Raw genomic sequence first — 144,179 nt, 5'->3', positions numbered from 1 at the left:
GCTTCCGGGAGGAAGACTTCAATTAAATCAACAAAATGAAAAAACTAACCTCTATGTATTAAATCCTATATATACTACCTCTAACTACTCTAATCTATCCTACAAGAGCATGATACAGAGGTTTAAACATAATATATATGTTCAACAGGAGTGTGATAAAGAAGGTTAAACATCATGCATAGATTCAAGTCTAAATAAATCAATCCCTGAATCCATAGTTGGACAAGACTGTATTAAAGCTAAATTGCAATCTAATCACTCATATAGGAATCCACATTCTTCTATGGAATTAAAACTACAAATGATGTTTAATTTAGTTTCAAATCAGAGACCATTCACAAGTTAACCATGAAATTGAATCACATTCAATTTAACAAGACTAATAGTGAACTATAAGTCATCAATATGCATAAATATAAATCACATTTACATTCATGCTAGTAACAACACTCTGATCCAAAACAATACAATGAGTCTGAAACTAAAGGCTTCTTCTTCCCTCAAAAATAGTCCTCCTCATTCACAATAAAGTGACACAGTTCTCGAAAATCAAAAGCACTTTTTCCTCTTCAAAGGAAATATTTATGCAAAAGCTCTTGACTCTAGGTCTACCCCACCTCTTCATCTTCCCTATTACTTTCGATATGCAGATCGAGTATACAGAGATAAAACCGTCAGCGTAACTGTTGCCGCATGGGAAGCATATTTGCCAGAGAGATTAATTTCATGAAGAAGTGAACAAATGTGGGAAAAAGGGGTGGCTATGTGTCACTTCCTCATGATGAAAATTGGGCTAGCTTTGCTCTCGGACTGTACAACCAACGCGTGGGGCTCTGACTCGGAACGCTTGAGACTAGACCTTCAAACCCAACGCTTCTGCACATATGGCTCTTCGAATCCACTCTTGCGTCTTTTGCTTCTCACCTGCAGAGATAGCCATCATTAGCTTCATGATTATGAAAAATATAATAGAAATATTCATATAAAGCACAAGTGCTGCCTTCTACACTGAAAACCCAATCCCTTTGTTATTTCAGAAAAATTGGAAAACATAGGAATATAAGGAAAACTTTGCCTTGATCACTCAAACCAGACCTCAAATATTATATATCGGTGCTTATAAATATCACTGGGTCCGACATATCACATATCACAATATGCATGAGCCTGGGGCTCCGCTAATATGTGATATGTGATATGGCCCTGGACCCGAAAACATATATATAGGTTAATACTGCTAGCGGGTCACAATATAGGCTTTCCTTTGAAAACCAAGATTTCAATATTTTTGAGAAACAAAGGAATATATGGGGAAAGCCATGTCCAACCATAACGTCGGACTTGAAATGTTATATGCTCAAGTTCATAGAAATCGGCGGATCCACCACATTGTCGTGCACAAAATGTAAAAGGCCCATGCTCTGCCGATACGCGATATGCGATGCGATCCGGACCTGACAATGTATATAATGTGGTTAATAATGTCGTCAAGTTTGGGGGCCAGTGGCACACCATATATATATGCATAAACCTTGGACTTAGGCCGATTGTAATGTGCTATAGGGCTGCAGACACAAAAATATATATGTTGTATTTGATAGGTTGGCGGGTCTGCTATATCGCTGCGCGTAATATGTGTAAGGCCCGGGGCTCCACCGATATGTGATATGTGATTATGGCCGGACTTGAAAATGTATATAATGTGGTTCATACTGCCGGCAGGTCTGGAGACCATGAGTGCATTGTTTATACACATGGCTTTGGGGCTGGGCCCAGAGTGATTTGCGATGGAGCTTTGGACCCGAAATGCATACATTTGAATTACAAAACCCATCGAGTCCAGAAGCCATGAATGCCTTGTGTTATTATGATAGGCCCCAAAAAGGGTTTATGCATGCTTTGTGAAGGATTTCCGCTATAAGGCATTGTGGTGGGAGGAATAATGCGATGCAAGTTTTGAGGGGTTAAACAAATCCTGATAAACATAGAAATGAAGGGCTTAAGCGAGGGATTTGTTAAATGGATTTACCCATTTGAGAATGGAAGAATGGGCCCTCCATAGAGATAAAATTACTGGGATGAAAGGATCATTCAGAGAGATGATAGATCAGACTTATAGGGGGCCCATTTAAAATTTGCTATCAGAGCATGTTTTAATAGGGTGGTAGTTGTGGCCACAATACCATATAAATTTTCATTCATCAAATTTAATATCACATATTGTACTTCTTATTTGTGCACTTTAACATTAGTGTTATATGGCAAATAAGGTGTGAAAGGACAAGTGTGTTATATGAAAAAACTCTATAGAGATGGTAATTTTTACGAAAATGTGAAAAGCTTGAAATCACACCTAGCATTGAATAATTAATTAATGAAAATGATGGACCTATACAAAATTATTGGTAATGTTTTAGTCATAAATAATGCATATGTTCATATTGGCTTTTGTTGGAAGAGCACTCTATAGAGATGTGGGTTGTGATGAGGCTCATCAATAGGTAAATTATATGGACCTTAATGCCACTCTCCAGTTTATTAAAATCAACTTTTCTCACATTTCTTTACATATTTTATTATAATTTCCTTAGCGAGAACAGTAAATATGAGATGTTATGTCATGTGACCTAATGTGCATTAATTGCAGGATTTGGAGCAATTTTCGCTAATTTAAGTGTAGGAACTTGAAGTAGGCAAGGAAGAGGGATTTTAGGAGATGAGATCTCCCTCCTTAACTCCTCAATCACTCGAAGATTCCTCCACCAGATCTCATCATCTCAGAGTTACAAGTAGCCAAGCCCATCGAGGTCACTGGCAAGCAAGCCAGTGATAGTTGAAGACAAGTTAATCTTGAGTTGGAAGCCAAGCCTCCCTAAATCTAAGGAAACTATTGGTAGCTTCCATTGTATAAATAAGAAGGCCTAGGGCATCATCAGGATTCATTTTTTTGTTGTTGTAGCCAAGAGGCATTTTCGAGCTAAGACATTGTGATTGATAACTCTTATTTATTTTTGACATTTTGATAAAAATGGAAAGCATTCCCTTGATCCAGCACTGAGTTGACTCAGAGGGTTGAAGCTCTTGGGTTAGGGCCCAAGCATAGTAGAAGAAGTTCCACTTTCTATACATGTATTCTCAGATTACATTCATAGTTAGCTGCTGAAGTGATTTTGGGTTTTGTTTAATTTGCAAGTATTTGGATGATTACTTAGTTTTCTTCCATTTGTGGATAGATAGATCAGTGGTACAATAGTGACAATAAACACTTCAAAAAATCTTGTGATAGTGGCCTTTGCCTCATCTCCCTTATGGGATCATGATTTGAGGGTTCCATTCACACAACCCAAAAACATATTTATTGTTTGATCATTGCATAACCTAGGGTTTCTTGTTGAATAGATCATTGTTTCTAAATTTATTAGAAGTACCTATAATTTTCATTTTGATCTCTTGAGTTTGCTATGGTTTAGAAGAACTTCCATTCATAAACTTAGCCATTAGCTATTAATAAATATGTTTTTCCTACATTCAACTCATCTTTTCCATGTATAAATGAAGTTTCGCATAAATGAAGAAAAGAGTGTATATTGTTGTAAGAGCTTCTGATTTGCAGGGAGACCTCACCTCACCAGCCTCATCCAAGTCTTCTCCACCTAAGCTACCAAAGTCCACCAAACCCTAATCTGAATTCGTGTTTTATTTGCAAAGTGAACATTTTCCTTCAGTAAGTCTAACCATCACGAAGCCTTCGACTGAGCTTTGGGTAGTGTACACCTCCTATGTACCTTATTCCCCCCTTAGACACCTTTCCTACACTTCAATCTACCTTTCCTACTTCCCCATAAGCTTTCGGTCAGTTTCTTGTAGTAAAACAGGGCATCTAGTAGTAGAACTAGGACATCCTATAGTACTACATGAAACCCTGTAGCAACTTGTTTTAAGCCTGAATTGAGTATAAATGGCCATATGAGCTTAGGTTAGGACTCCACTTGGTTTCCATACCCTTGACACCATTCTAGACCTATTTTACCATACCTGTCTCCCCTTCCAAAAGAAAAAATTGGTTAAATTAACATTTCCATTCATAAAACTAAAAATCAAAAAGGCTTTTTTTGCAATTTCTAGTTAGCACATGCATGAAACAGTCACAATAGCTTTTCAGATAAATTTCCATGCTCATTTAGCCCAGATAACTAGTTGTTATATGCAAGGCTAAGTTAGGTCTCTTTTGCAAGCAATATGTGTAGATGCTTAACTAGATGATTTCATGTCACTTTATAACACCTCCCAATACAACCATTCCATTTCCTAGAGAAGGCATCATTTGATTTATGCATTTAGATTAATTTTCCCTTTGCTAGTTGGTAGTCAGACTCCTTCTAGTCGATAGAACATTGGTTTGAAAAACCTTAGTGTTCTATTGCCCCAGTTGAAAAATGAAAAGAGTAGGCTGTTGCATCTACTGTGTATACAACACTGTCACCTCCAAGTTTGTACGAACACCTAGTTGATGAAGTAAAGTTGGTAGCCCTAGGAATTGTAACATTATTGCTGTAATAATGGATCTCATTAATTTTTGGTGCCATTGCCAGGGATTTTTCTAAGTAGATGTAATTTATGCTTTCTTTCCAATTATGCAAGTAGTTCCATTCAACAAATAGTTGCAATCTTTGCTTTCTTTCCAATTCTGCAAGTAGTTAAATTCAACAAATAGTGACAATATTTTATTTCTTTCCAATTATGCAATTAGTTCCATTCAGTAAATAGTTGCAATCTTTGTTTTCTTTCCATTCTATAAGTAATTATGAAAAAAACCTAAAAAAACAAATTCCTTTCATGCCTCGTAGGAGTAGAGATAAATTAGGAATTTTTTTTCCAAATACTCCCATCACATCTAACAACCAACCTTCCCTATTCTTCAGTGGCTGTGAGCTAGAGGACCAATTAGGTGAACAACCATAGATCTTTGAGGAGCCTATTGGGGAAGAAGAAGAAGAGACCATTCCACCAACCTACACCATGGCTCAAAATAGAAATAGGCTTGAAAAAAAAGAAGGGGTTGAAATTAGAGCTGAGGGTACTTTTCCCATCAAAGAAACTAATGGAGATGATAGGGTGAAAAAAATAAGCCCCTCTGCCCTTCCTCACTTCTATGGCTTAACATTAGAGGACGCAGATAACATTTTGTTTGAGTTTGCTATCATATGGATAACTTATGATTATACCTCTGATGACTAGAATTTGAAATTATTTCCATCCACCCTCAAAGATGCAGCCTTGCGCTGGTTCATGGGTTTACATGGGGACAACATCACCACCTGGGCTCAAACGAAACAAGCCTTCAACAATAAGTATAGGGATTATTGTAGGTCCAAATATACCAAAGAGGAAATTTTTAGAATGACCTTAGGACATGATGAGTCTTTGGAAGATTATGAGGAAAGGTTCCAACTCAGTTACAAAAGGGCCAGGTGCACCCTCAATCTTGAATCACTTAAGCTAGTCATTCTTAGAGGGATTGGGGAAGAGCTCCTAGAGACCCTAAACATGATTTCAGGAGGGGGCATCTATCACTTACCCTATGATTATATCGAGACAATTTTCAAAAATCATTCTAGGGCAACTAGAAAGAAGGGTAGGGCTAGTCAAGCTTTGGCTAGTTCATCGTCCTCCCACACATCCATAAAAAGTGAAATTGGGAACATGTTGGAAGATTTCAAGAGTGAAATGCTCCATACCCTTGCTCTACAAATGGACACCATGCAAATCAAGAGGAAGCAAGAGGAAGCAGAAATATCGTTAGCTATCTTTTTCCTTAGATGCACTAGAAGGCACCCCGGAAATGAATGTCCATTGAATCTTATAGAGATATGGTAGGTCTCTGAGGAGAACCACTCCATAAAAGAGTGCCCTTCTCTTCCTGGATTGAAAGATGTGTATTAAGGAACTGAAGGGGTGACTGAACAACTCTTCTATATCAACCAAAGGAGGCCTCAAGAACCTCAACCATACCAGCAAGGCATTCAAGGGGATTCATATTCATATTACAACCCTATCCAGAATGCATCCATTCCCCCTTGGTTCCCTCCTACTCATCCTTCATGGTCCACACCTTCTCCCTGATCTTTTATACCTCAATACCATTCCTAACCTGCTAATCAATCATTTCATCCATATACTTCTCCACAACCACAATGGAATGAACCATCCTAGGGGTGGAGGCCCCCATACAACCAATCTCCAACCTTATTGCATCCACCTCCATCTCAACCACAACTCCTTCACCCTGCTCCATCAAAGCAACCTTAGATGCTTGCTCAACCGAAATCGAACCTGAACAACAAACATGCATAACAGGTCTACAGTGGGGAACATCTTACCCTACCTATGCTGTGGAAATTTAAGAAATCAACCTCAGTTCTAGAAGAGTGCTTCCAGATAATCACCCTCCATCTCCACCTGAGGATCTTGAAGTGGAAAACGAGGAGAGTGTTCCTCAAGCAAATCCATCTCCTTTTCCTGAGAGATTAATCCATCCTATGCAGCATACCCCAGAAGAAACTGAACTTTTGGGTGAATTGAAAAACTTGTGTGTTAAAATGCCTCTCCTCCAAGCTATTAAGGATGTACCCATCTACAACAAGTTAATCAAGGAGAGATGCTTCAAACATCCTAGGAGGTGAAAGAAAGACACCCCTACCATTAATGTCATTGGACAACTGTTCGACTTAATGTTGGGGAATGTGATTTTCCTGAAGTATCTAGATCTTTGAAGTCTTGTGGTAGATGTGCACATCAATGGTATCATTGTCCCCCATACCTTGATCGATCTTGGGGCTACCATCAATGTGATGACTAAGGAGACTATGCTTAAACTGACTCTCCAAGGATCATTAATGAAGACCACAACAATCTTGCAACTTATAGACAGGTCTACAATAGATCTTGAGAGAGTTGTTGAGGATGTGATGATCTCCATTAATTCTTGGGAATACCTTGCTGACTTCTTAGTTATCCAACCTAAGACCAATTTCAATGGTTATCCTCTCATCCTTGGAAGGCCATGGTTAGCCACTGCTGATGCTTACATAAGTTGCAAGGCTGGGAATATGACCATTAAAATGGGCATTTTCCAAACAATTGGTCTTGTACCCTCCTGCTCAACCATCTCTACAGCATGACTTACCTTTGTGGTTAGAAGAGGAGGAGGGAGATGAAGTATACTCTTCCCCAATTTGTACCCTAGATACTATTATAGGAGGGGGGCAACCTGATGAAGATGACCTAATTGAGAAAATCCTCCAGAATCAACACCCCAACACCATGCCTCTTGAGGAGTTAGTGAAGAAAGCTGAAGATAAACCTTGGACTGATTTGTACCTAGCTGACTCAAGTCCTATCATGTCAAGATGATAGAATTTGGTCCAGAAAGCACAGTGGAAATCAACCCCTCTCTACACATCAGGAAGAGGAGTTATGTGACATGCTAAGAAAGCATTTGCATGCCTTTGCTTGGAGTTATAAGGAAATAAAGGGAGTGCACTCCAGTGTGTACTCACAACATTTACATCAAGGAAGGTTGCAAGCTAGTGTGCCAACCTCAGAGGAGAATGAACCCAGCCCTTAAGAATATAGTCAAAGAAGAACAACAAAAGCTGTTGGATGCAAGGTTCATTTACCCCATCTTAGATAGTGAGTGGGTGTCTCCTCTAGTTTTGGTTCCAAAGAAAAATGGGAACTAGAGGATCTGTGTGGACTACAGAGAGTTAAACAAAGCCACAAAAAAGGACCATTTCCCTCTACCTTTCATTGAAAAGGTATTAGATGGTATGGAAGGAAATAAGTTCTTCTATTTCCTGGATGGATTCAGTGGTTACAATGAGATCTAGATCAGCCTAGAGGACCAAGATAAAACCTCCTTACCCTGTCTTTGGGGTAAATTTTCTTATAGGGTCCTTCCTTTTGTATTATGCAATTCCCCTGCCACTTTTCAGAGAGTAGTCCTGAGCATCTTTGTAGAGCTAGTCCATGACTCTGGAAATTTATATGGATGATTTCACCCTGTATGGGTGTGATTTACTGGAGGCTCTCTCAAACTTGGGAAAATTATTAACAAAATGCATTGAAATGAGCTTATCCCTTAGTCCTGATAAGTGTGAGTTTTTGATGACTGTTGGGACTATTATACGTCACTCAATATCCCAGGAAGGACTATAAGTGGACCTGAATAAAATTGCTATCATAAAGAGAGTCCCTACACCTTAGAAGCAAAGGGATGTTAGAAATTTCTTGGGTTTAGATGGATACTATAGGAGATTCATAAAAGACTTCAGTAAAGTAGCCTCACCTTTGTTTGGAGTATTGGCCAAGGACTCTGAATTTTTATGGTTGGAAAGTTGCCAAGAGGCCCTAGGAACCCTAAAGGACAAACTGACCACTGCACCTATACTCCGAGGTCCAAATTGGGCTCTTCCTTTACACATCCATGCTAATGCATTTGGAAAATATATAGGAGCATCTCTAGGCCAGATAGATGACAAGTTACCTTACGCCATTTACTTCATAAAAAAAAATCTGTCCAAGACTGAATTGAACTATACTGTGATTGAAAAGAGCTCCTAGCTGTTTTCCATTCCTTGAATAAATTTAGACATTACATCACTGGTCACCAAACCTTTTTACATACTGACCATGCTGCTATTAAATATTTGATGAACAAGCTGGATGTGAATGCCAGAATTATTAGATGGTTTCTTTTGTTACAATAGTTTGATCCAACTATCATTGATAAGCATGGTAGAGAAAATGTAGTTGCATTTTTTTTGTCCCGACTGGATTTGATTACAGGTGAGGAAGGAATGGTTGATGATAAACTACCATATGAGAATTTATTCTCTATTTTAGTTCTCTCTTTGTGCTTTTCTGACATAGAAAAATACTTAGTGGCTACACAGTTCCCTCCAAATCTATCCTCCAAGGAAAAGAGCAGAATTATAAGGAAAAGCACACCATTAAATTGGATTGGGGGAAATATCTTCAAGCTAGGCCCAGATCAGATTCTAAGAAGATGTGTTAGGGAGGAGGAAGTTTTTGACATCCTTTTGGCCTGTCATGATGGGCCTTGTGGAGGTCACTTTGTAGCCAAGACGACAAACTTCAAGGTACTACAAGCTTGCTACTATTGTTACACTCTCCACCAAGATGCAAGAAGATATACCAGCCAGTGTGACTGGTGCCAAAGAATGGGAAAACCTACTCCTAGGGATGAAATGTCTTTGCAACCTCAAATGACTTTTGAGCCATTTGACAATCAGTGCATGGATTTCATTGGGCCCATTGATCCACCATCAGGATAGAAAAAGTACATAATTGTGTGCACCGATTACTTGGAAAACCAAGGCTATCAAGGCAACCACGAAAGAGAAAGTGGCTGAGTTCTTGAGGGAGAATGTGTTTAACAAGTTTGGGTACCCTAGAGAGCTAGTCACTAATTAGGGCACTCAATTCACTTCACATATGATTGAGAATTTTTTGAGCCAGCATAAGATCAAGCACAACAAATCATTTCCTTACCACCCTTAGGCCAATGGACAAGTAGAGGTTACCAACAGAGCATTAGAAAGAATTCTGACAAAGGTGGTGAGATGCAACAGGAAATATTGGGTTGATAGATTAGTGGAGGCCACTTGGGCCTACAATACAAATTGGGAGGCAACTACTAGCTTCACCCCTTATAATTTGGTTTATGGGAAGAAGGCTCTGCTCTCCATTGAGTTTGAATATAACACTTTGAGAATGGTAGCACAATTGGATTTGGATGTTACAAGGGCACAACAAGAGAGGCTGCTCCAGCTCAATGGGTTAGATGAATTCAGGATGTAGGCCCTTCCACACACAAAGGTGACTCAAGTACAAAGAAAGGTTTGGAATGACAAAAATATCAAAGACAAGGCTTTTCAAGAGGGTGATTGGGCTCTGCTATTGAATCAAGGTTCAAGGATTTCAAAGACAAATTGATGACCATATGGATTGGCCCATATGTGATAGAAAAGTTCCATGAAAATGGGGCTGTTTAGATAAGAACCATTGATGAAGAAGGTATCCGCTTTCTTGTCAACGGGTACAACTTGAAAGCCTACAAAAGACCTTTGTCAAAGGAAGAGTTTTCCAGTAGTATCAGTAAGGCAGTGATGGTGATTGGAAGTGTGTCGGCTTCCACCTCACCAAATTCTTAAAGATTATTTTATTTTTGAAAAAGAATTGAAAAAAGAGAAAAACCAATAAGGGACCTAGGTGAAAACCTCCATGAGGCACCTAAGGCCAAATGTTTTGGATTGAAAACCTCCTTGAGGCAGCCCAAGAGTGAAAAAAGGAAAACTAAAAGATCTGTGGGTGGAAACCTACCTTGAGGTGCCTAGGGCAGGAAAAGAGGTTGAAAACCTCCTTTGAGGAGACCTGTGTTTCTTTAAAAAAAGAAGAGAAAAATAAAACACAAAAATGCTATGGCAGGGACCTCAAACCTATCCACTAATAAAATTCTGTGATTTCTTTTTGCAGGTTTTCAAGGAAACAAAGGACACAAAGTTCAAAGGGAAGAAAGCCAAGCAACACTCCATTCCTCGTTCATTCATTTCATACCTTCCATGCCCACCATGTCTCCATCATCCATTCTCATCTATAAGCATCAAAAACCAATTTTCATGCATTTTCTGACTTCTTCAGGATTTCCTGTAGTTACAACAGGAGTTTCCTGTAGTACTACAAGATGTCCTGAAACTCTACAGGAATGGAATCTTAGTTGAGGAATAATGATGCAACCCTATTCTAGGTTGAAAGAGGAGGCCATTGACCTCACCACATCTCACCCACCACCAATTCATGACCATGCCACCGTCTTTGTCCATCAAAGAAACAATACAAAAAAAAGAAAAAAGAAAAAAAGAAAAACAAAGAAAATTCCAAGGGCCATACCATCAATGGCATACCTCACCTACTAATACATCTTCCCCATTCCAACCCCTTCCACTTCTACTTCAACACTTGTTCCTCCTCCAAGAAAAAAAAAAACCAAAAAAAATTCGGTAAGAGGTAGCTATAGGATTTCCTATAGTACTACAGGAAACCCTGTAGCAGCCTGTATTATGTCACAATAGTCTCCATGCTTCTCCTTCAACATCCACGCATAGAAAGAGTGTCAACACCCCTGCAGGCACTATGGCACCTATCCAGAACTCAACAATAGCAGAAGAGGCCATCACCTGCACATCACAACAAAGAAGACAAACATATCAGCCAAGTGAAATCAACAAAACAAGATCAAAAGAGAACAAGAACATGAACAAGAAGAAGCACAACAGAGCCACACCCTAGCATGCATCGACCAAGGAAAGGAAGCCACATGTATGGAACCTCATCCACACTCTTCCCTAAGTATGAATATGATAAAAGTGTAATAATATGAAAAAGTTGGTTTTATAAGCTGAAGGTGGCCAATTAACTTGGCCACCCTCAACCCGAAAACAAAAATTGAAGTTCTAGTCAGCAGGCCATGTGGAAAAGTCACATCAAAGTAAATAAGTTGGAAAGGTGGTTGAGTTAAGTTGTACAGGAGTGGGTGATGGTTACAATTTAGGCCTTCATGATAAATAATGGTGGGTCAATAGTCCAAAAGGAGAAATCACATACCCTGCTAACTAGCACACCACTCCAAGGAATCGACCATAAATAGAAGACATCCCTTAATTTCATGCAAACATCATCCATTTTGAGATTTAGAGAACTGGGACCACCTAGAGGGGCCATCAAAGAAGAAATCTAGTTTGCAAAAACTCTGCAAGAGGGTGCTTAGGGCCAAGATATTCATAAATTCTCCTCAACTAGGGAATTACAGTGAAAGGTAGGTGGCCTATATCCTCTGTGCTTTGACTTGATAGCTAGAAAGGAGAAGAGGAAAATAAATCTTAATTTTTTTCTAGTAATTATAGTGTGCATAGGGATAGACATCATTGTGTGGAGAAGCTATGTGGGGATAAAGGAAAAATTTTATTCATCACCCTCCTAAAATATAAACCCTCAATCACCTTGGAAATCTCTAAATCTAAGCCACCAAACTACCTACAATGAGCTTGATAGGGAGGAGAAAATGGCAGGGGGTTTCAATAGAATGGATAAGAAATTTAACAAACTAAATTAACACACATAAAAAATACTAGAGACATAGAAATCAGACATGGCAGAAAAGGCCTGAGAGACTTTCCCATAGTCTCTCATTCTCATGATTTTTTTTCTTTTAAATAATGTTATGATAAATATAAATACGTGAGCAAGTTGTCTCAAGATAGTGTGTCTATCTTGAACAAACTTGGTTGAGATACATTCTCAACAAAACACTAATCTAAGAGAACTAGTTGGAGAGAATCTCTCATCCTAACTAAACTCCCTAGTTTGAGGAACTAACTCCTAATTCTCAAGATTTGGTTTATTTAATTATAATTTTAGATTTATAATTGTTTTATTATGAGAGTGAGGCTAACATTCCCCCCCTCAATGATAAATCCAAATAAGAACAAGGAACCCTTTTCCAAGTTCTCATGTTGATCCTCAAAAAAACATTTTCCTGAAAAACTGCCAAACTTGGATGCTGAAGAAACTGCAATATGAAGAGGCCATGAGTCAGTTGCATGTCTGATTCATCTCTGAATGTCGCTTGACAACTTCATCACATACCAAGCTGCAAAGGATCCAGCTGTCCTTTGCTTGAAATCAACATCCTATGTCCATTGAAAAAAAATTGATGAATGCCCATAGGTGTATTTGTTTGTCCACTAACAAAAGTTGATGAACGCCCACTAGGGAGTCTGTTGATGATGATCGCCCATTGGCTGATGAAGTTGAAAAACAACTCATTGTTGCTTTTGCTATGTTTTAAAACTACTCACCACTGACTTTGCTGTCAATTTCCCACTGGCGAATTTATTGATGCTCACTTGTTGATGAAAATGCCCACAAGGACATCTAGAATACATCTCCATCCCCCTATGATAGAGATATTTAGAAGGCATCAATGGTTGGTATTTTTCAATCTTCTTAGATGATATGTTTATGATGTAGCCCAAGAATTTTCCATGTCACTCACACCTTAGGCTAGATTTAGTGCCACTTCTATGGTGAGAGAATTTTTTGTAACAATTGCCTCTTAAATCATTAACAAAATCACTACACTTCCCATAGGCTTATAGTGGAGAAAGGAGGATAAAGCAAGAAACACTTATGAAAAGAAGAACTTTTTCTTGAGAGATGAGGAGCCAATAGAGGATAAAAATGGGATTATAAGGGGGAGCCTTCCCTATCCTTGGGATGAAGTAAGCCATCACATTCTCAAGTATATTTCTTGTGAGGGAAGGCTCAGTATAGTCTATGGTTACCAATTTAGACTCCTCCATGAGCTGATATTTGGAGAAGAATTACCCCTTAGAAAAAGACTTAGTATGCCTTACTTCTTGTTGCAATCAATAATAGACATGAGCATAAATGTATAGGAAGGAAAACATCAGCAGCTGGCACATCATGGACTAATCAAAATCATACTAGAAGATGCCTTAAGCCAATTAAGAGTCCCTATTCTATGGTCCACATTTAGGGACATGGACAAGGAGGATGTAATTGAAGTAATTGAGTATGAAAGAGACCCAACCTATAGTGGTGAGGAAGAGAAAGAGGAGGAAGAATCTGAAGAAGAAGAAGAGAAGGAACCCGAGGAAAAAGAGGAAGAACCTGAAGAAGAAGAAGAGGAGGAACCTGAAGAAGAAGAAAAATAACTAGAGGAAGAAGAGGAGGCAGAGACCAATAAAATAGAGGGAGAAGATAACATTGGGGAAGAAGCATAGAAGGAGGAGGCAAGACCTGAAAAAATACCAAGGAAGGGGAAGAATCTCCAAGAGTGTCTCCTAAAACCATAGAGAAAGAGGCAGTTGCTGCCATGACTGCCCTAAGCACAGCCATAAATTCAACAGGAAAAAGGCAAAGGCAGAATCCCTTATATTTCAGAACAATGAGGATCGCTAGGATAAAATAGGGGAGACCACAAACACCTACCAAGACTCCTTTCATCATTGAAGACTCACCAAAAGGACAAGAAAAAATAGTCTCCCCAAAAATGAAAGGTGAAGAGGGCACATCAAAACAAGATTCCCCAAGGTCGCTAATCACCTACATTAGCAAGCCTATCACTAGGTCAACCTTAGCAAATAAAATCAAAGAACGTTTGACCCCATTTCAGAAAGGGAAAATCCTCCTACAGGAAAATATGTTAGCGCTACAGGAAACACAGAAAAAGTAGCAGGAAGGACAAAAGGGACAAAGGAAAGGCAAGGAAGAAGCAACACAAGTACAGGAGGAGTTAGATGCTCCAAAAACATTAAAAGAAGAATTCCAAGAGCTACAGGAACCTAGCCCACAACCCAATCTCAACTCCTATTACAGATTCATTGAGGGAGGTAGAGTAATACCACAAAAAGTTTCCATCCCTCTCTTCTTTGAGCTCGAGAAGGAAAGAGAAAGGACACAACACTGATGAAAATTTCTAAATCAAAGAATGTAGAGGATGTGGGCCTTATGGAAGAGAAGCTAGTAGAGATGGGTAGAGATTTTAGTAGGATAAGAGATAGGGAAAGAGTTATGAAATCTCAATCAGAGGCTGAAAACGCATGGCTAAGGAGGTAGGTACATGAAAAAGAGAGGCAATTGGCCACTATGGCAAGCCTCTCTATGGAGGCACTCCAATGTAGGATGACATCAAATTCATATGCCTTGTACCTAAAATATCAGTGGATACAATTTTAGATAAAGACCCTAGTGCAACAAGGGACTATGCATTTCCAAGACTATAGGAAATTCATTGAGCTCTATGATCAAAGCATCCTAGAGGAGAGGGTCAAGATATTTGCATTCTAGTTACATAACTTGGCCTTAACATACTTGAATGTGTGGGACCCCAATCTAAAGGTGGGGGTCTTACAACTAATGGCCTTGACATCATGGATGAGTCATGAGGGGCCAGGGCTAAGGAAGTAAAGAGGGTTTTGGAAAGAGAAGAAAAAGAACCCCTTTACATTAGATTAGAACAAATCAATTCCATGGATGTCATTAGCACCCAAGACATCATTGCTAATGATCCTGAGCTTGCACCAAGATAATTAGCTACACAAGAGCAAACAGTCACTCATTTTGAGGACATCTTGAGATTTCTAGGGGATGAAAGCCAACAAGCATGCTAAAGGAGATGGGGCACCCTACCATACAACCTAAGGATTAGGGAGTATCATTCCCCTGAAATAATGAGGGATGCACTAGAGAGGACCCCACTGTATAAGAAGGCACTGCAGAGACTCAAAATCAACTGGATTGGCTTGAAACTCAGTCCACCATTTCTCTTGGGTATGTTAGAAGGAAAAAAGGAGGAAGAGGAGAGAAAAGAGGGGGTGGAAATAGAGAAGCGTGCATGATTTTATCCACAAGAGGAGAATACATCAATAGAAGCATGGGATGTTAGATAGGCCACATGAGAAATGAAAGACATGGACATAGATTAAGTTTCTTAGAGGATAGACAACACTTTCAGTAGAGGGGTGATGATGAGGCTCATCAATTGGTAAATTATATGGACCTTAATGTCACTCTCCAACTTATTAAAATCAATTTTTCTCACATTTATTTACATATTTTATTATATTTTTCTTAGTCAGAAGGGTGAAAATGAGATGTTATGTCATGTGGCCTAATGTGCATTAATTGTAGGATTTGGAGCAATTTTGGCTAATTTAAGTGCAAAAACTTGAATTAGACAAGCAAGAGGGATTTTAGGAGATGGGATCTCCCTCCTTAAATCCTCAATCACTCAAAGCTTCCTCCACCAGATCTCATTAGCTCAAAGTTACAAGATCTTTGAGGTCATTAGCAACCAAGCCCACTGAGGCCATTGGCAGCGAAGCCAGTGATAGTTGAAGACAAGTTGATATTGAGTTGGAAGCCAAGCCTCCCTAAATTTAAGAAAGTCGTTGGTAGCTTTAGTTTTATAAATAAAAAGGCCTAGGGTCTCAATAGGATTTAACTTTTTTTGTTGTAGCCAAGAGGCATTTTTGAGCTGAGACATTATGACTGATAACTCTTATGCATTTTTGACATTTTGATAAAAATGGAAAGCATTCCCTTGATCCAGCACTGAGTTGACTTAGAGGGCTAAATATCTTGGGTTAGGGCCCAACCCTAGCAGTAGAAGTTCCTCTTTATGTACATGTATGCTTATATTACACTCATAGTTAGCTGCTGAAGCGATTTTGGGTTTTCTTTAATCTGCAAGTATTTGGATGATTACTTAGCTTGCTTCCATTTGTGGATAGATAAATCAGTGGTACAATAGTGATAGTAAAAACTTCAAAAATCTTGTGATAGTGGCCTTTTCCTCATCTCCATTATGGGATCATGATTTGAGGGTTCCATTCACACAACCCAGAAACAAATTTATTATTTGATCACTGCATACCTAGGATTTCTTGTTGAATAGATCATCGTTTCTAAATTTCTTATAAATACCTGCAATTGTCATTTTGAGCTCTTGAGTTTTCTATGGTTTAGAAGCACTTCCATTCATAAACTTAGCCATTAGCTATTAATAACTCTGTTTTTCCTACATTCAACTCATCTTTTCCATGTATAAATGAATTTGTGCATAAATGAAGAAAATAGTGTATGTTGTTGCAGGAGCATCTGTTCTATAGGGAGACCTCATCTTGCCAGCCTCATCCAATTATTCTCCACCTACACTGCCAAAGTCCAGCAAACCCTAATTTGAATTCCTGTTTTGTAAGCAAAGTGGACATTTTCCTTTAGCAAGTCCAACCATCTTGAAGCCTTGGATTGAGCTTTGGGTAGTGTGCACCTCCTCTATACCTTATTCCCCCCTTAGACACCTTTCCCACACTTCATTCTACCTTTCCTACTTCTCCATAAGCTTTTGGCTTGTTTCTTGTAGTAAAATAGAGCATCCTGTAGTAGAACTAGGACATCGTCTAATACTATAGAAAACCCTGTAGGAGCCTGTTTTAAGCGTGGATTGAGTAGAAATGGCCATCTAAGCTTAAGTTAGGCATCCACTTTGCTTCCATACCCTCGACACCATTCCAGCCCTGTTTCCCCATACCTGTCTCCCTTGCCAAAAGAAAAAATTGGTTAAATTAGCATTTGCATTCATAAAACTGAAAATAAAAAAGGCTTTTTCTGCAATTTCTAGTTAGCACATGCATGCAACAGTCACAATAGATTTTCAAATAAATTTCCATGCTCATTTAGTTTAGATAACTAGATGTTATATGCAAGGTTAAGTTAGGTCTCTTTTACAAGCAATGTGTGTAGATGCTTAACTAGATGATTTCATGTCACTTTATAACACCTCCTAATGCAACACTTTCATTTCCTAGAGTAGGAAACATTTCATTTTTGCATTTAGAGTAATTTTCCCTTTGCTAGTTGGTAGTCAGACTCCTTCTAGTCGATAGAAGATTGGTTTGAAAAATCTTAGCGGTCTATCGCTCTAGTTGAAAAGTGACAAGAGTAGACCATTGCATCTACTGTGTATACATCACTATCACCTCCAAGTTTGTACGAACCCCGGGTTGATGAAGTAAAGCTGGTAACCCTAGGAGTTGCAACATTCTTGCTCCAATACTGGAGCTCATCAGGTTGCTTATCAAACACATATTTTTTTACATATTTAAGAATAATCTTTGTTTATGGCTATCGCTTTGAAATTAGGCACATGTGTAGAAGTGCCGAGAAAGTCCACATTGTCAAATAATTGTTCTTACAATTGGGTTGAAAGTCGGTTCTCTTATTTGGAAATGATAACATACCAATTTTAGATATGTGCAAAGAAATGATGTGTGGAATAGGGAACATAAACCTATGCAATCAAATACTTCTGCAATATGATGTGGCTCAACTGATAAGATATATCTATATTCAGAATCAGCATAAGTTTTTTTGAATATCACCTTATAGCATTTGTATTTAATGATAATTTCTTTTCTCTTCTTAGTATTGTTATACTTGTTGATATTCATTCTCTATCTCCACACAACAATGAATAGAATGAAATTTGAAAGATTTGTTTCATTATACATGCAACAATGTAAATAACCATTCAAATTCGAAGAATTAGTAGTACATACACCATAGTAAAGACGACAAGGGTCCAAGTTACGCTACAAAAATTTCTTCATTATGAACATTTTCTCATATTATATAAAGTATATCGAATCTCTAGAATTTCAAAACATAAACATAAGTACCAATTAGTAATAAATAATGCATATTTTGGTAGTTAATTTGAATAGAGTTGTGAATAGAATTCATCATTAAATAAATTTGATTTTGTTATAAATTTGTTTTAATTTAATTTATATATATGATTTTTAGATTTATAGTTTTTTAAGTAGGGCATTCCTTGTGTAGAGATTTCACTGTGCGGAAAAATCTTGCTTTGTAAAATGAATCTTTTCACTGTAACCTCCAGACAATGATAACTCTATACAAGGAACTAAGCAGTAAAGTCTTTGCTTATCAATTGATTAAAAAGTTTTATATAACAAAATTTAGCAAAAAAAGCTCATTAATTGATTAAAATTTTTAATGGCACATTCAATCTTAACTTAGATGAATTGCAGTTAGTAATTATATTCTTAAGAGATCTATGTCTCAAATGCAAAGCTATTTTCAAATGTTACTTTTAATCGATAATAAAATATCACATATAAAAAAAATCTCAAAGCATGTGTTCAAACACAAATAAAAGATGTTATCATAAAATCGATAGAGTAAAAAAGTTTTAAATGGAAAATAGCTACTATAGCTCAGTTTGTAAATAGAAAATAGTTGAAAGCCTGTTTAGATTCAAGACATAGGCATTAAAAAAAAATGCTCAATAGGATCATAACTAATTTAATTTAACTTATATTTATGTTTTTTAGGTTTATAAATTTTTAAGTTTCCTTGTGTAGAGATTTCACTGTGTGGAAGAAGATTTCTCTACACATTGAAACATTGCATTGTAACCTTTGCACAATGACAACTCTATACAAGGAACTAAAGAGTAAAGTTTTTTCTTACCAATTGATTAAAATATTTAAATAACACATAATTAGCAAATGAATCCAAACATGATTAGAACTATAATATTGCAAGTTATTTTGCTGTATGCAAAAAGGGTGTGTTAGAAACATAATTAATTAATTAATTAATATGCATAGGTACATGAGCTTTGATTGTGCAGAATGCAGTAGTGCGGATCAACTACAATGAAACTCTGGATTTTTGTATTTCACAGAATGAAATCTGTGCAGTTTTGAAGACATTGTGCTAGTATTCTATTATTAAGATATATATGTCTAATACACAAAACTATTGTCAAATGTTCAATCTCATTTAAATCAACAACACAACATTAAATATAATATAAAAGCTAAAAGCACATCTTTAGAAATTTATAGAAAACATTATCATAACATTTATACATAGTCATATTCAATAAGAATTGTATTCAGAATAAAATGTTAATGACCGTAGACATAATTTAGATATGTACGAGATCATATTCAATACATAGTCAGAAATGACAAAGTTACTAAATATGGTTAGAATTGTACATGGGAAACTATAAATTAAATGCATTTGTCTAGCGGAAACTAGGATTGTGCTTAATTGAAAGGCATCTACAACCAAAAACCAACAATTTGTAGATTGTAATTAGAAACGATCAGGATAACATAATCAACAAAACTAAATTCTCTTATATTTGCTCAGAAAAATCGAATGTTGAACAATTTGAAAATACTCACGCTATACAATTTTTTTTTTCCATGACTATGCTTTTGGTAGATGCATTATGAGTCGGTGACTAGTTTAACAAATATGTTCACTGTATTTTTGATGTAATGTTTGTCGGGGGTAACTGTAATTCCCATTTTCACCTTTTTAGTGAAAATATTTTTTTCAATTTTCCTTGCTTCTTTTAGCACCTCGACAATCAGCTTAGAGTTTTGCTTATTGACTTTAGAAAAATTACTTAGCCATGTTTTAATGTGTTCTGCAATGAAATCAATGATGTTAGCAAAATATGTTGTCGTTTTCTATTTTTTTCTGCTCCAATTCAGCTTGTAACATGTCGTTTGAAATTAATTCAGAACATTGCAAGATGTGTGGACTATCTAAGAATTTTATAATATCTATTGCCCTAATGTAGGCATCACCTCTCCTATTGTAATGTAACTATAATCAGAATTGATATCCTCGAGTGTACTGATTCTCTCTGCCCATCCAGCTTCCAATTGCTTCATTCGATCAACATCTAGAAGCTTTTGGTTTTTATTTTCGATATTAGAGAGTAGTTATAGCCTCTCGCTAAAGGTAGATAACTCATTGTTAGCATATTTCCCATCTTTCTCGAGATTATTGTTAACCAAATTCATAAATGTCACCATTTTCTCTTGCAAACACATTAAATCAAAAACTTCTTGACATGCATCATCAATAATTCACAATCTTAGGAATTTATTGCTGAGGATATATGAATTAAGTGCATTAATCAGATTCACAACCTTTTTTGATGTTTACAGTGTTGCAACAACAAAATTTTACAATGAAGGTGACCATATTTCCAGTGAAGTCATTAATAGAGGAACCATTTTCATAATGTATTGTAGTTATTTTTATTTCCTTTTCAGTGTGAGGTTTTCTACAAACACTTTAGTAAAAGACTGAGTAACTACATCATTGGTAGACTGATGTAATTCTATGAGCCCCATTGTGTCAATGCCATATAGATCAGTATTAACTTGTTCTTGACTGATAATATTTTTATTTCATCTTTTACCTTTTCAACCCTTAATGTTTTGTTGGCTTTGTTTTATTTTGCATTTTGCAACGTCATAGGACATTCATGAAAAATAATGTCCTCTTCTACAATTTTCTCCATTATCTTCCGATTCTCTGCTAAACGAGTAGTAGCCCAGTTACGTGGTACATTTCTATCATTTTCCTTGTATATAGCTTGTTGAATGCTATCTCTATTTACAACACATTTGGACTTGGTTGTTTTAACTGTATGCATTTAGTATGGAAAAAATTTGTGAAGATTATCTTGCTCATCTTGACAACCTGTTAGCTCACCAACAACTAGTTTTCCAGAACCAATTTTTTTATCTTTCCTAGAATTGTGGATGAGGTTGTTTTAGTAGCTAGTGTAGAAGTTGAAGATTGTTGTGTAATATTTAGGGATTTTTATTTGTCTTTCTTCCTTGCTAATGTTGGTTTCTCGGGCTACTCTTGTGGCATCCATTATTGACATTTGATTGTCTGCAAATTTTATAAACTATGTGGTGTGTAAACATATTTTAAATTAGACAAAGATTTAGAGACACTATTTTCTTACAAATTATGAGATGCTTAAATTACATTGGTTTTTTGTTCAGAGGTAATATAGGTTATTAGGGAAAATAAAATGTAAATAACAAAGGGAAAAGAGACAATGATAATAAATTGATAAAATGGAATGTGTGTTGCATGTGATAGATTTGATAAGATGTAATGAATATTGCATGTGTTGAAACATTTTCTAGAGTTCCTATGTTCATAAAGTGCAAAAAGAGAAAATACAAATCCCTAAACAATTGTGCAGAAAAAAGAAACACGTTGTAGAAAAAATTGTGAAAGAACCTTAGCAATTGAAAAAATGAGTTGTTAAATAATACTGAATCAGCCCAGTAAAGTATTCGCTACTGTAAATGTCTATGTCTCTCTTCTCTTTCATTGGCATATTCAAATGCCTCCTGGTTGATTGTATAAGTGAAAATAACTTGTTTCGTTTATTTGGTACCTATACTTGCTTCCAATGTCATGTAAATTTGCAATTCGCCACTCCAATCCCAATTACCAATTGTTTCTATTCTTCGTGTGGAAAATACGACATACTATATTATTAATAAATAGAAATTGAATGTTAGGAGAAACACTAGGTGGTGGGGGGGTGCATGAATCAATATTTTAAACTACTTAAAATTTTATTTTCTTATTTAGATTTCTGTATGCGACTGTTATAGGTAAACCTACATATGTACGTGACTTTGGTGAAGACATGTAGCATATTTCATGTTCACTAACTTTTTCAGTTAATTCATCATCTGTTTAACATGAACTAGTATATCGGTACTTCATTAAAAATTAATTAAACAATAACCATGTGCAGTAAGAACATAATAAGCCATCACACACAAGCAACACATGAACAACAAGATTTTTAGGTGGATATATACCACTGTTTCTTTCATCTCTGTCTTCTTTTATTATAAAGATAAATTTCTTATAGACTTGTACTGATATATACTAATACTAGTATGCAGGAACCCACCTGTAGAAGGCTACAACCTTCTCTCATTTTCCAACTTCTACTGGAAGGGAGATACAACCCCCTTATCCTCTGTTCTTTCTGGATCACTTTTCAAAATGTTTCAAACTGGATCCATTCCAAATATCAGACAATATTATTGAAACCAACACTGTACCAAGTCACTTAATCACTAAACCAACTGTGTCATCAAGTCAAACATTGAAATAACTTGTTCAGAAAACCATACCAACTTATATCATTGCATACCTATTCATAAGAAGACTAGAGCACATACTATTCATCATTGAAACCATATTTTTTCACTGCAAACCATGTCTAAACACATGTTAGCATATACACACTATTGTTCTTACTCCTACCTTCATATGTATACATTTCCCCTGAAGCATACTCGTATACAAATCTCAAAATTTTGTTGGCTGAATATACATCACTGTACGACTGAATCAATCACCCAAATAGATAATGAAGCCAACATAAATCACTGAACCAAATATAGATTATCACCTAGTAGAATCATCGCAAGTCAATACTTTACCTCATAATCAATTCTGGGAAAATAATATTGTCAAACACAAATAATTATAAGAGACATCATTGACAGACAACAACAAACATAACATAATATATCAACCATTATCATCAGATCATACTATAAAACCTTAACAAATATACGTGACTCTTATAAATCACTTCTGCGTATGTACGTGCATTTTATACTTGACACTCGCATACATATATGTCTATTCTGTAGAATGTATACATGACTATCCAGAATCAGATTCGCGTATGTACATGATTTTTCTAAAGCATACCTGTGTACTGATATGTAATTACTAAGCCAAACCTTCACTGCACATCAGAACACCTGTCAAACCCAAATCTCGGCACACACCATAACAAATAAACATCATAAAATAATCATCACAGATCTATCAAACCATAAGTAGATTATTCAATATATAGTAATTTTAGATCTAATAGATCTGATCCACAATCATACTCCTTGGTGAACACTTATTTCAGATCAAACCAATGATAAAAAACACAATACATGCACAATTAGCAATTTGATCTCCACCTCGTTATATAGCTAAGGCCTTAGCCAATACCTTAGGAAATTTCGTAGTTATGTCAGTGGTATTCTTTGATGGCATCAAATATCCATTGTCATGCTCATTACTATGGGTGAATACCATGGTAAAGACCCCAGTTTTTTAGAATACCATGGTGCAGAAACTGTACGTGATTTTTCTTCACCATACCCGCATATGTACGTAGCCTTTGTTCATGGGACCCACATATACTTCTTAAAAAATCGTCTTTATCATTCCTCTGTCTCTGAACTGATATTACTTTGTCCAATATTTCTATCACATCTATACGAGACTAAATACTTATCATGTTGTTATCATGTTGACATCTTTATTAAGTAGGTTTCCATCAAGGACAACACATTTTTCATAATGCCAACAATCCCCCCTTTTGGCCTTGATGGAAACCACTTTGGTGTTTGGTCACCACCACCTGTAGATACCTGTAAACACATATGTAAATATACCAATTTTCTTGTAACGCCCCTCCTCCCACATCTACTATTGGCTTGTTGGGCCCTGACCCAGGTTCAACATTAGTTAGCCAAGAAAATCCCTACTGGCCCTTTTGGCATCAGCCCGCAGAGCGTTGACTGATGTCTCACCCGAAGCCGTATGGGGGGATGCAGGAACCACGTTTCCGCACCCTGAGATGGTTTTGATGTCGGTTTTACACTTTAACTCTGCCTTCCCACAGTTCAACAAGAAAGGCTTATCAAAGTACTTCTTTATTAGTCTTTTAGAACCTCTATGAAGGTCTATGATCATCCTTCACGTAACCCTAACAAGTGATTTAGGCACTTACGTGCCTCTGTAACTACTTTTCTATATAGTTTATCGAATTATCTTAAGTGTTCACCAAATCTACCATGCTATTAAGATTATCTTTGCGTAAAGATATATCTCTACTTGCGTTCATATAATATAGGAAAACATATAAATTCACGCATTAAATTAGCAATAAAACATAAATCCAGTGCTTAACATAACATAATCGCATGCAATTGACAAAAGTAAAATACATAGTGATTTTAGAATAATTCTCTTTATTGATGACTCAGATTTCCAGTACAAACTCTAACTACCATGCACACACAGCTGTAGGGGTCAACACACTCAGCTGTAGACTTCTACCCTAGGCCTCTGCGCACTTAGCTATAGAGCCTCTTTCTTACGCTAATATTCTCACATAGTCATCAATTACTCCCACTATCCGCTATGACTGACTACTAAAAACTCTTCTAACACTTCATTTTATACAATCCCATGGTCCGCGGAACAAGGGTGGATCTCATAAAGTTGACACAACCTATCTAAACTAATGGTGGAAACCCTTTTTTACTCTTGATATAATCGCACTTTGCGACCACAAAATGCAGAGACTTTATGTTCCTTTATACAAAATTCAGGCTTTTCTCCCCAAAACTTGGGCTTTTAACCCCAAAATTGACCTTAGGTGACTTGTTCTGCATAGGCCCCCAACACAAACATGGTGACTTGCCCTCGAGTCACTTGGTTGGCATGGATATCTTGTCGCGAGGACCTCCCAACTCCATTTGAACTACGACAACTTCGACGGTGCATTGTATTTATGCCTGCTTCATCTCCTCGATGAGCTGCTCCATCGCTGGCCCTACACTATATGACTATATCTTCTGTTGAGTCACCTGCAGGCTAGCTAACTTGCCGTCAATAGTGGCCATGATCAAATATGCCTTGTCCAGCCAAGGTGTCAAGAGAGACTTCAGCACCGATTCCTTGTGCTGAGCTATGTCCACCTGTTCTTTCAGTGCCTTTGCCTCCTATAGCTTTGCTAACCTTTGTGTGATGGTGATAGTGGGCACCGTCACTTTAACTTCTTCATATCGATGTTGCAGCTCCTGCGCCTCCGTTTCCAGCCTCTGTATATTTCAGTCGTCTTGTAAGCTGGTCACTACTTTGAGCAACTACTCAAAGAGTGAAATGCGATCCTTTACTGTGCTATCCATTGCTCCCATGGCATATTTCACAACTGTATTGCGTTGCTCTCCTACTTCTGGTGGAGTTGATGACTGGGCCTTCAACTGCAGTTCTGCAATCTTGAGGTTTAGGTCAAACTAAATCTTTGCCAACTCTGTTCTTATGTGGTGTACTCTGGTAGCGAGCTTCTGAATCCACACATCTACTGGCTCATCATCGAGTATGTCCAGCTTTGGGATAGACCTGCATGCCTTAGCCACTACCTTGGCCATGCACTCATTTTTGTTTGTGATGGCTTTGACGAGGTCAATAGCAGAATCTCTTTGTACAACCATCTAAGTGTTTTTTACTTTTTTCTCACTGATTACATGTAACGCACATTGTTCACGGGTCCAAATTTCCGTTATCATGCCATCCTGCAAAATGTGAAGTGCCTCACTAGGAAGCGTGGCCAAATTGAGCCCAACTCCTTTGAGAGCGTTGACAATGGGCCTTTCAGATTTGGCCTTTGTGGTTAGTGCTCCCATTGGTAGCACTATTGCCCAGGGATCCAGTGTGTGCACCATCCCTGCTTCTTCCGATGTGCTAGGTGCCAAACTAGTTAACACCATGCTACTTCATCCCATGATGGTTTGTACCTATGATGCTTGGATTTGCAGCTTGCGCAGACCCGTCTGAATGGCACCCAAGGCCTGCTGCTGTTGCAATAGTTCCATGGTGGCATCCCTTACTGTATCACTAATATCATGTTGGAAATAATATTGAGAGGGGGGGTGAATCAGTATTATCAGATCAATAATTTAATTTCCCAAAAAGATTTGTATACGCTACTTCAGCTAAGTGAACTAGCATGTATACGTGATTGTACTTAAAACAACCAGCGTATATGTAGAGAAATTTTGATTTACCTAATTTATCATGCATTGAACTTTAACCAGTATATCAGAGATTTATTAGACAGTGTAGTAAAAGCAGAATAAAGCATCACACATAAGCAACACACATGAACACCAAGATATAAGGTGGAAACCCAATGTGGGTGAAAACCACTTGCTGTTGTCGTCTATGTCTTCTTTTAATAATAAGAAAATATGTTTACAATCTTGTACTGGTGTAGACTTATACAAGTACACAGGCTTCTACCTGCAGAAGGTTACAACCTTCTCTCGTTCTCCAGCTTCTACTGGAAGGGAGCTACAATCCCTAACTCTTTTACTAGCCGATATGTTTACTAGTACATAGGCAGCACCCTATAGAAAGCTACAACCTTATTTCTTCCTCCAAGGACCACATTTCATAAATTTTCAGACTAGATCCATCAACTACATCATAACTACAATTCAATCATCAAATACATCTGCATCAACCAATCACTGAGACTCAATTATCACTTTCTGAGTCAACCAAAACTGCATCAATCAATCACTTTGATAACCCATCGTTAAACCACAATCAATCTAATCATTCAGAATATTGTCACCAAAATACAGTAACCAGAACCCAAACCAGAACCTAGAATTCTGCAACAGCAAATAGAAACAACTAAGACATACTTTATAAGGTATACGCTACTTCCATGTGTCGAACCTATGTGTATACGCGCTTTTCTCAAAGCCAACCAGTGTATACATCTACAAATATTAATTCATAATTCTACGGCTATTCCAGACTTCAATTATACCCAGATCATAAAATGTATAGAATAACACATGCATCAGTATTCAGATCTAGACTATACATGATCAATCCACATAATGATAACTTGTTTCAAGCCTTAAGATCTCGATCCATCATTAGATCTTATCCTTCATCAACTACTAAGGTTCATCCTTGGTGCAGATCAAGCACCACACCATAAGCCAATAACCTGCATACTATATCTCAAACTTCATCAGATATTCGATACTTGCACACCTGGCCTAATAATCTTCTCTTCCTTTTATAGTTTTATGCCTTTCTCAATACCATGGACCAAAACCACTTAGGACCAATACCTTGGACCAAATACCTAGGGTCAATACTTCAGGCCAGATACCTTGGACCAATACCATGGACCAAATACTTCGAACCAAAAACTTAGTTTTCAAAGGTATACGCGCTTTTACTTCTGTGAATGTGCGTGTGTACATATACGCTACTTGTGGTCAGATAGCCTACATGTATATGCAGCTTAGTCAAGGTGAACCTACGTATACCTCTCTTTCTTCATTCTGTGTAGTCTGATCTGTAATTCTTTGTTGTTAACTTGTTGTACTGTGATATTTCATTTGAGTGAGTTGCCATCAAGGACAAAACATGTACCATAATCCCAACAATCTCCCCCTTTGGACTTGATGGCAACAACAACACCAATTCACTCTCGCCCTTTGACATCAAGGGCAAAGGGTCATGCTTCCCCTTTGACATACATTATGCTAGTCATGCTCCCCCTGAGTACATGCTGAATTCTTTGATATGCTGAAATGTACTGATTGAGGTCCCATGATTGAGTCCATGCTCCCCCTGAGCACAAGCAAAGTCTACAAAAATATTTTCTAAAAGAATGACTCTATACATACATCACCAATGACCTTCCTCTCACCAATGACTCATACATACATCCATCTCCCAACCAAGTGGGGATATACCAAATTTGACTCATCCACCCAACTTAGTGGGGATATACCAAATTTGACTCATCCACCCAACCAAGTGGTGATATACTAATTGTTTACACATGACAAAAACAAGAAATATTACATCATCCATCCCATGTAAAGTGGGGATATAAATTACATCATTTTTCCAAGAGGACCCATTCAAATGCATGAGAAGACATATCACACCCCAGAATTTTACATGACTTGAGCAACCAATGGTATAAATATCTAAAGCCATAGTTGGACTCAGCAACCATAATGCCAACAATGTTGAACGTACGTGATGGCTAATGCTCCGCCTGAACTGGTGCTACCTGTCCATTGTTAATAGGTCAAAGATCAAGGCATCTTTGTTAGTCAGATAAAATTAATGAACAGAGAATATCATCAATATTAGTTAGAGCACCTATATCAGAGCTTGCCCCACTGTTTTTCTTGCCTAAAAAACATATACGCTTCTTGACCCACAGAAACCCGTGTGTGTACGCGACTTCACTATAGGAAACATGTGTATAATCACCTTTCTCTGAAAAGTTTTTTTTAATAGCAGGATGATGCAGCAACTACTCCCAACTTTTGTATGAGATATTCAAATGTCCCTCTGGGTAGTTGTTTAGTGAATATATCAGCAACCTATTCTTTGGAGGGAACATATTCCAATTTTACCTTTTGTTCAAGCACTTGTTCACGTAGAAAATGGTATTTGATGGGTATGTGATTTGTCTTGGAGTGCATGACTGGATTCTTTGAAATACTGATGGCACTTGTATTATCACATAGAATGGAGATGGGTGGAGTGCATGTGATCTGAATGTCTTGTAATGTTTGCATCATCCAAAGTAGTTGTGTGTAGCAAGATGCAACAGCCACATATTATGCTTCAACTGTATATAACGCAATTGAAATTTGTTTCTTGCTAAACCAAGACACTAACCTGGAACCCATATAGAATGCACCACCACTAGTGCTTTTTCTATCATCAACACTTCCTACCTAATCTGCATTTATATATGCATGAAGAGTAAGATATGTATCTCTAGGATACCATAAACCAAAGTTCTGTGTTCCTTGAAGATATTTGAAAATCCTTTTGATCGCCTGAAGGTGTGATTCCTTTGGATTTTCTTGGAATCTTCCAACTATTCCTACTGCATGCATGATGTCAGGTCGGGTACCTGTTAGATAAAGTAGACTACCAATCATGGATCTGTAAGTTGGTTGATGTACTACTGCTGATTCATCATTTGAGTTGAGACTACATCCTGTTACCATTGGGGTACATATAGGTTTAGAATCATCAATGCCGTACTTTTTCAAGATCCGTTTGAGATATTTGGTTTGTGAAAGAAAAATACCATCTTTATTTTGTTGAACTTGTAGACCAAGAAAATAGGTAAGTTCACCAAGCAAGGACATTTCAAATTCTTGCTGCATTATTGAAGCAAAATTCTGACTCATGGATTCTTCATTGCTACCAAAAATGATATCATCAACATAAACAACAATCATGGAAAATTTTAGGGGCGAATGTTCACCCTTAGGGGGAATTAAGGGGCTTTAAATTTTTAGTGGGTGAATGTTTTGTATCATAGTACATTTTTACAAATCGCCTCAAATAGCCCACCTTATTTTAAGGGAGAGGGTAAAAAATGTAAATTTAGCACTTGAAATTAGGAGTTACAACCTTCCATTCACCCTAATTTTCAAGAATAGGTTTTATTTAAGTGAATCCTATGGGCCAAATGCCATATTTATAAAAAAGGTATGGTAAATTAATAAAAATATAAATAAATGAGAGGTATGGTAAATAAATAAAACATTTTTTATATTTACTCCATAAGTCACCTTATATACATGCGAGGGTGTAAACAAATAAAAATATAAATAAAGTGGAGGTATGGTAAATAAATAAAACCTCTTTTTATACTTACTCAAAAGGTATGGAAAATAAATAAAAACATAAATAAACTAGATGTATGGTAAATAAATAAAACCTCTTTTTATATTTAGTCCATAACCCTCTTTCTATTTATGAAGGCTCAAAAAAAAGGTTTTATTTAAGTGAATCCTATGGGCCAAATACCATATTTGTAAAAGAGGTATGGTGAATTAATAAAAATATAAATAAATGAGAGGTATGGTAAACAAATAAAACATTTTTTTATATTTACTCCATAAGTCACCTTATATTTATGAACACTCAAAAAATGCGTTATATTTAGGTGAAACTTGTGGGCAAAATACTATGGGTCAAATACCATGGGCTAGATTATTATTAATACCATGCAAAAAAACATTATTAACCCTAATATTGGTATTGATAAAAATAAAATGGCACATGGTATTGACCCATGGTATTCGTGTGGAATGTAGCCTATTTAAATGGGGGAATTAAACCAGCTTAAATCCATCTTTACTCTGGATCTACTAAGCCCCGAGAGGTATCAAATATCGTGATATGAAAACTAGGATAAGAGTGAAAAATATGTGATCCCTCTCAAGGCTTGGTGGATCAAGAGTAAAAATGAATGTTGTAATTTAATGTATGTTAAACATTTTAACTTGGTTAAAATAAAAAATAAAAGAAAAATCAATTATTAATTTTATTAATTTTTATAAATTACTAATAGTAATTTTTAAGCTCTAGGTTTATGATAACCCATGGTATTGACCCATGGTAATACCATGGTATTCATGTGAGCATAGACTATTTAAAGGGGAAATTCTATCATCTTAGATCCATCTTAATTCTGGGTCTACCAAGTGCTCAGAGGGATAAATAGATTTCATCCCCCTAAGAGTAGTACATGTGGAGTTAAGATGGATATAGGTTAGTTTTTATGACAATGACGATATTAAATAGACTTAGGAAATTATATTGTAAAAACATCTTGAGGTGAACGGTTAAAGCTACATTTAGTCACTTCACAAAATTTAGTAAAAAATACCAATATCTCCATTAATATTGGTTTTTAACTTTTTAACAAAAAAAATTCAAAACAATGAAACCTTATCACTCTTTAGCATCACCTTCGTAGAAGATTTCTCACGCTTTTTGAAACATTCTCAATATGATATCTTCATGAAAAAGTTTATGTACTGATGTTGGATTAGTTGTTTGAAAAATAAGTTGGTTTGTACAACAGTTCATATTCTGTGCTATTCTTAGTTTGTCCTAATGGTCTGTAGGGGTTGGAGCCACTGCATCATATTTTCCTAAAAGGTGGAGATTGTTCACCAAAAAGGAAATTAATCTACATGTTACAACACTGTTAAAAAATGCGAGACCTATGAGGGTAGTGAATTATGCTAATAAGTAATTTAGATTGGGAGAGACGTAATTAAATTTTATTATTTAATTGAAGATTTCCAATTAAAATAATAATAAATCTACATTTATATATTCCTATATTGGTTGGAAGGATTCTCACAATGGTCACTTCTTTCAATTAGATCCCCTTCAAGCCTTTGGGATACCTAATACTTTCTTATATAACATAGTTGGGGCTTGCTATTTGTTGCTGTGTTGGGGTAAACGAACTTGATGTGTTTTTTTTTATGTCACAGTTGGAGTCTATGGAATAAGAAAGAAATTTGATAACTTGAAAAAAGTGGTAGCTTGACAAAAGTTGTAGATAAAAGATTAATCTCTGCTACCTTGACAGAACTTGTTGTCAATATCAACACCTACAAGAACTTTGTTGTGGAATATTATTAAAACTAATAGAAGGATATGAAAGAGTCTATTGTAAGAACCTTGACAAACACGGCCACCGAAACTTGGAAAATTGTTTGTAGGAAGAGAAAATTATGTTTCTTTTTCCAAACATGTATGATAGTATATTATAGTTTAGTGAATGTGTTTTCTTATTATCATATATGGTTTCATAATTTAACAAAACATTCACCAGGACTTCACAATGTTTGATTATTCAGTAAAATATTTTCCAAGACCTTAAAATATTTTATAATTCAGTGAAAGATTTTCCATCAAGATAATATAATCTGGTGAGAGATTCACCAAAATATATATATATATATATATATATATATATATATATATATATATATATATATATATATATATATATATATATATATATATATATATATATATATATATATATACATATTATATTATTGATAAAATTGCCTCCCATTTTTCCTATGTATCATGAGGATTAGCCCATTTATTATACATATAAATTTAGGGTGGTTCTTAAAATTTTCCCTGACAACAATTATTAGCAATTTATCAGTGTCAAGCTTTGTATATAGATTGCTATCTGCTGACCCTTTTGAAAAACCCTGTTGGTGTAGATATTTGTCAAGGCAGTAATACCAGGCCCTTGGACCCTGTTTTAGACCATAGAGAGCCTTTCTGAGTCTGCATACAAGTTTTGGATCATTTCCAAGAATGAATCCTTCTAGTTGTTCAATATAGACATCTTCTTCTAAATCCCTATTAAGGAAAGCAAATTTTACATCCATTTGGTATACTTTGAATTTCTGAAAGCTAGAAAGAGCAAGAAAGATCCTTATGGCTTCAAGTCTAGCAACAGGTGCAAAAGTTTCTTCAAAATCTATACCTTCTTGTTGAGCATACCCTTTACAAACAAGTTTGGCCTTGTTTATAATAACTTCTCCATTTTCATTTAGCTTGTTTTTCAATATCCATTTAGTTCCTATGATATTTTTATCATGAGGTCTAGGAACTAATTCCCAGGTATTATTCTTTTCAATTTGCTCAAGTTCTTCATTCATGGCCTTGACCCAACATTCATCTTTGCATGCTTCATTTACATTTTGAGGTTCGGTGGAGGATAGTAATGCCAGATAGCTTGAGGTTTCTGTAATAGTTCTTCTTGTTCGTACACCTGCCTCTTTTTCCCCTAAAATTTGAGTTTCTAGATGATTTTTCTGAACATACCTAGATGGAGTCTTTTCTTCTACCGTTATCTCTTCTTCTGGTGCTTCATTGGTTTCTTCTTCAGAATCATTATGATTTGATGTGGGAAAATAATCCCCATCTTCTTCATTGTCATAATCTTTGGTTTTTATCTGTTTTGGATTTTTTCATGCTTCATCAACTACAACATCAATACTTTCAATAATTTTCCCAAGTCTTTTATTATAACATTTATATCCTTTACTTTAGGAAGAGTAACCAAGAAGAATACCTTCATCTGCTTTGGGCTCAAACTTACCAAGTTTTTCGTCAGTCCTTTTGATATAACATTTGCTTCCAAAAACTTTAAAGTATTTTACAGTAGGAGTCTTACCATACCAAAGTTCATGTGGAGTTTGAGTGTTGTTTACTTAAACATTTTCTTGGTTGAGAATAGTTACGGTGGTGAATGCAGCGTCACCCCAAAAGGTTGCAGGAGTTCCAGATTCATCTAGCATACATCGAGCCATTTGTTGAATAGTTCGGTTCATTCTTTCTACCACTCCATTTTTCTGTGGATTCCTTGTGGTGGAGAACTGCCTTTTTATTCCATGTTGTTCACAAAAGTTAAAGAATTCATTCAAGGTAAATTCCCCTCCTCGATCAGATCTGAGGCATTTTATTTTGTGATCTGATTCATTTTCAACCAAAGCTTTAAAGGCTTTGAAATTTTCAAATTCTTCATCTTTATGCTTTAGAATACCTATCGAACACATTCTGGAAAAATCATCAATGAACAAAATAAAGTATTCTTCTCCACGAGGTGACTTTTCACCTTGATGGTCCACATAAATCAGTATGAACAAGTTCAAGAGGCTTACTAGCTGACCCTTCTTTTTCAATGAAGTGAGATATGGGTTGCTTACTGAATTGACATGGTTTGCATATTGTATTTTCAAGAATGATGATATCTGGAAGATCACGAACAACCTAGAATTTTCATGCTTTTGTTATTTGAGAAAAGCTTAGATGTCCTAAACTTCTATGCCATAGCCAGTTTTCATCATTTTTGCTTAGATAGCACTGTTGTTTTCCTCCCTTGAGTATGTATAAGTTGTTTGGAGTTTTTGTACATTTGATCATGGTTTCTCCTGTATCAAGCTCACGAACAACACATCGATTTGATCGAAACACCACTTCATTTCCTTGATCACACATTTGATTGACACTCAACAAGTTATGCTTTAGACCATCTACATACATAGCATTCCCAACTTTATCCTTTTATTTCAAGAAAACAGAGCCTTTACCTTTTATGACAGCAGGAGTGTCGTTTCTAAATGCGACATTCTTTTCCTTTTCTAAGGCATTATATGAGTGAAGTTTTCCTTTGTCACCTATCATTTGTTTTGAGCATCCATTGCCAATGTACCACTGATTTTCTTGTCCTTCTGCATACAAGGCTATACAACATCTTTCTGTTTGAGGTTCTTTCCTTCTCCATATCTTGGGATTTAATGGAGTTTGCTCCTTTTGAGATGTTTGCCGAAATTTTCTCCTGCATTCAGATTCTTCATGGCCAAATTTGTTACAAATTGAGAATTCTATTTCATTTTCAAGAAGAGAAAAGTTATTATAGGAACTTTTCTTGATCCCTATTACATTCCTTTGATTTCGTGCTTCTCTATTCATGATGGTTTTGTAAGAAAAACATTGAGCAACTTTGTGTCAAAAATTATGACATGAGAAACATTGACCATTAAAGAAGTTCATGCGATTATCGAATCTATTGACCTGGTGATTGTAGTTTCTATAGATATTCATCTTTGAAGAAAATTGAGTATGATTTACCTAAGGTTGGTTGTGGCTTCTGTTCATCCTTGAAGCAAATTGAGCCTGATTTACATGGTGATCTACTTTATGCCTTTGCTGACGATTGTCTTACTGTTCAATGTTCTTTACTGCATCAAGATAGCTTTTAGTGGAGGTTGATAGCTTCTGTGATTGAGATGCTTCTTTAGTATATCTAAGAGTTGTATTTATAAGAGGAGAACACTGAACTTTGATAATTTCATTTAAGTTTTCTGATCCTTTAGCAAATTTAAGATTGAGAGATTTTGCTTTCTCAAGATCCTTTCTCAGACCCACAATTTCACATTCTAGTTTACATTGTGTTTTTCTTTTTCATCAAGTTGGTATGTCAAGGTATCTATAATCATATTCTTTTCTTCTAAACAGATTTTGAGTTTAGAGATTTCTTCATGAAGGTCACCCTCTTCTAAAGCATCCAAAAAATTATCATCCCCATAAGCCATTAGAAGTCTATAGTAATTAGTATTTTCATCTTCATCACTATTTGATAAACCATCACTATCTTCATGAGTAAAGTAACTCTTTTTACTTCCACTTTGTTTTTTATTCCATTTTGCAGATTTCTTCCCTTTATCATATTTATCTTTATGAGGATATTTGGCAGCATAATGAGTGCCTCTACCATAGACAAAACATTTGAAGGGTAGTTTACCTCTAAATGTTCTAGAACCCTATTGAAGCTTCTTGACAAAGTTACTTCATCATCTTCTTCTGAAATATGTCACGATTCATTGAGTTCTTCCTTTCCTTTTTCTGAAGGTTTAAATGCGGCTTCTCTCATATCTGATGGGTCTCATTTTCTCATCTCAAAGGATATTAAGATTTCGTGCAGCTACATCATAGTGATAGTTTGTAGATCCTTTTTTTTTTATGGCAGATACTTTTGATTCAAATTTAGCAGACAAGGATCTTAAAAATTTCTCAACTAAGGTAACTTCCTTTATCTCTTCACCCATATTCTTCATACAATTAAATACCTCATCTATACATAAGAAGTAACTAGCTATACTTTCATCATTGTTCATCTTAAGAGTTTCATATTGAATTCTGACAGTTTGCAGTTTAACACGTTTTACCTGAGAGTCTCCTTCGTAGCTTAGAACGATTTTGTCCCATATTTCTTTGGCTGATTTAAGCTACATAACTTTGAAAAACTATGATTGTGGTAGACTTCCCAGTAATGTATCGACAGCCCTAGCATTGGTTTCATATTGCTTTTTACCTGCCATTTCTGTAGGAATTTCTGATAGAAATGTATATCCTCCTTCCATGATTTCCCAGACATCCGTTCCAAGTGATTGTAGATAGGTTGTGGTTCTTATATTCCAATAAACAAAGTTGCTCCCATCAAATATTGTCAGTCTGATGGATCCCACACTTTATTGATTACTCATTGTTGTTGGGAAAAGTATCCAATACGGAATGACCCTATCCCACTCTAAGGGTGATAGTACCTCAGCAACAACCGAATGCAAAGCTATTCAAGATTACTTCTTTATGAGATGTAAGAGAGGGAGAAAGAGATCCACTAACCGTTGTCTTCCGCTAATGTTTGATCCAATCTTCTCTCCTTGCTGCTTGCTCCCAGCTCCTTGCTCTTTCACTGGCCCAGCTACACAAAGATCCTGCAAAAGCACAAGAAAGGGAAACTACAAGAAGCATACATCCATAATTGATTCAAGGATTAGAATAAATCAAATATACAAGCATCAATACGCCACAAAGACACATGCATATAGAAGAACCTCAAATGCTTTATTAATGGAAGAAGTAAAGTTCTGAGAGTGTTACAACCATAATAGGCCCAATCCAGCAACACCTCCCAGCAGAAAGAAATCTCCTCTTCACCTCCTTCAAAGCAATCACCCAATAGTTCTATACTCAAACCAACAGCACTTCCTTACATTCACAAGATTCCAGCCTCCCTAGACCTCATGAGAGAGCTCTATATATAGGAGTTTTGGAGAAAGGATGAGTCAGCTTGAGGCTGGCATGAAGCTGACTAGTGTCCTCTCCCACTTCAGTTATTCTTCAGTTCTTGAGTCCACTTGGAGTTTCTTGCTTCCACTTGGAGATCTAGATCCTCTTACTCATCACAAGGCGAATTCCCTGATCCAAGTGTCATTTTGGAAGCTTCCTGGGCATTTGACACCTTGCAGAATGACTGTGCCACTTGGCCAATCTCGCCCAGCGCAGGTAGCCTTCATTAGATTTGACATTCAGCGCAGGTACAGAGTGGAGCAGTTGACATTCAGCGCAGATGCTCAGTGGAGCAGTTGACATGATCCAGAATTAGCTTGTTTTTGAGTGTTTTCAGGTGGAGAACTGATTTTCAGTGCTGTGGTTTGCTGACCTTGTTCCTCTAGGGGTAGGAACAACATGTTTAGGGACTTTGGATCCCTTAGATTATTGACATTTCATGCTTCATGCTGTAAGGCACAAAAATGTCTATAACAGTTGCCCCCTAAAGTATGAGGTCGTTTATCGGGTGAAATGCTTTATCAGGAGGATCCGAAGTTCATTCAATCGCTGAGAGGTGCCCTGTAATAAAATACAATACAATACATTATTTTTCATTCTGCTTTCATGATCTAGCTGAGGCGGGCATTCCCATGCTCAGCTTTATAAATTCATTTTGGTACATAGAACAGACGATCGTCTGATGGTAGACTGATAATTCTCTGCTGAAATTATCATCCTTTGAGTAGGATGATCATCTGCTGCAATGATGTACATATCAAATGTCTTTATATTTCCTGAATATATATCGCAGCCCGGATGGATGAAACTAGATCCGGGGTCTTCAAACTCGTTCGATCTTCACTCTAAGTACAAGTCGATCCATGTGAGAATTGCGCTGAAGTCGAACATGGAAAGACATCGCTTGATTACCGGTCAATAATGTAAACCGTTAACAAGCGCGAGAGGAATCACCAATAATGATAATGACCCTCAAGGTACTGCAGTACAATTCACGTGGTGTGAATAAAGGACTTGGCGTCGAACACCACGCAAAATCTTCTGGTCGAAGGTCATTGATGTATACCTGTCGCCGGAAGTGAGAAACTTGCCATTGAGGCATGCAAGCTTCAAAGTACTGAGGGGGTTGTTCCTAGATCAACTTCTTGGATAATGAGCTGAAGTCGACAAGAAGCGATCCGTCAAAGGAGGGCCTTAATGAATCCCACATCAGTGACACGGAACGGAGCTAATGATTTTAGTGGAGGTGAAAACAATCTGTGAAATATGATTCAGGGTGGCGATCATGGGTGGATGAAGGATAATGTATGGCAGTGGATGGGACACGGTTGACTCTTTCTGAACAACATCTCTTGAACATATAACGACACTGATGTGATGGATCGGTAGCATTACCCCAAATGTGGATGGTTTGGCGAGGACCATGGTGATGAGACCGGTGAATGAAACAACCCAACCCGATGTGATACGGAGGACAAAGTGTCATGTTCAAGAGCGACTTGCTACCATTAAAGCTTTGAGGTTCTCCCAATTTTTCCCCAGTCATTTCTGACCAGTACCTCTTTATTTTTGTCAAGCTTGAGGAGGATAACATATGCTTGTTCTATAACCTGCCCTTCGGGCAAGCCCATCGCTATGTTTTAACGAGCCTAGCGATAGGGAAACTCGTTCTCGTCTAAAGACAAGTTTGTCGCTATTTAATCATTTTAACGAGTCTAACGACAAGGAAAACTCGGTCCTTTTCATTTTTAGAGAGTCTGAAAAGGTACAGAAAGTTAACTCCAAAATTCCTTTTTCGTCATCTAATCCCTTAAGTCCGAAAAAGTATAAAACAATACAGAAGGGATGAGTTTTCGATAACTTTAACGAGCCGAATAAAACAAGCGCTCGACCTTTTTGTGCAATAATCCCTCAGGTCCAAAAAGATTAAAATCTAGAGGAGGGATAGCTCTTCCGGTCACTTTAACGAGCTGGAAGGCCAAAACTCGGCAAACTTTTCATATTTTACGAGTCAGATGAAAAGAGCTCAAAGAAGACTCGTCTTTTGAGGAACGAGTGATAAACAGGGATAGCAGCAGATTCCAGGTACAGGTTGGAATTTTCCAATCACGGCAGTGTCACAAGGATGGCTAAGTGAAATCACTCTTCGCAGCTGTTCCTCAAAATGGGTAAACAATCATATGGAGGTGAACGATTGGCCAAATGGAATGGAGGTGGCGGGTGCAAACACGACCAAGGCTTTTTATGGCTAATAAATTTACGATCACAATGGTTATTTACCGGAATAGGTTCATTTTTTAATGAGCTTGAATGCGCCAAAACACTGCTCAATCTTATGTTTATTTTTTAACGAGCATGAACTATGTGCTAAAACTGCTCGGATCTCGCTTTTCTATTTTTTAACGAGCATAAATTCCGCGGTAAAACTGCTCGATTATATGGTCAAATTTTGATTTTTTACCATTACTAGCTTTTCTCTTTTCAAATATAGTACTGCTTTTTCAATTGCTGCAACAAACTTTGTTAGAAATGAATAATATTTGCATGAAAATGAGATTATAACCCTAATATTTCACTTTAAACTGTGTAAAAAGCCATTAAAAGGTGTTTTTACCTCTCATTTACCATTTCATTTGCATTTGGTTTGTTGGAGCTCTGGAGGTGCCTCTTCCCCCTTGATTTTCACCAGCTGATTCCGGGAGATTCTGCGGACGATTTTCGGCGCCGTCTGGACCAGGTAGGAGCTAAACCCTAGCTCTTTCTTTTCATGGTTTCATTTTCCTGTTTCATGCCTGTTTTCCAGTCTTTCTGAGCCCCTGGGGTTTTGCCAGGGCGCCCTAGGTTCAGCGCAGGTTCCCCATTCGAAACCTGCGCTGAAGGTCAAGCTGCCTTAAGGCAGCCTGACCCTCAGCGCAGGTGGGAGACTCTCTGCCTGCGCTGGGCTCAAAAACTGAGTTTTAAGGTCATTTTTTGATGATTTTTTCGCCAGTTTTTCATCAAAATCAGGAACTTACTCCTTCTCTTGTTTGCTTTGCAGGGAACTTTGAACAAAATGTCCCTTACATGGCGAGAACGAGAACATGAAGAGGAGGACATGATTGCCCTCCATGACCCTGTCACGGTGAACGCGCTGCGGAACTGTGGCCTGCTGAAGTTCTTCCGTATCTCTAGCATGAGAGCACAGATTTCTTTGCTGCAGTATATGCTTGATGCTTGGGATCCTGTTAACCAAGTGTTCCAGATTAGGGGAAAAGCCATCCCCTTGACCATAGAGGACATGTACTTCTTGACTGGACTGTCAAGACGAGGTGCCCCCATTTCCTTGTCAGGTACGGCCCGGGGGACTGATTCCACCAGAGATTATGTCCGCCAGTATTGCAGGGAAGGTTCTCAGCCGAGCAGAGACGGCAAGATTGTTATCCGTGAGATTACTGATCGGGCTCTCAGGTCCATTCTGTTCACTATTGGTAGGATGGCCGGCAGCGCAGCTCTACATGTTGCCAACAGGTCTTATATGCAGCACGCCTTGGAGTGTCTCCAACCGAAAGTATTCAACTGGTGTGATGCAGTACTTGTTCAGATGAAAAGTCAATTGACCAAGGTAAAGGACGGGAAGCTGAAGAACTTTGGATTTGGTTCTATTCTGACTGCCTTCGCCTTGGAGAAAATCCCACTGATGCAGCCTCAGTACATCATACTCGACTTGCCTTCTCCGACCGAGCCACGCATGCAGAGGTGGGTTGACCACATGTCTAGGCATGCTGGTCAACCTCAGATTACTTTTACTGAGGCCTTCTTTAGGTGGTTCGAGCGCCAGGAGATGGCGTTTTCCGAGTATCCATATGTGGGTATGGATTTCCGAGGTGATCCGGATTTGGTGCTACCGGATGGCGAACAGTGGGGCGCCATTGGTAAACTCCTTGACCATATTACTGTTTACTGTTCTTATTCATAATGTTGCTGTGCTTTATTCTATCAAGACTTTTAATTGTACTCTTGGGTGCATGCAGATATTGGTCCTGTTCGTCCAGCAGTTCGTCCGAGATCGCCAGTTGCTGCCCCGGCAGTGGAGCCTGCTAGGAGAGTTGTTATTCGCGATCTTGACGATACTGAGACCCTTACAGCTGTGCAGGAGCAGGTTGAGAGCCTTACTCGTGGTCTTCCGGATGTACAGATTGACGAGTTACCTTTACAGCTGCAGCGGCATACTATTGGTGTGCCTAGACGATGGACTCGTCTCTTGCGCATGATTGCACAGGCCGTGACGTACTATCATGAGCACCACTAGGCTAGGGTGCCCCCTAGCATCTTTTTGAGTTTTTAGGTCATATGACCAATTTTGTCTTGGTTACAGAACATTATGTATGAACTTATATAAACAGCTTATATATTTTGATTTTCGGGTTTTATTCTGGTTGATTTATGTGATCCATATGTACAATCTTTGATGATGTGTCCTTTTTATAAATGTTGCAAATGTCTATCTAACACATAGTTTGCTAATGAGTCAGTTAATGTGTTTAAGTTTCTTGAAATATGTTGATATTGAATTGAATCAAATCGTCTTTCCAAGATCTTAACCCTTAGGAACATGCGATAAATAGCTGGATTGCGAACAGAATATATACCATTGAGTTGTAGTATTACGAGCTGTGAGTCTAGCCTGACAATTAGTCGGCGTATGCCACGTGTGATGGCATCAGAGAGTAGTTCTATCAACGCGCTATACTCAGCGATGTTATTCGTTGATTGCCCAATACATACACCTCTGAAACTTACTAACTCGCCGCTTGGATCAAAAATGGCCCAGGCTGCGGAGGATAGGTTCCGCGAACTACGACTCGCTCCGTCGGCATATCCAACACATGTCTCCAGAAGGTTCGACATCTGCAACAAATGAAAAGGTGGATCACTCGACCAGAACAAACACTTTAGCGAAAACAAAATACAACAAAAGCATGCAGGTTACTATTTAAGCATAGTAACGCTTGAGGTACAACCCGTTGCGGGGCTGCGCCAGTGGAATTCCATCGTAATCCATTAACTCGTAGGCTCCTTTTGCTAACACCCTTTTAACAATATAGGGGCCCATCCATAAGGACTTGAATTTACCTGCTCCCAATTTATCGGATTCTTGGTCATAAAGCAAGACCAAATCACCTTCTGAGAAGACACGGGGTTTGACATTTTTGTCGAACTGAGCCTTGACTCGTTTCTTATGGGCTTCGTTAGCCAAAGCGGCATCACGACGGGTTTCATCCAACTGGATTAATTCCAAGAAACGAGCCTCTTCTTCTGAAGTTCCGGGGAGAAGATCGATTGCGAGTTTAAGCGACGAAATTTCGCACTGGATTGGTAAGACTGCTTCCAGGCCATACACCAGTTGAAAAGGTGTGAACCCGGTTGCGTTCTTTACCGACGTTCGGTAAGCCCACAAGGCTGAGTACAGGATTAGGTGCCACCTTCTTTTATGAACCCCGATCATCCTTTGCAACATACGCTTCAGGACCTTGTTGATTGCCTCAACTTGTCCGTTGGCTTGCGGATAATATGGGGTAGAGCTGTCGTGAGATAGCCCTAGCTTGGCAGCTAATTCGACCATCATGTGATTGCGAAAATGCGACCCATGATCTGTAACTATAGCCTGTGGTACGCCGAACCTGGCGACTACATGATTGAAAAAGAAAAGGGCAGCTGTTTCACCAGTGTTATCCAATGTAGGCATCGCCTCGGCCCATTTGGTAAAATAGTCAACAGCGACTATAATATACCCATGCCCCCCGGTCGAGGTGGGGTTACATTGCATGAAATCGATGCCCCACTTGGCGAAGGGCCCAACAGCAACTATCGGCTGTAAAGGTGCGGGTGGTCGTCTGGTTTTGCTATCAAAGATTTGACAAGCATGGCAACTTCTGACTGCGGTTATGCAATCTTTGAACATGGTTGGCCAGAAGTATCCTGCTCGTAAGATTCTTTGTGCTGTTGCATATCCAGACTGATGCCCCCCACACGCGCCTGAATGACAATCATTCAGGGCTTTTTCGGCCTCCTCATGGGTAAGGCACCTCCTCAGAACTGTATCGACACCACGACGGTAAAGTGTATCACCGACGATCATGTAGTCTTTTGCTTGGTATCGTATACGTTTTTGTTCGGAGCGAGAGGTGTTAGGCCTGAACTTTTGGGTTTGGAGATAAACTATGATATCTCCATACCACTCATCGCTTACAGATATCAGAAACAAACTTTCGTCCACGATTGACTCTTCCGATGTTTCATCGTTGGACGACGATGGGAGATCGCACAATAATTCTGCGAAAACTAGAGCTTTCTTTGATTTGGATTTTACAAATTCCAGATCAAACTCTTGAAGGATCGCTATCCATTTTGAATATTTGCCCCCCAGCAACTGTCGCGACAGTATATAAGTCATGGGGTTGCAATCTGACAAGATGGTAGTTTTCCGAAAGAGGACATAATGTCGAAACCTTTGAATCGCTTGAACAGCTGCAAGCGCTAGTTTTTCAACATAAGAATATTTACTTTCTGTATCGTTTAAGTTTTTACTTAAATAATAGATAGGATGTTCAATTCCATCGACTTCTTGAACTAAAACCATCGCAATGGTCGTATCCGCTGCAGCCAGATACAGGTTAAAATCTCTTTGATAGTCCGGGGCGTACATTAATGATGCTTTTACTAGACAATCTTTCAGAGCATCAAAGGAAGCTTGCGCCACCTGGTCCCAGACAAAAGGTACATCCTTTTTCAAAAGACGAGTATAACCCTTAGCAAGTTCTGCGTAATTTGGAATGAACCTCCTCAGAAAGTTTGCTTTCCCTTGGAGTTTCTGAATCTGAAGCAAATTTGAAGGTGGAGGCAAATTAATGATTGCCTGAACCTTACAGGGGTCGAGACGAATCCCATCCTTAGAGACTACAAAGCCAAGTAAACGACCAGAACCGACGCAAAACACACATTTGTGCGGATTGAGTCTTATCTTGTAGTGTCGGCAACGTAGAAATATCGCTCTTAAATGCTGCGGATGATCAGTCCGCTTTCGCGAATGAGCCGGAAGATCGTCGAGATAAGGTTGAACAATGTTCTTGATGTCATGGAAGGCATAATTCATTGCCCTCTGAAACGTCGCCCCTGCGTTCTTTAAACCAAAGGGTAATTTTCGATAAGCGAATGTGCCCCACGGACAAATAAATGCAGTCTTTGACTGGTCCTGTGGGCGGATATTTATTTGATTATACCCGGAAAATCCATCCATAAATGAAAAGATTTCACATCCGGCGCATTCATCAATTATCTGGTCGATGAAGGGTGTAGGGTAGTTGTCCTTCGGACAAGCTTGGTTTACATCCCTATAATCAACACACACTCTAATCGTCCCTTGTTTCTTCATAACAGGGACAATATTCGATACCCAATCGGTTAGAGGAACCGGGTAGATGAATCCAGCATGGAGAAGTTTTTCAACTTCCGCCTTAATGGCAGCGGCTTTCTTCGGGTGCACTTGCCGAAGCCGTTGTCTTACTGGTTTGACATCAGGATACATTTTAATTTCATGTTCAACGATACTCGAGTCAATGCCTGGCATTTCATCATATGACCAAGCAAAGACATCTCTAAATTCGCGAAAAAGAGCGTTATATATTTCCAGTTCTGAAGGGGAACAACCTTTGCCGACATAAATATTCTCTACAACATCTGTTTTAGTCGAGATATTTATGGCTATAGTCTCTTCAATATTGGATAGGTTTCGCTCGGAATCCACCGTGTTTACAGTATTTGTTAGGAATTCAAATACTGAAGGGTGATAAAGGTCACTTTGAGTATCTTCTTCATATTCCGGAAGAAGGGAACGATGGTGGTGATCATTCCATGGTGCCCCCTCAATCATCATTGATTGTAAGATTCCTTCGTCAGTCCCATGTACTTTCGACCAAGGATCTAATGGGGTTCCATATTCTCTAGACCTATCTACCCAAACGCTTGACGAGCGTTGATTTGGGCTCGCCTCCCATGCTTGAAACATTGATTGCTACAATATTTCTAAAGGGCTTGGGGGCAAAACCATTGAATGATCCATGTTGACCTTCGTGGAAGATATCATGTTGCAGGTTGCTACAAACGGTACATTTCCTATATAAATAGGAGGTGGTAGCGCGAAAGTTCCCATCAATGTGGGGTCTTTCAATAATCCTACTCCGATATCTTGAATTGAATGGTTGCTCTCATGGATCATGGGAATGCTTCCTGTAACTTGTGAACCATTAGGGAGGAAATTCTGTTGGTCGACGATCGTAATCCCTCCTTCAAACGGGAATGCGATCTTCCTAAAATAAGTCGACACGACAGCTGCCATGGCATAAATCCATGGTCTACCCAGTAGGATGTTATAGTCAAGATTTCCATCAATGACCTCAACATCAATTTCTACTGTTTTTCCTCCTAGTTCAACTTTCAAGTTATTAAGGATACCGTAAGGGGTATAAGTCCTTCCGTCGAAAGCTTTTAATGTCGTCGAAGATCGCGACAAGGTTGGAGATCCTAAAGTTTTCCAGCAACTCATCGACATAATACATGTCGAGGCTCCCTCATCAATTATTGTTCTGTGAACAGTTTTGTTGAGTGCTTTCACTTGAATAAGGAAAGCTAGCTGAGCTGGTAACTGAGGATCATATCCCTTGTGATCAAAGGATACAAGATTGGAATCCTTAGGATCAACCCCACCAATTGCCGATAACAACGCCTGCCTTTGGGTTGGACAATTTTGTAGCACTTCAAGAGTCGACATAGCGGATGGCGATTGGGCCAAATCTTCCACTATGTTATAATGCTGCGCCGCTCTGGCGCGAGGATTAAATGTCGACTTGTGTACTACACCCTTTGGCGGTTTTATTGTTAATTCAGGGATGGTGGGTGTTACAACTTCTGTCGAAGTTGTTGTCGAACTACTTGGTTGATCTTTACCTTTTTCGTTCGACAGCTGAGGATTCCCATAATCTTTGTTCCTTGTCGAAATCAAAGCATCATTCTGCTGTTTCGAAACCGACAACATAAGGACTTGCGACGGGGAAGCATTTCCACTATCAACCAGATTTTGACCTGGGTTGGGAAATGGATCAGTTAACACAGCTGAGGTTTGGGAACTTTTAAAGAACCTCTTTAACTCAGCTTTGAATGGGCAATTCTTTGTGTATGATCCTTATCATCACATATTAGACATGGATAATTTTGTTTCCCTTTCCCAGGAGGGTTTGAAGAATTTTTTCCAGGGGATGACTCACCCTGTTTCTTCTTCTTCCCTTTGTTTTGTTTCTTCTTGCTTCCTGGTTGATTGGTTTCTTTGCCTTTATCTTCTGATACGGCATTTACTTCCGAAGCAAGAATTTCTTCTTTTGCATTTTGATCCGAATTCTTACGGGCTTTCTTTGACGAAGCCTTTATCGATTTCGCGTTTGCCGTGCCAATCACGCCATCACCGGCATGAGAGTCACTATTTGATTTAGGAGGGGGAGGAATTGAAAATTCCGGTCTAGGGGCGTCAGGTATTTTGTCATAGAGCGTGCCGGACTGAGTATAAACTAAGTCCAAATACTGTGCACGAGCAATAACTTGCTCCTCTGTTACGACTCCCCCCTTGGCCACATCTTCCGTAATAGCCGGAAGTAACGACTTTATAAACCATTCAGCTAATAGCTGATCGGGAACATATGTTTTCACCATCCTACGACGACGACGCCACTCATGTATATGATCAGATATATGGGTAGCAGTTGTCTGTTTGAAGTTGGTTAATATTTCTGTTCCCGTTTCATACCTTATCGGTAATTGAAAATGGGTTAAGAAAGTCGTGGCTAGGGAACTAAAATTGTCGAAAGAGGCTCTTGGCAATTCAATATACCATTTAGCCGCTGGACCTGTCAATGTCCTCTGAAAAAGGCGAAGCCTTATCGAATCGTCGTTAAGGGTGTTCGACGAACACCACAGATGAAAAGTCATCACGTGATTCGATGGGTCTTCACCTGGATTTCCATTGAATTTAGGAATGTCAGATGGAAGTTTATGAGGAATCGCTGGCCACCAAGGGGCATAAGCAATCGGATCGTTGGTTAACCGGTGTAAATCGGGTAACTCTAAAGTTGCCACGAATGGTAACTGTTGATTCAGGTTAGGCGAAGCGTAACCAGGGTACGATGGAATCGCTTGAGCAGTGGGTCTTTGCATACCAGCATAATGTAATTGATGTTGGTATGACTGATACGGTTGGTGGACTTGACCACTGTAAAGTGGTTGGTTTTGACCGTTTTGGATATACGGTTGTCCACTGTTCGCAAAGATCTGCTGCTCAGAACCTTGGTACACTTGCTGGAATTGCGGTTGTTGGTATTGTACAAGCCATGGTTGTGACGCCATGTTCTGTTGTGCCATGCTAACCATTGGACCAAGGTGTGGGGTAATTGTACCCGTTTGTACTTGTGTCGTCCCACCAGTTGGCGATTGTGGTTGTGACCCATGGTCAAGCGACTGTTGCATTACAACCTGAGAAATCTGAGGTTGACATGTAACAGGTATCGCTTGAACTTGCGACACGGTTACAATAGCCGGTGTGGTTGGGATGTTCGTCACAGGTACACACTGTTGCATAGAATATACAATCCTTGGTTGTTGAGGTAGCATAGGTACCCAACTACTTGATGCAATTCCAGTATAACCTGAATATGTTGTGAACTCACGTATGGGTACCCTCCCGGAGGGGGTAATGAAAGGGCATACTGCCCCCCATACGGTAGCAATCCGGAACTCAAGGGGATTGATGGCCCAGATTGACCTCCAAATGGATCAATTTGGCGAGTTTCAACATAAGAGTTACCGGGTATTACTCCGGATGAACAAACTGGAACAGACCATACTGTCGAAATAGTCCCTTGGTGGACTCCTTCTAGCTGTTGAGAGCTAGTTGGGACAGCTGGTATGCCGGCAAACATCGTCGGAGTGACGGCAGGGGCTTCTGCTGTCGCTGTGTCATTTGACACAGTCCTAGATGATGACGGTTGTTCAGACATTTTAAGTCTATCCAATAGATTGCCTAGCGATTCTACAGGAACTTCCACTTGTGGTGGATTAACTTCTGATGAAGGAAATAGAGTGACCCCGACTCCAAAATGAGTTGGAGTACTTGCTTGCGGATCCTCTGCAATTTCCTCTATCGCAATCAAACCCGGTGGAAGAGGAAGACCGTCAGGTCCGTAAAATATTTCTGGTGCCGAAGAAGTGGTTGTTTCGACAGCGACAGTTGTTTGAGGAACAAAACTCTCTGGACCGGTTACAGATGGAACTGGTTCAGTTACACAAGTATTTGCCCCCAGACTAGGATCAGTATTACTGTCCTTCTGTGGCTGTTGAACTTCTTCTATAGAGGCAGGGTTTCCAGAAATGTTAGGAGTAACCGGAACCTCAGATGCAGTTGGAACACTTGTTCTAACTTTCAAAGGAGATTTTGAACCGGTTAAACGAGTTCGCTTTGCCCGTACTGTTTTCGATTCCGGAGACAAAGACGGTTGACTCGTAAGCCTCCGCGAACGACGGGGTTTCAATTGACTTTCTTCCACGATTGCGGATTACTCGATCAACTAAAATATTAAAAGGGGAAATTTGTGTTTCCGAATTGAATGAATTTTATTAGACGCTTTTAGACACAACTTGCTTTTTCACTTTTTAAGAGTCGAGAAAAAGCTAAAGATGACTCTAGTCTCCTTCGATGTATTAACGAGCCCGAAGTGACAAATGCTCGGTTGGACTTTTTCAGTTATAGAGTTTGAAAAAGGCCAAAAGAAACTGCTCTGGAGATCTAGGCAGAGGGTGTGCCAAACCTTTCGCAAAACCACAGAATACGTTTTACGGTACGGGTGGTCGATCTTCGTGAATGCTGTGTTCACTGCATTGCGATCAGTAGGGCGGCCGACACGGCTTCCTATGGATAAAAGATATATGCCTATAGGGGTCTCCCAATATATACGCGACGGTACGTGGGAGCACAAGTCCGTATTAGTGCCACCGACTCTCAGGAGGAATCACCCACCTTCGTCGAGATCGACAGTCACTACGTTTAACGACGCCGGAACACGTCTCTAGCTTAGACCTCTAGATGTTTGCGTTATGTTTCAAAGCGTTGTTAGGTTCATTCAATATATTTTAAGTTGATCTTTTTAAAGTTTGCCTTTCAAGGTTCACCACGAGATGTTTTGATACAAATTCCTAAATGCAGTCTAAGATGAGAAGCAAGCTTTTTCAATCTTTTCGACTTATGAAAATCTTAACTACTGAGGGAAAAGAGAGACAAAATCTTTTCACACAGATCAAAGAGCACTCGCTAATGCACTTTTTCCCTAAATCAACATACAAACTTATATGCAAAATGCAAAATGCAGGTATTTCTTTTCTCTTTCTTAATGTTTGTGCGACACAAAAAGAAAGCTGTTGTATAACTTTGAATTCAATTTCAAGTGAAAGCAAACAAGCTTGTCCAAAATCAAAAGACACCTTAAGATTTACTTGTTTCGACACTAGAAATATATAAATTCAAACCATATGACGAAAGCAAAAGCTCAATCAGCTATGAACAGCAAACAAACTAACTCTTAAGATCAAAACGACACTTTATCACAGGTCTAGATCTAAGAGGCCACAGCAAGACTAGTTCACTTTCGTTATGGGAAACTGTAAATGATACAAGAAATACACAAAGAACAAACACAGTTTCTTTATACAACCGAGGCGGAATAGTGGCAAGGAAAGTTGGTTTCAGATAGGCACATTGACTGGTAACAGGCAGCAAAAACAAGAGTGAAAACAGGGCAAGAAACAGCAGGAAACCCCAGTAGCACAAGGCAAGACTGGTCCAGCGCAGGTGGTACACAGGTAGTTTGACCTTCAGCGCAGGTAGCCCCTTCGGGAACTGCGCTGAAATGCAGACAGCCTTCACACAGCCTGCACTGAAGAACGAAACTTTCGTTTCTCTTGGTTTCCGGGTCACAGATTGCTCAAAAATTCACAGTTTTTGGCCAAATCAGAAGCTATCAGTCAAGGACACACTAAGGGATGACAAGGAGGATGAAAAGCTATCACTAAGAGCTTATTAGAGTCCTTGTGGATCAGCTCTTCAAATCATAAACTTGCCCAGAAACTGAGCTAGAGTAGCTGCCCTCTACTTTGCATTTGAAAGATCCAAATGCAGTTCGATTCGGTACTCCCTTTGTTTATGAAATGAATAGCAAAAACACAAACAACCAACAAGATACGATCCCCAGCGGAGTCGCCAATTTGTTGTTGGGAAAAGTATCCAATACGGAATGACCCTATCCCACTCTAAGGGTGATAGTACCTCAGCAACAACCGAATGCAAAGCTATTCAAGATTACTTCTTTATGAGATGTAAGAGAGGGGAGAAAGAGATCCACTAACCGTTGTCTTCCGCTAATGATTGATCCAATCTTCTCTCTTTGCTGCTTGCTCCCAGCTCCTTGCTCTTTCACTGGCCCAGCTACACAAAGATCCTGCAAAAGCACAAGAAAGGGAAACTACAAGAAGCATACATCCATAATTGATTCAAGGATTAGAATAAATCAAATATACAAGCATCAATACGCCACAAAGACACATGCATATAGAAGAACCTCAAATGCTTTATTAATGGAAGAAGTAAAGTTCTGAGAGTGTTACAACCATAATAGGCCCAATCCAGCAACACCTCCCAGCAGAAAGAAATCTCCTCTTCACCTCCTTCAAAGCAATCACCCAATAGTTCTATACTCAAACCAACAGCACTTCCTTACATTCACAAGATTCCAGCCTCCCTAGACCTCATGAGAGAGCTCTATATATAGGAGATTTGGAGAAAGGATGAGTCAGCTTGAGTTTGGCATGAAGCTGACTAGTGTCCTCTCCCACTTCAGTTATACTTCAGTTCTTGAGTCCACTTGGAGTTTCTTGCTTCCACTTGGAGATCTAGATCCTCTTACTCATCACAAGGCGAATTCCCTGATCCAAGTGTCATTTTGGAAGCTTCCTGGGCATTTGACACCTTGCAGAATGACTGTGCCACTTGGCCAATCTCGCCCAGCGCAGGTAGCCTTCATTAGATTTGACATTCAGCGCAGGTACAGAGTGGAGCAGTTGACATTCAGCGCAGATGCTCAGTGGAGCAGTTGACATGATCCAGAATTAGCTTGTTTTTGAGTGTTTTCAGGTGGAGAACTGATTTTCAGTGCTGTGGTTTGCTGACCTTGTTCCTCTAGGGGTAGGAACAACATGTTTAGGGACTTTGGATCCCTTAGATTATCGACATTTCATGCTTCATGCTGTAAGGCACAAAAATGTCTATAACACTCATGATGATGGATCTCCCTTCAAGTGATCAAGTTTCTTCTAAAGGACCTGCTCTGATACCAACTGTTGGTAATAACACTGAGAGAGGGGGTGAATCAATATTATCAGATCAATAATTTAATTTCCTAAATATTTTTGTATATGCTACTTCAACTAAGTGAACTAGCGTGTATATGTGACTGTACTTAAAGCAACCAACGTATCTACAAAGAACTTTTGATTTACCCAATTTATCATGCATTGAACTTTAACCAGTATATCAGAGATTTATTAGATAGTGTAGTAAAAGAAAAATAAAGCATCACACATAAGCAACACACATGAACACTAAGATATAAGGTGGAAACCTAATGTGGGTGAAACCACCTGCTGTTGTCATCTCTGTCTTCTTTTAATAATAAGAAAATTTGTTTACAATATTGTACTGGTGCAGACTTATACTAGTACGCAGACTTCTACCTGCAGAAGGTTACAAACTTTTCTCATTCTCCAACTTCTACTGGAAGGGAGCTACAACCCCCTAACTGTTGTACTAGCTGATATGTTTACAAATATGTAGGCGACGACCTTCTTTCTTCCTCCAAGGACCACGTTTCATAATTTTTCAGACTTGATCCATCAACTACATCATAATTGTAATTCAATCATCAATTACATCTGCGTCAACCAATCACTGAGACTCAATTATCACTTTCTGAATCAACCACAACCGAATCAATCAATCACTTTGACAACCCATCTTTAAACCACAATCAATCTGATCATTCATAATACTATCACTGGAATACAATAACCAAAACCCAGAATTATGCAATAGCAAACAAAAACAATTGAAACATACTTTATAAGGTATACACTACTTCCATGTGTTGAACCTGTGTGTATACATGCTTTTCTCAAAGCTAACCAACGTATATATCTGCAAATATTAATTCATAATTCTGCAGCTATTCCAGACTTCAGTTATACCTAGATCATAAAATTTACAGAATAACACATGCGTCAGTATTCAAATCTAGACTATACATGATCAAACCACATAATGATAATTCATTTCAAGCCTTAAGATCCCGATCCATCATTAGATATTATCCTTCATCAACCGCTAAGGTTCATCCTTGGTTTAGATCAAGCACAATACCATAAGCCAATAACCTGCATACTAGATCTCACACTTCATCAGATATTCGATACTTGTACACCTGGCATAATGATCTTCTCCTCCTTTTATAATTTTAGGCCTTTCTCAATACCATGGACCAAAACCACTTAGGACCAATACCTTGGACCAAATACCTAGGGTCAATACTTCGGACTAGATACCTTGGACCAATACAATGGATGAAAATACCATGGACCAAATACTTCAGACCAAAAACATAGTTTTCCAAGGTATACGAGCTTTTCCTTCTGTGAAAGTGTGTGTGTATGTATATGCTACTTGTGGTAAGAGAACCTACATGTATATGCAACTTGCTCAATGTGAACCTGCGTACACCTATCTTTTTTCATTTTATGTAGTTTGATCTGTAATTCTTTGCTGTTAACCTGCTATACTGTGATCTTTCATCTAAGTGAGTTGCCATCAAGGACAACATCTATATAATAATGCAAACATATCATTCAAATCACCTTCTGTTAAGGTGATTAGATCAAGAGAAGTCTTGTTGGCCTTAGACTTCTTTCGCGGCCCTACCTTCTCTGGATCTCTATTGCACTTAATGCGGAACATAATAGTCTCTGGGTCTGCTCCTCCTTGTTTCGACTGCTGGTCCTCATCCTCTGTCTCTAGGGAAGGCGACTTCTAACTCCTGTTAGAGCCACGCTCCTCTTATTTTGCCTGTCCTCCTGTCTGCTTCGCAGTAGTGCACTTTTCCTTGTCCTCAGCCTCATTTTTTCTCTTCACAACCAACTGTTCCATCTTCAGCTGGGCCTATTCCTTTTTTTGCTATGCTGTGGACTTTCTAGACCCAACTGTCAAGTCTGAGGTAGTGTGCCAATCTTTCGGCCAATGGTCGAGGACCACTGTAATCTCGTCGTCTTTGGCCAGGTATGGCATGCCATACCATTTTTGTTAGTCGTACCTTTGGGTGGCCAAAGCGCATCCTCATCATCCTCTATATTTGCGCCAGTCATAAAAAAAATGTCCTTGTGCGTACCCCACAATCTTGTGGGTGTAGCGTTCAACGCCCAATCCAATGCCTGGAAGTGATGCTTCTCAGGACTTCCCTTTCGAATCATCCAAAAAGTGATCAACGTCAGTTAACCCATCATAATGAGGTAGATTTCTTACCTCTGATGATATGTAGCATAACGACTTGGTCATCATATTACAATGTAGTGTATATACTTCATACAGTAAATTCTGCTAGTGCTCCAATTCTTTGTATGAATATGATGTGCAGGAGCTCTCGCGGTCCCATGAAATAAATTTTTCTGCTGTCAGATTCACCCAATCCTGAGCTCACACCTTTATCTTGTAAATTTGGTCCAAATTGTCATCATTTTCATAATCGCGGACCAGTTTTTTATAGCACGGTCCTTCTGCAGGATCCAGTGGCACCACTACATGAAGCGATTTCTTCTCAAATATCATATTTCACTTCTTCAAGTTGATTACCCCATTCATGTCAGTGGTCCAATCGATCCCAAAGAGCACTGAGTAAGGATTGCTATCAGCCACAATCTCTATTACTTCAAAATTTGCTAGTGTGCTCACACCTTCGATGTCAACTGTGATCCCTTGCAACCTCCCCATTGGGATGATTTTCTGGTGATTCGTCATCCTTAACTAAATTAGAGACTACTGTAGCGTAGGTCTCCCCATTCTTTCCCATGTTTTTTTTGACAAAACATTCACGTCGGACCTTAGGTCCAAGATAACTTGGTCCATTTCATATTCCACTATATGCATAGTGAGTCTCATCTCACGTCCAATCCTTTCCTTATGCTTACCAAGGTTTTTGACTATGTGTGGTTTGTCAGTAGCATTTTCCTTGCCAGCGAATTGATTAATCCGTTCCTACAGTCCCTTCACAACCTTACTATCACGGAGCAGTTTCATGCTGGTCTCCAAGAATGTGGTAATCATGGATGGGTCCATTTCTTCAACCGGTTACTCCTAACTTCTTGAGGTAGAGGCCTCAGTGAAGCTTTTATTTACTTCCATAAATATTTCTTTTGTGCATTCCATATCAAACCCAGTCTCCTTTTCTGGTGGTTTTCAGACCCACTCACCTTCTATAGGATGCTTCCCCTTATCCTCACTAGTCGTCGCTCCACTTCACAGCATAATGTTTACCTTAGGGTCTTCCTCGCAAGGCTCAACCCTCATCATTTACAGGTTCCTAGTCAGTTTCTGAGGTTGCGCCCCCCTTTTTACGAATCTTAGACAATAAAATAGGGTAGTCCTCTATCGCATGGTAAAACTAAGTACAATAGCGGCATGAAAAACATGTCGGATTTGGGAAGTCTCTCGCGTAGTGTCTTGGTCCTCCATAATTGTAAACAATAAGCTACCCTCAACCTCTACCTGGTCCTCCTCCACCTCAGCTTCATCCATGCCCCCAATACTCACCTCGCGCTCCTCCAACGCCTTGGTCCAGTGGCCGAGTTTTTGCCTGCACCCTATATGTAGGTGTCTTGTCCATCATTAATTCGTAACTGTGAAAATTGTGCTTGTCATGACCTACTGATTGACAAAACATGCAGAAGAGCTGTTGTGGTTTCTATATAAATTTTTGTAGAAAATAGAAATTGTCGGTCACATGTTTCCCAACTACTTGGTAGATAGCACACCATAGTGTGGGCCCTATACTTGGCATTACTACAGCCTTTGGCCTTAGAGGCATTGGTCCCATTTCTGCAACATAATTTGGAAATACTAGACAGTGATCCTTGTCATGCCCCTGACTTTTATATTTCAGGCACCAGACTTCTTTGCGCGCCTCTGACCAAGTTGTTCTGTCTTTCTTCAGAATTTTCATTTATAGGCAAAGTTTTTGCAACTGCTAGTGAATCTTCTAAACCCCCAGATGAGAATCTTGAATTGGTGTCTCGTGCAATCTCATCACAATTTCTAGAGCTTCCGCCTGGGTCCCGATCTTCTGTTGTGATAGCACAACCTTTAGGTGAGGAAGGACTGAGGCCACAAACCATTCACGGTGCTGCCTATCAGCCAGATTCATGTTGGCTTCATGGATCATACATTTCAATATTTGATCCAAATCCTAGGGCATCTCTCCCAGCTTCATCACGACCTCCTTGAGTCCCAGAATGGATTGCGCTTGAGACTTAGGTCTACTGAATTCCTTATTTAGCACATTCTGGATATCTGCTAACATGGAAGTCAGGTTATCAATACTGTACTTAATGTACCACGTTAATACGTGGTCCTACAAAGCACTAACCAACATTGCTTTCTTCATTTGATCATCGGTGATACCTTGAGCTTCCCATACAACCTTCGCGACGAACCAGAACTGGTCCAAATCTTCATTTCCGATGCCCTTGAACATAGGTAGCTTTACGGAGCTCACCATGTTGAACGATGGTGGAGGTGGCGGTGGTGTGGGTGAGGGGGTAAGCAGTGGAGGTGAGGATGGAGGCAGTGTGGATGGATGAGATGAGGACGGAGGCAGTGTAGGTATTCACGGGAACCCTTGTCTTATCAACTGAATAGTGCTCAGTGGAGAAGCCTGTGTTGCTCCTTTGTCATCACTCAAAGGAGGCTCAATCAATGGACTCTATTCAAGACCTTTTCTTCCTCCCTCCCTAAAAGTCCTTCCACTTCACGTAGCTCCGAACATCAAGGTAACTGTGTAACCCACTTTTCACACAAGAGCATCTTAATCCAAGTATTTAATGATTTCAAATATTTACCTCATGGCCCCTTGAAGAAGTGGCGCTCTGTTTTGCTGTAACTAACCAAAATATCGACCACAAACTCTCTCACAAACCCTCTTATGATACGATTGAGCCAATGATCGACAACGTGCATGATATTATCTTCCGAGGCTTCCAATTTTTTCACTAACTTCGGGGTCTAGAAAATCAGACCGTCAATCCTCCACCTTATTTGACTGTCTACCAACTTCACGATCCACTTGTATAATTCAACTGAGAAGGAACATAAGAAGATTTCATGTATATTTATGTACAGATATCTATCCAACCTCTGTTCTTTCATCAATCACTGATTCCTATTTTCTTGTGCTGCGAATTCATGGATCTTTCTATCCAACCAGTCTTCAATCTCCTTCTTAGTTGCATTCCAATTATGTGACATCACACATCTCATTATGTAGATTCCGATCTCGGCAATGGAACCATTTGTTGGCTTGATGGGCCCTGACCCAGGTTTAGTGTTAGTTAGCCAAGCAAATCCCTACACTACTATCCCTTTCAGCATCAGCCCGTAGAACACAGATTGAAGTCTCACCTGAAGCAGTATGGGGGGATGCAGGAACCAAGTTTTTGCACCCTGAGATGGTTGTGATGTCGATTTTACACTTTAACTCTGCCTTCGTGCAGATTGATAAGCCTTTAGGGCTTATCAAAATACTTATTTATTTCTCTTTCATTACCTCCGTGAAGGTTTGCGATCATCCTTCGCATAACCCTAACAAGTGATTCAGGCACTTACACGCCTCTGTAACTACTTTGTTGTATAGTTTCCCGAATTATCTTAAGTGTTTGCCAACTCTACCATGCAATTAAGATTATCTTTGTGTAAACATATATCTCTACTTGCATTCATATAACAGAGGAAAACATATAGATTCGCGCATCAAATTAGCAATAAAACATAAACCCAGTGCTTAACATAACATAATTGCATGCAATTGACAGAAGTAAAATACACAGTGATTTTAGAATACTTCTCTTTATTGATGACTCAGATTTCCAATACAGATTCTAACTTCCCTGTGCACAAAGCTATAGGGGTCTGTGTAGTTAGCTGCAGACTTCTACCCTAAGCCTCTATGCACTTAGCTGTAGAGACTCTTTCCTACGCTAAGACTCTCACAGATTCATCAATCACTCCTGCTATCTGCTATGACTGATTACTAAAAAATCTTCTAACACTTCCTTTTATACAATCCCATGGTTCGTGGATGAAGGGTGGATCTCATAATGCCGACACACCCTATCTAAACTAAGGGTGGAAACCCTTTTTGACTCTTGATATCTTCACGTTCTGCGACCACAAAATGTGGAGACTTTACATTCCTTTATACAAAATTTAGGCTTTCTGCCCCAAAACATGGGATTTTAACCCCAAAATTGACCCCAGGGGACCCATTCCCAACATCTACCCAAGTAACTAGTCAATCAAGGTAGACATGCGACGAGAAGTTATTATGATATGATTCGACCTCCTAAGTGACCTTAAGGAAGTGGAACCAATGGAAACACACCATACCATACCTTCCACACCTGCTATAGGACTCTCAGAATGCATCCCAGTCATTACCCTGACCAAACCCTAGATCCCAATAAGATTTTATACCAGTAAACTCCCAGACGCTCCCTTGATATGGACAAGGGTGCATTTAGAAACCTCTGGACACACACAGATTATGGGTATGCATGTGTCTAGGGAATTTTCTCCTTAGAGCTGTGCCTACAAATGTGGGATTTGTGCCAATTTTCATGCCCATAATCCAAGTCACTACCTAAGAACCATTGTAGCTTTCAAAATCGATAAATTACATAATGACAAGACTTAAAAATCAAAAACTGACTCCTGGACTAGCCTTGACCATCCCCAACTGGGACTAACATTCTTCCAAACACTTGGCATCAATACAATCTATAGGAAATGGATACAAAACAGAGCATAAATGAATGATAACTTAGATGAGACTTGACAAGAAGGATCACCACCCTCTTCCTTTAACTGTTTTGACATCAATTAGGTCCTGCATCCATTATCCTTTCAGTTACAAGTAAATACATGAAATAACCATGGTAGTAACTAGTCATATAAAGATGCTTGCAACCAACATTAAACCATTTAAATAATAATGAGATAACAAATATTAAAGACACATATTAACGGGTACAAAAGCAAGAGAACTTAGCTTTTATTAAACATAGGAAAATCTGACTAGGTTCGAGACTTCCATATACCACCCAACTGTAGATATGGTTGAACCAAATATTTCTTTTAGCCAATCATCCCCATGCCATATTCCAAGCATGAATGTGGGATCTCATGGAGAAAACAATCCAAAAACAACTAAGGGAATCCAAAGGTAAGACCACCTCCACCCTCACCAAAACTTGCACCGAGATCAAAAAAACCAATCCAAGCTAGGAATGCCTCTAGACATCATCACTATCCTTGAGGAATTTTCTGTCTCCTTGTCTCTCAGGCTTTACCGCAATCCATACTAGATCACTAGGCCCTAAACTGATACACTAGTCTGTTAGGCTTTACCAAAATCCACACAAGATCACTAGGCCCTAAACTGAGACTCCACCCTCAGGCTTTACCATGTATCCTGCCAAACTCAGTCAAGGGATTCCTAGGCCTTTGGGAATTTTCCTAAGACCATGTCTGCTTTGGATTCTGAAACCATTCAGCAATTTGAAAGCTCAAAACTGAGAAAACAATCCCATCACACCATGGATATCTAGAAAAAGGCATGTTTAAGCTGAAAACCACTATCATAACCGACAAAACCATTCCATTGACAACAAGGGAACCATATACCAACATGCAAAGCTATGCATGTCAAAACCAACTAGGAAATCACACATGCAATATGTTACCAGCAAGTATTCCTATTGAAGCTTCTTAATCTTGATATTCCTTTCTTGATATTTGCTTTTCTTTTCTTTCCTTGTCCTTCCTTTTCTTACTTTTCCCTTCCTTGCTCCGAAGCTAGAATGCTCCAAGAAAACTCTAAGTGTCCAAGAGTGAGAGAGAGAGAAAATAATGAGAGAGCTCCAAAATTGAACTAACAAAAGGGTACAAACTGATCCTCAAAAGTCTTTTTTATCAATGAGGCCTCTATTTTATTCATTTTCCATTATTTTCCTTCAATTTCCTCCTCACAAGTAACCTGTGACCTTTCACCTTTTTTTCTCCTATTTTCCTTTATTTTCATAAATAAATGTGCCAAAGTACCTTTTTTCCTTTTTAATGCCTTAGCCATTGCCTTTGCCATAAACACATCTAGTGATGCCCACTAAAATATCTTTTCCCAACATTCAACTTGGAATAAGTGTCCCTTAACTGTGGTCTTATTTTTGCTTTATTAACTTTTATTACATGAACTTTTAACCAGGGGTTGTTACAGACCCCTCACCTTATGGTAACACTGTCCTCAGTGTTAAACCACACCAACACCTCAACAAAACTTCTGAAAGGAAAACATAATACCCATGGAGATTTATAATTTAGCTCGTTGCAGTATTTACAATGAAAGACCTACTCAAAAGCAAAACATCATGACAACATGAAAAGATAACAACCATACCACTTATTAGAGATTTATAACACAACTCATGGTGTTATTTACATCCATATACATATGTAGATATAAAAAAACATCAGCAAAACATATACCAAACATATACCAAACATCATACCAAAACTGCTTTTCCTCCACCGGCAAACAAAGAAGGATACATGACCCGCATCTTATCCACCATCTCCCATGTAGCTTCTTTGGGCCCAAAGTGCTTCCACTGCACTTTAACTTGCTCTATGGCTCTATTCCTGAGCATGAGATGCTTTCATTGCAATATGCAATGAGTCTTCGTCTGGAATTCTCCTTCTTTCTCCACGTGTAATATAGACCAATCAATAACATGATCAACGTCCTTTATATACATTTTAAGAAATGAAAGATGGAAAAAATCATGGAATTTCACTATTGGAGGCAGTGCAAGTCAATAGGCCATGGGTCCAATCCTCTCAAGGATCTCAAAAGGCTTGTAATATCGTGGTTCCAGCTTGGCACATGATCCAATCCTCAAAGAACTGTTCTTGGGCTTGATACACAAATACACATGCTCCCCAACTTGAAACTCCTTGAATTCCCGTGCTAGTCCATATAACTCTTTTGTCTATTGTGTGCTACCTTTATATTCTTCTTTACAACCTATATTCATTATTCCATGTCTGCCAAAATATCCTATCCAATAAGTACCTTGTTCACTGTATCACTCCAATTGATGGGAGTATTACAACTTCGCCCATACAGTGCCTTGAAAGGACTCATCCTCAATGAGTCCTGATAACCATTGTTGTATGAAAAATAAACTAATGGAAGATACTCCTCCCATATTCTTTACTGATGCATCACGTACATCCTCAACATATCTTCCAAGGTCCCATTGACCCTCTCTGTCTGTCCATCCGTCTACGGATGATAGGATGTAATCAAGGCCAAATCTATACCCAAACTTGCAAACAATGCCTTCCAAAACTTAGAAGTAAACTTCGCATCCCTATCCAAAACAATCTTCTTGGGAACACCATTTAATCTCATAATACCCCTGATGAAAACCTATGCCACCTCACTAGCTGAATATGTAGTCCTCACTAGAATGAAGTGAGCTACCTTACTCAATCTGTCAACCACTACCATAATAGAATCATGATGTCTCACTATCCTCGAATGACCTGTAATGAAATCCATGGAAATTACCTCCCATTTCCATTCTGGAATTAGAATAGGCTATAGTAGACCACCTAGATGCTTACATTCTATCTTTACTTGTTGATAATCCAGACATCTAGCCATAAACTCTGTCGCTTCCTTCTTCAGATTCAACCAATAGTAGAACTTCTTCACCATCATTAATGTCTTCTGATACCTTGGGTGAATCGAGTATGGCTTGACATGAAACTCCCTCAAGCTAAGATTCTTGAGCTCACTGCAATCCAACACATATATCCTATCCCTAAATATCACCAAACCATCTATTGTGAGGCAATAGTCTATATCCTGATCACCTATACCTGTACCCGTACCTTTACCTATACCTGTACTTGTACTCTACTCTAACCTGTGCATAATCTCCATATATCTATCATCCCACTGTCCTGCCTGCAAGATCTTATCCTATAACTCTATCCCATAAGAGCTCATAACTGCTATATGATTCACCTGTACCTTCCTGCTGAGAGCATCTACAACTCAATTCTCCTTCCCATTAATGTATTTGAACTCAAAGTCAAACTCACTAATGGTAGCCAACCATCTAGCTTGCTTGGAATTTAGATTCAGCTAGTTAAACAAGTATCTCAACCCACTGTGATCGCTCATCAATACAAATCTCCTTCCAAGAAGATAATTCCTCCATATCTTCAAGGCATAAATAATATCTGCCAACATAAATCAGGAGTCACGTAATTATGATCATTCTCATTCAACTTCCTGGACTCATGGAACACCGCTTGTCCCTCCTGCATAAGGACTCCACCCAATCCTCTTTTACATGCATCTGTACACACTACAAACTCTTTATCTAGATCCACAATCTTAAGGACTCAAGAATTGGTCAACAATTGCTTTAGCTGCTCAAAACTAGCTGAACATTTGTATGTCTATTCGAACTTATTACCTTTCCTTTACAAGGATGTCATAGGATATGTAATGCGTGAGAAGTTCCTGATGAACCTCCTGTAGTAACCTACCAATCGCATGAATGATCTCACCTGATCCTTATTCTTAGGAGCTTCCCACTCCATGATGGACCTTATCTTTTCTCGATCTACTACTATGTCTTCCTTGGAAACAACATTTCCCAAGTAATGCACCTATGTCTAAAAGAAGCTACATTTGCTAAGCATAGCATACAACTGATGCTCTCTTAGAAATCTCAACATTGCTGCTAAATTCTCGACATGCTCTTCTTCATTCTTAGAGTATATCAATATGTCATCAATGAATACAATAACAAACTTGTCTAGATAAGGAAAAAAAACTATTCATTAAACATATAAATGTAGCTAGAGCATTAGTTAAACTGAATGGAACTACAACAAACTTGTAATGCCCATAATTGGTCCTGAAGGTAGTCTTATAGATATCCTCTTCCTTGATGTGTACATGATGGTATCTTCATTTCAATTCGATCTTAGAGAACACTGCTGCTCCCTCCAACTGATCAAACAAATCATCCATCCTCGGTAATGGGTACTTATTCTTAATCGTTACCTTGTTCAACTGTCTGTAATCAATGCAAAATTTGAGAGAACCATATTTCTTCTTTACAAACAACATTGGTGCACCCCAAGGTGATACACTTGGCCTAATGTATCCCTTGTCAAGCATCTCCTTTAACTACAATTTCAAATCTACTAGCTTGGGGTACTCATCCTGTAAGGTGCCTTTGATGCTGGTGTTTCCCCTGGAACCAACTCAATAGAGAAATATACTTCCTCGTGAGAAGGTAACTCTGGAATATTTTCTCGAAACACATCCTGATACTGCTACAATATAGGGTACCTCTTGAATATTTCTGCACCCTTAACATCTTTATCCTTGTCACTAGATATATGCACTGCAAACATCACACAACCTTTTCTACAACTACGGTTAGCTTGCATAGCGGTAACCATCCTTACTGATCTAGGCTTCTTCTTTCCCTACAAAATTCTCTTTTCCCCATTATCATCCAAGGACTCAATGGCCTTTTCAAAACAATCCACCTTGGTCCTATGAAGGTACATCCAATCCATACCTAAAAGCAAGCTATATGATCTCAATGGAAGTATATTCAAATGTGTTGTTGTAGGCATACCATTTAACTCAAATGAACAAGTTATCACCAATTGGCGAACTCTCTTCTTTGTACCTATAGCCAATTGTACCAACCAAGTTTCTACATGCACTTATTTTTTCAAACCAAACTTATCCACCAGATCGAGATTAATATAGCTATAATTAGATCCAGGATCAATTAAAATAGAAACAACTTGATCACAAAACTAACCGTCCATTTCAATGATAGATGCCTGATGATCCACCTGCCTATTGTCCACAACTGCATAAATCCAAGGAATGCTATTTCCAATATCCCCAACTTTATGTGCCTCCTGAGCACTGTAGATATTAATTCTACCACCTTGATTGCGAACAATCCCTCTTACGATGTTCCTTGACACATGTCCAACACTCTAACAATGCATTACCATCACCTCTAGCGTGCTGCTCTCCATGTCCCTTCTCAACTATATTGAACTTCTTGTAAGGGACTACATTTTCTTTCTCACATGCATCTTGAGGTATTCCCTGCTTTGGTGGCCATTTTACTTTAACTTTCTCATTTTATTTCAAGTCACACTTAGGCTCAACCTTGCGCTTCGACTGCTCATAACAATGTTTTAGCTTTCAGATGGCCTCCCCCAACAATATAGGCTCATTGAACTCAATCCATTCTCTATATGCTACTGGAACTCCACTGATGAATCTCTAAACCTTATTCTCCTCCTTGAGGTAAGGCACATATCTCAATAGCTCCAAGAACCTTCTAGCATACTCATGATATGTCATGGAACCCATATGCAACTCATAAAACTCCTTAGCTCTATCATCATAGTACCTTTCTAACAAATACTACTTCTTGAAGAGCCACTCAAACTCATTCTAAGTCAAGTCATCCTTTCGAATGCCTTTAACATTCTTCAAATCCTCCCACGAGATACTTGCTTTGCCTTTAAGACTAAAAGTGGCTATCTTTGCTTTCATGTTCTCTAAATAATCATGCAATCTGAATAACTTCCTCATACAAGGCAACCATATCTTTGTATCCTATGATTTATTCATACCAAGAAACCCATATGCAACTCATAAAAATCCATAGCTCTATCATCATAGTACCTTTGTGACAAATAATTCTTCTTGAAGAGCCTCTCAAACTCATTCCAAGTCAAGTCATCCTCTCGAATACCTTTAATATTCTTTAAATCCTCCTACCAGATATTATCTTTCCCTTTAAGACTAAAAGTGGCTATCTTTTCTTTCATGTTCTCTGAACAATCATACAATCTGAAGAACTTCCTCATACCAAGCAACCATGCCACTGCATCCTATGCTTTCTTTATCTCTCCAACAAATGTAGGTGGATTTTCTTTCTTACACTCATCCGAAACATATAATCACTCCTCCTATAAGGATGATAACGATGCCAATCATAATGTCTGTTTGAACCAAAACTATAATAGTACCTATTTCTATTGTTAGAGCCTAGATTGACCTCAGGCTGAAGGGAGGAAATCCTAGGATAAGCACAAACCAAGCTTAACCTGGTAGCTAGCCCTACCAGGTCAGGAGAGGGCTCTCTCCTTTGTCAATCTCAATTGAGATGACTAAATCAAATTTGGATTTTAGGCTAGGTATAGTAGCTCTAGGGTTTTTGGTTGATTTTGAAGGTTTTGTTTCCAGATCAAATGGAGCAGGCAACTTTGGGTATGGGAAATGAAGTCAGGATGCAGGGTGTTCTACGGCGCAAGGTAGGTAAGTGTTTTTGCACTTGGAATTGAGTAAGATGGTAGGTCTAAGACCGGTGAGGAGCAAAGGAGGGCATGCAAAGATCATGTATCCTATTCAAACTATAGAAAACATCAAAAACTAAATGTATTCCCAAGGCAGAGCACTGTCACCAATGTATTCTACCTATCTATCTTGATTTCATTTAGTTTAGAAGAAAGAAATAAATTTGGCACACATAACACATGAGAAAAACTAATGAGAGAAGGAGAAACTATGCATAAGCACATTACCACAAAAATCCGACAAAAATAGCTGCAAATCCTGGTTTATTTCCTTGCCAAACTGCTGTAGAGATGTACAATGTAGCTCAGAGCATCCAAGAGAGTCCAACCTTTGCTAATGACAAAAAAAATACATAATATAGAAATGAAAACCACCTATTCTAGCCATCAGGGGTTGAATCCAAGAGATAATGGATTTTTTCAACCATATCTAGACTAAGAACATGAATATAGGCAGTGGAACAACTTGCCTCTAAAACCATGGAAATTGATTCATTCACCATCAAACCACCTCAAAATGATGAATCTACCCTCTAAGGTCATTCTAAAATTACATTTACATAGAAAAGCATCATTTACAGTCATAAATTCATCCAAGATGACAGAAAAAGTCAACTTGTGGAAAAACTAGGTGAAATTTGGATATTTGAGCAAACTAGTTCTATGCGTAGCGGCACTTCACAACTGATTTTGGAGGCCTTCACCTTAGCCAAATTGAGCCCAAGATAGATTTTTCGAAAGCTATTCCTGTCTAGTTTCTGGAACATCTTGAATTTTTTCATTTGGATGTCATTTGTCCCCTCAAAAGTGGAATCTTCCAAGGCTGCTCCCTATGTGTCCAAAAAGAGGCAGAGAGGTCATTTTTTGATGGTTTTTTGACCTTTAGGTGACCAAGGTTTGCTCCAAAATTGCTGAAAATTTGAAGGATTGATGTTCTCATCATGCTAAATACAAATATGCAAACCATTTCTCGAAAAATTCCTCCAGTGAAAAGTGTAGTGCTGGTAGAGCTATGCACCTAATGCAATTTTCAGTGTTGGAAAATTTCAAAGTTTCAAAATGACAAAAACTCACCAAAACTTGCCTAGATTTGGCACAAGGCACCCTCATTAATTTCTTTGATGGGATAGTGAGGCCTCAGCCAAGATATTTATCTTTTCATGCTCCTTTTTGCTCCTTAACTTTCCTAAACCTAGCCTTAACCTTGTTCATCCTTATATTGCATATTTTATTCCGGGTCATGTAGTGGTAGGCCATGTGGCGAAGCATCTTCTTGTCTCTATTGGCCTTCTCAAGCAGATTTTCAAGGTGTATATTGACCCTTTCAAGCCAACTTTCTTGGTCATTCTCGATCTATTGTTCAATGGAGGTTAATGGAACATTGGCCTCCTTGATCTTTTGCCTACCTTCTTTTATCATTTGTAGCTCCATGAGGACTTGCTTGTCGGTCAATTGTTTGTTTTCTTGCTCTAGATAATTGATGATCCACTTTGCCCTCTATAAATTTTCTAACAAGGATTGTATCTCAGCCTCTTTCTCCTTGATGATTATGTCTTTATTGATCTTTGTACCTTGAGTTTCCAAATCAATGACATAAAATCCTTGTGTCTCCTCATGATCAACAAGGTCAAAATCTCTCTCTTGCTCATCACTAAGATCTTTCTCATGCATCTTTTTCTTGCATTTACCTTTTCCCTTACTGTGCTACCCAACCTGTACCTATTTAGCTGAAGATGAAGGTAAAGCCCCTTCCACACTTTGTGGAGATAGCATTTCCCTGTAGCCTGTAGATGAAGGCGAGACCCCTTCCACACCTTGTGGAGATAATACTCACCTGGTAGCTGCAAAAAATTTCCTAGTGCCTCTCTCATATGTCACAAACATTGGCACTCCCACAATTTTAGTCTCTTGGACCTTTTCCTATCCTGAAGGTACACCCTTTTCTTGAGGCACTGATGAAAAGACTCAAGGGATTTTGAACATTTCATGAGAAATCAAGGTCTCCCATGGTATGTTGAGTAGGTTCAGCTGATGTAAAACAATGATTTTAATCACAGAGAAGTGGTAGATGATGGTTAACTGCTGGGGGTATGATTTCTTCTTTACAATGAGTGCCATCTTCTCAATGTTTCTAAATATGAAGTATGTGATATTCAACATTCTCACCCTAGTGAAATGCATCAGCAGTATAATGTGGTAAGCATACAGTGAGGAGAACCTACCTTCACAAGTAAAGTATTTGATTATGATCTTCAACGATGGAGCAAACTTGTCCTCCAAGAACTTAAAGGGGAATAATCTACTAATTTTTTAATGATATTTAGCCTTAATGTAAGGCTCATAGTACTCCCTGTCAATGTACTAACCTTTGTTCCATTTTTCTCCCACATTTGGAATACCTTTAGCCTCTGATATAACAGCTGGTGAAAATGTGAATGTGACTCCTGTAAGGTGTACCTCATTGTTATCCAAATGTGTCACAAACAACCTTGCTAATTCATGATGAGATTTAACCCTTTCCACCATTTCACAGAAACTGAAACATGACTTACTTCTAAAACAATAAATGGCAAAAGGGCAGGCTTCCAGGTCCCTCAAACTGGTGGGCTCCTCTCTGATATGTTTTCCTCCCTTATGAGGCTTCTTGCCCTGTGAGTCTCTCTCCCTAGAACTGTCACTATGGGTTTCTTCCTCCATTTCATACTCACTATCCATCTCCATTATTGTATAGTTGTTTCTCTTTGTGGTGAATGAAGAGTGGTGGATTGGTGAATGAAGGTAAGATGAGTATGAAGAGATTTTGAATAGGAAAGTAGGTGAGGGTGAACAAGAATGAGAAAGGGGATGTAGGGAGTAAGTAGGGTTAGTGAATAGTGTAGAGTTTGGGATGTATGTATAGGGTTTGGGGATTATGGGTATAGGGTTTGGGATGTATGGGTATAGGGTTTAGGGAATGATGTCTAGGGAATTATGGATGGGAGGATGGGATTTAGGGAAACAGTAAAAAATGATATGGGACAACAGTAATGAGTGTATTTTTACAATATATGAAATAGTTTAGTGGCAACTAGGGTTTGATATTTTGGAAAGAGAACACAACCCAGAACTGATGCAACAAATCTTTTTAGCAAGAATCGTGATGTTACCTACTTGAAATGGAGGAATTTGGGAGTTTTGAGGCAATTAGATGAAATGTGGAACTATTTGTAGCCCAACTGCCAGGTGCATAGCACACTTTCCCAGGTGCGTAGCACACTTTCCTAGGTGTGTAGCACCACTCCTGTGTGTAGTTCCAGTTCAAAATAACACAACAGAGAAAACCCAGGTGCGTAGCACCAGGCAATTTTCTCCAAAAACACAACAATTTCCCTCCCTTTGCTCAATAACACCTTAAAATCACGATTTTGTTCATAAACTTCAACTCAAACAATGAAATAACTTGAGAGAGAAATGACCTTTATATGGCTTGGGCACTTTTGATTTTTCATTTTTCAAAACCCACTTTATAATGTCTTTTGGCTTTTTTTTCAAATACTCTATTTTTTGGATGCTTGACTTTTTGTTTGAATTAGGTGAACTGATGCTTGATAATCTTTTGCTTTTGCAGTGGCATGTACTTGGAAATATCAGTAGGTGACTAAGAGCAGCATGAGACTTATTAATTACATATGAGAAATGATGAAATTACATGAAATTTACAAATAAATACCAATGCTCTGTTTTCACCTCAAACTAGTTTTGAGGTGAAAAATTTATTAAGTTTACAAATTATGAAATTAAAAGTTTCCTGATGATTATTGTCATCTTCATGTGTCTACTGACCATTATTAGTCAATGGTTACTGAAAATTTGACATCATGAAACCCTATTACCTAATGAAACTGAAACCCTAAGACCTAAGACCTATTTGATGAAATAAACTGAAAATGAACTTGAACCTAAACCATTGACTGAAGCACACGTGAAAAGAGGTTAGCAGATATGTGTCATGAGGGAAAAACTAACATGTGCCTACCATCAATTGATCCATGATCTAATGGAATGCAACTCATTTATAATGGGACTCCTAATATGAATGCAAAAAAGTGAATTTTGATCACTAATGGCAGTGTGAAGACACTGGCACTAACATTGGCTCCAATGGGGATGGTAGCTCTTGGGAGATGCCAAGAACCATAGATCTCTGGGATAAGTAGACTAATGCCGCATCTATTGGGCAATACGGTGAATATACTTAAAAAACTGAAACGACACTATGAAAATTGATTCAAGACGCAAACAGACTCAATACTCAAAGACTGACTCGATACTGGAAACGATACTCAAAATGGAGCTTATTCAATAAAACCTACTCTAACTATTCCATTATCACCTGATCAAGTGAAATGAAATGACCAATGAAACCAAATAAGCATTCTGGATACTACTTTAATTTTCCACAAGTGCTTACTTATGAACAACAAGAGAGAACTGCTGAAAGGAAACTCCCATGAAAACTTGTAAACAGATCTATTGAATAATATGAATGCTCTATCTGACTCTAAACATACTGCATAAGGATCTTGAAATTCATGTGCATTAGGACTTAGCTCATCCAATGGCTTACTTTGCTTCTTCTCCTCATACCATGAATGCAAACTTTCATCTGAGCTTTGTGATGAGACTCCTATTGACAATGACAAAGAAACTAGCTGCTGGATCAAGTTTGTATCAATACTTTTTTCAAGCTCACAGTTAGCTAATGGAGAAGGACTTTGACTGCAGACAACATCCAACACGTCAGCTATTGGATCGTGAAAAACTTGAAATGACTGTTGCAACCCACTTTTTGTTGGTTCCAATGAGACTGCATGATTTTTGATAGGCTTCTCATTTGAAGATATTTTATGTGAAATTCCCTTCAAAAACTGAAATGACTCAAAACAAAATGGTACGGAATCATCTTGCATCATTTGATCGTATGTTCCAGATTCCAAGTCTTCATTTACAACTTGAAAATCAATGGCATTCAGAAGCTGCAAATCTATATATGAGAAGTCTTGAACAAGGATTTCATTTCCCTCAAGATGGTCCAGACCAAAACTTGTCGACAGTCGATTTCTGATTGCATGAAAGTTGTCTCTAATGAATTTAAATGAAGTAAAACAAAAAGGAAAGATCCTTCACTTACCTCAACATTTGCTGCACTTTCCTCCTCACTTCCATAGCTGATATGCAATGACTGATCACTGTATTCGAGCTACTAAAAGTGAACTTCCTCCTCCCACAAACCAGCTGCTGATTTGTTTGCAAGACTAGCTTCTATTTGGAGAACACAATCGTCATCATATTGATCAAACTGAGGAAAATCATCAGTATAAAACACATCATCAAGCATACATGTCATATAAACATGTCTCTCTTCTCCAAGATGATCTATAAAACAATCACTATTAGATCTATGACAACTGGGATAAGAAAGGAAATGTTTTGGATCAGCCACTTGTTCTTCTTCAATCAACAAGCCATGGTCTTGAACATCATACTCATTCCTTGTCGTTATCTTTTGCATCATCTCTTCCACTGCACTTACAAAAATGTCGAGCTTTACCTCTAAAGATGACGATTCCTCTGGATCTATGTTCTTCATATCTTCTTCCTTCAACTTTTCACTTTTGATAAGAAAATTAGCCTCTACATCTACTGCACTGTTCTGCATCTCTTCAAGTGTTGCAAGGTTCCTTTCTCTCAGCTGAAACTCCATTTCCGAATCAGAGGCTTCCGAGTAGTGTAAGAGAGCGGATCCAGGAGGAGGTCTTATATTAATAGGTAGTGAAAAATAAACTTGGTTAAATCTGGCAGAAAATTGTTGTACTGTCTCCCCTGGCTGTCTTTTCAGTTAGTTATACTCTTCTAGAAACAAGAAAGGGTTCTGTCTCAGCACCCACCTATCGAGGAACACTTTGACGAACTACTGGAAATCTGAGATGCTCACATCAGGCAGGGTTTTGAACCAACTCTTGACTTTGCCTTGAAAAGAAAGAGCAAAAAGCCTAATGCTGATATCTTCTTCATCAACTTCAAAAAGGTCAAGAAAAGACTCAAAATGTAGTACATGTCTCTCAGTAGTGATATTGTCACATTAACCATCAAATCTTGGTAGATATAGGTAATTATTTTCAGGGAAAGCATGGGATATAGGAGGTAAAATCATAGGTTTGTATCGATCTGGAATTTTACAAGGTATATGAAAATGTACAGAAGGTGTAGAATTAGTCTTGGTCTCTTAAGGCTCATCAGTTTAAAGACAGTCATCATAAGACTCAGAAGAAGAGTCTTGATCAAATGCAAGTCTAGGATCTTTTCTCGAATACAGTATATTTTGTAAAGCCCTCTTGACATTCTCGGGAAAAGAGACGAAATAATTTATAACAAAGAACATAATGTCTTGGATGAAATTCCAACTTGAATACTTGACCTCTCCATATTGTCCTTTATTGTTTTGCTAGTTAGGTTCATCCTCCAGTGGAGTCCTTGGATCTGATCTCGAAACTGATTTGGAATTGCCAGGTGAATGATTTCAGCCTTTTGGTGTCTGATCGTTGTCCACCATCAACAATCAGATCTAAACTTAATACATTTTTCTGTAGAACATAAAACTACATTCCCCAGTATGGTCGCCACTATGTTAGAGCCTAGATTGACCTCAGGCTGAAGGGAGGCAATCCTAGGATAACCACAAACCAAGCTTAACCTGGTAGCTAGCCCTACCAGGTCGTGAAAGGGATCTCTCCTTTGTCAATCTCAATCGAGATGACTGAATCAAATTTGGATTTTATGCTAGGTATAGTATCTCTAGGGTTTTTGGTTGATTTTGAAGGTTTTGTTGCTGGATCAAATGGAGCAAGCAGCTTTGGGTCTGGGAAATGAAGTCAGGATGCAGGGTGTTTTGTGGGGCGAGGTTGGTAAGTGTTTTTCCACTTGGAATTGAGTGAGATGGTAGGTCTAAGACTGGTGAGGAGCTGAGGAGGGCATGCAGAGATCATGTATCCTCTTCAAACTGTAGAAATCATCAGAAACTAAATGTATTCCCAAGGCAGAGCACTATCACCAATGTATTCTACCTATCTATCTTGATTTCATTTAGTTTAGAATAAGGAACTAGATTTTGGCACACATAACACATGAGAAAAACTAATGACAGAAGGAGAAACTATGAATAACACATTACCACAATAATCCCACAAAAATAGCTGCAAATCCTAGTTTATTTCCTTGCTAAACTGTTGTAGAGATGTACAATGTAGCTTAGAGCATCCAAGAGAGTCCAACCTTTGCTAATGACTGAAAAAAGACATAATATAGACATGAAAAGCACCTATGCTAGCCATCAGGGGTCGAATCCAAGAGTTAAGGGATTGTTTCAATCATATATAAACTAAGAATAGGAATATAGGTAGTGGAACAACTTGCCTCTAAAACCATGGAAACTGATTCATTCACCCTCAAACCACCTCAAAATGATGAATCTACCCTATAAGGTAATTTTACAATTACATTTAAATAGAAAATCATAATTTACAGTCATAAATTCATCCAAGATGAGAGAAAAAGTAAACTTGTAGAAAAATTAGGCGAAATTTGGATTTTTGAGCAAACTGGTTCTATGTGTAGCGCCACCTGCTTGGTGCGTAGCGCCACTTCACAGTTGATTTTGGAGGCCATCCCCTTAGCCAAATTGAGCCTAAGATAGCTTGTTGGAAATGTATTCCTATATAGTTTCTATAACATCTTGAATTTTTTCATTTGGATGTCATTTTCCCCCTCAAAAGTGAAATCTCCCAAGGCTTCTTCCTGTGTGTCCAAAAAGAGGCAGAGAGGTCACTTTTTGATGGTTTTTTGACCTTTATGTGGCCAAGTTTTGCTCCAAAATTTCTGAAACTTTCAAGGATTGATGTTCTCATCATGCTGAATCCAAATATGCAAACCATTTCCTGAAAAGTCCTCCAATCAAAAGCATAGTGCCACCTAATTCAATTTTCTGTGTTGGAAAATTTCAAAATTTCAAAATGACAAAAACTCACCAAAACTTGCCTAGATTTGGCACAAGGAACCCTCAATAATTGCTTTGATGGGCTAGTGAGGCCTCAACCAAGATATTTATCTTGTCATGCTCCTATTTTGTCCTTAAGGCTTTCCTCAACCTAGCCTTAAGCTTCCTCATCCTTATATTGCATATTTTATTTTGGGTCATGTAGTGGTAGGCCATGTGGCGAAGCATCTTCTTGTCTCTATTGGCATTCTCAAGTGATTTTCAAGGTGTATATTGACCCTTTCAAGCCAAGTTTCTTGATCATTCTTGATATATTGTTCAGTGGAGGTTAATGGAACATTAGCCTCCTCGATCTTTTGCCTACCTTCTTTTATCATTTGTAGCTCCATGAGGACTTGCTTGGCGGTCAATTGTTTGTTTTCTTGCTCTAGATAATTGATGATCCACTTTTCCCTCTCTAAATTGTCTGACAAGGCTTGTATCTTAGCCTCTTTCTCCTTGATGATCATGTGTTTAGTAATCTTTGTACCTTGAGTTTCCGAATAAATGACATCAACTCCTTGTGTCTCCTCATGATCGACAAGGTCAAAATCTCTCTCTTGCTCATCACTAAGATCTTTCTCATGCATCTTTTTCTTGCCTTTACCTTTGCTTTTGCTATGTTGCCCAACCTGTATGTGCTTAACTGAAGATGAAGGCAAAGCCCCTTTCACTCGTTGTGGAGATAGCATTTTCCTGTAGCCTGTAGATGAAGGTGAGACTCCTTCCACACCTTGTGGAGATAATACTTGCCTGGTAGTTGCAAAATGTTTCCTAGTGCCTCTCTCATATGTCACAAACACTAGCACTCCCACAGTTTTAGTGTCTTGGACCTTTTCCTGTCCTAAAGGTCCACCTTCTTCTTGAGGCACTGATGGAAAGACTCGAGGGATTTTGAACATTTCATGAGAAATGAAGGTCTCCCATGGTATGTTGAGTAGGTTTAGCTAATGTAAAACAATGATTTTAATCACAAAGAAGTGGTAGATGTTGGTTAACTATTGGGGGTATGATTTCTTCTTTATAATGAGTGTCGTCTTCTCAATGTTTCTAAATATGAAGTAGGGTATATTCAACATTCTCACCCTAGTGAAATGCAACAGCAGTCTAATGTGGTAAGCATATAGTCAGGAGAACCTACCTTCACAGTAAAGTACTTGATGATGATCTTCATCAATGGAGCAAACCTATCCTCCAAGAACTTAAAGGGGAATACTCTGCTGAGTTTGTTATGATATTTAGACTTAATGTAAGGCTCATAGTACTCCCAGTCAATGTACTAACCTTTGTTCCACTTTTATCCCACATTTGGAATACTTGTAGCCTCTAAAATAACAGCTGGTGACAAAGTGAATGTGACTCCAGCAAAGTGTACCTCATTGTTATCCAAATTTCTCACAAACAACCTTGCTAATTCATGATGAGATTTAACCCTTTCCACCATTTCACAGAAAATGAAACATGATTGATGTCTAAAACAAGAAATCACAAAAGGGCAAGCTTGTAGCTCCCTCAAACTGGTGGGCTTCTCTCTGATATGTTTTCCTCCCATATGAGGCTTCCTGCCTTGTGAGTCTCTCTCCCTAGAACTGTCACTATGGGTTTCTTCCTCCATTTCATACTCACTGTCCATCTCCATTATTGTACAACTATTTCTCTTTGTGGTGAATGAAGAGTGGTGGATTGGTGAATGAAGATAAGATGAGTATGAAGGGATTTTGAATAGGAAAGTAGGTGAGGGTGAACAAGAATGAGAAAGGGGATGTAGGGAGTAAGTAGGTTAGGTGAATAGTGTAGGGTTTGGGATGTATGTATAGGGTTTGGGGATTATGGGTATAGGGTTTGGGATGTATGGGTATAGGGTTTAGGGAATGATGTCTAGGGAATTAGGGATTGGAGGATGGGATTTAGGGAAATAGTAAAAAATGATATGGGACAACAGTAATGAGTGAATTTTTACAATATATAAAATAGTTTAGTGGCAACTAGGGTTTGATGTTTTTGAGAGAGAACACAACCCAAAACTGACGAAAAAAATATTTTTAGCAATAATATTGATGTTACCTACTTGCAATGGAGGAATTTGGAAGTTTTGAGGTGATTTGATGAAATGTGCAACTGTTTGTAGCCCAACTGCCAGGTGCATAGCGCACTTTCCCAGGTGTGTAGCGCCACTCTTGTGCGTAGTGCTAGTTCAAAATAACACAACAAAGAAAACCTAGGTGCGTATCATTGCTCCTATGCATAGTGCTGGGTTTTGGTGCATAGCACTAGGCAGTTTTCTCCAAAAACACAGTAATTTCCCTCCCTTTGCTCAATAACACCTTAAAATCACGATTTTGTTCATAAACTTCAACTAAAACAATGAAATAACTTGAGAGAGAAATGGAATTTATATTTCTTGGGTACTTTTGATTTTTCATTTTTGAAAACCCACTTTATAATGTCTTTTGTCTTTTTTTTCAAATACTCTATTTTTTGGATGCTTGACTTTTTGTTTGAATTAGGTGAACTAATGCTTGATAATATTTTGCCTTTGCAGTGGCATGTACTTGGAAATATCAACAGGTGGCCAGGAGCAGCATGAGACTTATTAATTACACATGAGAAATGATGAAATTACATGAAATTTACAAATAAATACCAATGCTCTGTTTTCACCTCAAACTGGGTTTGAGGTGAAAAATTTATTAAGTTTACAAATTATGAAATTAAAATTTTCTTGGTGTTTATTGTCATCCTCATGTGTCTATTGACCATTATTAGTAAATGGTTACTGAAAATTTGACATGATGAAACCCTATTAGCTAATGAAACTAAAACCCTAAGACCTAAGACCTATTTGATGAAATAAACTGAAAATTAACCTGAACCTGAACCACTGACTGAAGCACACATAAAAAGAGGTTAGCAGATATGTGTCATGAGGGAAAAACTAACATGTTCCTACCATCAATTGATCCATGACCTAATGGAATGCAACTCATTTAGAATGGGACTCCTAATATGAATGCAAAAGAGTGAATTTTGATCATTGATGGCAGTGCGAAGACATTGACACTAACATCTATCACCCCTCCTATCTGGAGTATCCAAGGACATTCCATCTTTGATTTTTCCCTCTCTATCCAACATGTACTCACCATGATACCTACTGCCATATGCCCCATTAGTTATGTCATCCTACTCATGGCTGATCTAAAGTGGTCACCGTCACTTCAATTATGAAAAACTCTGAAGTATCAATGAATTTACCTCTGCTTGTTTCTCCTGCACCTATATGATTCTATCATTGTCTGCCTTACAGCTCCTTATTTCTTCCTTTAAATTTCTCAATGTTTCTACCAAATCAGAAGATTTCCCAACACCATGTTGCTCATTTGATCCATAGGTAGAGTCTTTGGAATTCTAGTCTACCATCTTGCTAGTCATATTTGATATTCTTCCTGCAAGGTGTATCATGTCAGCTAAACCAAATGACAATAAACCAATGTACCTTAGCATAACTCAGGGAGGATACCTCATCTGCAGGATCAAAAAATCAATGTAATACATGTATAACATAATCATGACAACATGTAGAAATATAAAACATAAGCATATAATCATATAACCATCATTCTAGCTAGAGTATAGTCATCAATGCATGGCCATATCAGCTACACATATACCATGACCTCATGCATGAAAATAACCACCACATGAATGTACACTTGACCACATGTGAATACTAACAATGCATAATCAACGATACACTCACGTCGTCACACTTCACAACAACAACATCCTCTTTCGCATGATGACATCACTACAACCATGACCAACCCCATGCATATGAAACAAGCACATGGTCTTACACACAAGAAACATGTATGTAACTGGCATGAGTGCATGACCAACACACAACCCATACAATTTGAGGAGTGAACTTGGCTTTGATACCACTATGTAATGACCCTCCTACCACATCTACCCAGGTAACTGGCCAACTAGGGTAAACATGTGATGATAAGTTAGTATGATATGAATCAACCTCCTAAGTGAGCTTAAGGAAGTGGAACCGACAGAAACACACCATACCATACCTTTTGCACCTGCTATAGTGTTATAGACATTTTTGTGCCTTACAACTATAAGCATGAAATGCCCATAAACCAAGGGCTCCTAAGTCCCTAAAAGTGTTGTTCTAACTCCTAAAGGAACAAGGTCAACAAATTACAGCTTCTCCCAGAAGTTCTCCACCAGAAATTGCTCAGAATAAGTCAAATCAGGATCATTTCAGCTGCTCCACTAGCCAAGTGCGTTGCATAGCACCTAAGTCCACTAGCTAGGTGCATTGCAACGCACCTAAATGCACTACCAGGGTGCGTTGAGCAGGAAATGACAAGTGGCAGAGTCATTCCACGAGGTGGAGAGACAATGGAAGCTTCCAGAATCTTCTCCAATGACACTTGCCTCACTGAATTCGACCAAGGATGAGTAAGAGGCTCTCAGTCTCCAAGTGGAAGCAAGAACTGACAGAGAGAAGCCACTAATCAATTCATGAGCTGACTCATCCTCCTTGCATACATCTATATATGGATCCCTCATCCTAGAGATCCAGAGGCTGGAATTTTTCACATTGTAAGGAATTGCTGTTGGTTTTGAGATACATATCAGAGGATTGGGTGATCTATGCTTTGTTGGGGTTGAAGAAGGGACTTCTTTGCTGGGAGGTTGATGCTGGGTCAGGAATCATCGGTTGTAACTCCTCCTGGATCTTCTTGTATATCAATAAAACTATTTTAGTTTCTTCTCCATGCTTGTGTTTCATTGATGCTTGTTACATTTGTATGGTTAACTTAAATCTGATCCTAAGCTATTTGTGAATATAAACCCATGTCTTGGTATAGTTTCCTTCTTCTGTGATCTTACAGGTACTTGGTGAAGTTGGGCAAGTGAGAGAGCAAGTAGCCGGAAGCTGTCAAAGAGGAGAGAGATTGGATCAAAGGACTAGCGCAAGACACAGGTTGGTTCATCCTATTCCTCTTCGTTTATAGTTCATAAAGAAGAATACAAAAGTAGTTTTCTCTGTTTGTTTCTAAGGTAGCTGTCACACCTTAGTGGGATAGAGCAGATCTAGATAGAAACTTTTCCCGATAACAAAATGGCGACTCCACTGGGGATCGTGTCTAGTTAGTTTGTTTGTGTTTCTCTTGTTGTTTGTTTCATAAACTTAGAAGTAGTAATCGAACTGCATTTGCCATTAACAAATGCAAAGTAGACATCTGCTGCTTCAATCCACTCACTGGATTTGTTTATGATTTGAACAAATGATTCATAAACCAACTGATTACCCTTGTGATAGCTCTTAGAACCCCCCTTAGATCTACCTCTGATTGTGTATTACTGATTGCTTTTACTTGGCCAAAAACCATAGATTAAACTGCAAACCATGACCTAGAACCCGGATAGAATTCTCGTTTCTGCCCCAGCGCAGGCTCTGTGAAGAGGTTTTGCATTTCAACGCACTACCCGAGACGACTACCTACGCTGCAATGCAGTTTCTCTGTGTCACAGGTGCGCTGATCAACCTAGCCTTGTGAAGTTGAGGTTCTTTGCTTCATTTTTCCAGTTTTGTCTCTATTTTTTGCAGCCTGTGATCAGTATTTCACTGTTTCAAACCCCTTTTCCTTACTGATATTCCGCCTCAGCTGTACAAAAGAAACTGTAGATGTTTTCATGTGTTTGTGGCGTCATTTACAGTTTTCCATTGCAAAAGTATAATAGTCGTACTGTCGTCCTTTGATTTAGATCTGTCGCAAGTGTCGATTTTGATCATAGGAGAAAGTTTATTTGTTGTTGATAGTCGATTATGCTTTTACTTTTTCCTTTGGTTTGAATTTGTCACTTTCTAGTGTCGAAACGAGTATTTATTTCAAAATCATAAAGTGTCGTAATCATCTCTACCTTTTGATTTCGAAAAGAAGCTTGTTTGTGTTTGTCACTTGAAAGCAAATTCAGATTTGTACAACAACTTTCTTTTTAGGCATCAATATTAAGAAAGTGAAAAACAAAACACATGCATGTGCATTTGCATATTGGCAGTCAGTTTGGCTTGATTTAGGAAAGTGCATTTACAGTGTGCTCTTTGCTCTTTGCGAAAAGATTGTGTTTTTCTTTTCCCTTAGTAGCTAGGATTTTCATTGCTGAAAAGAGATAAAAGCTTGTTTATCATCTTTAGATTGCATTTTAGGAATTACATCTACATCTCGTGGTGATCCCAAAAGGAAAACTTCATAAGAAAGATCAACTTAAAATAAATTCAATGAACTTAACAACGCTTTGGAACCTAACGCACAACATTTAGAGGTCTAGGCTAGAGACATATTCTGGCGTCGTAAAGCCTGGTAACTGTTGTCCTCACTGATGGTTGGGTGATTCCTCCACTTTGAGACGATAAGTGCCAGTACGGACTTGAGCTCCCACATACCATCGAGTATATATTGGGAGACCCCTATAGGCTTAAAACCTTTATCCATAGGAAGCCATGTCGACCGCCCTACTTATCGCAATGCATCGAACACAACATTTGGGAAGATTGACTACCGTACCGTAAAAAGTATTCTGCAGTTTTGCGATTGGTTTGGTACTCCCTCTACCTAGACCTTCAGAGCAGTCCCTTTCGTTCCTTTCCAGACTCCTTAATGGAAAAGGTCCATCTGAGCACTTGTCACTTCAGGCTCATTAAAAATCGAAGGAGACTAGAGTCATCTTTTGTTTTTTCTCGACTCTTAAAAACTGAAAAAACAAGTTGTGTCAAAACGTGTTAAAATTTATTTTAAACAGAATATTCATACCCTTTTCCTACGTTGATCTTGGGTTGAGAAAATGGAGCCTACCAACCAAGGAATTCCCCTTGGTGGAAATCCTAGTCCCTTCTCCTCTTGGGGAGAGGTTGGTGCGCCCCATATGGCCACATTGTCGCTTCCAGGACTGACAATTGGCTTGCCAGTATGGCTCTTCTCAACCAATGACGTTCAGAACACCACCATTCCTGAACAATCGAATCAGCAATTAGACGAGTCCAGAGTTTCCCACCAGCCTTCTACTTCCTCTAATTATTCCTCTCCTCCTTCCTCTTCGCTTGATGGAACTGGTAAAGCTAAAATCCAAGTTCCTAAGGAGAAGAAGGAAAAGAAGAAGAAAGAGAAAAAGAAGAAGGAGCCAAAGTCGAATGGGGGAAAACGAGTGTCGTCTAACAAAAATCCACACACTGCACCGACCAGGCCTAAATCGCCATGTGTCATTTGCAAAGGAGACCACTTTCACAGAGATTGTCCTTGCATCCCCCGGATACTAAGGGACTGGTCTCCTCATTTGCACAACCCGGTGTCGTCAACCTCTTGTGATCATGTTGAAAGCACACCGTCAACTAGTGAAAGTGAAGCCCTAGGACAAAAAGGGAAAGCTATATTTCCTTGTAAACTGTGCGAAGGTGACCATGCCCTCCACCGTTGTCCCTTCTTAGACGAAGCTAAAAGAGTTTTGGATGATCGTCCGGTTTCACCGTTACAACTTCCTCCTGGATATAAAAAGCTCTTGCCGAGTCCGTCACTAGTTGAGAATCCAGCTGGCCCGCTCAGGTGGTCGGCTGAAGCGTCTATCATTGAAGATAAACCAACTGAATCCATACTAGATGAAATTCAAAAGGTCGAGGCGGCAGTTGACCCGGTCTTGCCTTCAGAGGTTTTATCTTAAGATGATACAGTCACTGAAGAGAACAAGGATGACACCGTCCAAATTCTCTTCATCAACATAGACTCCGATGAACATGGGGGCAATCTACCCGTTCCTTTACCGTAGGAAGGAAGTTCGTCAGAGCCATACCCGGCTGTCTACTCAATCCCACCTCCAAGTAACCTAGTTGTCTCCTTCGACTGGAATCAACTAGGAAGACCCCGTTTACCAGCAAGCATACCATTCCGAATTATCGTTCAAATATATAGGATGGTCATGGCTGGTACCATCATAGATGAGGGGGCTTCTGTGAGTATCCTTTCCTCTACTGCTTGGAAAGTGCTTGGTTCACCATAGCTTTTGCCTGAGATGAGAAATCTGACAGGCTTTGATAAAGGAACCAGTCGACCTTTAGGGATCCTTCCCAATGTGCACATAACATTGAGAGGGAAGACAGTTTGCATGAACGTAATGGTAGTTCAAGGACCCTTGGATTATAACCTACTCCTCAGACGAGACTATATTTATTGCATGGGAGCCATTGTCTCCTCACTCTTTAGAGTAATGTGTTTTCCGCACGAAGGAAGAGTGGTCAAGCTCGTGGACCAGCTTTCATTTCCCGGATCACGCATAGCAAATAGTCATATACCGTCCCTAAATGGTCTCTTCACGCAAGAAATGTCTCAATCCCCAGTCCGTCCTCCCGATGAGCGCGAGTAATTCGGAGGGATATGACTGAAACCCAGGGGGCATGCGTCCTGGTTTGCTTCGGCAGGAAAACTCCGGGTATAGGGTAGGTTCTCGCGGGAGAATATGACTAGTCTGTACCCCGTCCGTCAGTGGAAGAGGGGTTATTCTAGAATAAGATTCTCTTGTCAAAGTTATGTGAGTTGGTGGGCATCGTCGCTCACCCTTGTTTATCTCGGTAGACATCGCCGAAGAAGTGTTTGTTTTCTGTGTGAATAGAGCAATCTTTGGGTAACCTGTAAGAGGTAGGCCTCTCCCGATAGAACAAATGTTTTGTCTGCAAATTGAGGGGTAACCTTGAAAACATATTTTACACCTGGGGGCATGCAAACCTTTTGGAGTGCAAGCGAAGGGCAACTATTATTTTTTTAAATTTTTAGGACCTCTAACCCTTTAAACTCGTAAGATTAGTCGTCACCTAACTTACATAAAGAAAGGATGTGGGGAAAAAATCTAAAAATTGTCGTTTTTATATGAGACATTCTTATCACATGAGTGGATTAATCGAGTAGTTTTAGCGCATAGTTCAAGCTCGTTAAAAAATAAACATAAGACATGAGCAAATGTTTCCACCCGCGTTTAAGCTCATTAAAAAATGAACTATTCCCTGGTAAATAACCACCATGAATGTAGCATTTCAGCCATTAAAGCCTTGGTCGTGTTTGCACCATCACCTCCACTTTTCATTTGGCCGATCATTCACCTCCATTTGATTGTTTACCCATTTTGAGGAACAGCTGCGAAGAGTGATCTCACTAGCCATCCTTGTGACACTGCCGTGATTGGAAAATTCCAACCCTTACCTGGAATCAGCTGCTACCCATTTTATCACTCGTTCCTCAAAAGACGAGTCTTCTTTAAGCTCTTTTCAACTGACTTGTAAAATATGAAAAGATTGCCGAGTTTTGGCCTTCCAGCTCGTTAAAGCGACAGGAAGTGCTATCCCTCCTCTAGATTTTAATCTTTTTGGACCTGAGGGATTATTGCACAAAAAGATCGAGCGCTTGTTTTGTTCGGCTTGTTAAAGCTAATCGAAAATTCATCCCTTCTGTATTGTTTTATACTTTTTCGGACTTAAGGGATTAGATGATGAAAAAGGAATTTTGGAGTTACCTTTACGTACCTTTTCAGACTCTCTAAAAATGAAGAGGACCGAGTTGTCTTTGTCGTTAGACTCGTTAAAAAGCATTAATAGCGACAAACTTGCCTTTAGACGAGAATGAGTTTCACTATCGCTAGGCTCGTTAAAACATAGCGATGGGTTTGCCCGAAGGGAAAATTATAGAACAAGCATATGTTATCCTCCTCAAGCTTGAAAAAAATAAAGAGGTACTGGTCAGCAATGACTAGGGAAAAATTGGGAAGAAAACTCAAAGAATCTTTATTGGTAGCAAGTCGCTCTTGAACATGACACTTCCACTCCGTGCCCGAGTTGGGTTGGGTTGTTTCATTCACCGGTCACATCGCCATGGTCTCGCCATACCATCCACATTTGGGGTTAATGCTACCAATCCATCACATAAGTGTCGCCGACATGTTCAAGAGAAGTCATCTAGAAAGGCCTCCTGTGTCACGCCCACTACCATACATTATACTCCATTCTTTCATGACCGCCACCCTGAACCATATATCATCAGATCGTTTTCACCTTCATCAAAATCATTTGCTCCGTTCCATGTCATTGATGTGGGATTCATTAAGGCCCTCCTATGAAGGATCACTTCTTGTCGACATCAGCTCATTATCCAAGAAGTTGATCTAGGAACACCCCATTCAGTACTTTGAAGCTTGCATGCCTCAATGGCAAGTTTCTCACTTCCGGCGACAGGTATACATCAATGACCTTCGACTGAAAGATTTTGCGTGGTGTTCGACGCCAAGTCCTTTATTCACACCATGTGAATTGTACCGCAGTACCTTGAGGGTCATTATCATTATCGGTGATTCCTCTCGCGCTTGTTAACAATTTACATCATTGACTGGTAATCAAGCGATGTCTTTCCATGTTCGACTTCAAAACATTTCTCACATGGATCGACTTGTACTTCGAGTGAAGATCGGACGAGATTGAAGACCCCGGATCTAGTTTCATCCATCCGAGATGCGATTTTTATTCAGGAAAATAAAGACATTGAAATGTACAACATTGCAGCACAAATAATCATCCTACCGAAAGGATGATGGCTCTATCAGAATCATCAGTCTACCATCAGACGATTGTCTGTCCTATGTACATGAAAATGAATTTATAAAGTTGAGCATGGGAATGCCCGCCTCATCTAGATCATGAAAACAGTATGAAGATAATGTATTGTATTGTATCTTATTACAGGTCTCCTCCCAGCATTGAAAGAACTTCGGATCCTCCTAATAAAGAATTTCACCCGATAAACGGCCTCATACTTTAGGGGGCAATTGTTATAGACATTTTTGTGCCTTACAACTCTAGGCATGAAATGTCCATAAACCAAGGGCTCCTAAGTCCCTAAAAGTGTTTTTCTAACTCCTAAAGGAACAAGGTCAACAAATTACAGCTTCTCCCAGAAGTTCTCCACCAGAAACTGCTCAGAATAAGTCAAATCGGGATCATTTCAGCTGCTCCACTAGCCAAGTGCGTTGCATAGCACCTAAGTCCACTAGCTAGGTGCATTGCAACGCACCTAAATGCACTACCAGGGTGCGTTGAGCGGGAAATGACAAGTGGCAGAGTCATTCCACGAGGTGGAGAGACAATGGAAGCTTCCAGAATCTTCTCCAATGACACTTGCCTCATTGAATTCGACCAAGGATGAGTAAGAGGCTCTCAGTCTCCAAGTGGAAGCAAGAACTGACAGAGAGAAGCCACTAATCAATTCATGAGCTGACTCATCCTCCTTGCATACATCTATATATGGATCCCTCCTCCCAGAGATCCAAAGGCTGGAATTTTGCACATTGTAAGGAATTGCTGTTGGTTTTGAGATACATATCAGAGGATTGGGTGATCTATGCTTTGTTGGGGTTGAAGAAGGGACTTCTTTGCTGGGAGGTTGACGCTGGGTTAGGAATCATCGGTTGTAACTCCTCTTGGATCTTCTTGTATATCAATAAAACTATTTGAGTTTCTTCTCCATGCTTGTGTTTCATTGATGCTTGTTACATTTGTATGGTTAACTTAAATTTGATCCTAAGTTATTTGTGAATATAAACCCATGTCTTGGTATAGTTTCCTTCTTCTGTGATCTTGCAGGTACTTGGTGAAGTTGGGCAAGTGAGAGAGCAGGTAGCCGGAAGCTGTCAAAGAGGAGAGAGATTGGATCAAAGGACTAGCGCAAGACACAGGCTGGTTCATCCTATTCCTCTTCATTTATAGTTCATAAAGAAGAATACAAAAGTAGTTTTCTCTGTTTGTTTCTAAGGTAGCTGTCACACCTTAGTGGGATAGAGCAGATCTAGATAGACACTTTTCCCGATAACATATAGGACTCCCATAATGCATCCCAATCATTCCCCTTACCAACACCTGGGTTCCACTGAGCTTTCAGACCACTAAACCCCTAGATGCTCCCTTGATATGGACAAGGGTGCATCTTAAAACCTTTGGATGCACACATAGTATGGGTATGCATGCATTTGGGGACTTTTCTCCTCATACTTATGCCTACGACTCCAAGATGTGTGCCACTTTTCAAGCCTAGAATTCAAGTCATTGCCCAGAAACCCCTGCAGATTTCAAAATCCATAAATTACATAATGACAAGACTTAAAAATAAAAAATTGACTCCAGGGCTAGGCTTGACCATCCCAAACCAAGACTGACATTTTGTTAAACACTTGGCATCAATGCAATCTACAGGAAATGAATACAAGATAGAACATAATGACTGATAATTCATATGAGACTTGATAAGAAGGATCACCACTCTCCTTCTTTAACTGTTTTGAGATCAATTAGGTCTTGCATTCATTATCCTTTTAGTTACAAGTAAATAGATGAAATAACCATGACAATAACCAATCATATGACCATCCTTATAAATAGCATTAAACCATGTAAATAACAATGAGATAACAACTATTAAAGCCACATGTTAACAAGTACAAAAGTAATAGAACTTAGATTTTATTAAACATAGGTAAAGCCAACCATGTTTGGGACTTCCATGTACCACCCAACCGTAGACATGGCAGAATGAAATGTTTCTTTCAGCGAGATACCCCTGTGCCATATTCCAAGAATGAATGTGGGATCTCACGAATAAACCAATCCAAAAATAATTAAGGGAATCCAGAGGTTAAACCGCCTCCACCCTTACCAAACCGCGATCTCACCAAAACTGGCACCAAGATCACGAAAACTAAACCAAGTTGGGAATTCCTTTGGAACGCATAACTATCCTTAAGGAACTTTACATTTCCTTGTCTCTCAGGCTTTACCTCAATCCACACTAGATCACTAGGCCCTAAACCGAGACACCAATACCTCAGGCTTTATTGCAGTCCACACTGGATTAGTAGGACTTAAACCAAGACTTCACCCTTAGGCTTTACCGTGTATCCCGCCAAAATCGGTCAAGGGATTCCTAGGAATTTGGGAATTTTCTCGAGACCACCTTTGCCCTGGATTCTGAAACCATTCAGTAATTCCAAAGCCCAAAATTGAGAAAAAAATCCCATCACAGCATGGCTATTCGGAAAAAGGCAAGGCTATCTTGAAAACCATTGTCATAACCTGACAAAACCATGTAACTGATAGCAAGAGAATAATATACCAACATGCAAAGATATGCATGTCAAAAGTAGATAGGAAATCACACATGCAATTGTTGCCTACAAGTATTCCTATTGAAGCTACTTAATCCTGCTATTCCTTGCTTGATCTTTGCTTTTCTTTCCTTTCCTTGTCCTTCCTTTTCTTGCTTACCCCTTCCTTTCTCCAAAGCTACAATGCTCCAAGAAAACTTTAAGTGTCCAAGAGTGAGAGAGAGATAGAATAATGAGAGAGCTCCAAAAAATGAACTAAAAAAATGTTACAAACTAATCCTAAAAAGCCCTTTTATCAAATGAGGCCTATATTTTCTTCATTTTCCATTATTTTCCTTTAATTTCCTCCTGACATGCAACCTATGAACTTTCACCTTCCTTTTCTCCTATTTTACTTTATTTTCATAAATAAATGTACCAAAAAAACCTTTCTGCCTTTTTAATGCCTTAACCATTTCCTTTTCGAATTTCCCTTAGCCATAAACACATCCAGTGATGCGAGCTAAGATATATTTTCCCAACATTCAACTTGGAATAAGTGTACCTTAACCGTGGTCTTATTTTTCCTTTATTAACTTTTATTACATGAAATTTTTACTAAGGGTTGCTACATTTCTCTCTCGAGTCACCACACATTCTCCAAAATCCAAGCTTCTCTACCCCTTTGACATCAAGGGAAAAGGGTTGGCCAATGCTAAATGAAGGATTCTCTCCCTTTTTTCAGATGAACTCTATAGATCTGATCTACTGAGTATGAACACATAATACTGACCATGCTCCCCCTAAGCACATGCAAAATTTTATGAAGATGTACAAAGAAGTACATGAATCTATGGCTCAATGAGACATGACCTTTCCTATCACCAATGACTCATGTTTACATTGATTAAGCAACAGAGTGGGGCTACATATTTGACTCAACATGACATCACCTGCCCAAAATGACGGGATTACATGACTGGACCACAATAGTTGATACATGACTAAATTTTACAATGATTTATGACATAGGTTGTTACATGACCTTTACATCAAGAGATAGATATGGAATTTATAACCAAAAGAAAAGACCTCAATAAGACCATGATAGTCATCAACAAATATTATACACCATATAGGATTTGCACCATAAGCATTAAGTGTGACAACAAACACTTCAACAACATATGTGTCTTTAGTAGCATCATGCATGATATATACCTACCCAGAATGTTAAAGAAATCATAATGCCAACAATGCACTGTTAGAAGCATAACTTCCCCTAAACCTTTGCCAACTGTTCACTATAAGATCTGATCACATTAACTTAGGCCATCAAAGTATCTTCATCAATCAGAAAGTTCATTAAAAAATAAATCTAATATTGCAGAAACTCATAAACTATCATAAGCCAACATCACTTCTATGTAGCACCAATCAACATTAGGAACATAATGGAAAATAATAAGTATTTGAAGCATACCAAAGCCTTTCCATGAGTCTGTCCCACTATTTCTTCATCATAGAGAAACATATGCAACTGTCTAGATCAAAACTCGTGTATATATGTGACTATCCTTCATAATATCTGCGCATAGAAAGGAAAATGTTGAATTTTTTCATAACCACAACTCCCCTTGAGCTTGTACTATCTGTACCTATTCATTGTTACTACATCAGATGTAATATTAATAATATATCAAAACAACCATGGAAGATATAATCAAAACAACATATGTATTGCTCCCTCTGAATATGAAAGATCTGTCAGAATAATTAATGAAGTGATGAAGCAAAGACCACTCCTAGTTTATGTTTGAGATATTCAAAGGAATCACGTGGAAGAGGCTTTGTAAATATATCTACAACTTGTTCCTTTGAGGGAACATACTCTAGTTTGACCTTTTTTTCATGTACATGTTCTCTCAGAAAGTGATATTTGATTGGAATATGCTTGGTTTTTGAGTGCATGACAAGATTTTTAGAAATACTTATGGCACTAGTATTATCACACAAAATAGGTATAGGTTGATGAAAAGTGATTTGAATATCTTGTAATATTTGCATCATCCATAGAAGTTGAGTACAACAAGATGTAATGGAGCTTTGTTTTTTGCTAAACCATGATACCAAGTGGGGTCCCAAATAGAATGCTCCTCCACTCGTACTTTTCCAATCGTCAACATTACCTACCCAATCTGCATCTGTGTAGGCATGAAGAGGAAAATATGCATTTTTGGATATCGTAGACCCTAATCTTGAGTTCCTTTTTGGTACTTGAATATTCTCTTGACTGCATGGAGATGAGTTTCTTTAGGATTTGTTTGAAACCGTCCAATAATCCCAACTTCATTCATGATGTATGGTCTTGTGCCTGTAAGGTAGAGCAAGATATCGATCATATATCTATACTATAGTTGATTTACTGAGGTAGAATCATCATGTGAACTAAGGTTACAACCTATTACCATCAGTGTGCATACATGTTTACAGTCTTCCATTCCATACATCTTTAAAATATGCTTGAGGTACTTAGTATGAAAGAAAGATTCCATTCTTGTTGAACTTGAAGACCAAGAAAGTATGTTAGTTCACCAAGTAATGACATTTCAAATTATTGCTACATGACTGAGGAAAAAAATTGACTCATATAATCTTCATTGCTTCCAAATATAATGTCATCTACGTAAAAAGCAACTATTAACAATTTACCATCATCCATATTTATATATAGATTTCTATCTATAGACCCCTTAGTGAAACCTTGTTGTTGAAGATATTTGTCAAGGCGATAATACCATGCATGAGGATCTTATTTTATTCCATATAATGTGTTCTTGAGTTTGCGAACAAGGTTTTTATCATTTCCTAGAATTAACCCTTCAGGTTATTCAATATAAACTTCTTCTTCTATGTCCCCATTCAGAAATGCAGATTTAACATCCATTTGATATACTTTAAAGTTATGAAAGCTTGAAAATGCAAGGGACATTATTATGGCTTCAAACCCGGCTACAGGTGCAACTATTTCTTCAAAGTCTATTCCTTCTTGTTGTTCATAACCTTTTCATACAAGTCTTGTTTTGCTTCTAATTACCTCTCCATTTTCATTTAGTTTGTTTTTTAATACCCATTTTGTCCCGGTAACATTTTTATCATGAGGTAATGGTACTAATTCCCATGTATGGTTCTTTTCTATTTTTTCAAGTTCTTCATCCATATCCTTAACCCAACATTCCTATTTGCTATTTTGATTTACATTGTGTGGTTCAATTATGGATAATAAGGCTAGATAACTAGAAGTTACAACACGAGTTCTTCTATTTTGTATTCCAACTTCCTTATCACCTATAATTTGAGATTTGGGATGATTTTTCTAAACATACCTTGATGGATTCTTTTCTTATACTTCTGTACTCTCAATTCCTTCTCCAACATCCTTTTATATTATTGTAAAATATCTTCGTCATATTCTGGTGCTTCCTTTTTGATACCCATGGATGCTTCATCAATCACAGCATCAATGCATTCAATAATATTTTGAAGTATTTTATTATAGTGTTTATATCCTTTCCTTCTAGAGGAGTATCCAAGGATAATTTCTTCATCAGCTCTAACTTCAAACTTTCCAAGTTTATCATCATTATTCTTTATGTAAAATTTTCTTCCAAAGACTCTAAAATTTTTGATAGTTGAAGGTTTGCCAAACCATAATTCATGAGGAGTTTTGTCACTGTTTACTCGAATATGAACTTTGTTGAGGATATTTAATGTTGTATGTGCTGCTTATCCCAAGAATTTATGAGGTGTTCAAGACTAATTAAGCATGGCACATGCCATTTATTGGATTGTTCAATTCATTCTTTCTGCCACCCCATTTTTTTGAGGAGTTTTATCTATATAAAACTGCCTCTTGATGCCATGTTATTCACAAAAGTAGAAAAACTCATATGATATAAATTATCCTCCTCTATCAGATCTAAGACATTTGATTTTCAAATCTAAGTCATTCTCTACAAAATATTTGAAGACTTTAAATTTATCAAATGCTTCATCTTTATGTTTTAATAATCCAATCCAACACATATGAGTAAAATAATCAATGAATAATATGAAGTATTATCCCCCTCAAGGATACTTCTTTCTCACAAGACCACACAAATCAGTATGAATAAGTTCAAGTGGCTTACTTGAAGTGCCTTTTTTGAAATTGAATTGCGCCCTAGTTTTTTTACCGAATTGACATGATTTTCATATGGTACTTTCTGGTAGAGAGATGTTAGCAAAGTCGTGAACGGCTCCCATCCTGTTTGAATTATGTAGTTAAGTGAAGCTTGGGTGTCCCAATATTTTGTGCCAGAGCCAAATTTATTTTGATTTTCTCAAGTAACAATGCTCTAAAATTCCTTCCAAGACATAGACACTATCTGGAGTTCTCGTTCCCTTTATTATTCATGAGCCACGTATTGCAACAAGAATGTTGCAACTCCCAAGGCTATCAAATTTAATTATCAACCCGGGGTTCGTACAAAATTAAGAGGCATTGGAAATATATGTGCAACATACAATGTGTCCTTCCTTTGTTGTCATGAGAGAAAAGAAATGCTGCCTATTTGTAGGAATGAAAGACTGAATTTAAAAATGCTTGTAAAATAACATGAAATCCTCTATCTACTTATTAACATGCTTTGCTTGCAAAAGAACCTTATTTTAACCCAATTTGTCACATGTGATGTTTTAACTAATCTAAGCATGAAATATGATCTAGAGAGTACTAACTATTGTGTGCATGTGTAAATATAAAAGAACTCATTTTTTTAATCTTTTTGTTTTATAAATGCAAATGCTAATCCTCACTTGTTCTTTGGCAGGGACACAGGTATGGAGGAAGAGGGTTAAAATGGCATTGATGACATGGAGGTCAAGAAGAGGCCAAATACAAGCATCAAATCATGTTTTTTCTCAATTCGGGCTCAAAACAGGCCGTTACAGGATTTCCTACAAGATGTACTAGTTCTCCTACAGAATCCCCTATTTTACTACACGATGTTACAAATTTACTATATGAAATTATAATTCATCGAATGACCAAGAAAATAAAATCCAAATTGGATGGGACAAATTTTGTTATTGACTAGGATGTCTTAGGTCCCCATTCAAAGTGGAATCACTCAAAAGGACCTCTGTTAACCCACGCAAAAAAATAACAGAAAATTACTAGTTGAAAATCTAGAAATTCAAGAACTAGTGAGTTAGTAAATCTATAAAATGCCTAACCTAATCAAGTGAAAATGAAATTGGGCAATTTTTTTTATGAACTAGAATGTTTTTTTGATCTAATTCAAGTGTATCCAACTTGATTGAAGCTCATTATCATGCTCTAAAAAATAACAGAAATGTATTGTTCTTTGCCACAAAGGAGTTACAGAAATATGGATTTGCGAATAAGAAAGCTAATCCATGTAGCTCAATGATTGATATGACCTTCAAATATTTTCCAAGGATGAAATGATGCTTTTTTTCCTTCAAAAAAACTTATATCAACCATTTAACCCAATCCTACAACAAGAAATCATTAATACTAAATGCAAAAGTAGAAAGAAACAAAAACAAGAGATGCATGCGAATAAGAAGTGAAAAGAAGGAAATAAAATGATACAAAAGGCCTCTGAGGCTCCTGGGATGGCCAAGCCAAAGGAAACTCAGATACCTATGGAAGAGAACAATATTTAGAAGATGAACATGACACCAATCTTCATTATTTTCATCAATACAATTACATCCCTGCAAGAAAATACAATGGAGCTGCAGAAATATGAGTTATCTCCACAAAATCACTAATGAAAATCTCCCACTAGAGGAAAATTAGACTTGGTACTTATATAAAATGATTAGGAATCATTCCCCATGAAAGGGGGAAGCCTTCCCCACCAAAATCCCTTGATTAGTGGATCTAATTCCCAATACTATGAATCTGCATTAAATGGCAAGGAACACATTCCTAGATTTTCTCAATCATTGGAGTTCCACAATCTGTGCCATAATTCCATAATATCTTGTTGATTTATTATTTAATAGTGATCCTCCTATAGTAGGGATCAAGTCCCTAAATTACCGCCTCCTCCAAATCTTCCTAATCTGCCAAATATTCTCATAATATTCGACAAAAATAAATAATATTAGGCACAAATATGAAATTATTCATAAACCTTGCTAATGAATATATTAAAGTTAAAAATACATTATCTAATGCAAAAAGAGAGGTTTAATATGTTGAAGGATGGTCATAGGCGTTAATTTATGTTTAATTTAGAGGCCTGGGCCTTAATTTATGTCCAATTTAGAGGCCCATCAATTATGATCTTACTTGTATCGAGATTTCATACCACACAATTCTTTGATCTGAAATCACCTCATGCCCTTAATTGCACAAATAACTATCACTAAATAAGTTATGTTTTAATCCATAAACAAACAAAACATTTTCATCTTTAACCTTTTCTTTCAGTAAAATAGTTCCTTTTCCTTTCATAGTAGCAGGTGAATTATTTCCAAATGTTACATTCTTTTCTTTCTTTTTTTCATTAAAGGACATAAACCTATCTTTAATGCAGGAGCATTCATGCCTAGTCAATAATGTGATACCATGATCACATGTTGTGACTAACAAGGGGTTGGAAGACAAGAGTTTGCTTAATTTTATTTATTTAAATGTGCGAGAGTGTTTATTTATTGTCAAAAAATGATTAAAAAGGGTATAGTGGCTGATTGATCCTCCCTGTGTGGGGATTAGGCAAAATAGTTAGATTTATTTGGTTTGAATAGGATATGAGGGATTTGAAAGCTTAATTTAGTGTTTGGTTTAGAAAAGAATGGAGTTGAAGAGATTCTTTAGGAGAGAGTGAGAGATTTCTGGATCTGAACCAATTTTGGTTCATGAATCCACTTTTGTATAAATTGTGATCTTTTTGTATAATTCAGAGGTTGGATAGGTTAGCGAGAGAGAAGAGAGAGGCTGAATAGATTAGCTGGAGTGTAGATAGAGGCTAGCGAGAGAAACAGGGTCTATTATTGTTGTAATCGAGCCAGAGGGCGAGACTCTGTAACTCATTATTGAATAAAATATCAGTGTTGTGGAGGTGTTGTTTTTGTTGAAAACCTTTCCTTGTCTCTGTTTTGTTTGCCTACGGAATAACTGAGGCATTCTGCTCTGTTTGTTTTATGAACAAGTCATGAGTTGCAGCGATCAAATGTAATTGGTGCCTTATTGTTAATAATAGTGTTTGAGCCGCTTAAAAACCCAAATCATCGCTTCAAAATATCATAGTTATCTGTCGTAAGGAGTAATGACAGTGAAGAACAGAGTATGACAAAGAATGTTTTATAAGGTAAAGTCGATTAAAACAAGCGAGACTAATATAGGAGGAAATAATTGCGAAAAGGGATCGTGGCCGTTGGATCTATAAGATCAACGGACCAGATCTAATCGGGCCGATTAGGACCCTTTATATGTGGCAGAATTAGTCCTTAAGCCTATGCGATGAGCTATCACCAATCTATCGCATCAGTGGAAGTCATTGTGGAAGAACTAGCCTTAAACACTTGCCAAACTTCGATTGCGACATGGCGATGAAGTGTGGACCGTTGGATCATATGCTTGATCAATGGTGGAGATAAGGTGCATGTATTAACCAGAAGGTGGGTTCCGAAAGGCGGTAAGTGGTTATTGGGTGGCCTCAAAAGCCATAAGTGGTTTTCCCAATCCAGACCCGATGAGGATATGAGTTGGAATTTAATTAAGTAGAAATCAGGGAATGATCTGACCATCCATTGAATGGATGATCATATGGATATCAAGTGCGAAGAAGCGTGGGGGTTAATTCCCAATTCAGACCCGATGGACTTTATAAGGCAGATTTAAATCCATTTGAGATCCAGCCTTAAGCTTCCGGTCAAGTTTTTCATGTATTTAGTGTAACATAGCAGTTCTAGGGTTTTAAGAGGAATAAAGAAACAAATGAGTGGATCTGATGATTTTATTGTTATGGACTTATAATATTTGAAGTCTAGCCCATGGTTTTGGAGCAGGGATTTCTTTGTTTTCCTGTGATTCCTTTATATTCTAAAGAAGTTATAAATCCGAGGTTTTAATGCAAAATCACACATAAAACCCTTCTGATAAATGATGTGGTGGTATAAACCACAATTCTAGGTTGATAGTTGTATATATGTGTTATCACCTAGAACTACAGTCACATGTATATAATTTTTGTCCTAAGTTCACTGTCAAAAATGGGTGTCAGATGGTTTTTGTCCTATGTTCTTACTTAGGGGTCATGTTTCTAAAGGGTTTTGATGTGAATCATTCTCAAATGCCGTTGGTCATCCTCCATCATGATTGCATAAGCCATGTCTTATCTTGTACATGTCACTGGTCCTTTCCATATTTTCGCAGCGCAGTCCTATTGGTTAATTTTGCAGCGCAATTATTATTTAGCCATTTCGCAGCGCGTCAGCATCCAGCCATTTCGCAGCGCATTTTGCCAATTTATAACTAACTGCGCTACGAAATTGGGGAATTGTTCAAAACCATAGCCAATATCTCACCCATATCACCTTTGTCACCTATGGGTTTTGTGAGAATATGATATATGCATAGAAAAGCCTGTTTCTGCAAATTGATGGTGAAGTTTGTAATTCATCTGAGTTATGGCTACAGGTTTGCTTGCCTTATAGTGAGAGTTTAAAGTTTGCTAACCAGGATAAAAGCCCTTAATTAGCTCCACTGTCAATGACAACTGATGTTAATAGAAAGGTGGCTTTTGAATAAGGTGCCAATCATAAGAAGGAAAGCACACAGGTGTATAATAGAAGATGATGGAAAGCGGACAATTTATGGCTACCTTGCCAAACCATCAGACATGATCCGGATTAAGCCATTCATAAGTAAATTGTAAATTGAAAGCTACATGAAAAAGGTCTTGGAACCCATTCATCTATATGTTCAGTTAGTGTGTGATGATAAATGCTTTATTTGGTTTGACTGATGGAGGAAAGATTCACCAATCAAATTGAATTAGAAGAAGGTGAACTAGTTGAGCAGAGTTGGGAATGTCGGTCAGATGATCCAAATCATGGCCAAAAGACTGCAATTGATATTAACAAGGATGGAAAAGATACTACAGATCATAAAATTCAAGGAGGTGCACCACAGCAGCAAAACATTAAAAGAGCGCGTGGTGATTCAAATCATAGTCAAAGAGATGCAATCTTATGCAAAGATAGAAACAAAAGTGAACATGTCATTATGCGAGAGAATGTACAGCCCCATCAAAGTTGAAGGATTGACATTTGATAGTGGAGGTTACAACATCAAGACAAGACCAAGATGTCTTATTGAACTCATGAAGTTTGACATGGGAGGTTCTGCAGCAATTCTTGGTGCAGCAAAGGCTATTGGTCGAATTAAGCCTCCCGGGGAGGTCCATTTCATTGTTGCTGCAGGTGAAAACATGATTAGTGGCACTAGTATGCAGCCTGGTGACATAGTTACAGCTTCAAACGGGAAGACAATTGAGGTAAATAACACGGATGCTGAAGGTAGGTTGACATTGGCAGATGCTTTGGTTTATGCATAGTTTCAAGGCAGGCATATTTCTCTGTTTTAAGTAGTCAACTTCCAGGAGGTATTTAGAGCAGCTGAAAGAATATTTTCGAAAATTGAAAGAGGTTTTTATTCCTAACATACTTAAATAGAAAAACCTCTTTCAGTTTCTTCAAATTCATTATGAGCTGGGAGATACGAGTGACTAAAAGTTGCATTACAAAACTGCTGTAGGTGCAGTTTTTAATTTCCTGTTTTACACATCTTCTTCAAGGATCGATTCTAGGCAGCTAGAGTAGTTTTTCAAAAAACCAAAAGAGATTTTGTTAAGCACGGATTGATTCACAAAAACCTCCTTCAGTTTTTCCAAATACGTTTTCTGTGAGAAATTATCAGCTCTGTCCCAAGACATATTTTTCAGCCAGAACAGCAGTTTCGTAGCGCGCTACGAAACTGCTGTAGGTGTTGTTTTGTGATGAAAACAAACAGTTTAATGATAAGATCAGCAAATTTTTGAAGGAAACACCTAAGGAACATAAGGGAGACCACATGAGGCTATCCTAGCCATTCAGAGAATGACAGATGTGCATTTTGGAAAAGGTGAAATATTTTGTTTCTAGCTCAAGTCTCGTTAAAGGTACTTTATGACCGAATTGTTAGGGTTCCTGTTAAGGTTATCGGAGATTTTTGTTTGTACACTTGTTCAGCTCACAAGGCTTCCAGCTCATTGGAGAGTATGGTGATATGCGTTGTTTATGAAGAATTAGAGAGCAGGGGACATGTTCTTTAAGTGATGAAGAATGATGGGAGACAGGGACCATAAAAACAGAGCACTTCTCTTGGTTAATTAATGAGCCATCTGCGCAACTAGAATCCAAAGCCAGCTCGTTCAGTGTATTCTCCTCCAAGATACCTCAACCAAAACAGATAGTGGACATGTGTCAAGAGTCAGAAAAGCATCATGCTACGAGGAGGACAGATTTTGAGTTTTGAGTAAATTAAGACCATTTGTAATTACAGTTCAGCAATCATGTAATTAATGAATTAGTTATACAGTAGATAAGGATAGTTAATAGCAACCTTCGATGCTCCCCTCATGCTGGAGGAGGAAGCTCGAGGTGGTTAAGCATGTATTCCTATATATGGATCAGACTTGGATGTAATTGAGGTTGGATGTTTTGATAAAAGACAAGACTATTTTGGTTTATGTATAACAGATTTCAGTAATGCAAATGACTGTTGTTTCTTCTCAGGATTCACAATAGATCTAATGGTTCAAATGTATGATGGTTTATTCTCTTTAGTGTTCTTTTACAGTTTTGTTACTGCATAATCACTCAAAACTCATGTGTCATGCTCTGACTTCCTGTATGCCTTGGCAAACTGTGTTTTATGTAAGTTATGTTTGAACATTAGATGTAAAGTGCCCTGATTTCTATGAAAGGATAGTGTTTTTTGTTTGCTGAGATGTGTGAGACTCCATAAGCCCAATGGGAATCACTTTGATATTTGTCCAGCCAGCTTATTTTTCATGTGTTTTAAAGAGTTAGCCATCTTTCCTTGTCATTAGTCAATATTCATAGTCTGTGAGAGAGCCCTCTCTGACTAAGGAGGCTAAGCCTTAGTCTAAAGCTTGGTTTGAAATAGTTACACAGAATCTTGCTGATTGGTAGCCTTCAGTACCTGATTTTGTGATAACATTTTGGTGCGTCTGCCGGGAGTCGAAAGTCTATTCATTCCCAAAATTATGAAGCTGAACTTCTGAAGGTAGCAGGAGCTCAGACATCTTTTTGAGGCTGCAAAACTACCTTGGCGACTCCACACATCAAATAACAAATTGGAAGGTGACTCCACTGCTAGAAGATCAGTAGCTTGATGAAGTTTCAAGATGGATTTCACTGCAAGAATGAATGCCAGGTATGCTCCTATGGATCGGTCTCATATCCCTGGTTTTCCAAATCCTATGCCAAAGGTTGATTGGTTAGAGGATCTTCCAATATTCAAAGATGAAAAGAAAGATGATGCTGCACTTCATTTGGTTAAATTCCATATGCATGTACGCAGTCTTAAGGTTCATTTCCCTGAAGATTGTCTCATGAAAATGTTTATGACCACTTTAGAAGGAAAAGCATGGTCTTGGTATAAAAGTCTGGAAAATGGTTCAATCTATTCGCTTGCTAGTTTTCATGATGAATTCTGTGAAATGTATAAAGAAGATTATCCATCCTTATTGCTGCTTAAAGATTGCTGTAGACATTCTTTAAGCCTTATTCAGTACTTGGAAGATTGTTATGATGATGATGAATTTATGGATGAAGAAATTTTAGAGGCTCTTCATAACAATGCATTCCAACAACAAGATCAGCAAGGGTTTATTTGTGAAAACCATGTTTCATCCTTTGATATTGATGAAGAGATACATCAGATTTGTCAGGCTCCAGATCATCATGAGTGTGAAATCGATTGCAAACAGCAAGAAGAAGTACTGGAAGATAGCTTTTACGACCCTCAGGCAGAGGAAAAGCTTGTTCAATTTTGTAATTCCTTGCAGCAGCTTACTTCAGATGATAATCATAATAATGAGGGAAATTCCATTGTTTGTTGGAATGATTCAGAAAAGCAGTTGGATAGCTTGTCAAATAGCAAATTGGATAGCATATCAAAAGAATCTTGTGTGGTTGAGAATCAGCTGTCTAAAGAGGTAGAATGTTATGATGATCATCAACATAACCATGTATTCTTTGACCCTATAAGTGAATACATAGACAAGCTTTGCACTCCGGTCTTTCATTTTCATTTGCATTATGAAGATCAAATATATTATGAGTTGATGTGGTCATCTCACTACCATGGTTATTTTGAGGTCGGATGCAGTCAAGAGCCTCAAATATCAGATAAGACAGTTGATTGGCTTTATTGGAAATATCATGTTGCCTGAGCTACAAGTGGAGCTTCCAGCTGATAGGGTAGGTAGGTAGGAAAGTGAAAATAAATGACAAGCTGAACAGAAAAGCTTTAGCCCGAGGAGAAGGCCCACAAAGCTCGAAAGGGATGCTTGCCAGTTGTGTGTATGTTTTTTTAAAAAAAATGGACAAGGCACTGGTTCTACGAGTTCTTAGTGTACTACAGGAGCACACTATCCCAAGTGGAGCCACTGTTATCACCTAGAACTACAGTCACATGTATATAATTTTTGTCCTAAGTTCACTGTCAAAAATGGGTGTCAGATGGTTTTTGTCCTATGTTCTTACTTAGGGGTCATGTTTCTAAAGGGTTTTGATGTGAATCATTCTCAAATACCGTTGGTCATCCTCCATCATGATTGCATAAGCCATGTCTTATCTTGTACATGTCACTGGTCCTTTCCGTATTTTCGCAGCGCAGTCCTATTGGTTAATTTTGCAGCGCAATTATTATTTAGCCATTTCGCAGCGCGTCAGCATCCAGCCATTTCGCAGCGCATTTTGCCAATTTATAACTAACTGCGCTACGAAATTGGGGAATTGTTCAAAACCATAGCCAATATCTCACCCATATCACCTTTGTCACCTATGGGTTTTGTGAGAATATGATATATGCATAGAAAAGCTTGTTTCTGCAAATTGATGGTGAAGTTTGTAATTCATCTGAGTTATGGCTACCGGTTTGCTTGCCTTATAGTGAGAGTTTAAAGTTTGCTAACCAGGATAAAAGCCCTTAATTAGCTCCACTGTCAATGACAGCTGATGTTAATAGAAAGGTGGCTTTTGAATAAGGTGCCAATCATAAGAAGGAAAGCACACAGGTGTATAATAGAAGATGATGGAAAGCGGACAATTTATGGCTACCTTGCCAAACCATCAGACATGATCCGGATTAAGCCATTCATAAGTAAATTGTCAATTGAAAGCTGCATGAAAAAGGTCTTGGAACCCATTCATCTATATGTTCAGTTAGTGTGTGATGATAAATGCTTTATTTGGTTTGACTGATGGAGGAAAGATTCACCAATCAAATTGAATTAGAAGAAGGTGAACTAGTTGAGCAGAGTTGGGAATGTCGGTCAGATGATCCAAATCATGGCCAAAAGACTGCAATTGATATTAACAAGGATGGAAAAGATACTACAGATCATACAATTCAAGGAGGTGCACCATAGCAGCAAAACATTAAAAGAGCGCGTGGTGATTCAAATCATAGTCAAAGAGATGCAATCTTATGCAAAGATAGAAACAAAAGTGAACATGTCATTATGCGAGAGAATGTATAGCCCCATCAAAGTTGAAGGATTGACATTTGATAGTGGAGGTTACAACATCAAGACAGGACCAAGATGTCTTATTGAACTCATGAAGTTTGACATGGGAGGTTCTGCAGCAATTCTTGGTGCAACAAAGGCTATTGGTCGAATTAAGCCTCCCGGGGAGGTCCATTTCATTGTTGCTGCAGGTGAAAACATGATTAGTGGCACTAGTATGCGGCCTGGTGACATAGTTACAGCTTCAAACGGGAAGACAATTGAGGTAAATAACACGGATGCTGAAGGCAGGTTGACATTGGCAGATGCTTTGGTTTATGCATAGTTTCAAGGCAGGCATATTTCTCTGTTTTAAGTAGTCAACTTCCAGGAGGTATTTAGAGTAGCTGAAAGAATATTTTCGAAAATTGAAAGAGGTTTTTATTCCTAACATAATTAACTAAAAAAACCTCTTTCATTTTCTTCAAATTGATTATGAGCTGGGAGATACGAGTGACTAAAAGTTGCATTACAAAACTGCTGTAGGTGCAGTTTTTAATTTCCTGTTTTACACATCTTCTTCAAGGATCGATTCTGGGCAGCTGGAGTAGTTTTTCAAAAAACCAAAAGAGGTTTTTGTTAAGAACGGATTGATTCACAAAAACCTCCTTCAGTTTTTCTAAATACGTTTTCTGTGAGAAATTATCAGCTCTGTCCCAAGACATATTTTTCAGCCAGAACAGCAGTTTCGTAGCGCGCTACGAAACTGCTGTAGGTGTTGTTTTGTGATGAAAACAAACAGTTTAATGATAAGATCAGCAAATTTTTGAAGGAAACGCCTAAGGAACATAAGGGAGACCACATGAGGCTATCCTAGCCATTCAGAGAATGACAGATGTGCATTTTGGAAAAGGTGAAATATTTTGTTTCTAGCTCAAGTCTCGTTAAAGGTACTTTATGACCGAATTGTTAGGGTTCCTGTTAAGGTTATCGGAGATTTTTGTTTGTACACTTGTTCAGCTCACAAGGCTTCTAGCTCATTGGAGAGTATGGTGATATGCGTTGTTTATGAAGAATTAGAGAGCAGGGGACATGTTCTTTAAGTGATGAAGAATGATGGGAGACAGGGACCGTAAAAACAGAGCACTTCTCTTGGTTAATTAATGAGCCATCTGCGCAACTAGAATCCAAAGCCAGCTCATTCAGTGTATTCTCCTCCAAGATACCTCAACCAAAACAGATAGTGGACATGTGTCAAGAGTCAGAAAAGCATCATGCTACGAGGAGGACAGATTTTGAGTTTTGAGTAAATTAAGACCATTTGTAATTACAGTTCAGCAATCATGTAATTAATGAATTAGTTATACAGTAGATAAGGATAGTTAATAGCAACCTTCGATGCTCCCCTCATGCTGGAGGAGGAAGCTCGAGGTGGTTAAGCATGTATTCCTATATATGGATCAGACTTGGATGTAATTGAGGTTGGATGTTTTGATAAAAGACAAGACTATTTTGGTTTATGTATAGCAGATTTCAGTAATGCAAATGACTGTTGTTTCTTTTCAGGATTCACAATAGATCTAATGGTTCAAATGTATGATGGTTTATTCTCTTTAGTGTTATTTTACAGTTTTGTTACTGCATAATCACTCAGAACTCATGTGTCATGCTCTGACTTCCTGTATGCCTTGGCAAACTGTGTTTTATGTAAGTTATGTTTGAACATTAGATGTAAAGTGCCCTGATTTCTATGAAAGGATAGTGTTTTTTGTTTGCTGAGATGTGTGAGACTCCATAAGCCCAATGGGAATCACTTTGATATTTGTCCAGCCAGCTTATTTTTCATGTGTTTTAAAGAGTTAGCCATCTTTCCTTGTCATTAGTCAATATTCATAGTCTGTGAGAGAGCCCTCTCTGACTAAGGAGGCTAAGCCTTAGTCTAAAGCCTGGTTTGAAATAGTTAAACAGAATCTTGCTGATTGGCAGCCTTCAGTACCTGATTTTGTGATAACAATATGAAGGGGAAATTACCTTTGTGATCGAATTCTGCCATAAAGGGGTTTCCTGCATTATTTGTGGTATCAGAGCTAGATCAACGCTCTGTAACGAATGGTTTAGAAATTTGATTGTAATTCAAGCATATGTATAGTTGCACTGAAGTGAATTTGACACAGATGGGGATCATATTACAAAGAACACTGAGATCAGAATGGGGAAGCAGTGAATCTCTGAGGAAGGCCTGGTAAGAATGTTTATTTTGATGATTTTCCAAAACTGTGTTTTGAATGTCTGAAGAACAACAAAGGACTGAACTTTCAAAGGGGAAGATGTTTTCCTTTCAGGAAAATGAAATTTTTGGGTAAGCTGATTGCATGATTGATTTGATTGAGATGAAAGATTTAGAAGTTAAAGATGAATAGAAGAGTGGCTTGCTGTGGCATTGAAGTCATTTAAATGATTTGAAGAATTTTTTGAAAACTGAGAATGATTGAGGATTGCTTAAATTATTGTTGAAGACAATCATATTGATAGATAAAGGAAAAGTTAGACAGAAGATTGGATTCAATAGATCTGAAAAGAGAGCCATTACAAGGAATGAATTTTGGAATTTGTAGAAGCAAAACAAGATTTTATTATAAACAGGTTATCAGAAGGAAGTGGTAGTGTCTATCATTAATTGGTAAAATAATTGAAATTCATATCTACTCTTAATTGATCTTGAAAGTTGAAGAGTCCATTATGAAAAGTAAGAGGAAAAATAGTTGTTGGCTGTATGGAGTCTTTTGAATGGAAAGTCTAAATGAAATAGTGAACAGATGAATCCTTTGGTAAAGATTTAATTGATGGAATGGAAATTAGTCTTAAGACATCTTTGAAGGAAATATTACAGGTTTGAAAGGTACTTTCATGTATCTTGAGATAAGATTCTGTAGGTCAATAGAAGCAGTGGAATTGTTGAAAGGTAGAATGAGTTGTACTAGCATCATAGCATATGAGCTATGTTAAAGCAGATAGAGCAAGGACTCTCAGATGAGTAAAGGTGATAGTACCCAATAGTAAAATAATTTACTGAAGGAAAGAATGAAGTGAGCAATTGAATATGCAGAGCCTAAAGCAAGGAGTATTCGAGAGAAGATGAGAACAACTTCCAACTATGGTTGGGTAGAAGTTGTTGAGGTAGCTCCACAATTGTGATTGTGGATAGGAGATAACAATTCCAGCAAGAGGAGTGCTGGGTAGAATTGTTAGTTAGTGAAAGGTTCGAGGAAAGAACCAATAGGTGCCAAAAGGCTAAACTCAAGAAAGTTTGGTGAGGCATGAAGGAGACTTGTTACAGGTGAAATGGAAAAGGCTAGTTGCAGCTCACTAGTGAACAAGGAAAGTTCACCAGAGGAAGAAATGGAATTGACTATTGATAGTTATGATAGGGGTACAAAGGAAAGTCATAGACAAAGGGAAAAGAGTGTTGAAGTAGTTGGACTCAAAGGAATGAGTAAAGAAGAAAGGGACATAGAGTTGGCTGAGATGAAGGCAGAACTCAGTCATTTGGAGAAGCTAGTATTGAAAGGAATTAGAGAAAATGGAAACAAGGATTTTATGTGGGAAGAAGAGTTAAATGGCTTGTTAGAGAGTTGTTTGTTGAGAAATTAATACTTTGAACAGTTGAGAATGAAGGAGTATAATACATCTGTGAACTAGAGAAAGGATCTCTCCTTGGGGAAGAAGACAGTGATGAAGAATTGATCCATGCAGATCAGAGTGAGAGGAATGTGCTGGTAGCATCCTCACAGACAAGAGGATCTCATATTTTTTAGATTAATTATTTCTGTGAATCTAAAATTGTAGGCATGTAGCCTAATGAATTTGAACTTGTGTATGAAAAGGTGAAAGGGGCAAAGGAAAGACAAACACAAAAGGAGATGCATAAGGACTTTCAAGACTTTAATTGGTGGAGGAAATCAAAAGGTATGGCTAAATGGTTGTGTCTTCTTTTAGTGAAAACTTATTGTATCATATTTGAAGGAACTTTAACATGGATAGAAGACCAATGGGAAATGGAAAAAGGAAAGGAAATAGATGCATTGCAGATTTGGGAAGTGAAGAGAAGAAAAGCTGACACAGAAAACTTAGCTAAAGAAGTTAAGTCAAGGGAATCTTTGAAAGATCGAAATATTATCGTAGAAGAGGGGGAGGCATTGTTATCTTATTTGGATAAACTGAGTGTTGGAGGAAGTTGTGTAGAATAGAAAGGTATTCTACAAACTTATGATGAAGTTGCCAAGCATAGTGAAGAAGTTACAGTCCCAAAAGTTTTCTTTAATGAGGAAGAAGTCAGAGATGTTGAAGAAGAATTTCTCAATAACTTAGTGAACTATCAAAATAGTTCAGAGAAGCATGAGGAGCTGATCACTGAGGCTTCAAATGAAGAGCCTTGCATTTTTGAAATTGACATGTTGTGTATGTTTTCAGGTTTGACAGGTGATGAACAACAATTGGACAATGTGCTTATGCATGTTGATGAAGAAGTGAGATTACTGGAAGAAATGGCTGAAGTAGAAAGATATTTTGAGCATGTATTTAATAATTTTGAGAATGATGGTATTGACAAGGAAATTATCATGATTAAAGAAACTAAAGATAAGCAAATGAAAGTTTGTGATGATGACCATAATGAAATATCTTTAGTAGAGAATCAAAATGAAAGTACTATGCAAATTGTGAAGGAATATATGATGATGTTGATAGATGCTGAAGTTCAAGAATTCTGTGATTATAAAGTAGATTATTTTTATGAATTTGCAAACAATGAAGAAGCTTTAGAAAACCAGAATTTTGGTTCTGCTGTAGGAGAAGATAAAACAACATCATTTTGTTGCAATGGTATAAGTATAGAACATGAAAGGATACTTCATAATGATATGCTCTAAGAAATCCTAGCTATTTAATTTTTGAATGATAGGCTTGTGTTAGAACAAGGAACACTGTGTAATGAAAAGGAAAGTATTGGAATGAGAATTGATGATAATTTCATAGCTTTCACAGAAGGACAGTATAAAGGGTTGATGGTAGAATTAACTATGAAGATTGAAAACCATAGTTATTTTGAGTCTGATAATTGTGATGGAAATTCTGTTTTATACAAGAAGGAGTCATATGCAAATGACATTCTCATTGAATATGAAGGAATTTATATTTTTTTGGGAAGGTTATTAGCTGAACCTGATAACATGGAGGAAAGGATTATCTTTAATGATAATGGAAGGGAAGTTTTAGAGTACAAACAACAGTTTGTAAATGGCAGAGGTGGAGAATTATTGGATAGAAATTTCATAATTTATATGTTAAAGGAGAATGTACAGCAGACATATGTCAGAGGAGTTCAGTTAAAGAAAAATTATAAAGAGGAATTTGAGAAACTGTGGAAGATGAAATCAGATGAGAAGAGGGACAACAAAGAAGAGAAATTAACAATAGGAATTTGTATCAGCAAGGAAAGAGGACAACAACAGCATAAGATTTGGAAATCTGGAAGAATAGAAGTGACAATGGCAGAAGAATTCAATCAGCAACATGATGGAAGTGATGACCAGTTACAAAGTAAAGTTTGGGATACTGGTTGGACAGTAGAAGGAACACATGACCAGGAGGTCATGGAAACTTTCAACTTTGGGAGTCTGATGCAGGAGCATTCATGCCTAGTCAGCAATGTGATAGCATGATCACATGTTGTGACTAACAAGGGGTTGGAAGACAAGAGTTTAGTTAATTTTATTTATTTAAATGTGTGAGAGTGTTTATTTATTGTCAAAAATGATTAAAAAGGGTATAATGGCTGATTTATCCTCCTTGTGTGGAGATCAAGCCAAACAGTTAGATTTATTTGGTTTGAATAGGATATGAGGGATTTGAAAGCTTAGTTTACCGTTTGGTTTAGAAAAGAATGGAGTTGAAGAGATTCTTTAGGAAAGAGTGAGAGATTTCTAGATTTGAACCAATTTTGGTTCATGAATCCACTTTTGTATAAAGTGTGATCTTTTTGTATAATGGAGAGGTTGGATAGGCTAGCCAGAAAGAAGAGAGAGGCTGAATAGATTAGCTAGAGTGTAGATAGAGGCTAGCGAGAGAAATAGGGTCTACTATTATTGTAATTGAGCCAGAGGGCGAGACTCTGTAACTCATTATTGAATAAAGTATCAGTGTTGTTTTTGTTGAAAACCTTTCCTTATATATGTATTTTTTGCCTACGGAATAACTGAGGCATTCTACTCTGTTTGTTTTATGAAAAAGTCATGAGTTGCAATGATCAAATGTAATTGGTGCCTTATTGTTAATAACAATGTTTGAGCCGCTTAAAAACTCAAATAGTCACTTCAAAATATCATAGTTATCTATTGTAAGGAGTAATGACAGTGAAGAACAGAGTATGGTAGAGAATGTGTTATAACGCGAAGTCAATTAAAACAAGTGAGACCAATATAGGAGGAAATAATTGCGAGAAGGAATTGTGGCCATTAGATCTATAATATCAACGGACCAGATCTAATCGGGCTGAGTAGGACCCTTTATCACGTTAGCAAACCCCATGTGTATGTAGCAGACATAGGCCTTAAGCCTATGTGATGAGCAATCATCGATCTATCGCATCAGCAGAAGTCATTGTGGAAGAACCAAGCCTAAACACTTGCCAAACTCTGATTGCGACATAGCGATGAAGTGTGGATCGTTGGATCATATGCTTGATCAATGACAGAGATAAGGGGCACGCATTAACCAGAAGGCAGGTTCCGAAAGGTGGTAAGCCATTATCGTGCGACCTCAAAATCCGTAAGCAGTTTTTCCAATCTAGACCCGATGAGGATATGAGTTGGAATTTAATTAAGTAAAAATCCGAGAATGTTCGGACCATCCATTGAACGGACAGATATCGGACGTGAACAAGCACAAGGGTTAATTCCCAATCTGAACCCGATGGAATTTATAAGGCGTATTTAAATCCATTTGAGATCTGGCCTTAAGCTTTTGGTCGGGTTTTTCATGTCTTTAGTGTAACATAGCAGTTTTGGGGTTTTAAAAGGAATAAAGCAAAGAATGAGTGGACCTGATGATTTTATTGTTGCAGACTTATAATATTTGAAGTCCAACCCATGGTTTTGGAGTGGGGATTTCTTTGTTTTCCCGTGATTCCTTTGTATTCTGAAGAAGTTATAAATCTGGGGTTTTAATGCAAAAGCGCATATAGAACGCTTCTGATAAATGATGTTGTGGCATAAACCATAGTTCTAGGCCGATAGTTGTATATATGAAGGGGGAATTACCTTTGTGATCGGATTCTACCATAAAGAGGTTTCCTATGTTAATCTTTATCACTTGTCATATGTTTTGAACATACACTGTCAATGTACCAAAATTTTTCTTGATCTCCTACATATAAAGCTAAACCACAATTCTCGTATTCTATGGTTTTCTTTTTCCATACCTTAGATGTTGTTTCTTTTTGTTCATATTTAAGAGTATATCATATTTTACTTTTTCATTCAGTTTCCATATGGCCAAAGTTATTGCAAAAGGAACATTAATATTCATCTTGAAGAGGTGAGAAGGTATTGTAATAATATTTCTTTAACCCAATCTTATTCTGTTGTTTTCTTGCTTCTCTAGTCATGATAGTCTTATAAGAAACACATTGAGCAACCTTAAGACCAAAATTATGACAAGTGAAGCATTGAACATTAAAGTAAAATTTCTTGAAAGTGTAGTACCTTCTTGTGTAGTTTTCCCTTTTATTGTGATAATGGTGACTCACCTGAGAAATATTTGATCCCTTATTCCTTTGTTGAGAGTTGGAATTTTGTTGACTACTTCCTTTTACTGCATTGAGATAGCTTCCTGTACTTATTTCATAATATTTTATAGTCTTTGATGATTCTCCATTGTATCCAAGACGTATTTTTATAATAGGAGAGCATTGTATTTTGATGATTTATTCTAAGGTACAATATCCTTTAGTCAATCTAAGGTTTAAATACTTTTCTTTTTGAAGTTACATCCTTAGTCTTACAACTTATAGTTCTAACTTTTCGTTATGCCTCTCCTTTTCTAGGATTTGTTTCTTCAGAGCATATTTTGCTAATTTAGCTTCTTCTAAACGAATTTTAAGTTGATTTATTTCTTGTATGAGATTATTATTTTCTTCTAGGGAACCCATAAAGACATCATCAGATTCATCGATACATTTATCTTCAAATTCCATAAATAATTGATATTCTTGATCAGACTCACCTTCTTCACCATTTGAAAGACAATCACTATATTCATGTTTGTAGAAGCTTCTCTTGTTTTCTAACCTTCCTCTAGAGTTTACTTTTGCCGATTTTTTTTTTCTCATGGTTTTATTTATAAGGGCATTTAGTAGCATAGTGACCAACTCTTACATAAGAAAAAACATTTGAATGGAATCTTAGTTATGAATATGCCAGTGCCTACTTGGAGTTTGTTTACTATGTTTTCCTCTTCTTCATCTGATTCCTTGAGCTCCTCCTTTTTGTTTCCTTTAGAAGTAGCTTTGAATGAAGCTTCTATGGTATTTGAGGGACCTTATTTTCTCATTTCATAGGCTGTTAAAATCCCATGAAGTTCTTCAATAGTAAGGTTCTTCAAATCCTGCATTTCTTCAATGACAGAGACTTTCAAATTGAATTTTGGGGTTAGATATCTTAATATTTTCTTAACTAGTGATGATTCTTTTATTTTCTCACCAAGATTTCTCATTGAATTAATGATCCCATCTATTCAAAGAAAGAAACTTGAAATTTTTTCATCATTATGCATTCTGATAGTTTCATATTGAATTCCAAGAGTTTGAAGTTTGGCACTTTTTACCTTCGTGTCGCCTTCTGACCCATATAGCCTTTGTGGTATTCAACTGCATGACTTTGAAATTTTTTTATTCTTCCAAGCTTCCTAATAGAGAATTGACAACCTTTGCGTTGATCTCATACTTTTTCTTTTCTGCTTCATCTGTGGGAATGTAGGATGAATATTGATAGCCTCCTTCAATGATTCCCCAAACATACAATCCAAGACACTGTAGGTAAGCTCTTGTTCTAAATCTCTAGAAAACCAAATTAGATCCATTAAATAATGGTGGCCTGATAGATGTTTCTCCCTCTTGGTTGCTCATCTTGATGAATCTTCCTCCAAGTGATCAAGCTTCTTCTGAAGGACCTACTCTAATACCAATTGTTAGGAGAAATACCGAGGGGTGGGGGGGTGAATCAATATTTTAAACTACTTAAGCTTTTCTTTTCTTATTCAAACTTATGTATGCAACTGTTATGAAGTAAACTTGCGTATGTATTCAATTGTGATGAAGACAATTAGCATATATCCAGTTCACTAAATTTTTCAGTAACTCCATTAAACATTAATTAAGCAATAACCATGTGTAGTAAGAACAAAGTAAGCCATCACACAAAAGTGACACATGAACACTATGATTTTTAGGTGGAAACCCAATGTGGGAAAAAACGACCACTATTGTTGTCTTTGTCTTCTTCTTTTATTATAAGGAGAAATTTCTTACAAACTTGTATTGGTGTAGCCTCATACTAGTACGTAGGCACTAACCTATAGAAGGCTATAAACTTCTCTCATTTTCCAGCTTCTACTGGAAAGGATCTACAATCCCCTTATCCTCTGTTCTCTATGGATCACTTTTCATAATGTTTCAAATTGGATCCATTCCAAATATCAGACAACAATACTGAAACCAACACTGTACCAAGTCACTTAATCAATAAACCAACTATATCATCAAGTCAAACATAGAAATAACTTGTTCAAACAACTAGACCAAGTTATATCACGATATACCTATTCATGAGAATACTAGACAACATATTGTTTATTACTAAAACCAGATTCTGTCACAGTAAGCCCTCTCTAAACACATGTCAGAATATATACACTACTATTCTTACTCATACTTGCGTATGTACGTGTTTCCCTTGAAGCATACTCGCATACAAATCTCAAAATATTGATAGCTAAATCTTTATCACTGTACCACTGAATCAATCAACTAAAAAAATATTGAAGCCAACATAAATCATTGAACCAAATATAGATTATCTCCTAACAACATCATTGCAATTCAAGACATTACTTCATAATCAATTCAGGCCAAACAATGTTGTCAAACACAGATAATTATAGGAGACTTCATCGATAGACAACAACAAAAATAACAGAATAGATCAACCATTATCATTAGCTCATATTGAAAAACCCTAGCAGATATACACAACTCTTATAAAGCACTTTTGGGTATGTACGCGCCTTTTATACTTGAAACTCATGTACATATCTGTCTATTCTGCAGAATGTATTTTCGACTATCCATAATCAAATCCACGTATGTACGCAATTTTTCTAAAGCACACCTATGTGTTGATATGCAATTATCAAGTCAAACCTTCGCTACACATTAGAACACCTGCCAAATCCAAATCTTGGCACACAACATAATAGATACACATCATAAAATTATCATCACATATATATCAAACCATAAGTAGATTATTCAATATGTAGTCATTTCAAATCTAATAGATTTGACCCATAATCATACTCCTTGGTGCACACTTATTTTAGATCAAACCAATCATCAAAAAAAAAATACATGCACACTTAACACTTTGATCTTGACCTCCTTATATACCTTAGGCCTTAGCCAATACCTTAGGCCAATTTCATATTTATGCTGATGGTATTCTTTGACAAAATCAAATATCCATTGTCACACTCATTACTATGGGTGAATACCATGGTAAAGACCCCTGGTATTTAGAATACCATGGTGCAGAAACTGTGCGCGACTTTTCTTCACCATACCCACATACATATGTGACCTTTGTTCACAGGACCCACATATACTTCTTAAAACATCATCTTTATCATTCCTCTATCTCTGAACTGATATTACATTGTCCAAATTTCTGTCACATCTGTATTGGCCTAAATATTTATCCTGCTATTATCATGTTAACATATTTATTAAGTAGGTTTCCATCAAGGACAACACATTTGTCATAATGCCAACATTGCAAATATCAAAGCCAATGGTTATAGGAAGTAATGGAAATAAATATCGATTTTGCAAAACCATTGTGTGCAATTACTGTACATTTTTCTCTTGATTTAATATCATTGAAATACATGTCATTACAAACATAAATATGTGATACAATATAAGACCATTGTCTATCTATTCTAGGTTTTGAAAGGTTTTCCGGTGAATTTTAGGTTTAAATTGCTTAAAATTTGGCAAGAATTTCTTGGAATCATGATTTTTGGTTGCAATTTTTGTACAATTTGACAATTGCACAAGTTTTCAAAATGGCTAAGTGCATATATGCATTAATAACTCTCATTTTAAATAATATAAAATAATATTTTGTGATTATGACAATAAGCTTTGAAACCACCTACAATAACTGTAAACAATTGTAAATAAATATTTTGCACAGATGTGCTCAACTACTTCTATCATGAATTGATTTAGTTACTGATTTAGACCCCACCACTAAATCATTCACGATTAATTTTATTTTGATAATAGAGTATGAAAAATGCTGAAGGAAAGTTGATTTATGAACACATTCCAACTGACTTCCTACACATTTTCTCATGATTTCTAACAAAGGTTTCCGTTTACTAAAGTTATTAATCATGAGTTAATAGTCCAATGCAAGTAGTTCTTACCACCATTTTTTCTTATTCATTATTGGATTCATATCTAATTTATAGATTTATCGACATGTTTAATACTTTTGCTAAATAACAATTAAATACCAAAGCGAACGTTAATGGTAGGTGGTAAAATAAATATTGAAAGCCAAAAAATATTTCCTTTCTTACTTTGCTAACGGTTATTGCTTTAATGTTGTCAGTATTTGTGTACTAAATAGTAGGCATGCATGAAATAAAATAAATGCAAGTTCATTGTGATCTTTTCCATTATTTTACAAGTATTCAATACAATGGGACGAAAGTATTGTGTACAAATGTGATCACTTAAAATTAACACAAAATGATGTTGGCATTATGGTGCATGTGTTGTACTTGATGGCAACTCACTTGTAGAAGAACAAGTCACTTATATATAACTAGATGAATCTACAGAAGAGATACCAGATGTGACAAAATACATGGGATGCAGGACAACTCAAAGGAATCAGATGACAGTTCTCAGTACGACAAGTTAGCTTTGCCATCAAGTCCAAAGGGGGAGATTGTTGGCATTATGATACAAGTGTTGTCCTTGATGGCAACTCACACAGATGACAGATCATAGTGCAGCAGGTCAGTAGCAAAGAGTTGATGATCAGACTACAAAGAATGAAGAAAGAAGAGTATATACGCAGGTTCACTATATACCAAGTCGTGTACATATGCAGGTTATACGTAGGTTCACTATGTACCAAGTCACGTATATACGCAGGTTCGCTATATACCAAGTAGGGTATACAGACAGGTTATACACATAGGTTCACTATATACAAAGGTCCGTATACATGCAGGATTGCTGATCAAAAGTCGTGTATGTGTATGCACGCACTTTCATGCATGGAATAGCGCGTACATGTGGGAAAGCTTATTTTTAGGTCCTTGGTATTTAGACCTATGGTTTTGGTCCTTGGTATTGCATCTGAAGTGTTGAACCCAGGTATTGGGTCCCTAGTATTGGTTCTCAATGGTTTTGGACCATGGTATTGAGTAAGGCCTAAGGCTATAAAAGGAGAAGACAATCATTAGGAAAATGCATTTGAGAAAGTCTTGAATATCTGATGTAGTATGAGATATAGTATGTAGGTTATGGGTTCGTGATGCTTGGCTTGATCTAAACTAAGGATGCACTCATGTGGATGATAATGAACGATTGATCGGGATCTTAAGGCTTGGAATGTTTATCATTATATGATTTGATTATGGATAGAGTAGATCTGAATTATTGACGCATGTTTGATTGTATGAATGTTATGATCTGGGTATGACTGATGTCTGAAATAGTTGCAAAGTTATGAGTAAATATTTGCAGATCTGTACGCGGGTTGGCTTTGGTGAAAGCGCGTATGTACGCTGGTTTGGTTCTTCATAGTAGTGTATACATTATGAGATATGATATTTGAAGTTGCAGTTGGATCTAGTTATTGCTGCAGAGTTCTATTGTCCGTTCTCTGTTCTGGTGACTGTGTTGTTGACAGGGTTTCAGTGTTTCAGTATTGGGTGATTTAGAGATTGATGATGTGGGTATAGTTGATGAGTGTATTGCTGTGATGATTAATTTTGTGCTTCAATGTTGTTGATGGGTCCAGTATGAAAATTGTATGAAACATGGCATTTCAGAGTATGGTGTTGTCCTTCAGGAGTATCCAGTCTGAAAATTTATGAAACGTGGTACCTGGAGGAAGAAAGAGAGGGTTGTAGCCTTCTGTACGTCGGCACCTACATACTAGTACATCAGCTAGTACAAGAGTTAAGGGGGTGGTAGCTCCCTTCTAGTAGCAGCTGGAAAACAAGTAAAGGTTGGAGCATTTCAACAGGCCGGCACCTACGTATTGTAAATGGATTGGCTAGTCCAAGAGCTAAAGGGGTTGTAGCTCCCTTCCAAGAGTGGCTAGAGAACGAGATAAGGTTGTAGCCTTCTACAGGTAGCAGCCTGCATACTGGTATAAGACTGCACCAGTACAAAACCATTGTAAAAAGAAGTTTCCTATTAAAAAGAAGATTGAGATGACTTGCAGCAGGTGGTTTTCATCCACATTGGGTTTCCACCTTACATCATGGTGTTCATATGTGCTTCTTGTGTTTGATGATCTATTCTATTTTACTTCTCTTGTTAACTGTTCATATGGTCAATAATGTTCCGATGCACTCATTAAGGATCAACTAACTGAATCATAAGTCTACTGGATATACGCTTGTTGCATTACACATAGTTGTGTATACACTTGGTTTGCCTTAATTGAAGTAGCGTACATGAATCTTAATATGGAAATAAAAAAGTTGTATTGATTTGATAATATTGATTCACCCCCCCCTCTCCGTATTATTTCCAACAATTGGAATCATAGCAGGTCCTTTGGTAGAAGCTTGATCGCTTCAAGGAGATCCGTAGATCAATGGGAAAGAAGCTTAAGAAGAAAGTGCCTAAGAAGAAGACATCTCAGAAGAGCTATGATAGTGGGAGAATCGATTGGGGAATATGTGGAAGAAGCACTTCAGATTCAGAATCACTTCAGAATGAATATGAACAAGCAAAAGAACTAGTAGGTATGAATTTGTTATACTTTGGTGATACATTTATCCATCCTTTTGAAGGTGATAAAAGTGATAGCGAAACAACTGAATTTTCTCTTATGGGTGAGCAAGAAAGATATCAAATAGAGGCAGAATTTAAAAGGCTTACAGAAAAATTTAGAGATCAACAAGATCTATTGAACAAAAGGGAATGTGTCTTCAAAGAAGAAGCTACCAAACTAAAAGCTCAACTAGAGGAAGGAAACAAGATAAGGAAGTTATTCAAGGACAAGGAAGATCAATGTCAAAAATTGCAGGATGATATGACATCATTAAGAAATTAAGTCAATGAAAGGAGCACAACAATCAAGAAACTCAGAGATAAATCCAGTTACTATGAAAGTCTTGAAGCTATGATCCTCTCGCTAAAAGAAGATCTTGAAGAATCAAAAAGGCAGAATAAAGAACTACTCCAAGCTCTTGAAAAACAAGAAAACGAAGTTCTTGAACTAAGACATCAGTTGGAAGAAGGAAGAAAAGCTAAAGAAAACATGAAGAAGAAGTATCATGGAAAGGAGGAGCAACATCAGGTTGAGGTAAATATTCTTAAAGATAACTTAGAAGAAAAGGATAAGCTCTTATGATTTCAAGATAGTACTAAGATCTTGGATGATATTCTTAGTAGTCAAAGGTCTCCTGCTATCAAAATGGGTCTTGGTTTTCATGAATCTGTTGAATGAGAATCTAGTTCACAAAGTAATACAAGGGACTCTAATGTAAAATCTAAAATGCTCAATAAGGAGATGAGAGATCAATCCCATCAACAACTAAGGAAAGAAATTCTTCAAAGAAAATATTTTATTCCTAACTATGGAAATAATAGTCAGTCAATTCCTCAAATGAATAATGTTGAATGTTATGTATGTCATAATCTTGGACATGTTGTAGCCAGATGCAGAAGAAGAATGGTTCAAGACTATCACTCAGAAAGATCATCACGTTCTAGGTACTTTAAGGGATATTGCTTTTCTTGCAATATGTTTGGTCACAGAGCTGTTGATTGCTATAGAAGGAATATGAAACATGTAAGATGTTATGCATGTAACAAGCTTGGACATATAGTAAAGGAATGCAGGAACAAAGTACAGGCACCATACCAAAAGGAGAAAACATCATCACACTTGAAGATATGGAAGAAGAAGGGAGTACAATCAGAAGATGTAGCACAACACAATATACATACATAACAGACTCAGAGGGACCTGAAAGTACAAAACTTTAGTGTCCTAAATCTCATACACAAGTTTCATAAAGGGAAGTCACGTATATACGCGAGTTGGTTACTGCAAAGTCGCGTATATGTTAGTTTGAGGAAAAGCAGTAGGGCCAAGCTCTGAAAAAGGGTTTGATATGATTCAGTCCATTATTTGCTCTATTTGATAATGGTTACAATCTGCTAATGATGTGTGGAAATGTCTTGACACTTGTAAGATGTTTTAAAGTGTTTTGATCCTAAATAAATGATGATGATGCCTTGATACTTCTTGCTGATATATGCATGATCAGATCTGACAGTGAACAAATGGCATAGGTTCAAGGGGAGCATATGCTCTTAATAATGCATTGTTGGCATTATGGCTAGTAGTCCTTGGTAATGATGATTATATGGCTAAATGATATATCTTGCTATGATATGATTATGAGTTATCCATGACAAAATCTCATATGATTCTTTGGGATTACATAGTTGGTGTTCAAATAAGATTTGTGGTTGATTCTCTGATGATGCATATATGGTGCTTATATGGTGATCTTCATAAGGATAAGGAGAAGTACAAAGCTTGAAGACACATCTTCATTACTTGATGTCGAGTCACCCATATGCTGCTATTGTCATATGCATAAATATCATATAATACAGTTATGATGCATGATTCCTAGAGTTCTTGGTGCTCGTGTGGATGAGGATTGTTGCTATTGATGATATCAAGAAGTCTTGACAAATGATCTTGAGCTCAAGATACATAGTTCTGGATACATGAATTTTTACTCAAAGTTGCATTGTTGGAGACATGATGATGATAAGTTCTTACCTATATGATGATAGGTTGATACTTACATATGTTGATTGATGCAAATGTTCCCATGTGATGATACTTGGATCATGCAGATCATGATGTTGATGAGATGGCTATGGTGTTTTTCACATATGATATAATGTGAATGATTTTATATATCATATGTAGAATTCTGTTCAAAAGGATGAGTTGATGCAGACATATCTTGTTGCTGGTCTAGATGTTGTTGTCAGATGATTATGGAGCAGATCATACATTGTGTATGATAGTTGTTGATGACTATCATGATCTTATTTAGATGTTTGGTCTTTGTTATAAATGTCATGTAAAGGTCATATCAAGACTCATGATGTAATAGTTTGTCTCTATCTATTGTAGTCATTTGATGAATCCCTTTTGGTCATATGATGTAATTTGTACCCCCACTATGCATGGGAAGGATGATGTAATAGTTCAGTCATGTATAAACATTTGGTATCTGGCATATCCCCACTTGGTTGGGTGGATGAGTCAATATTGGTATATCCCCACTGGGTTGGGAGATGGATGTATGTATGAGTCCTTGGTGATAGGAAGGTCATTTATGATAGAGTCATGTTCTTCTTGTAGAACATCTTTTTGCAGACCTTGCTTACAGTCAGGGGGAGCATGAACAACACACTTCAGTAGAGCAGAGACTTCAGCATGTACTCAGAGGGAGCATGGTCAGATTGGTACACCTTGGCATATACAAAGGGGGAGCTCATTCAGAGATTTCAGCAGGTACTCAGGGGGAGTATGGACAGAAGAGTGTTTATTAAGGAAAGAGAATATCTTGGTCCGCCCTTTGCCCTTGATGTCAAAGGGGAGAGTGATTTGGTGTTGTTGCCATCAAGTCCAAAGGGGGAGATTGTTGGCATTATGATGCATGTGTTGTAATTGATGGCAACCCACTCGTAGAAGAACAACTCACTTATATATAACTAGATAAATCTACATAAGAGATATCAGATGTGACAAAATACATGGGATGCAGGACAACTCAAAGGAATCAGATGACAGTTCTCAGTACGACAAGTTAGCTTTGCCATCAAGTCCAAAGGGGGAGATTTTTGGCATTATGATACAAGTTTTGTCCTTGATGGCAACTCACACAGATGACAGATCATAGTGCAGCAGGTCAGTAGCAAAGAGTTGATGATCGGACTACAAAGAATGAAGAAAGAAGAGTATATATGCAGGTTCACTATATACCAAGTCGCGTACATATGCAGGTTATACACAGGTTCACTATGTACCAAGTTGCGTATATACGCAGGTTCGCTATATACCAAGTAGGGTAGACACACAGGTTATACAAGCAGGTTCACTATATACAAAGGCAGGTATACACACAGGATTGTTGATCAAAAGTCGTGTATGCGTATGCACGCACTTTCATGCACGGAAAAGCATACATGTGGGAAAGCTTATTTTTAGGTTCGTGGTATTTAGACCTATAGTTTTGGTCCTTGGTATTGCGTCCGAAGTGTTTAACCCAGGTATTGGGTCCCTAGTATTGGTTCTCAATGGTTTTGGACCATAGTATTGAGTAAGGCTTAAGACTATAAAAGGAGAAGAAGATCATTAGGCAAATGCATTTGAGAAAGTCTTGAATATCTGATGTAGTATGAGAGCTAGTATGCAGGTTACGGATTCATGATGCTTTGCTTGATCTGAACTAAGGATGCACTCATGTGGATGATAATGAACGATGGATCGGGATCTTAAGGCTTGGAATGTTTATCATTATATGGTTTGATTATGGATAGAGTAGATCTGAATTATTGACGCATGTTTGATTGTATGAATGTTATGATCTGGGTATGACTGATGTCTGAAACAGCTGCAAAGTTATGAGTAAATATTTGCATATCTGTACGTGGGTTGGCTTTGGTGAAAGCGCATATGTATGCTGGTTTGGTTCTTCATAGTAGTGTATACATTATGAGATATGATATTTGAAGTTGCAGTTGGATCTGGTTATTGTTGCAGAGTTCTGTTGTCTGTTTTGTGTTCTAGTGACTGTGTTGTTGACAGGGTTTTAGTGTTTCAATATTGGGTGATTCAGAGATTGATGATGTGGGTATAGTTGATGGGTGTATTGTTGTGATGATTAGTTTTGTGCTTCAATGTTGTTGATGGGTCCAGTATGAAAATTGGATGAAACATGGCCTTTCAGATTATGGTGTTGTGCTTCAGGAGTATCCACTCTGAAAATTTATGAAACGTGGTACCTGGAGGAAGAAAGAGAAGGTTGTAGCCTTCTGTAGGTCGGAACCTACGTACTAGTACATCAGCTAGTACAAGAGTTAAGGGGGTTGTAGCTCCATTCTAGTAGCAGTGGGAAAACGAGTAAAGGTTGGATCACTTCAGTAGGCCGGCACCTACGTACTAGTAAATGGATCAGCTAGTACAAGAGCTAAAGGGGTTGTAGCTCCCTTCTAAGAGTGGCTGGAGAATGAGAGAAGGTTGTAGCCTTCTGAAGGTAGCAGCCTACATACTGGTATAAGACTTCACCAGTACATAACCATTGTAAAAAGAAGTTTCTTATTAAAAAGAAGATTGAGATGACTTGCAGCAGGTGGTTTTCACCTACATTTGGTTTCCACCTTACATCATGGTGTTCATATGTGATTCTTGTGTGTGATGATCTCTTCTATTTTACTGCTCCTGTTAACTGTTCATATGGTTAAAAATGTTTTGATGCAGTCATTAAGGATCAGCTAACTGAATCATAAGTCTACTGGATATATGCTTGTTGCATTAGACATAGTTGCGTATACACGTGGTTTGCCTTAACTAAAGTAGCGTATATGAATCTTAATATGGAAATGAAAAAGTTGTATTGATTTGATAATACTGATTCACCCCCCCCTCTCAGTATTATTTCCAACAAATGATTCCATGGCTCTGGTATTGTTCTATACGTAACAATAGTTATCTAAATAATAATTGGTTTTATGAAACCAACTCACAAAATAGAAGAAAATACAAATAAACGACTTAAAAATTAACTTCTTTGAGGGGGAAACCTCCTTTACAGTACATAAATGAAGAATTCTTGGATGATACAAATGATAAGACCTCCTTGTTACATATAAGAGTCTAAGGGGTCATAATATAATTAGAGCCTAGATAATAATAATAATGTAAGGGAACAACAACAACAATATTGGGATTCTATGGGGCACAACATTAACAACATGGGGGATATATAGGCACATCAATTACAATAGGGGGCTACACTAACAATAACAATAAGGAGAATACACTAGTATTATAGGGACCTGACAATTGGATAAATAGTAATGCCTAATACTACGGATATCTCAGAAGAAAAGTTGTGAAAAATTCAAAATTGATCAGCCAAAAAAATACCAAAATGGTTTACATTTAATCTTGTAATGAAATCCCTTAATTAATTGTTTTATTGACACTAAAGCATATCACCAAACATTGGCATACAACTTTCTTCGCACAACGATCAACCATTGACATTTGAAGTTGTTATTAATTAATGTGGGTCCAAACGTTGTGAGGAGGAACCAATGGTTGTGAAATACATTACTAAATAATAATTAAAAAAGAGATTTGTATATTTATTATTTTGATAAATATTGGACAAATATTTTGACACAGTCAAAGCTCTGCCGCACATGCATTTGTTTTCGGATACGTACAATTATCTCTAGGTAACTACTTTCGTATTCAATAATGTCCTTTGGTAGACATAGTCAAAGAAATTCTCACATGTATTTGTTCTTCACGTATGCTTCCTATGAACATAACCTAGGTCATATGGTTATCTTAGGTGAATAAAAACATCTTCACACTGCTTATTCTGCACAAAATAATAATTAAATTCAACATTATTAAATAATAAGTGTTACACTTGGATCATAAATCAATTCTCTTACTTCAAAATGACAACATAAAAGTTTCAAATATGTGCAGACGGATTGTGTGTGGAACAAGGAACATAAACCTCCACACTCATATACGTCAACACTTCGACGTGGCATATCGCTATGTCTACGATATTATTGGTAACAATAATTGACAACATAATATTAGTATTTCGATATGTTTAGAAAAATATCTGCAGAAGCACATTTTTCAGTGAACACTTCTCATAGTGTATCAAAATCAAGTTCTTTGGTGCTGAAAACTTTAGCAATCAAGTGATTAAAGAATTAAACATATGTGCAATGCTATAATATTGGCAATATTTTAATAATAAATAATGCATAGAAGTTGAATGTGTGGCATTGTATGTTAGCCTTAAAAAAAAATTTACTCACTCTTTGCACTCAAATAAAACTCTGCACTCATGGACATGAATGCTAAATTTATAAATGTTCACTAATTGAAATACAGTTTATTTGAAATAAGATCAACCCAGTTAAATATTTGTTTGAATAGCCCCCTCCTCACACACACAACCATGTTCACACAACTTCTTTCATATACGCACAACCACTTCCACACAACTCTCTCTGCACAATGATCTTCGTACACACACAACCACCTGTGCACAACTTCTTTCATGTAGCTAGTTGAAGAAACCCTCAAGTGTATTTTATTTAGAGTAATTATTGTAAAGTAATTATTATTGTATTGTAAAATGTTCTTTAGATAAACATGCATAAAGTTATAAAGGTTCATTAGATACTTTTACTTTAGTTAATTTTAATGTTTTGTTTCATTTGGTTCATATGAATATGGAATTTAAATAAAGTAATGCTCTCTCGTGCAAAATTCCATTTCGAGTTTCATGCAAGCAGGTAGTGTGAAAGGAAGATTATTGTGTAGAAGGAAGTTCAATGTGCAAAATTTTAGCTCATTGTGCAGACCATTGCACATTGAACTTCCTCTCATGGTTGCAAAAAAATATAATAGAAAAATAAATTTTACTTGTTGCAACTTTTATTAATCCTACATGTAAAACAAAGTGTACAAATAAACCTGTTGATATTAGTGCTATCATGGTTTAGAGTAATTATTGTAAAATTAATTATTATTGTATTGTAAAATGTTCTTTAGATAAATGTGCATAAAGTTATAAAGGTTCATTAGATACTTTTACTTTAGTTGGTATGCAGAAGCACATAAACATGCACAAGAAAACAAAGAGAAGGAAACTTAAAATTACCCTTTATTATTTAGTTGAAGAATTTGACTATTGTATAGTAAATTTTCTGATTTATTGAATCACTGAAGTCTGGTTTAATGTTATTATTGGGAATTTCTGAATCTATGGAACTACGCAGTAGTGATTTCTCTACATCCTTGAAAAATCATCTTCTTCCACATCAAGTACTATGCATTTTGTATGTTTTCTTTGAACATGTACGAAAGTGTAGAGTATTTTTTTGATGAAGAGAGTAAGTGTGGAAAGATCAAAGCCATATATAATATCAAATCCAATTTATCAATTTTAGTGTTGTGTATTGTAGTGGTTTTTAGCACAATTTAATATTCATATTTATAACATAATATATCTTGTAATCATTATAATGATAGCAGGAAACATTCAAATTGTTGAAACAATTCTCTGCATTCCTGATGCAAAACTTGGTATTCATACTTAGCATGTAATAATTAATCAATGCTAAGTACAAATATTAATATTCATTAAGTAAATCCATACGCAATCACATTATCACAATTATAACTTCCAGTTGCAAAGATATTGATAAGGTCGTACCTATCGATATTATAAAATTCTCTTTCTAGTATCTATTCGGTCAATTCAAGTATATATAATAGTTTTAAAAGATCAGTATTTAGCATTTGATCGAGTCATCCTGGATTAGAGAAAAAGCTATGAGTTTCGGATGGAAGTGCTACTGGTGTTGGTGCTCATGTGCCTCTTGTTGGTGTATCTGGTGCTGGTGTTGCTAGTGCTACTAATGAGTAGCTTGTATCTATACGTGACTAGTGAGAGAAGTTAGTCATAGATGAAGGACATGTGGAGAAAGTATAGTTAATGAGTTAGATATTAGGTTGGAGACCAAATGGTGCTTATGCGAATGGACTTGCTTCCAATCTTTGCATCAAAAATTGATCCTATTTTCCAGAAAAAAATGTTGACTAAATAGTTCGAAACTCACTTCTATTACACTATGCTAATATGAGGATGCAATATGGAGATGGATGGTTAGTTTTCTCGAGTTTTCAGTTGCAAAGTACAATTTGGTGTTAGCTTCTTAAAAAATGTTGCGTGGAGGTGGTTGTGCATGTACAAGACCATTGGTTCTTTTATTATTAAGAAATTATATGAAGTGCAAAGGTTCATACAATGAAAACTCAAGAGCTTTTTACACATTATGGATTTTCTCTACAGTTTCGAACCTATGCATTTGTGTTATTTTGAATCTTTTTTATTTAATTATTATTTATGAGAATATTTAATAGCTATGAAAATATATATGTGAAGGAAGTTGTTTGAGAGTGGTTGTGCATACCTGGTTCTTTGGAGGAAGCGTGTGTGGAGAAAAAATGCCTGTGCATAAACATAGAGTGTGAGCTACATACTCCACATTTTCAAACTTCGATATACATGCCTATGTTACAATGTTAATTATAGCTATAATTTTGAGTTTTAGAATTGTAAATGTCTAAACCATTTGGAATACTAACCTTTTGCAATTTGATTATGATACTCAGGCTTTTTGATACTAGAGCTTCACTCTGTAAATATCTCACTGTAACCTTTAGAAAATGAAATTATTATTATTTATATCAAGAACTGAGATTGTTTAATATTGAATAATATGAGTACAATCGATGAATGTGAAATAATCTAATCTAGAATTGATAGAAAAACAATTTTACATAGTGAATGTGTAATGCCACCTCCCACATTTACCCACTTTCACTAGCCTTCCATGGTAAAAATGAGTTGAGGGCTACTATGACATGAATCAACCTCCTATATTACCTTAAGGATATGGACTTGACAAAAGAAACCTTATTGACCTTCTTCGGGAGCTATAGGACCCCATTGAGCTAAACAACCTCTCCAGGTGCCCAAACCCTGAGAAAAAATTCCTTTTTAGTGGCCTAGAATCCCACTCACTTTCATAAGAAGGCAATATAATGAATTTAAGCCTCCAGTCATATGGATAACCCTACATACTATAGATTGCATTGTAAATTACCCAGTTCTGTGCATGCACCCCCAAGATCTGAGCCAATTTACAGGGCTAGGATCCATATCTCTGCACAGAACACTAAGAAAAATAAATTAACACAAAACTTTGTTGGGTTGTGTTATATTCTTTCCACGACTAACCTATGTAGTGAACTAGGGGGTTAGAGGGGGGGCGGAGCCCCCCCTTCATTGCACCGATGGCGCAGTGGGGGGTTTTGAGGGGGCGGGTAGCACCCCTCTATGGGGTCTAGGGTAGCGCCCCGGGAAATTTTTTTTGGACCCTATATTAGGTTGGGCGAACCTAGCTATGGTTTTTGGTCCGTGGTTTTGGACGCGATGGTTTTCGGTCCATGGTATTGGATGCTTTGGCATACATACATATATATATATATATATATATATATATATATATATATATATATATATATATATATATATATATATATATATATATATATATATATATATATATATATATATATATATATATATATCTATCTATATATATATATATATATATATCTATATATATATATCTATATATATATATATATATATATATATATATATATATATATGTATTGTAACATTGAAAGGAATATAATGAAAAATTAAGCTAGTAGTCCCAGTTTTGGGATCTAGGAGAAATCTCTATGTATATGTGTTTTATGTGTTATGCTCTCGCATTGTTTATTTTCTGTGTTTTAGAATTCGTATGCAAGTAATTTCTGTACGAGGTTAAAACCTAAATTTGGTATCATAGCTGTTTTGGCTTCAAGGGGATGCCTTTGTTGCTAAGGGGTTTCGCTCGGGCCTGTGGTAGACCCTGTTCAGTGGGAGATATGTGAGATCGATTCTGGTGGTGAAAGAAGTTGGCAAGCAGTGGAAATATAGAGATCGAGAAATTTAATGGTCAGATTTTTGAGTTGTGGAAACTCAAGATGGAGGATCTATTGGTGGATAAATATTAATGGATCATGGTAGATCCAGGTACTAAACCAACAAGAGTGTTTGATGAAGAATGGAAGAAGTTGGATTGGAAGGCAAAGAGCACAATACAATTGTGTGTATCAGATTTAGTATTGCTGAATGTATCAGGGGAAGCTACGACGAAGGCTTTTTGGGACAAGTTAGGGACTTTGTACCAATCTAAGTCTTTGGTGAATAAATTGTTCTTGCGGAAAAAGCTATATAACTTGAGGATGAAATATGGAGACTCAGTGACAAAGCATCTGAATTCATTTAATACTGTGGTAAGTCAGTTAGCATTTGTTGATATTAAAATTTTAGATGAAGATAAGTGCATCAGTTTTTTGTGTTCTCTACCAGATTTGTGGGATAGTTTGGTTATTGCAATAGGTAGCAATGCAATTTCCTTACATTTTGATGAAATAGTCTCATCCTTGCTAACGTAGGAGATGAGACAGAAAAATATGGAGAGCCAGAATGGTGATACCTTGTCTGTATGAGGACGGTCCTAGAACAGAAACAAAAATAAGTCATCGAGTGGGAGATCTAAATCTAGAGGGAGATCTAAATCTCTAGGAAAACTTGTAAAGGTGGTGTACTGGAAATGTGGAAAGGAAGGGCACTTCAAAAGGGACTGTAAATATAAAGCTCCTGATAAAGGAGAGGGATCCGATGATGCTTCTTCTGTAGAGGCGAAAACCACCTCAGATGAAGGTGGGGATGTGTACTTGGCTTCTTCAAGTACACATGTAAATCATGAGGCATGGTTGATTGAATTAGGTGCATCCTTTCACTTCACTCCCCATATAGAGTGGTTCTGCGAGTATGAGAAATACGATGGTGGTGATGTATTCTTGGGGGATGATAGGAAGGCTAGAATCGTTGGTCACAGAAAAGTAAAGTTGAAGTTGCAAGGTGGAAGGGTTAGAACACTTTTGGGTGTTCTACATATTCCTGCATTGGCCAGAAATTTGATTTCTATAAGCAAGTCAGATGATGCAGGTGTAAAAACAGTGTTCGAGAAGGATACCTGCAAGATGGTTCAGGGAGCACTGGTATTGATGCGGGGAGTTCGGACTGGAACTCTGTACAAGCTACAAGGTAGCACTTTTTTTGATGGGTGCAACAGTTCTGTGGTTCCTGAAATTGGAGTAGAAAACCTAGTGGTATTTGGAGAGAAGACCATGCTGTGGCATCAAAGGCTTGGACATATTGGAGAGAAGGGCCTTTGAATACTTCATGATAAAGGTATGGTAGAAGGTATGAGTAATAGCTCTCTAGAATTTGATTTCTGTGACAATTGTGTATATGGGAAGCAGTATCGGGTGAGTTTCCCCTCTGGTGGTAAGAGCGCGAAACAAATATTAGAGCTGTGCATAGTGATGTGTTTGGACCTGTGAAGGTTCCATCATTGGGTAAGTCTATGTACTATGTATCGTTTATAGATGACTTCTCAAAGAATACATGGATATATTTCCTTAAGAAGAAATCTGAACTCTTTGACAGGTTTAAATAATTTAAGGCTCTGGTGGAAAACCAGACAGAGAAGAAGATAAAGGTGCTGATGAAAGATAACAGTGGAGAGTTTTGCAATAAGAAATTTGAATAATTTTGTAAGAAGTGTGGTATAGCATGACAAAAGACTACTCCATATACACCTCAGAAAAATGGAGTTGCAGAAAGAATGAACAAGACATTGATGGAAAGGGCAAGAAACATGCTCACTGGTGTCGGGTTAGGATAGGAATTCTGGGCAGAGGCGGTGGAGATAGCATGTTACCTAGTCAACAGATCACCTTCATCAACATTGGAGGATAAGATTCCACAAGAGGTATGGACTGGTAAGAAACCCTTTCTTTCACATCTAAGGGTATTTGGATGTGATGCATATGTACATGTTCCAAAGGAGAAATGAACCAAGTTGGATAGTAAATCTAAAAAGTGCATATTTATTGGGTATAAGGATGGTTTAAAGGGTTATAGGCTTTGGAACACAACAACAAGGAAGGTTGTTTATAGCCGAGATGTGGTGTTCAGAGAGGTGAAAAATGTTATTAAACATGAAGTCCAATGAAAGGAACTTGAGAAGACGGAGTTTGAGCTAAAGGAGGAAGAATCAGACTCTACAACAGAGGAGGAATCAGAAGATGAAGAGCCACAAACTCTGGGTGTAAGAAGATCAGTTCGAGAAAGAAGGCAACCAGAAAGGTATAGTCCATTTGCTTTCTGTTCAAATTTTGCTTTATCTATTACTAATGATGATCCCAGAACTGTGGAGGTAGTAGATTCAGAGGATGGAAAACTTTGGAAAGAGGCCATGGTTGATGAAATGGCATCTTTGCACAAAAATGAGGCTTGGGATTTGGTGGAGTTGCCGGCTAGAAGGAAACCCATTGGCAGAAAATGGGTGTTCAAGAAGAAGACAAATGCGGAAGGAAAGGTGGAGAAATACAAAGCTTGGTTGGTAGCAAAAGGTTATTCCCAGGTGCCAGGAATTGATTTTGGTGATATTTTTTCTCCTGTTGCCAAGGTAACTTCTATTAGGTTACTTTTATCTGTTACTGTTGCTTTTGATTTTAAGGTAGAACAGATGGATGTGAAGACAAAATTTCTTCATGGGGATCTGGAAGAGGAGATATACATGAAGCAACCTGAAGGCTTTGTAGTGAAGGGTAAGAAAGAACTATTATGCAAGTTAAAGAAGTCTCTGTATGGGTTAAAACAATCACCAAGGATGTGGTATCAGAAATTTGATACATTTATACGGGGACTTCGCTTCACTAGAAGAAAAGCAGATCATTGTGTGTATTTTAAACTAATTGGTGACCGTGTTATTTATCTAGTCTTGTATGTGGATGATATGTTGCTGGTTGGAAATGACAAAGAAATTATCCAGGATTTGAAGACCCAATTGTCCTCAAAATTTGACATGAAAGATCTTGGTGCTGCAAACTATATTTTTGGCATGGAAATTGAAAGAGATTGGGGAAAGAGGAAGCTCTGGTTAAACCAAAGGAAGTGTGTCGAGACAATATTGCAGAGGTTTAATATGTAGGATAGTAAACCGGTGAAGGTTCCTATTCCTGTAGGTGTAAAGTTATCTGTTGAACAGTGTCCCAAGACACAAGAAGAGGAAGAGGATATGTCCCGTGTTCCATATGCAAGTGTAGTTGGTAGCCTAATGTATGCAATGGTTTGTACTAGACTAGACATTGCACATGCAGTGGGAGTATTGAGCAGGTTTATGTCAAAACCAAGGAAGGAACACTGGACAACAGTGAAGCATGTTTTCAAGTATTTGCGTGGCACTAGTGATTATGGTTTGTGCTGCCAAGGAAGATGGATTAGACATAGTGGTGGATATTCATGGCTTTGTTGATGTAGACTAGGCTAGAGATCCGGATCAGAAAAGATCTACAAGTGGGTATGTGTTTAACCTATTTGGAGGTGTAGTCAGTTGGATGAGTAAGAAATAATCTGTAGTGGAACTATCAACTATAGAGGCAGAATACATGGCAGCCACTCATGCAAGCAAGGAAGCAGTTTGGTTGTAGAGATTGTGTTCAAATATGGGGTTAGTACAAGGAGCTATAAGGATAGACTGTGACAGCCAAAGTGCAATTTTCTTGGCAAAGAACCCTGCTTATCATTCAAAGACAAAGCACATTGATGTTCAGTATCACTTTGTTAGGGATATGATAGAAGACAAAAGGTGTTGCTAGTAAAGGTAGACACCTTGAAGAATACTGCAGATGCATTGACAAAATCCATGAGCTCTGAGAAGTTCTCCTAGTGTAGAGAAATAATGGGCGTTTCAGGGCTGGAAAAATGACTAAGCTCTCGGTGGCCCCTTGTGGAAAGAAAAAAACAAGTGGGAGAATTTTGGGTTGTGTTATATTATTTCCACGACTAACCTACGTAATGAATTGGGGGGTTAGAGTGGGGGCAAAGCCCCACCTTCGTTGCGCCGATTGCGCAACGGGGGGTTTTGAGGGGGGCAGGTAGCCCCCCTGTACGAGGTTCGGGGCAACGCCCTGGGAAATTTTTTTTTGGACCCTATATTAGGTTGGGCAAACCTACGTATGATTTTTGATCCATGGTTTTGGACACAATGGTTCTAGGTCCAAGGTATTGGATGCTTTGGCATGTATATATATGTATTGTAACATTGAAAGGAATATAATGAAAAATTAAGTTGGTAGTCCCGGTTTGGGGATCCAGGGGAAAATATTTGTGTATATGTGTTTTATGTGTTATGCTCTCGCATTGTTTATTTCCTGTGTTTTAGAATTCATATGCAGGTAATTTCTGTATGGGGTTAAAACCTACAAACTTAGACAATAAATTGACCTAACCAAACCAAACCATGACATTAATTATGTCAAACACATGGTGAACATTAAATCTACAGGTCATGAATGCATATCTGAACATAGAGATCTAAAACTTATTTGAGGATCGTCAAGAAAGTCTAATGCCCTCTCATAATATCCGCAATAACATCTATTAGGTCATGCATTTAATAACCATTCATTTACTAATCAATACATGATAAGGGCCATAACTGGAATCTTCCATAAACCATGCTTATAACCAACATATAATTAGGATAAGAGTAGTGACAAATCAACCATCAAAACCACATCATAACAATTACATTTACTCATAAAATACAAGAGGAAATTAAATCTTCTTAACATATGAAAAAGCCAACCAAGTAAGGGACTTCCATGTACCACCTGACCATAGATTGGGCTGAACCAAATATCACTTTCAACCAATCACCCCCATGCCATATTCCAAGCATGAATGTAGAATCTGATGGGATAAAACAATACATAAACAAGCAATATAATCTAGAGGTTAAACCACCTCCACTCTCACACTAGCATGATCTCACCTAAACTGGTCCTAAGTTCACCAAAAATAAACCAAGCTTAGATGTATCAAAATTCCTTCTTGTCTCCACCGATCTGTTGAGGGATTCTTAGAGAAACCCATCTCCACCCCCAATGGGATTTTCCTGAGACCACCTCACCCAGATCCAAAACCTTTCGACTATCCAAAGCTTAACCAAGAATGAATTGCATCACACCATGGCTATTCAGAAATGGGAAGGCAAGGTTGAAAATGCTATCAAATCAGGAAAAACTGATGCCAATGACAACAAGTGAAATGAATACACACATGCATGCCAAAACCAACTAGGAAATCATACATGCAACCTGTTACTCACAAGTATTCACATTGAAGCTAATTGATCCAACTCTTTCTTACCTGATCCTTTCTCTCCTTTGATTTCTTGTCCTTCCTTTGCTTGCTTCTTCTCTTGGTGCTCTTCTCCTTTTCGAATCCAATTCTAAGCTAAAGTGAAAAAAGGCCTTCCTTTGCTTGCTTCTTCTCTTGGTTCTCTTCTCCTTTTTGAATCCAATTCCAAGCTAAACTGAAAAAAGGTTAACAAAAAGCTAAACTAACCAAAAGCCATGAACTACTCCTCAAAATCCATTTTATCATTGAGGCCTCTAATTTCTTCATTTTCCTCTATTTTCCTTCAATTTCCTCCTCACATTCCTTTTCTCATATTTTCCTTTATTTTCATAAATAAAATGTCAATAATGCCTTTTTTCCTTTTCAAAGCCTTTGCCATTGCCTTTTCCAATTTCCCCTTAGCCATAATAAACAACAAGTGATTCCCACTAGGATGTTTTACCCAACATTCAACTTGGAATACTTGTCCCATGACCTTGGCCTTATTTTTGCCTTTATTAACTTTATTACATGAAATTTTAACCCGGGGCCATTACAGACCCCTCCCCATAGGGGAACATCATCATCGGTGTTATATGACACCTATAACCAAAAAACCATTGAAAACAAAACATGTTGCTTATGGAGTTTTATAACTTAACTCGATGTAGTATTTACAATGAATAACTGGCTAAAAAGCAAAAGCATCATGACAAACATGATAACATGACATCGATACCACTTATTAGAGCTTTATAAGATACCTCATTGCGATATTTACAATAATAACCTTCCATAAATATGTACATATACAAAAAATTCATTTGCCTCCACTAGAAAATAATGTAGGATACACAACCTACATATTATTAGCCATCTCCCAAGTAGCTTAATTGCACCCAAAGTGCTTCCACTACACTTTAACTTGATCGATTGCTCAGTTTCGGAGAATGAGATGTTTTCGCTACAATATGTACTGAGGTTCCGGCTGGAATTCTCCTTTTGGATCCACCTGCAATAAAGACCAATCAATAACGTGATCAACATATTTCACATATATTTTAAGTAATGAAACATGGAAAACATCATGGAATATAACCATTTTTGTAAGAAAACTCAACCAGTGGAAGATACTCCTCCCACCTCCTCTACTGGTGCATAACATACATCCTCAACATGTCCTCCAAAATCTTGTTGACCCTCTCTATCTGTCCATCTATCTACATATGATAAGCTATTATAAATGCTAGCTTTGTACCCAAACTTGCAAATAAATCCTTCCAAAATATGGAAGTGAACTTGGAATCTTTGTCTGATATGACCTTCTTAGGAACATTGTGAAACCTCACTATCTTCCTCATGAATATCTATGCTACCTCACTTGCTGAATAAGTAGTCTTCACTAGAATGAAGTGAGCTACCTTGCTCAACCTATCAACCAAACCATGATGGAACCATGTTGCTTCGATGTCCTTGGAAGACCTGTAATGAAATCCATGGAAATGACCTCCCATTTCCACTCTAGAATTAGAATAAGTTGTAACAAACCAGCTTGGTGCTTAAACTCAGCTTTTGCATGCCGATAGTCTAGGAATATAGCAACAAAATATGCCACTTCCTTCTTCAAATTTTGTCAATAGTATAACTTATTCACCATTGTCAATGTCTTATGATATCTCAAATGACCTAAATACAACTTAACTATGAAATTCCCTCAAGATAAGCTTCTTGATCTCGCTATTGTTTCACATAGATCATGTCCCTAAATCTCACCAAGCCATCTCATATGAGATGATAATCCACATCCTATTCACATGTACCTTGTTTTAATCTATTCTTAAGCTACTGATACCTATCATCCTACAGTCCTACCTATAAGATATGATCCTATAAATCTGTCCCATAAGAGCTCACAACTACAATATGGTTCACCTGCACTCTCCTACTGAGGGCATTTGTAACCCTGTTTTCCTTTCCTTTGATGCATCTGATATTGAATTCAAAGTCACTAAGCGTGTCCAACTATCTAGCTTGTCCGACATTTGTATTTGGTTGGTCAAACAAGTACCTCATCCCACTATGATCTCTCATCAACAAAACCTTCTGCCAAGAAGATAATTCCTCCACATCTTCAATGCATGAATGATCACTACCAAATCAAGATCATGAGTTACATATTTATACTCATGCTCATCTAGTTTCCTTGATTCTTAGCATACCGCTTGTTCCTCCCATATCAAGACTTCACCAAATCCTCTCTTGTAAGCATATGTGCACACCATGAACTCTTTATCTAGATCTACAATATTTAGTACTGGAGCATTTGTAAGCAACTGCTTCAACTGCTCAAATCTTGCTACACATTCATCCGTCCATTCAAATTTCTTTCCTTTCCTCTATAATGATGTAATAAGATATGTAATCTGTGAAAATTTCCTCATGAACCTCCTATAGTAACCTTCTAAACCCATGAATGATATGACCTTATCCACATTTTTTGGAGCTTCCCATTCCATGATAGCTCTGATCTTTTCCGGATCCACTTCTATGCCTTCCTTGGGAACAACATGTCACAAGTAATGTACCTCTATCTGAAAGAAGCTACATTTTCTAAGCTTGGCATACAACAGGTGCTCTCTTAGCAATCTCAATACTATTGCTAAGTGTTTTGCATGCTCTTCCTCATTCTTAGAATATATCAATATATTATCAATGAATACAATCACAATTTTTTCCAGATAATGACACAACACATTATTCATCAAACACATGAAAGTAGTAATAGAATTAGTCAAACTGAAAGGAACCACAGAAAACTCATAATTCCCATACCTGGTCCGGAAAGAAGTATTGTAAATGTCCTCTTCTTTAATGTGCATTTGATGGTATCTTGATCTCAGATCAATCTTCGAGAACACTGCAGCTCCCTTCAACTGGTCAAACAAGTCATCGATCCTTGGCAATGGATACATGTTCTTGACATTCACCTTACTCAAATTTCAATAATAAATTGACAACCTAAGAGTACCATTCTTATTCTTTACGAACAATATTGGTGCTCCCCAAGGTGATATAATTGGTCTAATGTATCCCTTGTCAAGCATTCCCTTTAGATGCAACTTCAATTCCACTAAATCTGAAGTGTTCATCTTGTAAGGTGCCTTTGATGTTGGTGCTACCCATGGCACCAACTCAATAGAAAACTCCACTACCCTTTGGGGAGGAAACTCTGAAATCTATGCTAAAAACACATCCTGAAACTGCTACAAGACAGGGTACCTCTTGAGGACTTCCACATCCTCAACATCCTTACCCTTGTCACTGGAAATATGAACTGTAAAAAGTACACACTCCTTCCTACAGCCGCGCTTTGCTTTCATAATTGTGACCATCCTCACTGAGGTAGGCTTATTCTTTTCTTGCAAGATTATCTTTTCCCCATTATCATCTAGGAACTCAATAGCTTTGTGATAAAAATTTAATTTGGTCTTGTGGAGGTACAACTAATCCATACCAAAAAGAATACCATATGATCCCAATGGAAGCACATTTAGATGTGACGATGTAGGCATACAATTCATCTCAAAAGCACAAGATCTTACCCAATGATGAACTCTCTTCTTAGTACGTGTAGCCAACTGCACCAACCAAGACTTTGCATGCACTTATTTTCTCAAACGACACTTATCCACCAGGTCAAGATTAACATAAATATAATTTGATCTAGGGTCAATCAAAATAGAAACAACTCGATCATAGAGCTTACCTTCCATATCATCAAACGATGCTTGGTGATATGCCTTCTTGTTGTCATAAACCACATAAATTTAAGGAATTTTTGTAGCAACTGCAACACCCTCCAAAATTTTGGCCTATACTTAAATTTCGTAGCCTGCTGTCGATCATGTGATCATTCATTCCTTAGTCATTTATAGGTAAGATGATGATCTCAAGCTCCCCTCTGTGATCTTAAGAGTAGTTCATGCTTTTATATTTATATAGTATGTGTCATGCTTAGGCATGGGGATTATCTCTTGTCATGCAAATGGAAGTTTGTTTTGGTTCAATGGGATATCTTTGTGAGAATGGGTTTTCCTCACCACATAAACATGTTTCGCACTCATCTCTTGCACTCTTTCACAAGTGACACCTTTATCCTCTTAAAGTCTATCATCGGAGCCACACTTCTTGTAATATGTCACAAAGGTTGTTCCATTAAGAGAAACATGTTTTTACATGTTCTAATGGTCTATGTTGTATCACTAAGTGTTCAAGTGTGTGATCGTAGTCAAGTTCTATCACTATTCACACGAGTTCCACCGATCACATACTTAGCCAAATTCTGGAGTTTTCCTAAACCACACACTTTACATATGAAACCCTCAATCTTTTCCCTTACCTATTAGAACTGCAAAATGAATAAAAAGCCCAACCTCCCTTGGCATCCAAAATTACATAGTGGTTTCCTCTAGTGTCCTTCCCTCAGTTGGAACCCACTATCTCCTAAAACTGTGTAGTTTTGTCCCTTAGCTGCCTAGTCTGCCTTGCATTCTGAAATTGCACAGATGTGTCCTCCTAGGGTCTCATCCCGAAACAATGCCTCACATCCTAAAACTGTGTAGTTTTGTCCCTTAGCTGCCCAATCTGCCTTGCATCTTGAGACTTCACAGATGTGTCCTCCAAGGGCCTCATCTTGAAAAAATCAATACCCGTTGAAAGTACACAATTGTGTCTCTCATGGGCCATGAAGAAGAATGACATGCTAGATGACTCTCAAGGAGGTTGGGAGAAAGATAAGCAGACCAATGAACCCAATGTATGATGGAAGATCAGGACTGCATGGAGACTCCATATGATGCATAACACTTTTGAGGGTAGGTAAGCAAAACAAAGCACATCTTTTGAAATACACCTCTTAGTGTAGCCTGAAGGACTTCTTATCATTTTTATATCATTTTGTCTTCAATGACATGCATGGTTGCAAGCATTAAAATTCATTTGATGCTTTTCCTCTACGTGTCTTACTCCCTTTTGCTTGTTGGATCAAGTGTTGTCTTTTGATATGTTTGGTTGTATTTTCATGTTTACGAACCATTCTAGTGACCTTAAAAGTTGGTATTTAAGTCTACAAGTTTTCTTAGCCATGTAAACACTTATCACACTCGTACAAAAAGTTGTAAGAATTGTCGCACAAGTGTCATCACGGTCGTCCAAAGGTCTATCCAAAGTGTCACACTTGTCACTTTTAACTCTAGACAGTCTCACAGAGGGAAATGATTTGTCTTGTTTTCTTGGTGGTCTATGTTGTCATGTTGTCAAAGTATGCTAAGTATGTCATCACGATGTCAAGTCCTCACAAGTTCGCTTACCTCCCACACTTAGCCATTTTCCTAATAATCCTTCCGACTGAACAACTCCACTTCACTAGACCCTGACTGAAATGCATTGCATAGTCTTAGCCCTTAGTGGCAGTGCTCTGCTTCCTAGAACTACATGGTGCTTGAGGCTATCCCCCAAGACCGTTGCATTGCGGAATCCCAAAGGTGAGTAGTTTGCTTTCCTTCCTAAAATTGTGAAGAAATTGCCTCAATGCCTAACCTAAACTACGCACTTCGCAAATTTAGTCATCAAGACTCCTCCCTTCTTGATAGAACCCCACAATGTATAGAGACATGAGCCTTCCTTGCCTCCCAGAACTATGAAAATATGTCTTCCCAGTGGTCTCCTGCAGTCGGGATTCACTGGTCCCAGAAACTACGCAGAACTATCCTCTATGGTCCCTCTGTTGCCCTGTCTTGTCTTCCCTCAGGAAAATTCAGAGAGGCTCCTCCCAGGGTCCCACCTTGAAGTTTCCACTTGTGACCTCAACTGTACAATCCTGCCTCCTAGTGGCCATTGCGTAGTTTCCCCTGACAGTGAAGACAGTGCCTGGGAGTTCCTTAACCAAGCCTGAGCTATGCACTGCGTAGTCTCAATGACCAATCTCCCTTCATGTCAGTTGCAACTGTGCAATGTGTATTTACTCAGCCCTCTTCCTAGCCTATCATCTGTCTTAGGCCTGATTCGTGGAAAACGATGCATCATCATAGAGCACAAGTTTTTGGATTTGATGTTGTTCCATCATAAGTGAATTACAAGAACATGTACATTGATAGATCATGGGGAGATGACAAATGAGATGAATAAGGATCAAACATGCTAGAAATGTCACTTGTAGCTGGATGGATGGAAGAATCTCATTAAAGAACAAGCGAAGGGAACACATGCATGCAACTATGTAACAAGAACAAGATCACTGAAGACCCCGCAACATCAAGCTATGAGGAGGAGAAGAGAAAGTGCATCCACGAAAACATCCATCACTCATCAACAACAACAACTTGACATTGCCACCACAGCCAACTAGTCAATGTCAGTAGTGTCATGTTGAGATGAGTCATGAGTTGTCGAGGCCACATCACTACTATGGGCCATATATGTTGGAACTGAATGTAAGGTAAAGTGAAAGTCCAATGGACACACAATGAAGATGAAGAGTCATGTCAATTTAAAAGTCATAGGAATTTGAATGGTCATGAGGGTAGTCCAAGAGTCACAACGGCCAAGCATCATCCTTGGCTATATATACCCCCTCATTGTATGAGCAAGGGAATTTTCACCTTGCCTCCTCCCACGAAGCATAGATATTTTTTAGTCAGTTCTTTGAGGAGCAAGGAGTGGCTCCAATGTCCCACTACTGGGGCTAGTCATGTATGGTGTACATATGTGTCTTGGAAATTTTGATTAACATAGAAGCTTGTTCAGGCCATCATGTTTTCATTCATGTCTTGTAGATGTTGGTAAGACTATTCTTTCATCATTAGTAATTCATGTTTGTTTCACATGTAGTAAGATAGTTGAACTATTTTGAATGTTTTAGTACTTACCTTGTTGGGAATGTGTTGTATTGGTTATCATTACTATCTCATCCTTGTAGACTACTCCGCAGGATACTAGATAGACCTTCCTTAGTTACTAGTTATAATGACCATCACATCCATTGTGGGCACTCCGCTGGATGGTGGACAAGTCTCCCCTTGTACTTTTGTTTTAACGATTGCCGCATTTGTTGTGGACTATTCAGACGGATGCTGGATAGACCATTTCTTGTTTACGTGTGTCTCTTCCTGGGTGGTACTATTATCTCTCACTTAGATGCTCACTTTTCTCCCCCCTTTGCAGTAAGATAAATTTGACACAGTTACGTTTCACACTCACTAGGCACATTTATCTTGTTGTTCGAGGATAACAACATAACACTCTAATATGATGACAGTTAGAGGCAAGGTAGATCTTTGAGTATTTGGAAACTGGGCCTTGATATTGGATGGGACTCCTACACCAAATGATGTGAGGACTAGTTGGGACGCCATATTGGGGAGATCCCCTTGGTTAACGTATTTCTAGCACATCAAAAAAATGTCTCTAGAAGGAGGTCCAGATGATAGGCTGTGCTCATAGATTTTGGTTTGAATATCTTATTTAAAATGGCTCTTCCTGAAATCATAATCCCATGATGTTTTTCTAAAAAGCCTAATTGTACCATCCCTATGGAAATTATTCATAACCTGTCCAAGTTGAATTTCAATGGTGAGGGTGAACTATATTTTTGTATGCATGTGGTTCAAGTTATGACTCTTTACCATTGTCACCAAATAAAGTCCGACGATGTCTTTTCTATATTACTCACCCTCACATTCGAAGGTTGTGGTGAATGCTGGTGTCATACATTAACTATTTCTTCTATCGATTCATCGTGTCAACTTGCCTAGATGATGATGAAAGCTTTTGATAAGTATAGCCACTGAGATGTCTGTGAAAAAATATGTCGTTTAAGAATGGAGCCTGATGAATCAGTTGAGGACTTTTCTAATAAGTTCCTTCACCTCTGTTGCAAAATTCCTAACAAAATTTTGAACTCAGATTTCTTGAGACAAGAGTTTAGACGCTTGGTTCACATGTCCCGATATGGTGAACCTTTTGATTTCCCTTCTTCCCCAACTCTTGCCGGTCATGAGCCACATCACATTACAAAGGAGGATCCCACTACCTTGTTTGTTCCTTCTCCTCCTCCTTTTCTGGTCCTGATGTAGGTTCCCTCTTGTGGTGATCATGAAGCTGAGAAATCTGCACATCAAGTCCCCAACCCATCTTCTCATCTGTCTCCCACTTCAATGGAGGAAATTCTAGAATGGTTTAGGAAGCCTACAACAAAGACTCACTCCTCCATTCTACAAGAGGATGTCACTATTCATAACTCAAGTCTTGAATCTGATTTGCATCTCTGCCATCCTCTATCATCTACAAGCCATGACACCTTGTACCATGACTCGCTTAATCAGTTTTCTTTTCCAGCCAGTTGTTTGCATTCTCTTGATTCTAAAGTTGTTAGCTCAAATTTCGATTGGGTGTAAGACAGTCACATTACATAGGCAGAGGAGCAAGAAGGTGAGGACACCATCAATCTTCCCTCACTGTTTCAAAATGGTCCACGTCAAAATATTGAGCTTCCATTCTTGAGTGATTTTCAATATGCTAATCTCTGTGGAACATCCTATATAATCAATTCTTTCATTCAACCCCTAGCCTTGGGTGGTAGTCATCCCAATGATGATAAATCCATGTCTGTATGCCGCTATGAATGCCCAAGCACATCATGTTATCATCCGATTTCTCATGAAGATTCTAATACAGATCTAGAATGTGCTACAGTCAAAGAAGGCATCTATATCAAAACTTCCTCTTTACCTCAATTTCCCTTGTGTCCTACCATTTGCAATACATCTACATGCGGTAGAGATACTCCATGCTCTTTTGTTTCTCCACTCCATGAATTATCTCCTCAATTGACACAAGAAATTGAGGTTGTCCATGATAAACTTGAAAATAATCTAATTGCACAGGACTCTTCCCAACCCTCATCATCTCTTATGTTGCATGAAGACAACTTGTCAAATCAGCTTGCTCACTAATTCATTTATCTTTGGATGTACCATTAGAAGAGCCTCTTCAATTGAGCAATCTGATTGTTGTTGAAACCTATGACAAAGATGGCTGCCATCTGAAGAGAAGTTTTTCAATTAGCAGAAACAACCACCTTGATGCCATGTATGATCTGGATCAAGCTTAAAAATGCGATTTTGCAATTCTGGAAAGTTCCGAGACCTACCAAGGAGTCAAGGCTCTTCAACGTGCATTGATGGTTATGACATGACATTGCAACTCTGGTAAGCCACTTGAACCAAATCAGATCTGGTTTCCCACACACAATCCATCTATCTACATGGTTTCACTTCACGTGAATTAATGTGTAAAAAATGTTTGGTATTATGGGTGTGATCTTTCAGATTTTCAAAATTTCACATATGACCGAATTCACGAATTTGTTGAAGTTAATTCATATTCATGAAAATATCTTACATCAAAATTGGGTTAGTGTTACATAGTATTTTGTCACACCTCCTATACTTCCCTATGACATACCTCGAAGTGCTTGAAACATGTCCATTATGCAGTGTACTAATTCATATATGTATCTCATATACTTCCTAAGACATTGATTGGAAAGTGCCTTGAGCTTTTCCTAAAAGAAATAGTTCTAAAACCCTAATTTGAGAATCATCACACTTTTGAGACTAAAAACAATGATGATCACCTATTGCACTAAACTTAACCTACAATGGCATCGCTCTGTTCAATTTTATACCCATGATGATCCCAAAATGGCAATTTTCCCAAAGAGGCTGAGAAGCTTCATGATATAGAAGCTTCCAGAGCGGCGAGCTGGAGGTTGTTTGGCATAGATGAGGTCGAATTTTCCCAACTTGGCCTCTTGTTATTATCCCTATGAGCTACCTACTTGAGATGACGACCTAATCCTATCTTTGGAGATGTCCTAACTATCTTTCCCAACCTATATATTCATCCTCTCCCATTCCAAAATGGTTGGTCTATGTCTATTTGCACCCTTGTTCTAAGATTGTGCCTATATGCTATTCATTTGGCTTGGAGAAGGAGTGCTTGGAGAGCTTAGCTTGGACTTGGATATTCATCAAGGAGAGCCTATCAACATCAAGGATTGGTTGTGTGCTTCCCCTTATTTTTTATTAATATACAACTGTTGTTCCATTTTCCCTAAATGTGTATGCTCATGTATCATTTAGCTTAACATTCCTTGATCAGTTAAGTAGGTTGATTTTGAATACTCTATTTGTATTTTCATGCCTTGTTGTGTGTTGATCTCTTGTGCAGGTGCATAAACACTGAGAGTAGCAGGAATGAGCCCATGACACAAGCGATTCAAGTTCTTCAACAAAGGAGATCATGATAGCATCAGAACGAGGTGGGACATCCTCTTCGTCTCTCTTTTCAATCGTAACTTAGGAAAGTGTCTAGTAGATTGTCACTTCGGTTCCTAGACCCACTCATTGGGCTAGATGGATCATCTCTGTCCACAAAGAGGATTTACTTGGACAAAAAAATGGTGACTCCGCTCGGGACCCTATGATCCTTTCCATTCAATCCTTCACCTTGTTTTTGTGATGAGTTTGACCAACCATCGATTCCCAGACTTGTTTGGTTTTCTGTAACTATTTTCACTTTCTAGTAATTGCTTGAAGGTTCTTAATTTGTGCTGCTCTTAAAGATTTTTTGTTTTTTCTTTATCTTTCTCGACCATCATGGTTTTCTCCCTGATAGTCACAATGACATCACGGATTTGTTAATTACAGTAGTGATGATCATTTCTTTTAATAGGTGAGATGATATGAGAGGTTAAAGAAAATTAGGGTTTGTCTTCTTGTTTTTAGTATTTTTCCTTCTATTAGTGGTTTACCAGTGTGATTTTAGTGTCCTTGTCTTTCTTGACATGTTTTTCTAATTACAATTCCCTCTAGATTTGGTTTAAGTGTGTTTGGAGTTTGATTTTCCTTCTAGGGTTTCTAGGAATTCTAGGTCATCCTTCATTCACTCATTAGTCTTCTCTTCAAAAATTACCTTTGTTCAAAGAGTCTTTTTTTGTTTGGACGTCTTTTGAAAATCACTTTTAGTTCTTAGGTATTAAGTTATTTTCATTAGTGTTGAATTGAGTAGATGATTTGAAAGTCACTTTAGTTCCATTTTCCAAGCAATAGATTACAAAATTGTTTGTTTCGATTGAACTGAAACAAAGTATTTTCTTTGAATATTTTGTTTCAAAAAAAGAAAGTGAAAGCGTTTATCTTTTAAGTAGCTTTCAAAGCATTTGTTGCATTCAAAATCATGAATGTGAATGAGATTTTCATGATTATTGAGTTTTTTGCATTCTCTTTTTCACTTTTGCACTAGATTACATTGATTGTATCAAAGTGAAAAGGAAATCATCATTATATCTTAAGGTAGATCGCTTTAAGATTTTATTTTGGCATTGCATTTTCTTATCAAATGAAGGATTAGATTTCATGATTTGCATTTAGCATTGGAAAATTGTGATTGATGCATTGTTTCTTGTTTGATGCATGATTTGGGTGTTTTTCTTCTCTAAATAGGTGGCCTTCATCGAATGAAAGGATTTCAATTTCATCATTTAGCTACATTTTAGGAACAACTGACATAGTTAAGGCCTTGAAATTGAAACATAATTTCAAGATTAAATTTAAAATCTATCAATGAATATAAGGAGCATTTGAAACATTAATGTTCATACTTAGTGGTCTAGGCTAGAGACATGTTCTGACATCTATAAAACTTAGCAGCTGTCGTTCTCTCTTGCATTAGACAGCGCTAGCACGGACTTGTGCTCTCCATACCGTCAAGTATATAAAGGGAGAATCTCATAGGTTGCAAACCTTTATCTATAGGAAATCGAGTGTGCCACCCTGTAAATGTGATACATCGAACATTGCATTCAGGGAGATTGCCTACACGCACATCAAGTCCTTGGAAAATTTATTTTCTAGGGTATATATTGCAGTTCATAGTTACTTGGTACTCCTTTTTCCTAGAGTTACTTGAGTGGTCATTTTGATATTTTCTGACTCCTTAAATTTGAAAATATCATCGAGCACTTGTGCTTTCAAGTTCGCTAAGCCTATGAAAGCGACTAGAGTCACCTTTTTTGTCCTTTTATCGACTCTTAAAACATGAAAAGGAAAAGTTTTTGTTTCAAATTTTAAAAAAGACTGCCGACAATAATATATTAAACCGATGTAGTTTCTTCTTGGACCAATATTGAGTAATTCACTGTTAATTTCAAGGTTGTTAATAAGCTCTTACCAAATTATCTTTCCTTCTATACTCTTGAGAGGAAGTCATTGTGGCTAAACCATTGAGTTCATCTCATAGTTCCCCTTCATTGTCTGATACTAAAGGGTCCTCCCAAGGAGTTCATCTAGAGCTTCCTTAGTCACTTGAAGATCAAGGTTTTTAAATTGGGATTATTCCAAGTATCCAACCCCTGTATTCACATCCACCACCATCAGATTCCTGGTCACCTCAAGAATCTGATCCTGAGACTCCTGACAATCCTATATAAACCCCAAAGAGTCCACAAAGGCTCATTATTTGATTCTATTGTGATATGTGCTCAACGTCCTTACAATCCTTAACATCAGCCTGGTGTTCCTTTGGATTTATCTCCTCATACATCTCAGATTCCTCCTCGCCAATTGTTTCCACACATAAATTTAGAAGGTGGGATCCCAACCACTTCTCTGGGTCATTGAGAATTTTCCGCTACTCATACTCCTCATGTCAATGATGAACAAGGGTATGAATTTCCTCCAGAAGGATTTCCTGTTTCAGGAAGAGTCCCATCTTCAACACTTCCTAAAACCAGTGGGCCCATGTTTCCGCCTAGTTATACAACCCTAGCCTAGTTAGCTTTAGGAACTCCTAGTGCTTCATCTTTGTATTAGAATCCTATTTGGTCTTCAAATTCCATGCCTACTTTTGGTCCGTTCATTCCAAATGTGACCTGTCAAACTTCTATACAAACTGTTGTCACTTCAGTTCCTATTCAACCTATGATTACATCACAACCTGTATTGTCATTTAAACTAACCCTTCTAGTACAACCGACTATTTTAGGTGAGGTTTCAATTAGTTCTTCCACTCCTCCTTCAAGTGGAAAAAATGTACAACCGCCTGGGGGAAACAATCTAAATATTCCTCTTGTGTCAGGTGAAACCAATGTGAGTGGATTACAAACTCACATGGTTGGAGTTAATCAAATTTATTTTGGTAGTATTCCTAACCTTGTTGGTCCATCTGGGTCAGGTAATCTCCAGTATCAACAGCCTTATATGACTCAGATTACACTCCAATAGGTTTATGTCCCATATGGTTCGCAAGCCTTGGCAATCTTCCTTACACTCGACAAGTAGGAGCTTATATCCAGCCTGGTCAATCCACTATTCCTGGTGGATATGTTCAGATTCAATTCAGAGCAACCATTGCAGCAGCAAGAGCAACCTTTGCAGTAGCAGGGGCAACCTTTGTAGTAGAAAAGTTAGTTTGTTCATCAACCTACTAAACCTTTGTACTCGCAAGGCCAACCTTTGTAGCAACAAGGTCATCCTTTACAATAGCAAAGTCAGCCTTTGTAGCAGCAAGGTCAACCTCTACAGCTACAATCTTCATATGTGTATAGAAAAGGTTAGCGCTTGCAAGCACAAGGTCAACCCCTGCATTAGCGAGGCCAATCTCTTTAGGTCCAGGGTCAACAGGTCCAACAACTTTACAATATATATGCTGCATATAATTCTTATCAATGGCCTATGCTAGGTCAATATCAAACCTACCCTAGACAAAATGCACCTTATGGTAAAGGTAACCCTCAGTGGGGGAAAACTCAAGTCCTGTATGGTCAAAATCCTCCATTATTGGGGTAGAATTCTTACCAGCAAGGTTGGAACCTGCAGTTTGGGCCTCCTAAAAGCTCCCACATGCCATTCAATCCACAATTTCCCTTATTGCCTATGTTGAATTGTTTGATGTTTCATAGCTCACAAATGATCCTATTCTTCATTTGCCTTACTGGCCTCTGCTCCCAACTAAAATTCTAGTTGATTGCCTTAAATTCGAAGGAAAGTCTAAAGAGGACCTGCAAGCCCATGTGATGACATATCACTTATGGTGCTCTTGAAATTCATATGTTCACAATTCTATCCATTTTCGTCTATTTTAGAGAACCTTAACAGGTGCTTCCACAAAATGGTATATCAAGTTGACTTGAGCTACTTATGTTGACTTTAACTCTTTAGTTATGGCCTTCCTCACCCACTTCCAATTTCTGATTTAGTATGAAACTAGAACTCATTTTCTCACATCCCTTAAGAAAGATACCATGACACACATTTCTGATCATATTCATGAATGGAGATGTCAGTGTCCCCTCATCAAATTTGAGATTGTTGATGAGTTGTTGACTAAATGGTTCACAAAATCATTCGTTAACAATATTGCTAAGGATATAGCTATGAGTGGATGTGTTACTGAAGAACAA

This window comes from Pinus tabuliformis, chromosome J (genome assembly GCF_031772625.1).
Source record: "Pinus tabuliformis cultivar Carrire ecotype Pingquan chromosome J, CPIR1, whole genome shotgun sequence".
Taxonomy (NCBI): domain Eukaryota; kingdom Viridiplantae; phylum Streptophyta; class Pinopsida; order Pinales; family Pinaceae; genus Pinus; species Pinus tabuliformis.
This window is presented reverse-complemented; position numbering follows the sequence as displayed.